Source organism: Balaenoptera physalus, assembly GCF_965194825.1.
Source record: "Balaenoptera physalus genome assembly, contig: HAP1_SCAFFOLD_464, whole genome shotgun sequence".
NCBI classification, from domain to species: domain Eukaryota; kingdom Metazoa; phylum Chordata; class Mammalia; order Artiodactyla; family Balaenopteridae; genus Balaenoptera; species Balaenoptera physalus.
In genome coordinates, this window is record NW_028126239.1 from 529,380 (window position 1) to 672,484 (window position 143,105).

Below are 143,105 nucleotides of genomic sequence, written 5' to 3' on the forward strand. Positions count from 1 at the left end.
CTCTGCGTAGAATTCTTCGAGGGCCTCGTACCTGAAGTCACTCTGCTCGAGGAGAAAGTCAGCATCCTACCATGCTGTGGCGCTAACAGTACACTCAGCGTGAGCACTTGCCTCGAGGTAAGGCCCTGAATTGCCGTGCAGAAGCGGAGGCGTGCTGCAGTTTTCAGGAGGCCGTAGCCCCTGCTCAGCTTTAGTTTATTTATTTATTCATTTGTTTATCTATCTGTCTATCTAGTTCTTTATTTTCTTATGTAAATTATCATTTTTGTTTTACTGTGTTGGGTCTTCGTTGCTGCATGTGAGCTTTCTCTAGTTGTACCGAGCGGGGGCTACTCTTCGTTGCGGTGCTCGGGTTTCTCATTGCGGTGGCTCCTCTTGTTGTGGAGCAGAAGCTCTAGGCACGTGGACTTCAGTAGTTGTGGCATGCGGGCTCAGTCGTTGTGGCTCCCGGACTCTAGAGCGCAGGCTCAGTCGTTGTGGAGCACGGGCTTAGTTGCTCCGCAGCATGTGAGATCTTGGTGGACCAAGGCTCGAACCCATGTCCCCTGCATCGGCAGGTGGATTCCCAACCACTGCACCACAAGCGAAGCCCCTGCTCTGCATTATTTTAACGTCAGTCCGCTTTGCAGGACATCTAGGAGCCTCGCGTGGGCACCCTATTCCCTGCAAGAAAACTGAGTAACCCCAGGCCCCCATGGGCCCGCTGTGCCAGATCCAGGCCCGTAGCCCTTCGGAGCCACTCTGTGTATGCCGAGTGTAGCGCAACAGACTGCACTCTTTCTTGGGACAGCTTGATTTCCTCAACACTCCCACAGGTCGACGAACACCTTTCTAGCAGGTCCAACATTCCGTGCAAGTCTGCCTCATTACCCTAGTCTGAGCTGCACTGAGAATAACCCTCGGCTTCGCATTCCATCTGGTACCCCCTGCCTGAAGTCACCCTGCCTCCAGGAGAATGTCAGCCTGCGTTCCGACTGCAACTAAAGCCCAGTTCCTCGTGTAACACTGCAGGCTTTTGAAGAGCCACGGGCCCGGAGGCGTAGCTGGGGCGATCCTTGGTTGAGACAGTTCGCTATTTGCAGAACACCCTGCTTCGAGGAGTTGATTCAGGGAAGGAACCACTGGGTAACCTGTGCCTGTTTGGACTTGTTAGAAAGCACCGGGATGTATGCTGCGTGTGCCCGTGGAAATGGGGGCCTGATGGAACTAGCCTTGCTTTCCCATTTTGAAAGCGCCATTCATGCTGCCTTGAAGCTACTTGAAATTGACTGCTGTTGACAGGCCACTAGCCACTGTAGGCATGGTTCTGGGAAGAAAAGGAGTTTTCTCTAGCTAAGCCGGGTGCTTCGATGGCCGGGGTGGAGCTCATCCTGCCACGCTCTAGAGCTAAAGGGAAACTCAACGTGAGTACTGGCCTCGAGGTAAGTCCCTGAGTAGCCGCGCAGAAATGGAGGCATGCAGCTCTTTCCACGAGGTCTAGTCGCTGTTCTGCTTTATTGTATTTTATGTTTTTAATGTTTTATTGTTTTTTCAAGATTTATGTATTGATTGATTGATTGCTATGTTGGGTCTTGGTTTCTGTGCTAGGGGCCTCTCCAGTTGCGGTAAGTGGGGGCCACTCTTCATCGCGGTGCGTAGGCCTCTCACTATCGCGGCCTCTCTTGTTGCGGAGCACAGGCTCCAGAGGCGCAGGCTCAGTAGTTGTGGCTCACGGGCCCAGTTGCTCCGCGGTATGTGGGATCCTCCCAGACCAGGGCTCGAACCCGTGTACCCTGCATTGGCAGGCAGATTCTCAAGCACTGCGCCACCAGGGAAGTCCCTGTTCTGCTTTATTTTAAAGGAAGTACCCTTTTCAGGACTCCTAGGCCCTTCGGGTGTGCATCATTTTCCCTCCAAGATCAGTGAGTACCTCCAGACCCCTGTGGGCCTGCTGAGCAACATCGAGGCCCAAAGGTCGGTCCCTGGGAGGCCCTCTGTGTATGCCGAGTGATGGGCAACACACTGCTCGTTCCTTAAGGAGAGCTACATTTCCAGAGCACTGGAACAGCCTCAGGACCACATTTCTAGGCAGTGCGACGTGCCCTGGAAGTGTTCGTCACGGCCCCCGTCTGAGCTGCCATGAGAAAACACTCTGCGTAGAATTCTTCGAGGGCCTCGTACCTGAAGTCACTCTGCTCGAGGAGAAAGTCAGCATCCTACCATGCTGTGGCGCTAACAGTACACTCAGCGTGAGCACTTGCCTCGAGGTAAGGCCCTGAATTGCCGTGCAGAAGCGGAGGCGTGCTGCAGTTTTCAGGAGGCCGTAGCCCCTGCTCAGCTTTAGTTTATTTATTTATTCATTTGTTTATCTATCTGTCTATCTAGTTCTTTATTTTCTTATGTAAATTATCATTTTTGTTTTACTGTGTTGGGTCTTCGTTGCTGCATGTGAGCTTTCTCTAGTTGTACCGAGCGGGGGCTACTCTTCGTTGCGGTGCTCGGGTTTCTCATTGCGGTGGCTCCTCTTGTTGTGGAGCAGAAGCTCTAGGCACGTGGACTTCAGTAGTTGTGGCATGCGGGCTCAGTCGTTGTGGCTCCCGGACTCTAGAGCGCAGGCTCAGTCGTTGTGGAGCACGGGCTTAGTTGCTCCGCAGCATGTGAGATCTTGGTGGACCAAGGCTCGAACCCATGTCCCCTGCATCGGCAGGTGGATTCCCAACCACTGCACCACAAGCGAAGCCCCTGCTCTGCATTATTTTAACGTCAGTCCGCTTTGCAGGACATCTAGGAGCCTCGCGTGGGCACCCTATTCCCTGCAAGAAAACTGAGTAACCCCAGGCCCCCATGGGCCCGCTGTGCCAGATCCAGGCCCGTAGCCCTTCGGAGCCACTCTGTGTATGCCGAGTGTAGCGCAACAGACTGCACTCTTTCTTGGGACAGCTTGATTTCCTCAACACTCCCACAGGTCGACGAACACCTTTCTAGCAGGTCCAACATTCCGTGCAAGTCTGCCTCATTACCCTAGTCTGAGCTGCACTGAGAATAACCCTCGGCTTCGCATTCCATCTGGTACCCCCTGCCTGAAGTCACCCTGCCTCCAGGAGAATGTCAGCCTGCGTTCCGACTGCAACTAAAGCCCAGTTCCTCGTGTAACACTGCAGGCTTTTGAAGAGCCACGGGCCCGGAGGCGTAGCTGGGGCGATCCTTGGTTGAGACAGTTCGCTATTTGCAGAACACCCTGCTTCGAGGAGTTGATTCAGGGAAGGAACCACTGGGTAACCTGTGCCTGTTTGGACTTGTTAGAAAGCACAGGGATGTATGCTGCGTGTGCCCGTGGAAATGGGGGCCTGATGGAACTAGCCTTGCTTTCCCATTTTGAAAGCGCCATTCATGCTGCCTTGAAGCTACTTGAAATTGACTGCTGTTGACAGGCCACTAGCCACTGTAGGCATGGTTCTGGGAAGAAAAGGAATTTTCTCTAGCTAAGCCGGGTGCTTCGATGGCCGGGGTGGAGCTCATCCTGCCACGCTCTAGAGCTAAAGGGAAACTCAACGTGAGTACTGGCCTCGAGGTAAGTCCCTGAGTAGCCGCGCAGAAATGGAGGCATGCAGCTCTTTCCACGAGGTCTAGTCGCTGTTCTGCTTTATTGTATTTTATGTTTTTAATGTTTTATTGTTTTTTCAAGATTTATGTATTGATTGATTGATTGCTATGTTGGGTCTTGGTTTCTGTGCTAGGGGCCTCTCCAGTTGCGGTAAGTGGGGGCCACTCTTCATCGCGGTGCGTAGGCCTCTCACTATCGCGGCCTCTCTTGTTGCGGAGCACAGGCTCCAGAGGCGCAGGCTCAGTAGTTGTGGCTCACGGGCCCAGTTGCTCCGCGGTATGTGGGATCCTCCCAGACCAGGGCTCGAACCCGTGTACCCTGCATTGGCAGGCAGATTCTCAAGCACTGCGCCACCAGGGAAGTCCCTGTTCTGCTTTATTTTAAAGGAAGTACCCTTTTCAGGACTCCTAGGCCCTTCGGGTGTGCATCATTTTCCCTCCAAGATCAGTGAGTACCTCCAGACCCCTGTGGGCCTGCTGAGCAACATCGAGGCCCAAAGGTCGGTCCCTGGGAGGCCCTCTGTGTATGCCGAGTGATGGGCAACACACTGCTCGTTCCTTAAGGAGAGCTACATTTCCAGAGCACTGGAACAGCCTCAGGACCACATTTCTAGGCAGTGCGACGTGCCCTGGAAGTGTTCGTCACGGCCCCCGTCTGAGCTGCCATGAGAAAACACTCTGCGTAGAATTCTTCGAGGGCCTCGTACCTGAAGTCACTCTGCTCGAGGAGAAAGTCAGCATCCTACCATGCTGTGGCGCTAACAGTACACTCAGCGTGAGCACTTGCCTCGAGGTAAGGCCCTGAATTGCCGTGCAGAAGCGGAGGCGTGCTGCAGTTTTCAGGAGGCCGTAGCCCCTGCTCAGCTTTAGTTTATTTATTTATTCATTTGTTTATCTATCTGTCTATCTAGTTCTTTATTTTCTTATGTAAATTATCATTTTTGTTTTACTGTGTTGGGTCTTCGTTGCTGCATGTGAGCTTTCTCTAGTTGTACCGAGCGGGGGCTACTCTTCGTTGCGGTGCTCGGGTTTCTCATTGCGGTGGCTCCTCTTGTTGTGGAGCAGAAGCTCTAGGCACGTGGACTTCAGTAGTTGTGGCATGCGGGCTCAGTCGTTGTGGCTCCCGGACTCTAGAGCGCAGGCTCAGTCGTTGTGGAGCACGGGCTTAGTTGCTCCGCAGCATGTGAGATCTTGGTGGACCAAGGCTCGAACCCATGTCCCCTGCATCGGCAGGTGGATTCCCAACCACTGCACCACAAGCGAAGCCCCTGCTCTGCATTATTTTAACGTCAGTCCGCTTTGCAGGACATCTAGGAGCCTCGCGTGGGCACCCTATTCCCTGCAAGAAAACTGAGTAACCCCAGGCCCCCATGGGCCCGCTGTGCCAGATCCAGGCCCGTAGCCCTTCGGAGCCACTCTGTGTATGCCGAGTGTAGCGCAACAGACTGCACTCTTTCTTGGGACAGCTTGATTTCCTCAACACTCCCACAGGTCGACGAACACCTTTCTAGCAGGTCCAACATTCCGTGCAAGTCTGCCTCATTACCCTAGTCTGAGCTGCACTGAGAATAACCCTCGGCTTCGCATTCCATCTGGTACCCCCTGCCTGAAGTCACCCTGCCTCCAGGAGAATGTCAGCCTGCGTTCCGACTGCAACTAAAGCCCAGTTCCTCGTGTAACACTGCAGGCTTTTGAAGAGCCACGGGCCCGGAGGCGTAGCTGGGGCGATCCTTGGTTGAGACAGTTCGCTATTTGCAGAACACCCTGCTTCGAGGAGTTGATTCAGGGAAGGAACCACTGGGTAACCTGTGCCTGTTTGGACTTGTTAGAAAGCACAGGGATGTATGCTGCGTGTGCCCGTGGAAATGGGGGCCTGATGGAACTAGCCTTGCTTTCCCATTTTGAAAGCGCCATTCATGCTGCCTTGAAGCTACTTGAAATTGACTGCTGTTGACAGGCCACTAGCCACTGTAGGCATGGTTCTGGGAAGAAAAGGAATTTTCTCTAGCTAAGCCGGGTGCTTCGATGGCCGGGGTGGAGCTCATCCTGCCACGCTCTAGAGCTAAAGGGAAACTCAACGTGAGTACTGGCCTCGAGGTAAGTCCCTGAGTAGCCGCGCAGAAATGGAGGCATGCAGCTCTTTCCACGAGGTCTAGTCGCTGTTCTGCTTTATTGTATTTTATGTTTTTAATGTTTTATTGTTTTTTCAAGATTTATGTATTGATTGATTGATTGCTATGTTGGGTCTTGGTTTCTGTGCTAGGGGCCTCTCCAGTTGCGGTAAGTGGGGGCCACTCTTCATCGCGGTGCGTAGGCCTCTCACTATCGCGGCCTCTCTTGTTGCGGAGCACAGGCTCCAGAGGCGCAGGCTCAGTAGTTGTGGCTCACGGGCCCAGTTGCTCCGCGGTATGTGGGATCCTCCCAGACCAGGGCTCGAACCCGTGTACCCTGCATTGGCAGGCAGATTCTCAAGCACTGCGCCACCAGGGAAGTCCCTGTTCTGCTTTATTTTAAAGGAAGTACCCTTTTCAGGACTCCTAGGCCCTTCGGGTGTGCATCATTTTCCCTCCAAGATCAGTGAGTACCTCCAGACCCCTGTGGGCCTGCTGAGCAACATCGAGGCCCAAAGGTCGGTCCCTGGGAGGCCCTCTGTGTATGCCGAGTGATGGGCAACACACTGCTCGTTCCTTAAGGAGAGCTACATTTCCAGAGCACTGGAACAGCCTCAGGACCACATTTCTAGGCAGTGCGACGTGCCCTGGAAGTGTTCGTCACGGCCCCCGTCTGAGCTGCCATGAGAAAACACTCTGCGTAGAATTCTTCGAGGGCCTCGTACCTGAAGTCACTCTGCTCGAGGAGAAAGTCAGCATCCTACCATGCTGTGGCGCTAACAGTACACTCAGCGTGAGCACTTGCCTCGAGGTAAGGCCCTGAATTGCCGTGCAGAAGCGGAGGCGTGCTGCAGTTTTCAGGAGGCCGTAGCCCCTGCTCAGCTTTAGTTTATTTATTTATTCATTTGTTTATCTATCTGTCTATCTAGTTCTTTATTTTCTTATGTAAATTATCATTTTTGTTTTACTGTGTTGGGTCTTCGTTGCTGCATGTGAGCTTTCTCTAGTTGTACCGAGCGGGGGCTACTCTTCGTTGCGGTGCTCGGGTTTCTCATTGCGGTGGCTCCTCTTGTTGTGGAGCAGAAGCTCTAGGCACGTGGACTTCAGTAGTTGTGGCATGCGGGCTCAGTCGTTGTGGCTCCCGGACTCTAGAGCGCAGGCTCAGTCGTTGTGGAGCACGGGCTTAGTTGCTCCGCAGCATGTGAGATCTTGGTGGACCAAGGCTCGAACCCATGTCCCCTGCATCGGCAGGTGGATTCCCAACCACTGCACCACAAGCGAAGCCCCTGCTCTGCATTATTTTAACGTCAGTCCGCTTTGCAGGACATCTAGGAGCCTCGCGTGGGCACCCTATTCCCTGCAAGAAAACTGAGTAACCCCAGGCCCCCATGGGCCCGCTGTGCCAGATCCAGGCCCGTAGCCCTTCGGAGCCACTCTGTGTATGCCGAGTGTAGCGCAACAGACTGCACTCTTTCTTGGGACAGCTTGATTTCCTCAACACTCCCACAGGTCGACGAACACCTTTCTAGCAGGTCCAACATTCCGTGCAAGTCTGCCTCATTACCCTAGTCTGAGCTGCACTGAGAATAACCCTCGGCTTCGCATTCCATCTGGTACCCCCTGCCTGAAGTCACCCTGCCTCCAGGAGAATGTCAGCCTGCGTTCCGACTGCAACTAAAGCCCAGTTCCTCGTGTAACACTGCAGGCTTTTGAAGAGCCACGGGCCCGGAGGCGTAGCTGGGGCGATCCTTGGTTGAGACAGTTCGCTATTTGCAGAACACCCTGCTTCGAGGAGTTGATTCAGGGAAGGAACCACTGGGTAACCTGTGCCTGTTTGGACTTGTTAGAAAGCACAGGGATGTATGCTGCGTGTGCCCGTGGAAATGGGGGCCTGATGGAACTAGCCTTGCTTTCCCATTTTGAAAGCGCCATTCATGCTGCCTTGAAGCTACTTGAAATTGACTGCTGTTGACAGGCCACTAGCCACTGTAGGCATGGTTCTGGGAAGAAAAGGAGTTTTCTCTAGCTAAGCCGGGTGCTTCGATGGCCGGCGTGGAGCTCATCCTGCCACGCTCTAGAGCTAAAGGGAAACTCAACGTGAGTACTGGCCTCGAGGTAAGTCCCTGAGTAGCCGCGCAGAAATGGAGGCATGCAGCTCTTTCCACGAGGTCTAGTCGCTGTTCTGCTTTATTGTATTTTATGTTTTTAATGTTTTATTGTTTTTTCAAGATTTATGTATTGATTGATTGATTGCTATGTTGGGTCTTCGTTTCTGTGCTAGGGGCCTCTCCAGTTGCGGTAAGTGGGGGCCACTCTTCATCGCGGTGCGTAGGCCTCTCACTATCGCGGCCTCTCTTGTTGCGGAGCACAGGCTCCAGAGGCGCAGGCTCAGTAGTTGTGGCTCACGGGCCCAGTTGCTCCGCGGTATGTGGGATCCTCCCAGACCAGGGCTCGAACCCGTGTACCCTGCATTGGCAGGCAGATTCTCAAGCACTGCGCCACCAGGGAAGTCCCTGTTCTGCTTTATTTTAAAGGAAGTACCCTTTTCAGGACTCCTAGGCCCTTCGGGTGTGCATCATTTTCCCTCCAAGATCAGTGAGTACCTCCAGACCCCTGTGGGCCTGCTGAGCAACATCGAGGCCCAAAGGTTGGTCCCTGGGAGGCCCTCTGTGTATGCCGAGTGATGGGCAACACACTGCTCGTTCCTTAAGAAGAGCTACATTTCCAGAGCACTGGAACAGCCTCAGGACCGCATCTCTAGGCAGTGCGACGTGCCCTGGAAGTGTTCGTCACGGCCCCCGTCTGAGCTGCCATGAGAAAACACTCTGCGTAGAATTCTTCGAGGGCCTCGTACCTGAAGTCACTCTGCTCGAGGAGAAAGTCAGCATCCTACCATGCTGTGGCGCTAACGGGGTACTCAGTGTGAGCACTTGCCTCGAGGTAAGGCTCTGAATTGCCGTGCAGAAGCGGAGGCGTGCTGCAGTTTTCAGCAGGCCATAGCCCCTGCTCAGCTTTAGTTTATTTATTTATTCATTTGTTTATCTATCTGTCTATTTATTTATTTTTTTATGTAATTTATCATTTTTTATTTACTGTGTTGGGTCGTCGTTGCTGCATGTGAGCTTTCTCTAGGTGCAGCGAGCGGGGGCTACTCTTCGTTGCGGTGCTCGGGCTTCTCATTGCGGTGGCTCCTCTTGTTGTGGAGCAGAAGCTCTAGGCACGTGGACTTCAGTAGTTGTGGCATGCGGGCTCAGTCGTTGTGGCTCCCGGACTCTAGAGCGCAGGCTCAGTCGTTGTGGAGCACGGGCTTAGTTGCTCCGCAGCATGTGAGATCTTGGTGGACCAAGGCTCGAACCCATGTCCCCTGCATCGGCAGGTGGATTCCCAACCACTGCACCACAAGCGAAGCCCCTGCTCTGCATTATTTTAACGTCAGTCCGCTTTGCAGGACATCTAGGAGCCTCGCGTGGGCACCCTATTCCCTGCAAGAAAACTGAGTAACCCCAGGCCCCCATGGGCCCGCTATGCCAGATCCAGGCCCGTAGCCCTTCGGAGCCACTCTGTGTATGCCAAGTGTAGCGCAACAGACTGCACTCTTTCTTGGGACAGCTTGATTTCCTCAACACTCCCACAGGTCGACGAACACCTTTCTAGCAGGTCCAACATTCCGTGCAAGTCTGCCTCATTACCCTAGTCTGAGCTGCACTGAGAATAACCCTCGGCTTCGCATTCCATCTGGTACCCCCTGCCTGAAGTCACCCTGCCTCCAGGAGAATGTCAGCCTGCGTTCCGACTGCAACTAAAGCCCAGTTCCTCGTGTAACACTGCAGGCTTTTGAAGAGCCACGGGCCCGGAGGCGTAGCTGGGGCGATCCTTGGTTGAGACAGTTCGCTATTTGCAGAACACCCTGCTTCGAGGAGTTGATTCAGGGAAGGAACCACTGGGTAACCTGTGCCTGTTTGGACTTGTTAGAAAGCACAGGGATGTATGCTGCGTGTGCCCGTGGAAATGGGGGCCTGATGGAACTAGCCTTGCTTTCCCATTTTGAAAGCGCCATTCATGCTGCCTTGAAGCTACTTGAAATTGACTGCTGTTGACAGGCCACTAGCCACTGTAGGCATGGTTCTGGGAAGAAAAGGAGTTTTCTCTAGCTAAGCCGGGTGCTTCCATGGCCGGGGTGGAGCTCATCCTGCCACGCTCTAGAGCTAAAGGGAAACTCAGCGTGAGTACTGGCCTCGAGGTAAGTCCCTGAGTAGCCGCGCAGAAATGGAGGCATGCAGCCCTTTCCACGAGGTCTTAATCGCTGTTCTGCTTTATTTTATTTTATTTCTTTAATGTTTTATTGTTTTTTTAAGATTTATGTATTGATTGATTGATTGCTATGTTGGGTCTTCGTTTCTTTGCTAGGGGCCTCTCCAGTTGCGGTAAGTGGGGGCGACTCTTCATCGCGGTGCGTAGGCCTCTCACTATCGCAGCCTCTCTTGTTGCCGAGCACAGGGTCCAGAGGCGCAGGCTCAGTGGTTGTGTCTCACGTGCCCAGTTGCTCCGCGGCATGTGGGAACCTCCCAGACCAGGGCTCGAACCCGTGTACCCTGCATTGGCAGGCAGATTCTCAACCACTGCGCTACCAGGGAAGCCCCTGTTCTGCTTTATTTTAAAGGAAGTACCCTTTTCAGGACTCCTAGGCCCCTCGGGTGTGCATCATTTTCCCTCCAAGATCAGTGAGTACGTCCAGACCCCTGTGGGCCTGCTGAGCAACATCGAGGCCCAAAGGTCGGTCCCTGGGAGGCCCTCTGTGTATGCCGAGTGATGGGCAACACACTGCTCGTTCCTTAAGGAGAGCTACATTTCCAGAGCACTGGAACAGCCTCAGGACCACATCTCTAGGCAGTGCGACGTGCCATGGAAGTGTTCGTCATGGCCCCCTTCTGAGCTGCCATGAGAAAACACTCCGCTTAGAATTCTTCGAGGACCTCGTACCTGAAGTCACTCTGCTCGAGGAGAAAGTCAGCATCCTACCATGCTGTGTCGCTAACGGGACACTCAGCGAGAGCACGTGCCTCAAGTTAAGGCCCTGAATTGCCATGCAGAAGAGGAGGCGTGCAGCATTTTCCATGAGGCCGTAGCCGCTGCTCTGCATTATTTTAACGTCAGTACGCTTTGCAGGACATCTAGGAGCCTTGCGTGGGCACCCTATTCCCTGCAAGAACACTGAGTACCCTCAGGCCCCCATGGGCCTGCTAAGCCACATCCAGGCCCGTAGCCCTTCGGAGCCACTCTGTATGCCGAGTGTAGGGCAACAGACTGCACTCTTTCTTGGGACAGCTTGATTTCCTCAACACTCCCACAGGTCGACGAACACCTTTCTAGCAGGTCCAACATTCCGTGAAAGTCTGCCTCATTGCCCTAATCTGAGCTGCACTGAGAATAACCCTCGGCTTCGCATTCCATCTGGTATCCCCTGCCTGAAGTCACCCTGCCTCCAGGAGAATATCGGCCTGCGTTCCGACTGCAACTAAAGCCCAGTTCCTTGTGTAACACTGCAGGCTTTTGAAGAGCCACGGGCCCGGAGGTTTAGCTCGGGCGTTCCTTGGTTGAGGCAGTTCGCTATTTGCAGAACACCCTGCTTCGAGGAGTTGATTCAGGGAAGGAACCACTGGGTAACCTGTGTCTGTTTGGACACTCCTGTAAGAAGCTGGGTTTGCAGATTTCTGAAGACATTTTGCAGTGTGCAGACCTGTTTCACCTTTGTTCCCCATCCTTGGGTCTGGAGATAAAGGCAGAAGACAGTACTTCATGAAAGCAACAATCACAAACCTCAGGTATGCTCACCCTCATGTGCCTCAGACTTCAAGGAAATGGCAAACGAGGCATCTCATTTTATACATGGCCCTCTTTAAGTACACTTGTATGTACATAAAATGAAATTGTACTGAAGTAAATCTTATTGCTGAACGTTTGCTTTCCGGAAGACACTTTGGTGTAAAAGTTCTTAAGAAAATTTTTTTTTTTAAAGGACCAAAAGTGGGGTGAATGTTTCATGGGTAAAGACCTTTTTCGTAACGAGTGAAGGTGAAATGAGCAGATTGTGCAACTCAGATTCCAGCTGCATCCCCGTCACTACCCTCGGGAGTGTGCCGGAAGGACCCCAGAGAGCTGGCCCACTGCGATGAGCTTACAGCCTTGGGGCCCCAAACTGGAAGGATGGTCAGCATTCCTGGTTCTCTGGGTTCAGCAAGACCTGACTGAGGTGGGTGCGAGGTGAGTAGGAACACAGCTTTGCCCAGAGCTATCTCGTTGGCCTGTGCTAGAGGGGGAACAGAAGGTCAGAGCAGGCCTGGGTGAACCCAAGGTGCTGGCTGAATGTAATTTTTTTTTTTTTTTTTTTAATAAAGGGACTCTCTTTTCTGGTTGTTGGCTGAGTATGTAATGTCCACTCTGGGTCATCTAAGGGCCGAGACCAAGTACTCTGTTCCTGCTGTGACCCGTGCTTCTGCTACCACGTGCTGCACAAGGTAGGTACCTCAGAGTCCTAGCTGAACAGCTCATAGAGAGACAGGTCTCACCCTTTCTTCTCCACCTGCATCTTACAGAGGTGGAAAGTAGGAACTGCAGCCCAGCAAGCCACGGACCCAGGCAATCCTAAAACTGCAAAGTCACCTGTGTTGATTCCAGCCAGCTTTTAGTAAGTAAATCCGTGACTCTTGTAAGAAGAGATTTCAGAAGATGTGTACCTTCTACAGAATTCACATTTAGTGAAGGGCGTGTGAAAAGGTATACACAATTTTAATCTTTTTATTTTACTAATAGCGTATCTTAATGATTGAAAAATAGAAATTCCTGTAAATAAAAAGAAAACCAGAAAGTACTCATACTTTACACACCTAGTGTTCACGATCTAATGGGCCTGCTTCGCCTTCCCCTCTCTCTTCTATCTGAGCCTCCACGATGGACGGGACTCACCTGGTACAAGTGACGCGGGGTCGAGCTGGACTGTTGGTTTTCTGCTCCGCCTCTGCTTCCTCTCCGCATCCTGGACTCTAAAGAAGATGAATGAAATATCTGCTCTGGTTGCTGGCTGTTTCATCTCCAAGTTAACCTCAGTCTGTGGTTGTGGAGGGCCTCAGAAGTCAGGAAGGTTCCCCCGCCGCCAACATGGGGAGGGTGGGGCTGGACCCAGGTTCCAGCCCAGCCCTGACACGCAGTGCGCTCGGTGGGACATGTTGGCATGCATGCAAGGCTGTAGCGCTGCCAGCCCCCATATGCTGCCTTCTTGAGGGCTGGCGGTGCCCTTCAGGACTGGCTGCATCCTTCGTCCCATTTGAGTAGGCAGTAGTAGATAATAAAATCTCAGAATATCCCTTGACCCCTGACCATCCAGGCAGGCATCTGTGGTCCTCCAGCTCAGGCCTGCCTGGGCCCTGTCAAGCCCCTGTGGCCAATCACTGAGCTGACCTTGCTGCTGGGCAATTGAACAGCTACCTGGGCAGCGTAGATGGCCCCTTGGGATGTTTCAGTTCCCTACATCCATGTGATTGAGAAAAGGGCCTCCTCCCTCATAGCCTCTCAGCCTTCTGAGAGGAAATAACCCTGTAGACATTGAGTGTGGCCCTGGCCACAACCAGCATACAGCAGACCGTGGCCCTGCAATCCTTTGGCCTTTGGGTTGTTGCAAACCTTTGACATTCATACTCATTAAAAATCAAAGGTATGGGAGCAAGTGGCTTCCCAGCTGGTATTCTCACTCTGAGGCCACGTGGTCTCCAGGAGCCACGTGCATCCCGGGCCCAGTCCCTGCGGCCTCCGGAAAGCCAGCCAACTGTGGATTCCACGGTATAGAATCATCCTTGAGACACTGCTCCGTTCAGTAACAGCTTCCTTACCACCTACCATTTGGTTTCTGTTCTCTGTAAAGGAGAGAGCAGAGACTGGGAAATGAGTAAATGTGTTCTGTGGAGATGGGTGATTAATATAGTCAGAGGGCAGGTGTGACTCCTGGGCTCCCACCTCCCAGGGACACAGATGAAGTCTGTGTGCCTTTTGAGGTACACTGGCAATCAGGGCCAGCCTCTGATGTGAGGCCCCGATGCCCAAAGCAAGAGTCTTGAGTTTACCACCAACAGCGAAGTTGCTATTTTAGCTAGTGGAAGAGCTTCCTGCCATCAAGGGAGGACAGCAAGAGCCCTGGATGGGTGACCACAGTCACTGACCTTAACTGAACCTCTTCTTTTCTGTTAAAATGGACATTGAGTGGGTGTCGCCTGCAGTTTCTGGAAGCCCTGGATGCAGTGAGAGAGAGTGTTCCTGTGAATGGGGCCACCCAAAGGCATTTAGCAGGACAAAGGATTGGAGAGAGACCAGATCACACTGCAAGAGAGTGAGCCACCAGAACTGCCAGGTCCAAATCCACTCTTAAACCTGTCTCTTGCAGTTATTAATTTATTTCTATTGTTTAAAAATAATGTTTTATTTTACTTTAGTAAGTGTGTCCAGTCCATTGGAATCAAAAAAGTCATAGCTGATACATCAGAACGAATAATCCCTGAGACTCCCTTGGGTGTCCTACTGGATGGGGCATGGCTGGGCGAGATGAAGACACTGAGTAGGGTCCGAACTTAGGGGAACTGCCAGACTGCTGTGTCTCTGTTCCTTCCCTGTCCCAGGAGAGCGAAATCCCGGAACAGTGAAAGGACAAGCAAAATGGGGAAGAGGTCTTTTGGTGGCTTAACTGTTCTGTTTGTATTTTCCTTTGTTATGTTCCGTTTTGTTAATGTGTGTTTTTACTAGGAAGTTACCCATTTTCTCTAGATTTCTAGTGTGACACAATAGGTTTCTCATTCTAGTTTTCAACCGAATTGTCACTTATTAACTGACATCCATATTTCATTTGGATTTCCTTCGTTCTAACTTTTTGTCTTCCAGGATGCCATCCAGTGTATCACGTGACATTTAGTCATCATGTCTGTTTAGACTCTTCTGGGCTTTCACAGTTTCTGAGACTGTCCTTGTTTCTATGACCTTGACATTGGTGAGTAGTACTGGTCAGATATTTTGTTGACTGTCCCGCTTTGGAATTTACTTGGTGTTTATCTCAGGATTAGGCTTGAGTTATGGATTTAAGTAAGCAGATCACAGAGGTAAAGTGCTTTCTCATCACTTTATATCAAGGGAACAGGCTCTCAAGGCAACTTATCACTGTTACTATTAACTTTGGTCACCTGGCTGACCAAATAAGTTTGTCAGATTTCCCCACAAGGAAGTTAAGTTTTTCCCATTTCCCTGCTGTGTGTCTTCTTTAGGAGGAAGCTACTTTGGGAACCAGCACTTATGGAGACAGGAGTTATCTCCACCTCCACAATCCATGGATGGCTGAGTGTCCACATCAATTATTTGGACTTCCACATAGGAGATTTCTATTCAACTTTATTGATCAAAACAAACAAACAAACAAACAAACAAAACCCTGTGCAGTTACTTATTTTTACCAGCATGGACACCTGTGGACAGTTTTTGTTTGTTTGTTTTTCTTTGTTTTTTTAACTTTTTGTTATAATCCAGCAGTCCAGATTTTGTTGCTAAGTTCATTCCTACTTTGGCTATTGAGAGCTCTTTCCATTGGCTCCTGTTTTCCTTGGACATCATTCCACTCTGTGGATTTTTTTTCTTGATACTTCCTTATTTTCTGATATAAGATTCAAGATTGTCCTGGCTCATATATTTACTGTGTCAGTCCTAGTGCCAGCCATTATTTCAAAGACTCTGGTTCCTTTTACTAGAGAATGTTATGAAAAAGTTCCATATAGGAGCTGAAAGTGCTCAGCTGATAATGCAAGGAAATATATGCATGTATTCCCACCCCTGTGTATTGTTGGGTCTCAGGGAGGGCTGCTCCACAATGGCATATCGATTATTTTGAATTACAGTTCCTTAATAAATGGCTGATGCAAGAGCGACACTCTCTCTATCTATGTCCTTGAAAGCAGGAAATAAGTCTCTCATGTGAAAGGTGCAAAAGCCTATATGAACAACCCTTGGTACTTCTTTAATTTACTGCCCCAAGCCCAAACTCTGTTTAGATTCTTCACTAATTTAGTATCCCAAGCCTAAGTTTCTTTGGCCTGTAAATTCCCCATAACTTTATTCTGTGATGAAATTAAGCCTCACTTTCTGTTATAGTTGGGGAGGGATCTGTAAAGCACCTTGGTTTTTAAAGCAAAAGTTTGTTACTGGAACAAAGTGTCCGCCCAAAATAGTCTGTTGCTCAAGATGTCTGTGTTCCCTTCATGTGATAGTTCAGGGCAGGTGGGGGTCGGGGCCCAGGCTCTGTCCTCCTTGTTTCTCTTCCCTGCTTTCAGGTGGAGGGCTCCAACCAGCAGGGGATGGGGTGACCACATGGCACCGTGCCCTCCATCGTAGAACACAGGCTGGCCAAGGCCCTCACCACCTCCAGCACTTCCATTTGGAGCTGCAATGGGTGGGAAGGCTGGGAGGTGCAGGCTGGCTGTGAACAGGAGAAAGAGACGTGGGTTCTGGTGGACAGCTGGGCGGCTCTGCTGTGGCAGGGTCACCCGGAAGCTGGCGCACAGCCTCTGGTCCTGTGAAACATGATTACACATCAGCATGCAGTCTCTGATGCTTTGTGGTTCTGGAAATCCTATAGGAGGTGGTTCAGAGCAGATTAAGGTAATGCTCTCAGTGGAGGTGGTGAAGACAAAGGTCTGCCCTTGAGACTGAAGGTGCTAATGTGGGTGTATATACAGGACAAAACCATCTCGTGTGAATGTAGATCAGGCTCGTTTAAGATCAGTGCAGTCATGGGGTTTCCCTGATGGTGTAGTGGTTGATAATCTGCCTGCTGATGCAGAGGACACGGGTTCGAGACCTGGTCCGGGAAAATCCCACATGCCGCAGAGCAGCTATGCCCCTGTGCCACAACTACTGAGCCCCCACGCCTAGAGCCCGTGCTCCGCAACAAGAGAAGCCACCGCAATGAGAAGCCCGCGCACCGCAGTGAAGAGAAGCCCCCCTCGCCGCAACAAGAGAAATCTCGTGTGCAGCAATGAAGACCTAACGCAGCCAAAAATAAATAAAGATTTTAAAAATCTTTAAAAAAGGAAAAAATATCAGTGCAGTCGTGTTATGCCTAAAATCTCATATCTTGTGCCTTTCCTCGGGCACACCTTCCTCAGTTCCTGAGGCTACTGTAACTCACATACAGGGCAATGGAGAGTGGGCTATCTAGTGTGAGACCTTCTTTACCCTGTGTGTGAGTCTGCTCGGGGCTGCCATAACAAACACCACAGACCGGGGAGCTTGAACAACAGACCTACCTCCTAGTCCTGGATGCCGTCTGAGATCAAGGTGTCTGCAGGCTGGTTTTTCCTTGAGGCTTCTCTTCTTGGTGTGTAGACAGCCATCTTCTCACATGATCTTCTGTGTCCTAATCTCTTCTGGTAGGACATCAGTCTTATTGGATTAGGATCCACCCTAGTGACTTCATTCTACCGTGATCACCTCTTTAAAAACCCCATCTCCGAATACAGCCACATCCTGGGGTCCTGGGGGTTAGGGATTCAGCATGTGAATTTTGGGGGGCACAACTGAGCCCACAGCATCCTGCTTAGGAACTAACGTGCCTGGGTCCTTCCTTCCCTCAAGTCCCATGGGTATCATGCGATAGCTAAGGGAGAGGCCACTCGTGCAGAGTTTGTGTCCCAGTTGGGGAACCCTTCTCTGCTCTCTTTGATCAGGCAGCAGCAGTGCCAGCCCCATCCTGCGGTGAGCAGTTCTGGGGTTTCCTGCCGTGTCTCCTGGCCTGCTGAGGTGCTCAGTATCAGGGAACCAAGAGCCACCAGCCTAGTAGGGTTGCCGGGGACTCTCAGGGCCTTGGCAGATGTTTCTCCCAGCTGATACCCTAGCGAAAGTGGGGAAACATTTGGGGATTACATGTGGGAGAGAGTCACAGTCTCGTTTATGCTTCAGAAAGACCACGTTGGGGTGGGATGTGAGACGCACCGTGGGGGCAGGGAGATTTGCCAGGGCCTGATGGAGGAACCAGGGACTAGATCGGGCTTGGGCCAGGGCTGTGGGTGTAGAGGGGAATTAGTGTGAATTTGGAGGAGGGGGTCGCAGGGTATGAGATCAGCTGGTGCACAATTCTCTGGTTGGTTGATGGTGAGGTAACAGGGTGGTGAACAGTATCAATCCTTAGGTGCCAGTAGGTCTGGGGGCTCTTGATCATCAAGTACAGTAGTTAATGTCTTCCATCTGGTAGAAGTCTGTAAAACAACTCAGGAAGCGTGCATCAGATGCTGTTATCCAGGTACTTCAGAGAGGAGCTACAGCAGAGGATATGGGGGGGTGGGTCTGTCCTGGGAAGGCCCCGTAGGGCCCTTCTCGGTTACACCCCGTGTCTGGGCTCAGCAACCAGGGAAGGTGGGGCTGCTCCTGGGTGTGGGGAGCTGCAGGATCCCGGTCCCCTGAGGGCCCTGTTAGCCCCCAAGGTGAGATGGGGGTGCAGTGACTGGACAGAGGCGTCTGGCCTGGGAGAGGGGTCCGGGCTGGAAATGTCACGGGACTCATCGCAGGGAGGGAGAGGAAAGACCAGGCTGGGGAAGGTGGGTTACAGCAGACTCCACGGATGTGTCTGTGGGCCTGACAGAAGCAACTCAGAGCCAGAAGAAGTGGCCGTCAGGAGCTCAGCTTCATTCTCCTGTTCCTTTGTAAAACTGCTGTGTCAGTTTGAAACACCACCAGGAGACTTCTGGGCCCATTGCTGCCATGGTTTCATCAAAGGGGCCCGGGTGGAAAACAGAACCACTGCAGGCCCCACCCATGTCCCCACTGGGGGTGAATCCGATCAGGGCTCCAGGGCTCACAGACTTGAGGGAACCTCTGTCCTCCCGACTGGTCTTCCTCCTTCCTCTCACCTGCTGGTGAGGAGCCCAGGCACCCCCATCCTGGCTCCATCCCCCAGGGCCTGGATTCTGGGACAGCTTAGAGGTAATGCAAGACCCTCACGCTCCTTTATGTGCCTGGGGGCGAGAATGTCTAAAAAGGTGCAACTGGCTGATTACAGAGGGCTGAGTGTTTGCAGCAGGTATGGTTGGAAAGATGGGGTGTGAGTTTCCAATGTCTTCACAGCCTTCCCAGTGTAAAGATCTGTGCATGTCCTATGGCCAGTGAACTCCCCACACCATCCTCCCAGGAAGCTCAGCCAAGTATTATAAGGGCAGAGGCTCTCCCCTTGCTTATCTGTAACTTCCCGCTCCCACAATGAGGAGCTTGGTGCCCACTATCTGCCGTTTACCTATGCATTGCTCCTTTCCAGATTACATGTGCAGAGGTTTTAGAATTGTTAGCTGCTACACCCTGGAAAGAACTCCATAAAATAAAGTCCACTGTTTGTGTACATTTTGCATTTAGTTTAGAGACTGCGTTCATTTCCACAGTTAACTTAGGTCAGCACCTTTTATCCCATCCCCTACAGTGAGATTTTTCCATGCATTTCTAATACAGTTAGATTCGGTCACCTTGAGTATTCCATCCTGTAATACCCCTACACTGTAAATAATTAAATTTGAATAGAGTTTGCCTGACCCCTTGGGCTATACACATCTATGGGCTTAGACAAATGCATAGTGACAGGTATCCATCCTAGAGTGTCACATGGAATACTTCAAATCCCCCACCCCATGATCTGCTTATCATCTATGTAGCTTTGCCTTTCCCAGAATGTCACCAATGGGGTCATACTGTGTGCAGCCTCCTCAGACTGGATTCTTTCACTTAACAATATATACTGGGGATTTATCCATGTCTTTCCATGGGTTGATGGTGCATTCCTTTCTGCTGCTGAGTAGTATTCCATTGCATGTGTATGGGAGGAAAAACAATTTTCACTCTGTCCTTCTAGGTTCTTGGTTGAGCCCCACCCCCGCCGTCTAATAAAAGCCAGATTAACAGTAGAAAAACAGAAGTTTAACAGCATGTATACCTCCCGTATACAGGGGAGCTACCCAGAAAAATTGAGTCAGTCCCTGAAATGGCCAAAGCCATCACCTTAAATACCAAATACCATCTTCAGATAAAAACAGACCTTGGGGAAGGGGGGAAGCCATTAGTGGCAGGTTATCATGCAAAGCACAGTAAACAAAGGTATTGTATGCAGATTTAAGTCTGGACTTCTCCGTTGATAAGAGTGACTTGAGATTTAATCATCCTTCTATTTCTGGTGCAAAGAGGGACACTCGGTTACAAATGGAGATTTCCTTATAAATGTCCTTCATAAAAGGTCAGTCTCTACTCAGTTTTTTCTATCTTTCTTTTTTTGAATGAGACTGAAATAATCCTTATGCCAGAGAGACATATATTGGCGTGGTGTATTCTGCTCGCCTTGACATGGATGTCCTCCACTTTGCTTATGCAGTCATCTAGTGAAGGATATCCTGATTTCTTCAGCTTTTTAGCCATTATGAATAGTGCTGCTGTGCATAATTGCATCCTTGTCTGCTTTTAGACATAGATTTTCAAAGCAGTTGCCTATATACTGGACGCATAATTGTTGGACCCCGAGGGGAGGCTTGATTTGTTGTGGAAAAAAGCTGTGGAACTGTCTTGCCAGGTGGCTGTGCCTGCACCCCAGCCATGAGGAGGGGTTGCTCCTCACCCTCCAGCAGTCGGTGTTGCCATGGTTTTGTTGGAGTTCAGCCATCCTAGTAGGTGTGCTGTGATGGCTCACGATTTTATTTTGGAAATCCCTAATAGTATATGTATAATTTTTGTATGATTTTTATTATCTGTATATCTTTTTTGGCCAGGTGTGTGTTCAAATCCTTACCCATTTTTAAAATGGGGTTGTTCTAGAGGTCTTGTCCATTTTGAGTCGAAGTCGTTTACTGGATATGTGGTTTACAAGTATTTTTCTCCCAGTTTGTGGCTTGTCTTTTTTATCTTGGAGAGGCAGCAGTGAGTGGTGGCATGAAGCGAGATCTTCATTCCCTGCGCAGGAATTGAACCTGGGTAGCCTGGATGAAAACCAGGAATCCTAGCCACCACCCCCGCTAGCTCTTGCCCCCAGCGAAAAATGCATTTCTCATAGAGGTAAAAACTGTAAAAACAGGTACAAAGTTTATTATTAGAGACATAGCACAGCAACAAGTGGGAGAGCGCACAGAGAAACAGTTTGTTTAGTTAAGACAGAAGCAAGGCAGAGATGTACACCCGGAGAGAAAGGGTGTGGACACCCTGCCTAATGAGGAGGAGTGCAGTAGAGAGGCGGTTAAGTCACTTATATAGGGCAGTTCTTCCGGGTCTCTGTTCACCTCTGGCCAATTATCTGGTTTCTTTTTCCACACCTGCCCTGCCCTAGGACCCTCCCCAACATGCGTGCGCAACTTTTTTCCAACATGGATTACCACCCAGAGGCCTGTGGGACGACCTTAGCATCACCTATTTTGGGGTGGTGCCCCTTCCTTTTTGACCCCCAAGGAACCTTTCTGCACATGTGCAATGTTTCCCTTGCCCCAAGGATGAGAAATGTATGACCTCTTGATCTTTTAACAGGGTTTAGTCCCACTCTGTCCCTCCCATAAAAATGTCCAATGTCTGGGTATTTACCCTATTCCTGTTGCTGGTTTTCATATCGAGGTGCAGACCCCGAAATATAGACAGGAGTCCGGTCATAAATATGTAGTCCTAGAGCCCGTTTGTCTCTTGCTTCAGGAAATGTAAACAGGGGGTTGGTAATGAATGTCCAGCCTGGAGCCCATTTTTTTCTCACCCCAGGAAGTGTGAACCCGAGGCCAGTTGTAAATGCGTAGGCTGGAGACCATTTATCTCCTGCCTCATTTTGACTTTGTGAATAAGGTCTTTGAGAGTAGAAATCTTTAATTTTATAAAGTCCACCATATTTTTTTCTTTTGTGATTGGCCTTGTATGTTAAAACTCAAAGCTCGTGATCTATAGACGAAACCCAAGGTCATGTAGATTTTCTTCTATGTTTCTCTGTAATTTTCATAGCCTTGCATTTGAAATGTCTGTGAATAAATTTGTGTGAATTTGGCATAAGTTTTAAAGTTGGTGTCTAAGGACTTCCCTGGTGGTCCTGTGGCTAAGGCTCTGTGCTCCCAGTGCAGGGGGCCTGGGTTCCATCCCTGGTCAGGGAACTAGATCCCACGTGCCTCAACTAAGAGTTCGCATGCTGCAACTTAAAAAAAAAAAAGGTCCCGTGTGACACAGCTAAGACCCAGCGAAGCTAAATAAATAAATATTAAAAAAGAATAAGTAAAGTCTGTGTCTATGATCATTTCATTTCTTACGGTTTCTAGTTAATTGCTCCTTAACTATTTTGGAGAATTCATGGGTTCATTTGGCTCTATTTCAATTTGAATTTCCACAGCAGAACGGATGTAGCAGAAGCCGGGTCTCCTCAGGACCCACTGGGGCTTTGGGACACTGTGGGGTCCAGTTCACGCTGACAGGAGCCAGGTGTCCTCTGGACCTGCTGGGAGGTGACGCTGCTAAAGGAAAAGGTGAAGAAAAGTGGGGGAGAAGCTTCTTGTGTCTAGTTGAGTGCTGAGGGTGTCTGTCCTCAGAGGACCCAGGAGAGGAAGGGCTTCATGTGGAACACTGGGTTTTTAGCCAGTTTTTGTGTGGTGTAGACAGACTGCAGTGTTCTTTGGTGTGTGGTGTCCAGTTTTGCCAGCACCATTTATTGAGGGGACTGTTGTTTCCCCAGTGTATGTTCTTGGCTCTTTTCTTGTGAATTAACTTACCGCATAACCATAGGTTTATTTCTTGGGTCTCTGTCCTGTTCCTCTGGTCTGCGTGCCTGTTTTTGTGCCAATTGCACACTTTTTGGTGACTGTAGCTTCGTAATGTAGTGTGAAGTCAGGGAGGGAGATGCCTCCAACCTGTTCTCCTTTCTCAGACTCCCTTTGGCTATTCAGGGGCCTTTGTGTTTCCACACAAATGATAGGAACGATTGCTATATTTCTGTGAAGAATGCCATTGGAGTTCTGACCAGGCTTGCTTTGCATTTGAACATTGCTTTTGGTAGAATGGACATTTTAACAGTGTTCTTTGCATCCATGAGCACGGGATAGCTTTCCATTCATTTGTGTCTGTTCAGTTTCTTTTATCAGTGTTTTACAGTTTTCAGTGTGCTTTCACATCCTTGGTTCAATTTATTCCCAGGTATTTTTTAGATGCAATTGTAAATGGGATTGTTTTCTTCATTTCTCTTTCTGATGGCACATTATTAGTGTATAGAAAGACAAGTGATTTTTAGGGCTTCCTTTGTGGCTCAGTGGTTAAGAATCTGCCTGCCAATACAGGGAACACGGGTTTGAGCCCTGGTCTGGGAAGATCCCACATGCTTCGGAACAACTAAGCCCGTGCGCACAACTACTGAGCCTGTGCTCTGGAGCCCGCGAGCGACAACTGCTGAGGTCGTGTGCCACAACTACTGAAGCCTGCTGTCTTACAGCCCGTGCTCCACAACAAGAGAAGCCACCGCAATGAGAAGCCCGTGCACCGCAACGAAGAGTAGCCCCTGCTTGCCGCAGCTAGAGAAAGTCCGTGCACAGCAACAAAGACCCAATGCAGCCAAAGATAAATAAAGAAATAAATATTTTTTAAAAAATTTATTAAAAAAAAAAGAAAGAGAAGTGATTTTTGTGTACTGATTTTTTACGCTGCAGCTTTACTGAATTCGTTTATTAGTTCTAACAGGGTTTTTGGTGGTTTGATGTGGGAAACTAGAATTCAGAAATCCCACTGTTTCTACTACAGCCAGGTCATCCACAGCACGCAAGACACAGTGGCTCCTAATATAACCTTCCCATGGTGCCTGTTAATAACGCGTGGACCCTACAAGAATGATGAGCGTCACCACTTTAGGTGAACCGCATCTGGTTAAGGCTTGGCCTCTATTATGAAGTTTGATGTCTTCTCTGCTTTTTTTGGGCATGGTTTTGACCTGGTTCTTTTGAAAAGTAATGTACTCCCCAGTAATTTCAAGTGTATAAAAAAACTATAAGTAGCAGTACAAAATACACTACCTCACATAAACTACTCCAGTGTGTTTTATGCAATACTGGGGTCCTCTCCCAGGGAACCAGCACATAAAGACCCAAAGACGAAATTTTATGGTTCCACCTTATAATCCTATCCACGGGCCCACTTCAACATTCACCATCTCCGCAACTCTATGGAAATGTCTTTTCCCATTCTGATCCAGTGTTCTTTTTCTGAAACCATTACTGAGACTTTCCCTCAATTTCAAAACCTTTATGGATTTAAAGCACACGAGCTAAGTATGATCTGGGTGACCTTTTCTGCATGAGCTCTTTGACTTAGAATGTTTTCAGTGTTCATCCGTGTTCTAACACGTATCATCAGTGCTTCATTCATTTTTTTCATTGTGATTAAAACTAACATTTAACATTTAAACCATTTTGAGTATACAGTTCTGTGGCATTAACTACATTCACATTGTTGTACAAATATTCTCACCATCCATCTCCTGGACCGATTCATTTTCCCCATGGGAAACTCTGTATCAATGTCTCTACATTTTTGCCAAAATTTGTTATTTTTAATTCTCTTTATTATAGGCCTTCTAGTGTTTGTGGAGGGGTATGGCGTTGTGGTTATTAATGTGCATTTCCATCGTGACTAACGATGTTTAACATCTTTTCAGGTGTTTGTTGACCATTTGTATGTCTTATCTGGAGAAGGGTCTTTTCAAGTCCTTTTTCCATTTAAAAAACTGGGTTGTTTGCGGGGGCCTGCAGCTCCGCCGCCCGAGCCGGGTCCCGGCAAGCGATCGTCCTGGCGGCCTTGGCCTCACTGAGTCCAGCCTGGAGCGGTCTCCGCGCCGCAGGGGACCGCGCGCCGGGGCATCGCTAGCGGCCTCGCAGGGGCCCCGCTTCCTGCCTCGCGCTCGCAGGAGGGGGGACGCCCGGCCCCAGGCGCCCGTGCCCGGAGTGCCGAGACCGTGCTGTGCCGCGCGGACGCGGCGCCGGCGGGGCGGGTCTCGCTCGGCATTGGCTGCGGCTCACCTGAGCGCGCCGGCGGTCCGCGCGCCTCTCCCGGAAGTGGGCGTCCTGGCCGGAGCTCACCTGGCGCGGGGCGTCCTGGGGGTCCTCGCCGTCGGCCCCCGGCGACCCGGCGCGGGTCCGGGGAGCCAGCGCGCGACGGCCGGGAACGACCCCTCCCGTGGGTCCCTGGCACCCCAGCGGCATCCGAGCGCGGAGCGGAGGGCCGCGGGCCGCAGGTAAGGGGACGGGGGCTCGTGGGGGTGGGTGGAGGAGGGAACCACGACTCACACCAGAGCTGTTCGGCACAGTCGCGGAGCCCCGTAACCTGGCGGCCGCAGGAAGGGCTCGCCTTTGAGTAGAGGCTTTGAGGACAGGCCCGAGCCTACCCCGTCCAATTTTACAAAACATCTGCTGGTGTAAAGCTCGCTCCCGCGCGGTTTTCCCAAGTAGCCAAGTGCCCCACGCGAGGTCTCTGCAAGGAGAACCTGAGAGGGCCCGTAGCCCTGAGAGACTTGCCCTTGGCTTATGGCAAGGCCAAGGGATTTATCCTGCATGGTGATTTCTCCTGCTGAGAACCCCCAAACCCCACTCTGACCAGCTGGCCCAGCTCTGCTTCCTGTACGTCTCCAGCCCGGGCTGGCCCTTGGCCACCTGCTGGCATGGGAAAGGGAAGGGTCTCAGAATTGCACCTTAGAAACTTGCCAGGGGGCATGGATTGAAAAACATGGGTGCCATCCAGGCACCAGAGAAGGGAGAAGGGCACCTTGCTGCCCTTTCATTGTGGAATCGGTGGCGCTTCTGCTGAGAGGGGCCTTCCCATGGGAACCCCATGCAGTGTGTTTGGTGTCTTGGAACTGAAGAATTAGAACCTATACAATTTTCAAATTATGTGGTCCTTTATTTAAAAACAAAACCCCTAGAACCTTTGCTTTATAAATTGAGGTCTCAAAATTGAAGGTCTGTTTTGCTTCCACTGTGACACTATATTAAGAAATGTGGATTTATTGAGAAAAGAGTCAGAATAGAGAAGGAAACAGAGAACTCAGAGGTACCACTGTAGTTTGGCAAAGGCTGGGGGGAGTTAATTTGTCAATGCTGCTGGCTTTCAGTAGCCTGCAGCCATTCTCCTCCTGCGGCTGAGGGGGTATAAAGCTGTACTGGGTTGCTCTACTCTTCTTTTGTAGAATTCCAGCTCAGAGCCATCTCTTGATGTATAAGTATTTCGCAGACTAGGTTCCCAGGCAACTCCTGGAGGGCCAGAGGGATTCCTTCCTTCATTATACCTGTCTGTTTGAATGAAAACCAGCAATGACATATTTTTCTTTAAATCTGGTTTATGGTCTATCATCCAAAAACCAGATTAGCTATTTCCTCACTCTCTCAATAGGCTCGAGTTCCTGGAAACTGAAACCTAGAGAGGGTGGAAGAGTGCCCGAGGGAGAACGGGAGAGCCTGGCGGGAACCGTGACTCCTGGGTTTTTAATGAGCTTCCTAAACAGCATGGTCATTAATTGGCAAGTGATGACCTTACGGAGAAACTACTGGTGAAAATGTAAAAGCCTTTTGTTAACAATGTGCCCACCAGGTGCGCATCTTATGGAGTATTTTCATTGCATTTCCAACACCTGGGAGGGTGTTGGGCAGAGGGCAGGTGTTTAATAGATTTATTGAATAAGTTCAATTACATACAATTATATCAATGGAAGGGTCAGCAACACTATGAGGTTAGGGTTAGGGTTAGGGTCAGGGCCAGGGCCAGGGTCAGGGTCAGGGTCAGGGTCGTTAGGGTTAGGGTTAGGGTTAGTGTTAGGGTTTAGGGTTAGGGTTTAGGGTTTAGGGTTTAGGGTTAGGGTTTAGGGTTTAGGGTTTAGGGTTAGGGGGTTAGGGTTAGGGTTTAGGGTTAGGGTTAGGGTTTAGGGTTAGGGTTAGGGTTTAGGGTTAGGGTTTAGGGTTTAGGGTTAGGGTTAGGGTTGAGGGTTAGGGTTAGGGGTTAGGGTTAGGGTAGGGTTAGGGTTAGGGTTAGACAATTAGGGTAGGGTTAGGGTTAGACGGTTAGGGTTAGGGTTTTGGGTTAGGGTTAGGGTTACGGTTAAAAATGCAAATTCTGGGGTTGGGCAGATCTGGGTTCAGACCTTCATTTACAAACTGTCTTCGTGCAAATCGTGTGTTTTTTTCCTAAGACTCAGCTTCTACCTTTATGAATCGGGGGTAGCAGTGGTGCTGTTCCCAGAGGTTTTGTTGAGGCAAATCTGTTTTCTCAGTTCCTAGCATGCGTGAGTGCTCAATGCACTTAGTTAATATTATGGTTACTGACCCTGTAGATACTCCCCAAAGCTAAAGGCCAGAGGCTTGACAGGTGTGTTGAGGAGGTGGGTGCCTACTGTGAGCCCGAGGTGGCAGGTAGCCGGAGGAATGGAACGGCTGCTGCAGAGCGGGACTGTTTTTCTCCTGCTTTAGACTTTTCTGTATTTTCTAGATTTTCTTAAAAGAACCATGTAGATGGTTTTGTACCCTGAAAACTTCCAACAAAAACTTTAAAGACCTTATCCATGCAAACATTTACTCTAAAAAGCTAGAGAATGGAACTGAAGGCCTATTTTGGAGAACTTTCTATATTCCCATTTCCTGGAATCTTCTGAAATGGAACCAAGTGGGGGAGGGTTGTGATCTGTACTAATTCTCTGAGCTCTTGGGTCTAACCACTGAGCATCTCTGCATCCCAGCTTCCTCCTGAGATCATGGGTACCTCTCAGTTCATAAATTCAACAATTCCTTACTTAAGTAAATAAACACACAAAATACTTACATCAGTGGCCAACAATTCCTCACTGTCATCAATACTGGCCACGGTGACCTCTTCTTGGCTCACAAAGGGGAAGTCAAAGGGGTTGGTTGAAATGGGAAGCAGGTCTGTGAAGCAGAAGGATTCCTTTAGCATCTTATGCACAACTGACTCTGAGTTTTTTTCCAATGTGATCGATTTGGAAGATGAGAATGATAACCAAGGAACTTACCCATAAGTTCCGGCTTCTTGTTTGACATGATTTGGTTAAAAAATATGATAGCCTCTCTCACGGGATAACTGAAATGTCACCCTGGATTTTTCTAAGAGATCTAAGATAACAAAAAACGATGTGATTTTAGGGTCCCCAGGAGATGCCTCTGTGGCCAAATCCAAGGTGCCAGATAGAGTGTTTGGACTCACAGGTTTCAATGTCCGCTGACACCAGCTTTCCTGTGGCTCCAAAGTGAATGCGAATGAACGTCCCCTGTCCAAAGACAGATTGAAAAACACAGTTATTTTCTTTCTATGGTACTGTAGCCAGCTTCTGTTAGGTACTACTGAGGATGGGTGGGCTGTGTAGGCTCACGGAGGAGGTGATGCCAGAAGCATGAGGACCTTCCTCCTCTCTGTTTGCTTGGCATCTGGTCCCCACGCCGGCTCAGCCAAGACTCAGGTAGCTCTGCCCAAAGCACCTGGCCCTGTTCCCACAGCTCTGGGGATGCCTGCAGGCTCCCTCTCAAGTCTCTGTTTGGGACCACCTCACACCTGACTGTCTCCTTGGTCTTTATCCGGCTCAAACTCTTTGTAACACCTTTGAACTGATAACCTGGTTGGACTATCTGACTTCTTTTTTGCCTCTGGATGTTACTTCTGAGATTTCTTGCCTCAGTTTTCCTTACTACTTACTACATGCAAACCTAGCTCCCAGGCCAGGCCTCCTAGCTCCCCAAAGACCCACACAGCACTTGGGTTCCCCCAATCTTGGGGAGTGAGGAGTGAAATTATATATAGTATATATGTGTGTGTGTATACTCCCTTCTTACATCATCTGCTTAATTGGTCGCTACCACTCTGTGAGCCAATTGGAGGGCAAAAATATTGCCTTGCTTGTTCACCCACAGACCCTGGAATGTAGTACATCCTCAGTAGTATTCTCAGTATTCTCTGAATGAAGCCTAAGAAGAGTTAATGAAGGACCAGTGTAGGTTTATGTGAATTATGTGTTCGCTCTTCAGGAGTTCTAGCTGCTGAATGTAAGTGCCTCTGGGTACTTGCTCTACTGGCCAGTGAAATTAGAAAGGAGACTGGATACTTGTTTATTTGCCAGTGTCGGAAGTAAATGCCTCTTTGGTTGAGCTAATCCTAAGTGAAACACTGAAGGATGGGACATATCCTTCAATATCTTCCGTATCAACTTCTTCCCAATTTTTGAGCTCTGCTGCCTCCACCAGGTTTTCCCTCCTCCCAGCACCTCCTGACTTGGAGAAGGTCAGATCTGCTAACTAACTTCACACTAAGGTTTTCATGGCTAATAAGTCAGTGGATACTGTTCAATGGACTTATGTATTTTAAAATGCTTCCACCTGAAGAGACCAATTTTAGCATAGAGAAGTCATTTTGTACTTGTGGAATTTGAATCTTGAATCCTTGTGACTTCAGGAGGCTCTGAGGTGATGCTGATTAGTTAGGGAACGACAGCTAAATCTTCCTTTGGCTGAGAATAAGACAAAATGTTCTTTGAAGGGTTATCAGAATATCCCGGTTGGGCAGCTTGATCTGAAGCGCTTGGGGGTAGACTAAGGCCAGGTATATCCTAGTTTATGTGGCCATTTTTCATATTCAGCATTGGAGGAGAGGGTTTTCTTTCTGGGAGTCATAGACAATTGGACTGAGTCTTAACGAATCTCAAAGAGTTGTCATTCCTCACGGTCTTGGCATTTCCAAAGGCCTCCAGGAGGGGGTTGGCCTGGATGATCTGGTCTTCCAGGGTTCCCTAATAATATGTGAGAAGAGGAAAAGAGAGGACTTTGGACGTCTTCCGAAGTAACTTCCCAGTGACTCAAAAGTGTGGATGCTCTGGGAAGGTCCCAGGGAGAGATGTCGCCCAGCTCAGGCTGGTGGCAGGTACAGTTGTGCTGAGTACCCACAGGCCCATCCCCACCCCACCCAAGGAGGCTTCAAGGTCCCATCGTAGAAGGAGTCTTAGCACAGCATCAAAGTGGCTTCTGGCCACACCAGATTCCAGGTTGGAACCCTACCCGCTATCTCTCAATCTCCCAGATAGCCTTTCTTCTCTGATAACATTTTATTATAAATTATGGATTTGTAAAATATAGACCTCTGTTCCTGCATGCACCAGGACCCATTTATACAGATATTCGGGTTCAGAAGTAGAAACAGACTGTGAGCAATGAAAGTGACCCATATGATAGAAACAGTGGTTCTCAAAAAACTGTTTAAGTTGCATAAAATATTTTGTGAGAATTATTACGTAGAAATCCACTTATAGAAAGCAGAGTTTTTACCTTTTCCCCTTCCCCACATGATTGCTTGCCTTTCTGACTTCAGAGCTGTTTGGAAACTACTGTCCAGCCCAGTGGTTCTCAAAGTGTGATCCCTGGACAGGGCATGAACAATGGGAACATGACAGAAATGCAACATGCCAGGATTTTGAATGTGAGACAGGAATTTCAGTCAGAAATTCTGGGCCTGGGGACCAGCAATCCGTTGTTAACGAACCCTCCTGGTGATTCTGACGTGCACTCCAGTTTGAGAACCACTGGCCTAAACCATTCCTTAGCCAAAGGAGGATGTGGAGTTGTTCAAGGTCACTCGGCTGTTGCTGATGGAGCTGGTGCTAGAGCCCGAGTCCACAAGGTGGAGCCATTTCCTGCCTTGCCCCGTAAACACCCCCTGGGGCAGGACCTCGTGCTGTGCATCTCTGCTGAGCACAAAGCCCTGCGGACACTTGGGGCTCACCTGGGGTTTCAGTTATACTCATTCCAGCAAGCCTTCCAGGTGCAGGAAGCTGCTCACCTGCATCTTGCCCGGCCGCTGCGCCTTCCTCTTCTCCCCAGTGACCGCAATTGCTGCAAAGTACTGGATCACACGCTTGGTGTTCACTGTCTTCCCAGCCCCGGATTCTCCACTGTTGATTTAAAAGTAAGTGAGAGGGACTTCCCTGGTGGTCCAGTGGTAAAGAACCCGCCTTGCAATGCAAGGGACGCGGGTTCAATCCCTGGTCAGGGAACTAAGATCCCACATGCCGCGGGGCAACCGAGCCTGCACGCCATAACTACTGAGCTTGCGCGCCTCAATTAGAGCCCACGTGCCACAAACTACAGAGCCCACGTGCTCTGGTGCCCGCGTGCCACAACTACAGAGCCCACGCACTCTGGAGCCTGTGTGCCACAACTAGAGAAGAGAAAACCCGCCTGCCACAACTAGAGAGAAGCCTGTACACCACAGCGAAGAGCCCACGCACCCCAACAAAAGATCCCGAGTGCTGCAACTAAGACCCGACACACCCAAAAATAAATAAAATATAATAAAGTAAAATAAAATAAAATAAAGTGAGATACACAGACATAGAGAACAGACTTGTAATTGCCAAGGGGACCAAGGAAAGGGGGAATGGAGGACAAATGGATTGAGAGTTTGGGATGAGTAGATGCAAACTATTAGATATAGAATGCATAACCAACAAGGTCCTACTGCATTGCACAGGGAACTATATTCAATACCTTGTGATAAAACAAAATGGAAAAGAATATGAAAAGGAATATATGTGTATAACTGAATCACTTTGCTGTACAGCAGACATTAATACAACATTGTAAATCAAGTATACTTCAATAAAATAATTTTTTTTTTAAAAAGTAAGTGAGCTAAAGGAGAGCAGAAGGAATGGACAGCCCCTTCCAAGTCATCATGGCAACAACACAGGTTACTCACGCGATGAGGACGGACTCGTTGTCTCGATCTAGAAATGCAGAAGGAAGCAGGACAGAATAAATAAACAACATACAGGCAGGATATACAAATCAGGCAACATTGGGGGTAGACAGAGCCCATGAGTTCTAGTTCTGGCTTTGCCATTAACTAGTGGTGTGATGATTTGGGCATGTCGAATCTTCTTTGAGACAATTTGTGCAGATTTCCCAAATGCTGGATGTGTAATGTGGGCAGCATGAGAAGTGAACGGTGAGTCCCACAGTGTGGAAGTTATTCGTGTTCACAGATCTTTACCTCCTCAATAGCACTTTCTTATCTCCCTTTTCAACAAAGAAAGCAAGTCTCAGACTTAGGACTTGTAAGAAGCCACAGCTTCTAATTAGAATTTATGGACACTGATTTGTTGTCATTGCCTTTTTCTTTCACCTTTACTTTCTACTTGTGGACAGTGACCGTGATTTTCCATTTACAAGAGTGTTATAGGTTGAATTGTGTTCCCCCCAACAAACTAATATGTTGAGGCCCTAACTAACCCCCAGTACCTCAAAATGTGACCTTATTTGGAAATAGGGTCATTGCAGATGTAATTAGTGAAGATGAGGTCATACTGGAGTAGGTGGGCCCCTAATCCAATATGACTGGTGTCCTTATAAAAAGAGCAATTTGGAGACAGATGAGAACACAGTGTGAAGATGAAAGTGCAGATCAAGGTGATGATTCTATAAGCCAAGGGATGGCAAGGTTGGCCAGCAAACCACCGGAAGCTGGGAGAGTGGCCTGGACCACATTCTCCCTCTCGGCCCTCAGAGGGAACCAACTCTGCTGACACCTTGATCTCAGACTTCCAGGTTCCAGACCTGTGACACAATGCATTTCTGTTGCTTAGGCCACCCAGTGTGTAGTACTTGGTTACGGCAGTCCTAAGAAACTAATACTAATAGTGATATTATTCTTCCTTTTTTTAAAAAATAGTTTTCCTCCAGATCAAAGGGCAGATTTGTTCGGTTCCTATTTTATTTTTATTTTTGGCCACGCCACGTGGCATGTGGGATCTTAGTTCCCTGACCAGGTATCGAATCCGTGTCCCCTGCAGTGGAAGCACAGAGTCTTAACCATTGGACCGCCAGGGAATTCCCTATTCTTCCTTTTTGAAATGGACGGAACTTCAGTCACTGTAAGGAAAGATTTTAAATATGCAGAAATGGCCAGGATTGCGAATGTGACATTGGAATGGCTGAAGTTTGGGCCACATTGTCCTGGATGACTTTTAAGCATCTTCAGATCTCAGATGCTTGCTTCTACTTCTTCTCTCTGCACCAAGTCAAATCAGGTGAAAGTTGAACAGACCGAAGTGATGTTAGGCATGACAAGGGTGACAGTATTACCTCATCTCTGCTATTTCATCTGCTATTCTGGAAATTTAAGGAGGAGAAAGAGGGAACCTGAGAAAACAGGTGAAGGGAAGTTGCTGTGCCCATTTCTCCAACTTTGCATTCCTAAGTGGCTACTAATATAGTCTCTCTTCCAAGTGTGTTACTGTTGGGGGTTTCTTTGGAGGTGGGGGCAGCGCATCTCCTTGTGCTTCACATCCACCCCCAGAGAAGCATGTACTTAGTGTGGCTTCAGTCCCAAGCTCTGGCTTAAGAACCGTGACTGGTAATGGAAGATACTGCGCCCCTGGCTTTCCATCCTGACATCCTCTGAATCTACTGAGGTCACTTTGGTCATTGCACCGTTTGGATGACCAAAGCCTGTGAAGGGCTCGAGTAATTACCTAAGAACCAGTGCAGTTAAAGGACTTGAATACTTCACTAAAACTATTTTTTAAAATATGGATTAAAGAAATTACTCACCAGTCAACATGAACTGATAGGCATTGTCAGAGATGGAGAAGATGTGGGGCGGGGCCTCCTGGTGCTTTTTGCCTCTGTAGGCCGTCACCACCTCAGGGTTGTACACCGGCAGCCACTGGTAGGGGTTGACGGTGACACAGAAGAGGCCTGAGTAGGTCTGAGAAAATCAGAAAATTCAACCTATGGATCTTGACTTTACTAAGAGAAGGAAATGGAATAAAGAGAGGTTGAAGGGTACTCACGTAGATCATCCAGGCTGCGTAACGCTCTTTGAGGTTGTACAGCACTCCTGGCTCGTGTAGGTGGGTCATCATGGCCATGTCCTCGATCTTGTCAAATTTGGGAGGGTTCATGGGGAAGACTTGGTCACTGTTCGGAGGGAGTGTCTGGATATTGAGAGGAAAATCACAGGATGAGTGGGAGAGCCGATGTGGTGACCTACCAGTGGGGTGAAAATGGTGAGATACTGTGGTGAGATTACCCCATTACCGTGGTTAACTTTATGGATCATTTCTGTGCCCAGAGATGATCCGTAAATAACTGTTCTTGATAAATCGAAGACTGGTCAAACTGTATAACCAGTTCTGGTCTGATGCCCCCAAGTCAGCATGCCATTCTGTGTGCCAGAAGAGGGTTACAGGTGTGCAAAGTTATAGAGCCCTTCAGCCTCAGGGTGGCCAGGTGGAACTCAGGATGGCCAAGGCCACAGCAGCTTGCCTCTGTTTACCCCATTTGCTATGAGTGCTGCAATGAGATCAAGCTTGGAAGATTGGAAAAAAACTCTTCCAGTGTGTTCTGTAAATCTCCACCTCAATACCTCTGCTCATGTGGGTCCCTTTGTCTGGAATATATCTACATTGAAATTACATCTAGCAACCTTCAAAGCTCTTCTGAAGTGTCACCTCTTCCATGACCTGTTTCTGCTCTCCCCTGTCTTTTCAAGGCTTCCAGAATTCCTTGCACCGCTGCCCTAATAGTTAAAACATTTGGACTTGAAGCATGGTCCATGCCTGAACAGTATTTTGAGACTATTACCTAATTTTCCCCTCTCTGTTTTCCCTCCCCTTTAAGCATACAACTGGCACTCCATTACTCAGGAAAGGTAGAAAATAGGGCATAAAAGCGAGAGAGCCTGTAAGCCTTTCTAGCGTTTGTTTTCCAAAAGCCCGAATCCTCAGAAGAGCTTTGAGGGTTTTACCGAAAAGATAAAAGGGAGGAGATTTGTTGATATAGACCAGATCTCTTGAGGAAAGGAAGCCCTTCTGCCCCACCGCCCTAAACTAGAGATAGAGGGACATCCAAAATAGCAAAAGGAAGATGGAAAAATCTGTGTGTCCTGAAGGTTCAGAAACTGGGGCGCTCCTTCCACTTCCGGGACTGCAGGGCCTGCAGTCCCCCGGGCTCCCGCACGCACTGACTTGCCAACGAGACAAAGGACGGGGGCGCGCTGCCAACGGCGACCCGTGGCGTCATGCGTCGCGGGGCGCGCCTCGGCCTGAGCGTTTGCACGCGTCCTGGGAGCCGCTGACGGGCCTGCGCGCCGGTGCGGAGCCGGAGGCGGGCCGCGGGGGCCCAAAGACGGAGAGGGCGGGGCCGACTCCGGGATCGAGGCGGCAACACGCCGAGCGAGCGCCTGTGCCCGAGGGCAGCGATGCTGTGGTTCCAGGGCGCCATTCCGGCCACCATCGCGTCGGCCAAGAGGAGCGGCGCGGTCTTCGTGGTGTTCGTGGCAGGTGATGATGAACAGGCTACACAGATGGCTGCAAGTTGGGAAGATGAGAAAGTGACAGAAGCATCTTCAAACAGTTTTGTTGCTGTGAAAATCGATACCAAAAGTGAAGCCTGCCTATAGTTTTCACAGATCTATCCTGTAGTGTGTGTTCCATCCAGTTTCTTTATTGGAGACAGTGGAATTCCCTTGGAAGTAATAGCAGGAAGTGTTCCTGCAGATGAACTTGTTACCAGAATCCACAAAGTCTGGCAGATGCACTCGTTAAAAGGTGAAATATCAGTGGCAAATAGTGGCCAGTGAGAAAGTTCAGTCTCTACTCCATCCACCTCATTTGATCAGAACAACACTTCTGAAAACTGTCAGTCCAGAAATGTAGAGCTCTGTGAGACACCACCCACTTCTGATACAAAGTCAGATTCTGCAACAGGAGGAGAAATTTCAGGCCAGGCCACTGTGTCTCCAGAGCCTGGTGGATGTTCAAATCAGAGACCTACAGAGGAGCTCACCGTCAGAGTGGAAAGACTAACCAAACAACTTGAAGAAAAGAGAGAAGAGAAAAGGAAAGAGGAAGAACAGAGAGAGATTAAGGAGGAAATTGAGAGGAGGAAAACTGGAAAAGAAATGTTGGATTATAAAAGAAAGCAAGAAGAAGAATTAACAAAAAGAGTGTTAGAGGAAAGGAACAGAGAAAAGGCAGAAGATAGGGCAGCTCGAGAGCGTATAAAACAGAAGATTGCACTGGACCGTGCAGAGAGAGCTGCTCGTTTTGCAAAGACAAAGGAAGAAGTAGAAGCTGCTAAAGCTGCTGCCCTGCTGGCCAAACAGGCAGAAATGGAAGTCAAGAGAGACTCTTCCACAACAGAAAGAAGCAGTGTTGCGAGAATTCAATTCCGTCTTCCTGATGGTTCTTCCTTCACAAATCAGTTCCCTTCTGATGCTCCTCTAGAAGAAGCAAGGCAGTTTGCTGCACAGACTGTTGGCAACACTTACGGTAATTTTTCATTAGCAACAATGTTTCCCAGGAGGGAATTTACCAAAGAAGATTATAAAAAGAAATTACTGGATTTGGAACTTGCCCCAAGTGCTTCAGTGGTACTGTTGCCAGCAGGAAGACCAACTACATCCATGGTACATTCTTCCAGTGGCGACTTTTGGACATTCTTGGGGACAGTCCTTTACCCATTCCTTGCCATCTGGAGATTGATTAGCAACTTCTTATTTGGTAATCCTCCTCCTGCACAGACCTCGGTGAGAGCAGCATCATTGGAATCCTCAAACCTTGCATCCTCTAGCAACTCAGAAAAAAGGGAACCAGTCAGAAAAAGAGTGCTGGAGAAACGGGGGGAAGACTTGAAAAAGGAGGGCAAGATATACAGATTGAGGACTCAAGACGATGGTGAAGATGAAAACAACACTTGGAATGGAAATTCTACTCAACAGATGCAGTGTGACAAGGACAATATGTGCAGTAATCATTGTTTCTCTTATGATTTAATTCAACTAAAATTCTACTGGAGAAGTGGGACTGCTTTATGTTTTCCAACTCATCTACAAAGTGTCTCTTTATTCCTGCTTAGTGGGTTAAAGTTGTTTAACCTCAGATAAGTCAAGAGATAAAATAACTGGCTGCTAGGTCCTTGTATATGGTAACCAACTGCTAGAAGCCTAAAATAGCAAAAGGTCTGCGACAGCCTCCCTTTATCAGCTTTCTTGTTTAGTATTTCATATGCCCATTAGCCCTGTGCTCTCAGATGATATGTTTTGTTTAGGGCTGTTTTGCTCCAGAACTCCTCAGCCCACACAAAGTAACTGGTGTGTCACTGAATAATTTGATCTTGAGTCAGAGCGTTTTAACTAGCCAATCAGATGATAATTTGGGTTTAACTTTTCTCTTCTTGCTCATCAGCTGCAAGCAAAATCTTGTAGTTTTTAATCTTACTTAAACACTGGATAAAAAAATCTTTTCCAAAAAAAAAAAAAGAAAGAAACTGGGGCTTGTTTCTTAGCAATCCTTCAGGGGGGCAGTGACACCCCATGTGGTATTACTGAAAATGTGGCATGGCTCTGGGGAGGGGACCCCAATAGTAACTCCAGAAAATTTATTTCCTTCCCTGTGAAAAGAGGCTGACACCTGAGGTTAAGTTTAATAATAACAATCATCATCATCATCATCGTCATCATCATCTGTCTTGTATGCTTGAATTTGTGAACTGCGATTCATACCTACCATGTACTCTTTTTTTAAAAAATTATTTTATTTATTTATTTTTGGCTGCGTTGGGTCTTCCTTACTGCACACGGGCTTTTCTCTAGTTGTGGCGAGTGGGGGCTACTCTTCGTTGCGGTGCACGGTCTTCTCATTGTCATGGCTTCTCTTGTTGCAGAGCACAGGCTCTAGGCACACGGGCTTCAGTAGTTGTGGCGCACGGGCTGAGTAGTTGTGGCTCGTGGGCTCTAGCGTGCAGGCTCAGTAGTTGTGGCGCACGGGCTTAGTTGCTCCGTGGCATGTGGGATCTTCTGGGACCGGGGATTGACCCCGTGTCCCCTGCATCGGCAGGCGGATTCTTAACCTCTGTGCCACCAGGGAAGTCCCCATACCCACCATGTACTCTTGATTCCTACACTAGATGATAAACTTTGGGGAAGCGGGACTGAGATTTGCTCATATTTGCAGAGTGATAGACACTGTGACCTAGACATGGTGCGTGTCCAGTAAGGATTGAATTGAATGGTGCTCTGTAATTCTCTGCATTAAATTAGGCATTGCCTCTGGAGCTCCCTCTGTAAGTCACTCTGCAGCCTAGAGAGTTCTATTTGGTATATTCGCCCATCCAGCAGCAATCTGTATCAATCTCTCCCTTAAACAGTCCAAACTCTTCCACCACCACCTTCCCCTTTCTCCAAAGCAAACATCATAAAAACTCTCAAAGCCCAAGTCCTCGAAGGAAAGAGCCAGAGGAAAGGTATGTGCCATGGCAGTTTTTACCTGCGACTTCACTCAGAGTAGATCAATGTGAGTCTTGTTCTATCTTCAGATTCCTATGGGCCAGTATGCAATTTCTACTATTCTACTCCAAAGGCAAAGGGGGATGCCCATGTTAGCAAGGACATCTGAGATCAACACTTACCCGGTTGTCGAGGGTCTCGACTGTGACTTTGTCATTTTCCTTGCTCTGGATCATACCTTTCACATAAAATTCCTTATCATCCACTGCAAAGCAAGCTTTCTTAGAATCAAATGGGCGATTTTGAGCCTCGATTCTCTCCTTCTCTGATTTCCACAGGTAGGGAGCGGCTTCTCCAAAAATGGCCATCTCTGCATCAGAGCTCATGACTGCAGGGGCTGGGAAGACCAGGCCTGCTGCGTCTGGAGCTTTGGGGAGCTCCATCCTGTTATTTCCATTCAGACAGGGGGCCAGATTCAAAAGTTCCTGGGATTAACCTACGTTCTGAGGAATCCAGGACCTGGTATAGGGGCCTAGAGTGGGCAAGTGGGGGTGAGCTAAAGGAGATATTTTACTCCAAGAAAAAAGTTTGAGGGGACATCTCTTAGTCCAGCTCCAGGTGTGGAAGTCTAAACCAATTAGAGGAAGCCAAGCTGAGCCTAATAAAGGAGGCCTCAGAAAATACTTCCTTAATTACACATCACATTTGAGCCTCATGATCTCGGTGTCATTCCCAAATCTTAAGGGTGTCTGAAAAGAATTACTGGAATGTTGATAATTCCTAGTAGAAAGTTCAGATAGCCCAGTGAAAAGTAATGACTTGAATATAAAGTACTGCCACACTTGTTTAGCCAATTACAGGCAACAAGGTGATAGGAGACATTATGGCCTAGTGCAATGGTTCCAAACTTTAATATGCACCAGAATTACCTGGAGAGCTTGTTAAAACACAGATTTCTGGGCCTCAGCCCCAGAGCCTCTGATTCAGTAGGTATGGGATGGGGCCTGAGAATATGCATTTCTAGCAAGTTCTTAGGCAATGCTGGTGGTGCATTCATCAGCTGATGGTGAATTCATCATTGTGGTCCAGGGACCACACTCTGAGAACTGCTGGTGTAGGGCCTTCTGACTCCAAGAGTGGTCCTTGAACACGTTGCATCAGCATCACCAAGGAGTTGTTAGACATTCAGAATCTCAGAACCACCCCGCATTACAAAACCAGAATCTGCACTTTAACAAGATCTCCAGGTGATTTCTAGGCATAGTAGAGTTGAGAAGTACTGGGCTTAAGGCAGGGGTCTCCAAACTTTAGTTATGTGTAGCAGTGTCGGGGTGTGACAAACAGTGTTTAATTAAATACCTGCTTTAGAACTCACTGCTTAGCGTGTGTGTGTGTGTGCATGTGCGTGTATGGTGTATCTATGTATCTTTCTGCCTCTCTCTCTCTGTCCACCCTCCCGCTCATCCCTCCCGTCACTTCTTTCCAAACCATCCCCTTTCACAGACCTTCTCTTTATGTGTTTTCCTTGCTTAGAAGCTAGAAAAATTTGGCTTAAAGTCCTGGCACTGAACTTGGTCAAACCACTTAACTTCTTTGGGCCACTAATTTCACTTAAAATGAAGAAGCAAGCCTAGCTCATTTCTAAGGCCCCTGCAGGTTGTGTGACTTTTCTGGTTCCTTTTCCTCATCTGCATTTGCTTTTCCTGTTCCCTCTGGACCTCTTCCCGTATCCTTCCTGACCCTCTACTTCTTTTCCCCACAACTCTTCCCCTTCTCCCTTTCTTTCTCTGCTTTTTCCTTTCCATACATTCTTCTGTAAGTGACCATAAAATGGAGTTCAATTACACACATGTATCCCCATATCTCTCTTAAGAAATAGGTCATATGTTTTGAATAAAGCCTTTTATGTTTTCTATTAAAAGTGGGAAAATTGAACATTTTATGGTTGTCTCTTGGAACTTCCCCCGCCCTCAATCTTACACTTTATGAAATTACTCTTCATTGGTAACTGACTGTTGTTGCAATATCCCTCCTTGAGATTCTGGGGGGATCTAGTCCTACAGAAAGAAGAGCAACTGCTTCCCTCTGGATCTTATTCAGGATAAGTTGCATTTCGATGTTACTTTGGCCAGCGGCTCTGCTGAACCATCTGTGTGCTCGTGGTTAAGTTTTCATAGTTAAGAGATTGGAACTCAATATAGCACCGCAAAGAGGACCTCTGGCTTGCAGGCTTCATGCGGTTTAAATTTTCTCAGTTACTGCTTGGTGGAGAGGAAGAATTCATCCATATTGTTTCCTCATCTGTGAAGATAGTCCCTACTTTTGTGGCTTAAGTGAGTTTTACGACAGCAGCAGTTCTCAAGCTTTGTTTTCTCAGAACCCCTTCACACTTTTAAAAACCATTGAGAACCCAGTGAGTTTGGTTTATGCAGGTCATATCTACCAATATTTATGGTATTAGAAGTCAAAATTGAGAAAATCTAATTCATTTAAAGTTCCTATCAAATTCATTGCATGTTAACATTAATGACATATTTTTATGAAAATGACTATATTTTCCAAAACAAAAAAATTAGTGGCAAGAGTACCATTGTTTTTCATTTTTGCAACTCACTTTAATGTCTGCTGAGTAGAAGATGGATGGATTTTCATGCCTGCTTTTGTATTCTGTCTGTTGCTGTATGGTTTTTTGTTTTTTTGTTTTTTATTTTTTGGTTAAAGTAGATATAGAAAATCTTTCACAGATATATAATTTGGAAAAGGAAAGAGTATTTTAATTGCCCTTTCACATAATTGTGGAAATTCTTTTTAGATACTATACCAAAACTTGACACGTGGTAGTTTCTGTGGTAGTTCCTTAAAGGCTAGTTGCAATGTGGAATCTGAAACCATATCAACAAACATTATGATCTGTTGGTCTGTGTTGAACTTTGAATGAAACTTTTACCCATCTGTAAACATCATACATTGATCATTTGGAAAATATTGTTCACTGAATTATACAGAACTTCCAAATATTGGCACGTTTCATTATACAGTATAAAAAATCACAATCATTAATATCAGTACTGATCTCATTAGAAAATTCAAATATTAGGACGTTGTCAAGCTAATGATAGTAGATACAAGTCTTCCAAAATTTTAATTTTTGCTTGAAAACTCAACTATATCATTAGTAAAAAATACTGTCAGTAGTTCTCCTTGAAAGGATAAACACACTTCACTGCTTTTTGAGAAACTGTGTGCCAGATATACAAGTCTGAGAAACAATAGTTTGTCCACTAGTCATTCTTTCAAGTAAAAATGGTGCTTCATGAATCAAGTGGCTGGTTCATCTTGCAACTCAGACAACTGCACATGTGTTTTTCCTTGAGACAAATGTCAAAGTCCAGTGTGCAAAAGGAGTGCTTTTCATGAACTTCCTGTTTGATCATGTAGAATATTATAAAGATGTGGATAAATTTGAGATGTAGTCAAATTAATACTTTCCATTGCTGCAAATTTTAGGTCATTTTTCAATGAAGCTGGCTTTTAAAAACATTTATTTATTTATTTATATTTATTTTTGGCTGCGTTGGGTCTTTGTTGCTGCGTGCAGGCTTTCTCTAGTTGAGGCGAGTGCTACTCTTCGTTGCGGAGCGCGGGCTTCTAATTGCGGTGGCTTCTCTTGTTGCGGAGCATGGGCTCTAGGCACGCGGGCTTCGGTAGTTGTGGCACACGGGCTCAGTGGTTGTGGCTCACGGGCTTAGTTGCTCCGCAGCATGTGGGATCTTCCCGGACCAGGGCTCGAACCCGTGTCCCCTGCATTGGCAGGCGGATTCTTAGCCACTGTGCCGCCAGGGAAGTCCTGAAGCTGGCTTTTTAAATTAAAAAAAATTCTTTTTCACTGTCAGTGTATGGCTGTGAAGAATACTATGACTATTAGTACAGCTTGGTGCCATGTCTTGATTTGTAATAAAGTGTCAGATCGTCTATCCATTCTTGCTTTTGCATCATTAAGTCAACACAGTGAAGAAAGCACATGGCATCTGGGTATTATGAAAATTGTTTTGACCTCATGTACCTCTTGAAAAGTTCTTAGGAATCTCCAAGGATCCATGGGCCACAGTTTGAGAATGGTTGCACTATAATGTGAGGGAATCTCATCAGGCTGCAAGTGTATGATCTTATGTCATTTAGCTTGACTTAGTGTTCAGCCTGCTACCCAAAGTGTTGAAAGTTGATCCACATCAAAATCATCTGCAACAGAATCTCTGTGGTTGGGACTGAGGAAACTGAATTGTTCTCAAGGGCCTCAAACACAGTGATGTTTGGGAGCATTATTTTGCTTTTATAAAGCCACTCTTTCCAAAACCATGGCATAGTCCCAATGGTCAAATACAAAATGATTTTAGGCAACTATTTCTTAATTTTAATAGTTATATTAAAGTCTATTACCTTATTTTAGCAAAATGTAAGATGCCATCGATTGTAAGATAACCTATTTTGTGTCCCACTAATAAAGGAAAACACCCTGCTAATTACAGTACTCCTTTCATTGATTATAAGATGCATCCCAAGTTTAGAGATAATATTTTGTGAAAATGTGAAGAAAGTTAGAATAAAATAGAATAATATGTGCTAACGACTTAGAGACAGTGAAATATCTGTTTATAGTAGTGATATAAAGCAGTGTTTCTCAAACTTTGGTGGGCATAGGAATCCAATTGGGAATCTTGTTGAAATAGATATTCTGATTCAGCAGAGCTGGAGTAGAGTTTGAGATTCTGAATATCTAAATGTCTCAGCTGATGCTGAGATAGACTGTCCAGACTTTCATAACAAGCATATAGGGTAACTTTGAAAAACACATCTAAGAAGAGAAAGGAATCAAGGTAAATCAAAATATTAAGTGAATTAGCAGTAGTGGTCTTAAATGGGTATTGCAAAATTTGTGATAGTAGTATAAGAATGAAGTCTGAAGTTGGGGAAAGACTACAATGACTCATGGTCAAACTATACCTTTAGGTCTCTTAGAAAAACAAGACTTTCCGTCTGGGATTCAAGTCACTGCGTGTGTTGAGGTGAAGATTTTTCTTCTTCCACCCACAGCTCTAACCATGACTCAGAATCCAGTATCTCCTACTTTTACTGCCTAGATGATGCATGAGTTGTCTCAGCGATATTCTTGCAAATGTGTTGTCCAGCCTACTCAAATGCCTTCAAGATGACTTTTTTCCCTTTTGAAAATTTTGGAAAATCATTTGGGGTAGTTTCTGCAGGCCAAAGATACTTCTTGCTTTAAACTGAAATCTGGCTCTCTGTGATTTCAGGATGTTTGATCCTCCTTTCGGCTCTTGGTAACAACAGAAAGAGTTCAAACCTTCTCCCCACAAGACAACTCTTCACCCACTTGATGGCTTCTCTGGGTTCTCCTTGGCTTTTTTTTTTTTTTTTTAATGTGGACCATTTTTCAAGTGTTTATTGAATTTGTTACAGTATTGCTTCTGTTTTATGTTTTGGTTTTTTGGCTGCAAGGCATGTAGGATCTTAGCTCCCAGACCAGGGATTGAGCCTGGAAGGTGAAGTCTTAACCACTGGACCTCCAGGGAAGTCCCTCCTTAGCGTTTTCTTTTCCAGGCTAAGTAGCCCCAGTGCTGTCTTCATCTGTTTCTTCCGTGATGTGCTTCTGCATCTCCTTTACCATCACAGTGAGCTCACTCCTGTTAATCTCTTAAGTGTGACATCCAGACCACATGTTGTCCTCCATCAGCATGTGCCCTCACCTCTCCTGACCTAGGTGTCATGCCCTCTGGCAGCCTCCTCACACCGATGGCTTACCACTCACTGTCAAGCAAAGCCCCTCAACGCACGCTGTGTGCGTCCGGTTGCTAAGTCAGATCTTGTCCCCATATTTATACAACTGTACTCTGGGACCCAGGGCTAAAACCATGTATTCTTGGCTGATAAAACTTTCCCTTGTTATGTCTCATCCAACTCTCTTGGCATGACTCATGGTGTCCCTGGAAACTCTACCCCCAGAAAGTCCCCTAATTATCTGCTTCTTGGTTTTGAGAGCTTGACCTGCTTCCAGCCCTACACAGCTGTGTCCCTCCAACCATCCCCTCTGTTCCTGTCTTTAGGGGTCTTCCAATGGGGATGGCCATCCCAGTCTCCCTGACCTCCAGCACCACCTTCTGAGTGCTCCCCAACCCCTCTTACTGCTGTCAGTGCGCTATGACACTGCTCTCAACTTTCAGCCCTCTCTTGGGAACTTCTCAGCTACTGCATCTTGTCAGCAATGGTGTGGTCATGACTTAATTATACTTTGGTTTCCTTGGTCCTAATTCATCTAGAATTACTTCCAATAAACACAAATCTTGAGGTGGGGGAGTAATTTTTTTTTATTACTACAGTGGACATAGGTTTGAATCCATTTCTCCTTATTCTCTCAGCATCATTTGTGAGTAAAGACACAGCTGAGGGGATTCATGGGTGCGGCCTCTGCTCAAAAAACAGCAAAGTTAGACTTGTGTGAAGACTGAATCTTGAGCCTACGAACATCATGTTTGGGGCCAACCTAAGTATATTGACCTGGAGCTTGTGTGTCAAAGTTCTGCAGTGTGTTTTATTCCTGTTAGTGTGATGAGCAAATTTGGGAAGACCTGCTTCCGTAGCTGCATATTTTGTAATCTGCCTTTAGAAATACTTAAGTAATGGATTTTAATTTCATCAGTTTCAGATTCCTGTGAGTGTGGCAAGAATGAGAATGTGTAAAACACTGTTTGCTAATTTCAATTATTGTATTCCCAATCAAGATGAAAGTGACTCTTACCTTCTTGGTTTCCAAAGCAATGGTTAGTGTCCTTCAGGAATGAAGTGGCTTCTGAGAGAGTGATTCCAGAAATCAAAACTAAACAAAACAAAGAACAAATGAACTATGAAGAGTTTAAATAAATCTAGAAATTGTACTTTTCTAAGTTTAGCTACATTTAAATAGTACACAGTGGATGGTGTGGGATGGAAATACATTTTCCATTTTTCCCTTCGGTTAAGTCATCATTCTTTAAATAATTGGGTAATTACAGCACTGATTAACAATTTTTTTGAGTATCTTCTGTGTGTGCAAAGTACCATGTCAGCTCCTTAAGGGGGTATAAAAAAGGATAAAGACAGTCTCTACCCTAAAGGAATGCAAAATTTAGGAACAGTTAAGAGAAATGCTCAAATAAATCTTTGAACAAGGAAGAATAATACAAATTCTGTAAGCGTCTAAATGAAGTGTTATGGGGACTTAGAGAGATGATGCTTCTGGCTGAGGGTAAGGGGCCGTGAGGGGTCAAAAAAGAAAGGAAGGAAGGAGGGGAATGATCCGGATTGTAACTTGGATGCTTTTAGACCAGAAGTTGAATTCTTTGGCAATGAGAGAGAAGTTGTGAATTATGGGCAAGACTTCTTTAAGAGGTCTAGGAAGGGCACTCTCTTAAATATCCTATATTCTCTTGGAGAAGATGAAGGTAGGGTATCTGATAACTTATTTGGGACTCAGGAATCTCAGTCCAGAAGTTGATAACCTACATGAAGATCTCAGGATACCATAAGAGTCTGAATAATTTTCAATATCAAATTTAACTTAAACTTCCCATTTACCACACAGTACTTTTATGGAACCTGGGGAACATGTCGTGAAATACCATTTAGGCAGGAAGAGACATTTCAACACTTGCTTTCCTACTTTGGTCGCGTACTCTTGGTCTCTTCCTTTTATGAGTCTCTAATAATCTCCAGCTATATCCTAAAATTCTCACAACTTTCTCAGGAAAAGATTAAATGATTAAGTATCATATTCTGAATCCTTGGTTCAAATGAAATCACACTTGGAGGCAGAACCTCGGTTTTCTAATGCCAGCTCTGTAAAGTAGCTGTTGTAATTTCCTTGAGCTTTGGTTTCCTTCTGTAAATGAGACAGATGGACCAGAAAATCCCCAAGATTTCTCTTAACCCTGTGAATGTATGACAGAAGGTATTCTGGTGAAGATGGTGGCCAGAAATCAAAGCATCGCAAGCTCCTAAAGCTATAGAATCCCTCTGAGGGATGCTCCTGCAGTGTCAGACATGACCCAGCCCAAAGTCCACAAGGCATGCCATGCATGAGCAGTCTGGAAACTGGTCATTAATAAGCAAACTAGGATGCATTCTGAGATGGATAAAATGCATGGGAGAATTTCTTCCCGCAATCATCTCCCAGAAATCCTGACATAAGAAAAAAATTTACATAACCAACCACAAAAATTTCAAATAATACTTCAAGGCAATCACAGAAGAGATATCACAAATTAGCATGTTTATTTGTTAACTGCAATTATAATACTGACCTAAACAATTAGAGGGGTAAGTACGTATTATATTCAGCTTTATATCCTGCAGGTTAGTTTTTTTTTTTGGTGTCATAATTGCTTATATTCTTGTCTTTTTACTCTTTGTAGAAGCTTCTTGAAAGGCCTCGCCATCTTGTCTCCCATATTGCCCTTAACACAGTTCCTTACGCTTAGTAGGCCCTCAGCAAAGGCTGCTGTGTTGCCTTCTCTCCTCTCCAGGTAACCTGATCAGGTATAATCACAGCTACATGGAGCAAAAAAGCGAGCACTTGTGAGCACTTACCTTGCGATGCTGTGGTCGAAGCAGTTTCGAAAGTGTGGCCCCCCAGCTCCCTTTATACTCCCAAATGCGCAAGCCCAGCACTCTAACGTGGCTGTATTGGGGGATCACCATTTACTCCTTAGATGTAAATGCATCGTAGCCCTGATCTTTCATTCTTGTTAAGTTACTTGGATAAATGACCAGCGGAGGCTGTATAATGCCAAGTCAGCTGCGTAGGGATTTTGACGTTGGACACAGATCTTTGAGACTTAGAGAGTCCTAGAGGCCGAGCAGAACTGGGGCAGAGTGTGCTAAGAAGGTCAGTGAAGGGCAGAGCCACAGGGTGAATTGTCAAGCGATGGATGATCAATAGCATGGATACTAAGTACGTCTCCTTTACCCAGCATCGTAAACATGAGGTGGTGTGCGCCTCTTCTCAGAAATCTCCGGAAAACATAAGATTGGCCATTTAACACATCCATTCTTTTTTTTTTTAACATTATTTTTTAATTGAAGTATATTTGATTTACAATGTTGTGTTAGTTTCAGGTGTACAGCAAAGAGATTCATGTATACACACACACACACACACACACACACACACACACATATATCTATATATTCTTTTTCAGATTCATTTCCCTTATAGGTTATTACAAAATACTGAGTATATAGTTCCCTGTGCTATACAGTAGGTCCTTGTTGTTTTTCTATTTTATATATAGTAGTGTGTATGTGTTAATCCCAAACTCCTAATTTATCCCCCACCTCCCTTTCCCCTTAGGTAACCATAAATTTGTTTTCTATATGTGTAGGTCTACTTCTGTTTTGTAAATAAGTTCATTTGTATCATTTTTTTTTTTAGATTCCACATATAAGCGATATCGTATATTTGTCTTTGTCTGGCTTACTTCACTTAGTGTGATAATCTCTAGGTCCATCTAACCCATCTATTCTTTTTTTTTTTTTTTTTTTTTATTAAAGAGGTCTGGAGATCTTGTGAATCAATGATGTCTGAAAAGTAAGAAAGTGCTTGCGAGTGTATTTCTATCATTAATGTGTCGGAAATGATATAAGGCGTTGATTGGTTTAATGAGAATTAATGTGAATAAACTTGAAATATAGAACATGGCATTTTGAAGAGGCATGAAGAATGATCAAGAGCAGACACTCAAAGAAGAAATGAATCTATAAAAAACCAGCACAGTGACCCTAACCCTAGCTACAACTGGTCTATATGTTCATTAATTTCCCAGTATATAAAGCATGAAGTTAACATGGTTTTGATATGCTTTTCTTTAATGACTAATAATGTTGAGCATCTTTTCAGAGGCTTTTAACCATCTGTATATTTTCTTTGAATAGCTATCATTCAGATCTTCTGTCCACTTTTTTTTTTTTTCACACACACACCCTGTATTTTATTTTTACAAGACATAAATAGACTGACATCAAGCATTGTACATGGATGACCACAAGAAAAGCAACAATGATTGCAATTACCAAACATGAAACACACTCATACTATGTCATAATATTGACATTCAGTCCAGTAATCCTCCACTGCAACAGCTCCTTTACTTTGCAGTGAAAATTGATTTGTATATTCTTTGCCTCTGAGTCCTTGTGGGATTTTTTTTTTTTTAATTCAGACAGAAAGTCACAAAAATTATACTCATCCTCATCAGTTCACTCAGTCCCATGTAATTAATTTTTTTTTTCATCTTGATCTTTTGTTAGCACTTTTATGAGTTCATCAGTTTTTCATTAGAGTTCTGAAAATGCTTATTCATTCAGTTCAGCAGTACAGTCAGTTACCAGAAACCTGTACTTGTCAGAGTCTTTTCCATGACTTTCTTGAAGATGAAACCCTTGTATAGGAACATATTTGCAAAATCATCAGAGTACACCCAGTACTGTCTGTAAATGACAAAAGACTTAAAAATGACCATGGTTAAAGATTTGATGAAAGTTCATAATAATGCAGTTGACAAGAAAATTAGTTATTTCTGAGATATACATTTTAAAGTAATAACTAGGATTGTTACTGATAACATTATACCAGAACATATAAGATTTTTAGAAATTTCATGTAATGTCTGAAACATTTATATTAACATATTTCCATACATATTTCCATACAATTATAAATATAAGATTTTTAGAAATTTCATGTAATGTCTGAAACATTTATATTAACATATTTCCATACAAATAACCCAATGAAAGTTTAGTATTAGTTGTTTTGTTTGTTTGTTTTTTTATACTGCAGCTTCTTATTAGGCATCAATTTTATACACATCAGTGTATACATGTCAATCCCAATTGCCCAATTCAGCACACCACCATCCCCACCCCACCGCAGTTTTCCCCCCTTGGTGTCCATATGTCCATTCTCTACATCTGTGTCTCAACTTCTGCCCTGCAAACTGGCTCATCTGTACCATTTTCCTAGGTTCCACATACATGCATTAATATACGATATTTGTTTTTCTCTTTCTGACTTACTTCACTCTGTATGACAGTCTCTAGATCCATCCACGTCTCAACCAATGACCCAATTTAGTTCCTTTTTATGGCTGAGTAATACTCCATTGTATATATGTACCACAACTTCTTTATCCATTCGTCTCTTGATGGGCATTTAGGTTGCTTCCATGACCTGGCTATTGGAAATAGTGCTGCAATGAACATTCAGGTGCATGTGTCTTTTTGAATTACAGTTTTCTCTGGGTATATGCCCAGTAGTGGGATTGCTGGGTCATATGGTAATTCTATTTTTAGTTTTTTAAGGAACCTCCATACTATCCTCCATAGTGGCTGTATCAATTTACATTCCCACCAACAGTGCAAGAGGGTTCCCTTTTCTCCACACCCTCTCCAGCATTTGTTGTTTGTAGATTTTCTGATGATGCCCATTCTAACAGTAGTGAGGTGATACCTCATTGTAGTTTTGATTTGCATTTCTCTAATAATTAGTGATGTTGAGCATCTTTTCATGTGCTTCATGGCCGTCTGTATGTCTTCTTTGGAGAAATGTCTATTTAGGTCTTCTGCCCATTTTTGGATTGGGGTGTTTGTTTCTTTAATATTGAGCTGAATGAGCTGTTTATATATTTTGGCGATTAATCCTTTGTCCGTTGATTCATTTGCAAATATTTTCTCCCATTCTGAGGGTTGTCTTTTCGTCTTGTTTATGGTTTCCTTTGCTGTGCAAAAGCTTTGAAGTTTCATTAGGTCCCACTTGTTTATTTTTGTTTTTATTTCCATTACTCTAGGAGGTGGATCAAAAAAGATCTTGCTGTGATTTATGTCAAAGAGTGTTCTTCCTATGTTTTCCTCTAAGAGTTTTATAGTGTCCAGTCTTATATTTAGGTCTCTAATCCATTTTGAGTTTATTTTTGTGTATGGTGTTAGGGAGTATTCTAATTTCATTCTTTTACATGTAGCTGTCCAGTTTTCCCAGCACCACTTATTGAAGAGACTGTCTTTTCTCCATTGTATATGTTTGCCTCCTTTGTCATAGATTAGTTGACCATAGGTGCGTGGGTTAATCTCTGGGCTTTCTATCTTGTTCCATTGATCTATGTTTCTGTTTTTGTGCCAGTACCATATTGTCTTGATTACTGTAGCTTTGTAGTATAGTCTGAAGTCAGGGAGTCTGATTCCTCCAGCTCCATTTTTTTGCCTCAAGACTGCTTTGGCTATTTGGGGTCTTTTGTGTCTCCATACAAATTTTAAGATGATTTGTTCTAGCTCCGTAAAAAATGCCATTGGTAATTTGATAGGGATTGCATTGAATCTGTAGATTGCTTTGGGTAGTATACTCATTTTCACAATGTTGATTCTTCCAATCCAAGAACATGGTATATCTCTCCATCTGTTGGTATCATCTTTAATTTCTTTCATCAGTGTCTTATAGTTTTCTGCATACAGGTCTTTTGTCTCCCTAGGTAGGTTTATTCCTAGGTATTTTATTCTTTTTGTTGCAATGGTAAATGGGAGTGTTTCCATAATTTCTCTTTCAGATTTTTCATCATTAGTGTATAGGAATGCAAGAGATTTCTGTGCATTAATTTTGTATCCTGCAACTTTACCATATTCATTAATTAGCTCTAGCAGTTTTCTGGTGGCAGTTTTAGGATTCTCTATGTATAGTATCATGTCATCCGCAAACAGTGACAGTTTTACTTCTTCTTTTCCAATTTGTATTCCTTTTATTTCTTTTTCTTCTCTGATTGCCGTGGCTAGGACTTCCAGAACTATGTTGAATAATAGTGGTGAGAGTGGACATCCTTGTCTCGTTCCTGATCTTAGAGGAAATGCTTTCAGTTTTTCACCATTGAGAATGATGTTTGCTGTGGGTTTGTCATATATGGCCTTTATTATGTTGAGGTAGGTTCCCTCTATGCCCACTTTCTGGAGAGTTCTTATCAGAAATGGTGTTGAATTTTGTCAAAAGCTTTTCTGCATCTATTGAGATGATCATATGGTTTTTATTCTTCAATTTGTTAATATGGTGTATCACATTGATTGATTTGCGTATATTGAAGAATCCTTGCATCCCTGGGATAAATCCCACTTGATCGTGGTGTATGATCCTTTTAATGTGTTGTTGGATTCTGTTTGCTAGTATTTTGTTGAGGATTTTTGCATCTATATTCATCAGTGATATTGGTCTGTAATTTTCTTTTTTTGTAGTGTCTTTGTCTGGTTTTGGTATCAGGGTGATGGTGGCCTCATAGAATGAGTTTGGGAGTGTTCCTTCCTCTGCAATTTTTTGGAAGAGTTTGAGAAGGATGGGTGTTAGCTCTTCTCAAATGTTTGATAGAATTCACCTGTGAAGCCATCTGGTCCTGGACTTTTGTTTGTTGGAAGATTTTTAATCACAGTTTCAATTTCATTACTTGTGATTGGTCTGTTCATATTTTCTGTTTCTTCCTGGTTCAGTCTTGGAAGGTTATACCTTTCTAAGAATTTGTCCATTTCTTCCAGGTTGTCCATTTTATTGGCATAAAGTTGCTTGTAGTAGTCTCTTAGGATGCTTTGTATTTCTGCGGTGTCTGTTGTAACTTCTCCTTTTTCATTTCTGATTTTATTGATTTGAGTCCTCTCCCTCTTTTTCTTGATGAGTCTGGCTAATGGCTTATCAATTTTGTTTATCTTCTCAAAGAACCAACTTTTAGTTTTATTGATCTTTGCTATTGTTTTCTTTGTTTCTATTTCATTTATTTCTGCTCTGATCTTTATGATTTCTTTCCTTCTACTAACTTTGGGTTTTGTTTGTTCTTCTTTCTCTAGTTTCTTTAGGTGTAAGGTTAGATTGTTTACTTGAGATTTTTCTTGTTTCTTTAGGTAGGCTTGTATAGCTATAAACTTCCCTCTTAGAACTGCTTTTGCTGCATCCCATAGGTTTTGGCTTGTCGTGTTTTCATTGTCATTTGTCTCTAGGTATTTTTTTATTTCCTCTTTGATTTCTTCAGTGATCTCTTGGTTATTTAGTAACGTATTGTTTAGCCTCCACGTGTTTGTCTTTTTTACGTTTTTTTCCCTGTAATTCATTTCTAATCTCATAGCGTTGTGGTCAGAAAAGATGCTTGATATGATTTCAATTTTCTTAAATTTACCAAGGCTTGATTTGTGACCCAAGATGTGATCTATCCTGGAGAATGTTCCGTGCGCACTTGAGAAGAACGTGTAATCTGCTGTTTTTGGATGGAATGTCCTATATATATCAATTAAATCTATCTGGTCTATTGTGTCATTTAAAGCTTCTGTTTCCTTATTTATTTTCATTTTGGATGATCTGTCCATTGGTGTAAGTGAGGTGTTAAAGTCCCCCACTATTATTGTGTTACTGTCGATTTCCTCTTTTATAGCTGTTAGCAGTTGCCTTATGTATTGAGGTGCTCCTATTGGGTGCATGTATATTTATAATTGATATAATTGTTATATCTTCTTTATGGATTGATCCCTGGATCATTATGTAGTGTCCTTCCTTGTCTCTTGTAACATTCTTTATTTTAAAGTCTATTTTATCTGATATGAGTATAGCTACTCCAGCTTTCTTTTGATTTCCATTTGCATGGAATATCTTTTTCCATCCCCTCACTTTCAGTCTGTATGTGTCCCTAGGTCTAAAGTGGGTCTCTTGTAGACAGCATATATATGGGTCTTGTTTTTGTATCCATTCAGCCAGTCTATGTCTTTTGGTTGGGGCATTTAATCCATTCACGTTTAAGGTAATTATCGATATGTATGTTCCTATGACCATTTTCTTAATTGTTTTGGGTTTGTTTTTGTAGGTCCTTTTCTTCTCTTGTGTTTCCCACTTAGAGAAGTTCCTTTAGCATTTGTTGTAGAGCTGGTTTGGTGGTGCTGAATTCTCTTAGCTCTTGCTTGTCTGTAAAGCTTTTGATTTCTCCATCAAATCTAAATGAGATCCTTGCCGGGTAGAGTAATCTTGGTTGTAGGTTCTTCCCTTTCATCACTTTAAGTATATCATGCCACTCCCTTCTGGCTTGCAGAGTTGCTGCTGAGAAATCAGCTGTTAACCTTATGGGAGTTCCCTTGTATGTTATTTGTCGTTTTTCCCTTGCTGCTTTCAATAATTTTTCTTTGTCTTTAATTTTTGCCACTTTGATTACTATGTGTCTCGGCATGTTTCTCCTTGGGTTTAATCTGTATGGGACTCTCTGCGCTTCCTGGACTTGGGTGGCTATTTCCTTTCCCATGTTAGGGAAGTTTTCGACTATAATCTCTTCAAATATTTTCTCTGGTCCTTTCTCTCTCTCTTCTCCTTCTGGGACCCCTATAATGCGAATGTTGTTGCGTTTAATGTTGTCCCAGAGGTCTCTTAGGCTGTCTTCATTTCTTTTCATTCTTTTTTCTTTAGTCTGTTCCGCAGCAGTGAATTCCACCATTCTGTCTTCCAGGTCACTTATCCGTTCTTCTGCCTCAGTTATTCTGCTATTGATTCCTTCTAGTGTAGTTTTCATTTCAGTTATTGTATTGGTCATCTCTGTTTGTTTGTTCTTTAATTCTTCTAGGTCTTTGTTAATCATTTCTTGCATCTTCTCAATCTTTGCCTCCATTCTTATTCCGAGGTCCTGGATCATCTTCACTATCTTCACTATCATTATTCTGAATTCTTTTTCTGGAAGGTTGCCTATCTCCACTTCATTTAGTTGTTTTTCTGGGGTTTTTTCTTGTTCCTTCATCTGGTACATAGCCCTCTGCCTTTTCATCTTCTCTATCTTTCTGTAACTGTGGTTTTTTTTCTAACCCATCTATTCTTATCCATTAATTTATTTTGTTAAAAAATCCATTGTAGGTGGAAAACTTTCTAAAATGTATTATCTTGATTTATTTAATCTAGTATCTTGAATAGACTTCAACTTTTCCTTGATCACTCAGGGGCCTGGGAGGTGACGTAATAAAGTTGTCAGGGATATTATAGTTTCTTCGCGGATTTTACCCTGCACTAATTGTTCCTAGGTTGCAATGAATTTTTGTGTCACCTTTCTAGTTTTTATATCTACACCTTCACGGCAAGTTACTCAGCTGTATTCTGTCTGTGGTTAGTGTGTTTGCCTCTGTGAGCCCGATCTTCCTTTTTCTAATCTGCTATAGAATGGGAAACAGATAAGCAAGCTAAAGGAAAAAACAAACAAACAAAAGGAGTCATAAGTTCCATGGGAAGTTCTAGAAGTCCTAATGAAAATACATGGTCTTTGTGACAACTCTTATGGTTGCTCGGGGTTGTTTTTTGGCTGAAACATAAGTAATGTTTGACTATGTAGGAATTACCATACATTTTAGAAGTTAGAGCCATTTACAGCAATACAGCCTGACTTGTTTATGTTGTATATGATCAATGTGTACTGAATTATACTCAATAATTTGTAATAACCTATAATGGAATATAATCTGAAAACAATAAAACTGAGTCACTTTTCCGTACACCTGAAACTAACACAATATTGTAAATCAACTATACTTCAATTAAAAAGAAAAAAAGATTCTCCAGTCTTCCAGTGGGTAGTCTCATATAGGTAAGGCATTTCCAAGGACAGTTTGCATTAGTCAAAATGAAACTGTGGACAAAGGAGAAACAGATAGGAATAGGACTTCCACGTAGCATTTTCCAAAGTAGATTTGACAGAATGCTGATTCTGAGAGAAACTGTGAAATAAAAGGTCCCGTGGCTAAATGAGTTCAGGAAATGTGGCCAACTCTATTCCCTGTTGTTGGAGATTCACCATAAATACTAACATGTTAAGGGGCCTGAGAAGCCTTTCAGTAAAAAAATATGAAGAACTTTTTTGTACCAGGTGATCTGATGTTGGAACACCGTCTTACTCCCTGCTTGAGAAAACAAGAGGAGAAGGCTGAAGGCTGCAATCCACAGAGAACTCGTCTCATTCTTAGTACCATTTGGCCCAGGAGAAAGCAACAGACAGTGATCAGGCATAAACACAGCTGCTTTTATCCAAGGGACAGTCTTTTGTATGTAACAGATGCTCAGTAGATTTTGTTCCTGTGTGTAAATGAATAAGGACGATTCATGGGGAATCTGTGTTGAAAGAGGGCTGAAGTGATAAGGCAGAAAAGAATGGAATCAGACTCAGTCTCACTTAATAGTAATAGTTTATATTTATTAAGAACTCACTACGTGCCAGGCTTTATCCATATTGGCTCACTTAAGCATCATAATAGTTTTGTGGGGTAGGTGCTAACATCATTCCCATTTTATGGCTGAAGAAATTTGGGCCACTGAGAGTTTAAATAAACTGCCTAAGGCCACACAACTAGTAAGTGGCAGAAATGGGATTCAAATCCTCTCTGGCTCTAGAGCCAATGCCTATAACCTTTCACTTTTGCAAGCCCATCACTTTTGAGTGCTGGCAATGGGGAAAGGAGATATGAAATAGGGACATTGCTCCAAAGGAGGTGATAATGGACATGGGAAGAGAGTACATAGACACGGAAAGATAAATTACTTTTCCAAGGTTAAGTGCCAAGATGAGTGAGATGCACAGTGGACTAGATGTATGGACAAGGTATTTAAAACCCGTAAGGTATGTTGTTTATGTAAAATATTCTCAGAATTGTTATTAATGATAATGATACTGCTTTGGAGGAGAGAAGAGATCTGAAGGGGATGGTGACTGTGGAGATAATAATAATAATAAAAAAAAAATAATGCTTTTTGTAGTTCTTTCCAGTTTACATAACACTTTTGTATATTTTATTATGTTTATTTTTCTCTGCAAGCCTTAGGTGGTTATACTGTTTATATTCTTATTATTCCCATTGTCCATATGGGGAACTGAGGCCTAATGGAGTTAAGTGATTGACCAAAAGGCCCCACAGCTAGTAGGCAATGGAGCCAGAATTGGAATCCCAGGTTGCTGATTCCAAAGCCTCGCCTTTTCCTCTATCCTCTACTCTCTCTTAAAGAAGGCAGATTTTAAGAGTACAGGGAGGAGGTTCCAGGCTTAGGGAACATAGGGATTGTGGTTAGAAACAAGACTTCCCAGGGTGTGTTTCAGGAAGGTGGAATGGGCAAGCCTGGATGGAAGGGTTGGGGGTAACACGGAGGTGAGGCTGGAGAAGTGGGCTGGGCTTGTCTGTGATGGGCTCCCAGTGCCCATGGAAGGAGTCAGGACATTATTCCGAGATCATTGGGGAACCTTTCAAGGTTTTAAGCAGAAAAGTGAACGTGTGTGTGTGTGTGTGTGTGTGTAGACACACACATATATCTGAAGATTAGTATAGAACTGATGGTGGGATATAATGGAGAGCGAGAACCTGAGGTCCTAGAACCACTTAGCAACTATTTAGAAAATCTTGGTGTACAACTTGCCAAGATGATTATACAGGCTCTGATATGATTTATGGGAGTAGGTGGGCAGTTAGAATTAACCCCTGGATGACCCTATAAATTCAGATGTGTGTTAAAATTCTCCATAGCACCAGAGGGCTGGCTTTCCCAGTGATTGTCCCCTGGTATCTCCGGGTCCATCCCGTAGGTTCAAGAAGAGTATTGTGTGGGCTTGAAGTTGTCTGCCTCACTGTCGCGTTTAGGCCTGGCAAAAAGAGAACCCCAGGAGGTGAAAGGAATATGTTTCTCTCATTTAAGACCTCTCTGATCTCTAGACTTATTATTATTATTTTTAACATTTATTTATTTATTTAGGCTGCTCCAGGTCTTAGTTGCGGCATGTGAGATCCTCTTTGTGGCATGCGGGATCTTTAGTTGTGGCATGCACGTGGGATCTAGTTCCCCGACCAGGGATCGAACCCGGGCCCCCTGCATTGGGAGCGTGGAGTCTTACCCACTGGACCACTGGGAAGTCCTCTAGACTTATTTTTCGAGGCCCTATCCCACATTAATATATTACAATCCTCTCAACATAATATTAAACATGCAAGTGATATCTATTTGCATTGAATATAAAAATAATCATGGTGTAAAATGAAGAGGGCCTTGATTAAGCAGTACAGAAATGAGATGTAAAAGGAAAGAGAAAACCCAAGGGATACCCTGAAGGCAGGATCCACAAGACTTTGATGATGCCGAGTTTGAGGAGGAAAAAGGAATCAGAGGATCCTACCTTTCATCCAGCCCTCACTGCAGCCTAGAAATCTAGGGGCATGATACCTGCCCAGGAGAAATAGTGAAGGGGGGGAATAGGAATTTCGATTTTGGACAGATTGAGATTGAGATGATGGTGATATCCAGCTAAGTAGGTAGAGATAAGGATTCAAGGTTTACATACAGGAGACATTAAGACTGAAGATGTAGGTCTGTGAGTATGAGGGTGTCACCTGTATGCAGTTGACAGTTGAACTTATTAAGGAAGCTGGATTCTCAGAGAAAGGCTGCATGTTGAGGAGGTGAGAGGCGGAAATGAAGACAAAAAGAGTGGAAAAAAAAAGGTTACTCTTCAGGTAAACAAATACCTGAGTGAGATCTTGCTGGAGTCAAAAGAGCCACGTGGATCCATATTTTACTTCTGTCATTTACTGCCATAAATGGCAAGTGCCATCACCTCTCTTCGCAGCTGTGATGTTTCCTCCTTCCGCTGCAAAATCAGAAACATAATTCTGTTTCTGCCCAAGTCATGAGGATAGTGTGGGGATCAAAGGAGATACTGTCAAGATGTGGCTGTCTCCGCAGGCAGTCTCTTTCCGGCCAGTGCCAAACAGTATGCTTCAATCTATATCAACCTTGACACAGACCTTGGCAAATAATCCACTAGCACAAAAAACATAAGTGAGCAATGCAGGCTTTACTGAAGATTTTGTAGAGCAGACTAGAAGAGGATTATATTACATCCCCTAAAGTATTCAATTTCCATCAGCAATGACTTCCACGAAGTCCATTTTCCGTCACACTGATGCAGGTGGTTGATTTCCTTTCTTCCCCTGAGGTGTCTGCCCGACCCCTACGGGTACTCAGTTGTTCCTGTGTTACATGGGGCCGTTTAGCTCTGCCATTGACCTGCATGCCTACTCATCTGGTTACTCAACAAAATAAAAGTCCTCAAGTAAAGAACACCACTTTTATCCTTAGCAAGTTTGGTGATCACCTATTTTTACTCACATATTCCCTTTGGGAGCTTCATCTTTATCCCACCACTATGCCCTGTAGTCCCCAGCTCACACCCCACACCATCATTCCATCTCTCCCAACCCTGAGAGGAGTTCTGTCAATGAGGGTTTTCTCCAGTCTTGTTACAAAATCATTTTGTCAACTCTAAAGTGATGGGAACTTCATTATTAGTGTCAGAAGAAGTCAAGGGAGGTGGTATCTTCGAGAGGGTGGTATTTTCAAGAGAGAGGATATAGTAAAAAGCTCTACAGAGAAGATGGAGAAAAGGAGGACCATGAAAAGGGCATTGGGTCAGTGAGAGAGGTGATCCTGACATTAATGTCAGCAGGATGGTGGGGGTGGAAGCTTTGAAGGCAAGGATTAAGGAGTGAGCAGGTGTTCAGGAGGAGGAAAAAGGTTTCCTGATTTCCCTGGGAGCAAATCTCTCCACCAATCACTATATAAGGCACATTCAGAGGAAATGCAGATTTGGATGGAGAAAGCAGCAGCAGGGCCAAATAGAGAGGCCCAGGAAACAAGTGTAATCAAGTTCATTCCGCAGAGGGCTACTTGAGAAGAAAGGGCAGTTAATTGTGCTGCTAGGAGGATCATCCCTTACCCGTTACAACTATCTAAGAGCTATGTAACAGATGAAATTTCCAAAAGCAGCAAGAAGTTCCCCAGTCAGAAACAGAAATTTCTGGGCAAAAGTCACAGGACAGGTATATTAGTGAATGATACAAATTTATATTTAATCGCCTAATTAAAAATATTGAGTGAGAATATTAGATCCAGAACTAGAGGGGAACCTTGAATATTACCTAATCTAACCCTGATGTTACAGAATCAGAAACTGAGGTTCTGGACAGGTTACCTAATTAATGCTAATTAATTAGACAGACCGCCTTCCCATTCTACTCTCAGATCCAAGAGCGCTAGTTCAGAACTCTTTCAAGTGCAATACATAAACTTCCATACTGCTGGCATTTCTACACTACAGTTTTGCAAAGCAAAAAGTTGATGGGGGATTATCCAGAGAAATATTTAAACTGATTTTCCTTCAATCAGTGAGGACATAGATTTATCAGTTTTACAGGTTGGAAAACTGAGGCTTGGCGAGATTAAGTGACTAGTCGTCATACAGCTAGTAAGTGGCAGAATGGGAGCTAGAACAAGTCTGGTTTGAATCCAAGTCCAGTTTGTGTTTTCACTACAAGACAGCTGTTGCTGGCTTTGCAAGATCCTGTTAAGACACTAACGCTCTCAGAATTATACATGCTTCTCAGAATTACACGCAAACGAGGCATCCTTCTCTGAAAATATCATGGAGAGAGTGTGTGCATGGCCTGGGAACATTGTGTTCAGAGAAGAACTTCTACCAGTTAGGTCTGTCCAGTAAACTGGAGACTTTCTTATCTGGCCTCATAATCTTGACTGATGCCTGTGAGACTTAGGGTCCATGTCATTTGCCCTTTTTTGTCTAGTAGTTGTATTTTTTTGGTTGGTTTCCTCAGTGCTTAAAGCCTCATTAGAACTAAGAGACGCGTGATCAATTACTTTTTTTTTTTAACATCTTTATTGAAGTATAATTGCCTTACAATGTTGTGTTAGCTTCTGCTTTATAACAAAGTGAATCAGTTATACACATACCATATGTTCCCATATCTCTTCCCTCTTGCATCTCCCTCCCTCCCTCCCTCCCCATCCCACCCCTGTAGGTGGTCACAAAGCACCGAGCTGATCTCCCTGTGCTACGTGGCTGCTTCCCACTAGCTATCTATTTTACATTTGGTAGTGTATATATGTCCATGACACTCTCTTACCCTGTCACATCTCACCCCACCCCCTCCCCATATCCTCAAGTCCATTCTCTAGTAGGTCTGTGTCTTTATTCCCGTCTTGCCACTAGGTTCTTCATGGCTTTTTTTTTTTTTCCTTAGATTCCGTATATATGTGTTAGCATACTGTATTCGTTTTTCTCTTTCTGACTTACTTCACTCTGTATGACAGACTCTAACTCCATCCACCTCATTACAAATACCTCCATTTCATTTCTTTTTATGGCTGAGTAATATTCCATTGTATATATGTGCCACATCTTCTTTATCCATTCATCTGTCGATGGACATTTAGGTTGCTTCCATGTCCTGGCTATTGTAAATAGAGCTGCAATGAACATTTTGGTAACTGACTCTTTTTGAACTATGGTTTTCTCAGGGTATATGCCCAGTAGTGGGATTGCTGGGTCGTATGGTAGTTCTATTTGTAGTTTTTTTAAGGAACCTCCATACTGTTCTCCATAGTGGCTGTATCAATTTACATTCCCACCAACAGTGCAAGAGTGTTCCCTTTCCTCCACACCCTCTCCAGCATTTATTGTTTCTAGATTTTTTGATGATGGCCATTCTGATCGGTGTGAGATGATATCTCATTGTAGTTTTGATTTGCATTTCTCTAATGATTAATGATGTTGAGCATTCTCTCATGTGTCTGTTGGCAATCTGTATATCTTCTTTGGAGAAATGTCTATTTAGGTCTTCTGCCCATTTTTGGATTGGGTTGTTCGTTTTTTTGTTATTGAACTGCATGAGCTGCTTGTAAATCTTGGAGAGTAATCCTTTGTCAGTTCCTTCATTTGCAAATATTTTCTCCCATTCTGAGGGTTGTCTTTTGGTCTTGTTTATGGTTTCCTTTGCAGTGCAAAAGCTTTTAAGTTTCATTAGGTCCCATTTGTTTATTTGTGTTATTTCCATTTCTCTGGGAGCTGGGTCAAAAAGAATCTTGCTGTGATGTATGTCATAGAGTGTTCTGCCTATGTTTTCCTCTAAGAGTTTGATAGTGTCTGGCCTTACACTTAGGTCTTTAATCCATTTTGAGTTTATTTTTGTGTGTGGTGTCAGGGAGTGTTCTAATTGCATACTTTTACATGTATCTGTCCAATTTTCCCAGCACCATTTATTGAAGAGGCTGTCTTTTCTCCACTGTATATTCTTGCCTCCTTTATCAAAGATAAGGTGACCATATGTGTGTGGGTTTATCTCTGGGCTTTCTATCCTGTTCCATTGATCTATATTTCTGTTTTTGTGCCAGTACCAAACTGTCTTGATTACTGAAGCTTTGTAATATAGTCTGAAGTCAGGGAGCCTGATTCCCCCAGCTCCATTTTTCGTTCTCAAGATTGCTTTGGCTATTCGGGGTCTTTTGTGTTTCCATACAAATTGTGAAATTTTTTGTTCTAGTTCTGTGAAAAATGCCAGTGGTAGTTTGATAGGGATTGCATTGAATCTGTAGATTGCTTTGGGTAGTAGAGTCATTTTCACAATGTTGATTCTTCCAATCCAGGAACATGGTATATCTCTCCATCTATTTGTATCATCTTTAATTTCTTTCATCAGTGTCTTATAATTTTCTGCATACAGGTCTTTTGTCTCCTTAGGTAGGTTTATTCCTAGATATTTTATTCTTTTTGTTGCAATGGTAAATGGGAGTGTTTTCTTAATTTCACTTTCAGATTTTTCGTCATTAGTGTATAGAAATGCAAGAGATTTCTGTGCATTAATTTTGTATCCTGCTACTTTACCAAATTCATTGATTAGCTCTAGGAGTTTTCTGGTAGCATCTTTAGGATTCTCTATGTATAGTATCATGTCATCTGCAAATAGTGACAGCTTTACTTCTTTTCCGATTTGGATTCCGTTTATTTCTTTGTCTTCTCTGATTGCTGTGGCTAACACTTCCAAAACTATATTGAATAACAGGGGTGAGAGTGGGCAACCTTGTCTTGTTCCTGATTTTAGTGGAAATGGTTTCAGTTTTTCACCATTGAGGACAATGTTGGCTGTGGGTTTGTCATATATGGCCTTTATTATGTTGAGGAAAGTTCCCTCTATTCCTACTTTCTGCAGGGCTTTTATCAAAAATGGGTGTTGAATTTTGTCGAAAGCTTTCTCTGCATCTATTGAGATGATCATATGGTTTTTCTCCTTCAATTTGTTAATATGGTGTATTACATTGATTGATTTGCGTATATTGAAGAATCCTTGCATTCCTGGGATAAACCCCACTTGATCATGGTGTATGATCCTTTTAATGTGCTGTTGGATTCTGTTTGCTAGTATTTTGTTGAGGATTTTTGCATCTATGTTCATCAGTGATATTGGCCTGTAGTTTTCTTTCTTTGTGACATCTTTGTCTGGTTTGGTATCAGGGTGATGGTGGCCTCGTAGAATGAGTTTGGGAGTGTTCCTCCCTCTGCAATATTTTGGAAGAGTTTGAGAAGGATAGGTGTTAGCTCTTCTCTAAATGTTTGATAGAATTCACCTGTGAAGCCATCTGGTCCTGGGCTTTTGTTTGTTGGAAGGTTTTTAATCACAGTTTCAATTTCAGTGCTTGTGATTGGTCTGTTCATATTTTGTATTTCTTCCTGGTTCCATCTTGGCAGTTTGTGCATTTCTAAGAATCTGTCCATTTCTTCCAGGTTGTCCATTTTATTGGCATAGAGTTGCTTGTAGTAATCTCTCATGATCTTTTGTATTTCTGCAGTGTCAGTGGTTACTTCTCCTTTTTCATTTCTAATTCTATTGATTTGAGTCTTCTCCCTTTTTCTCTTGATGAGTCTGGCTAATGGTTTATCAATTTTGTTTATCTTCTCAAAGAACCAGCTTTTAGTTTCATTGATTTTTGCTATTGTTTCCTTCATTTCTTTTTCATTTCTGACCTGATCTTTCCTTCTGCTGGCTTTGGGGTTTTTTTGTTCTTCTTTCTCTAATTGCTTTAGGTGCAAGGTTAGGTTGTTTATTCGAGATGTTTCCTGTTTCTTGAGGTAGGCTTGTATTGCTATAAACTTCCCTCTTAGCACTGCTTTTGCTGCGTCCCATAGGTTTTGGGTCGTCGTATCTCCATTGTCATTTGTTTCTAGGTATTTTTTGATTTCCCCTTTGATTTCTTCAGTGATCACTTCGTTATTAAGCAGTGTATTGTGTAGCCTCCATGTGTTTGTATTTTTTACAGATCTTTTCCTGTAATTGATATCTAGTCTCATAGCATTGTGGTCGGAAAAGATACTTGATACGATTTCAATTTTCTTAAATTTACCAAGGCTTGATTTGTGACCCAAGATATGATCTATCCTGGAGAATGTTCCATGAGCACTTGACAAAAATGTGTATTCTGTTGTTTTTGGGTCGAATGTCCTATAAATATCAATTAAGTCCATCTTGTTTAATGTATCATTTAAAGCTTGTGTTTCCTTATTTATTTTCATTTTGGATGATCTGTCCATTGGTGAAAGTGGGGTGTTAAAGTCCCCTACTATGATTGTGTTGCTGTCGATTTCCCCTTTTATGGCTATTAGTATTTGCCTTATGTATTGAGGTGCTCCTATGTTGGGTGCATAAATATTTACAATTGTTATACCTTCCTCTTGGATCGATCCCTTGATCATTATATAGTGTCCTTCTTTGTCTCTTGTAATAGTCTTTATTTTAAAGTCTATTTTGTCTGATATGAGAATTGCTCCTTCAGCTTTCTTTTGATTTCCATTTGCATGGAATATCTTTTTCCATCCCCTCACTTTCAGTCTATATGTGTCTCTAGGTCTGAAGTGGGTCTCTTGTAGACAGCATATATATGGGTCTTGTTTTTGTATCCATTCAGCCAGCCTGTGTCTTTCGGTGGGAGCATTTAATCCATTTACATTCAAGGTAATTATCGATATGTATGTTCCTATTCCCATTTTCTTAAATGTTTTGGGTTTGTTATTGTAGGTGTTTTCCTTCTCTTGTGTTTCTTGCCTAGAGAAGTTCCTTTAGCATTTGTTGTAAAGCTGGTTTGGTGGTGCTGAACTCTCTCAGCTTTTGCTTGTCTGTAAAGGTTTTAATTTCTCCATCAAATCTGAATGAGATCCTTGCTGGGTAGAGTAATCTTGGTTGTAGGTTTTTCTCCTTCATCACTTTAAGTATATCCTGCCACTCCCTTCTGGCTTGCAGAGTTTCTGCTGAAAGATCAGATGTTAACCTTATGGGGATTCCCTTGTGTGTTATTTGCTGTTTTTCCCTTGCTGCCTTTAATATGTTTTCCTTATATTTAATTCTTGACAGTTCGATTAATATGTGTCTTGGCGTGTTTCTCCTTGGGTTTATCCTGTATGGGACTCTCTGTGCTTCCAGGACTTGATTAACTATTTCCTTTCCCATATTAGGGAAGTTTTCAACTATAATCTCTTCAAATATTTTCTCAGTCCCTTTCTTTTTCTCTTCTTCTTCTGGGACCCCTATAATTCGAATGTTGTTGCGTTTAATGTTGTCCCAGAGGTCTCTGAGACTGTCCTCAGTTCTTTTCATTCTTTTTTCTTTATCCTGCTCTGCAGTAGTTATTTCCACCATTTTATCTTCCAGGTCACTTATCCTTTCTTCTGCCTCAGTTATTCTGCTATTGATCCCATCTAGAGTATTTTTAATTTCATTTATTGTGTTTTTCATCATTGCTTGGTTCCTCTTTAGTTCTTCTACGTCCTTCTTAAATGTTTCTTGCATTTTGTCTATTCTATTTCCAAGATTTTGGATCATCCTTACTATCATTATTCTGAATTCTTTTTCAGGTAGACTACCTATTTCCTCTTCATTTGTTAAGTCTGGTGTGTTTTGACCCTGCTCCTTCATCTGCTGTGTGTTTTTCTGTCGTCTCATTTTGCTTATCTTACTGTGTTTGGGGTCTCCTTTTCACAGGCTGCAGGTTCGTAGTTCCCGTTGTTTTTGGTATCTGTCCCCAGTGGCTAAGGTTGGTTCAGTGGGTTGTGTAGGCTTCCTGGTGGAGGGAACTAGTGCCTGAGTTCTGGTGGATGAGGCTGGATCTTGTCTTCTGGTGGGCACGTCCACGTCTGGTGGTGTATTTTGGGGTGTCTGTGGCCTTATTATGATTTTAGGCAGCCTTTCTGCTAATGGATGGGGCTGTGTTCCTGTCTTGCTAGTTGTTTGGCATAGGGTGTCCAGCACTGTAGCTTGCTGGTCGTTGAGTGAAGCTGGGTCTTGATGTTGAGATGGAGATCTCTGAGAGATTTTCGCCGTTTGGTATTACGTGGAGCTGGGAGGTCTCTTGTGGACCAGTGTCCTGAAGTTGGCTCTCCCACCTCAGAGGCACGGCCCTGATGCCTGGCTGGAGCACCAAGAGCCTTTCATCCACACGGCTCAGAGTAAAAGGGAGAAAAAATAGAAAGAAAGAAAGAGGCTATAATATAGTGAAGTAAAATAAAGCTATTATAAAGCAGAGCTATACAGACAAAATCTCACCCAGAAGCATATACATATACACTCACAAAAAAAAGGAAAAGGGGAAAAATTAATATATCCTGCTCCGAAAGTCCACCTCCTGAATTTGGGATGATTCATTGTCTATTCAGGTATTCAACAGATGCAGGCACATCAAGTTGATTGTGGAGCTTTAATCCGCTGCTTCTGAGGCTGCTGGGAGAGATTTCCCCTTCTCTTCTCTGTTCGCACAGCTCCTGGGGATCAGCTTTGGATTTGGACCCGCCTCTGCGTGTAGGTCACCTGAGGGCGTCTGTTCCCACCCAGACAGGACGGGGTTAAAGGAGCAGCTGCTTCGGGGGCTCTGGCTCACCCAGGCCGGGGGGAGGGAGGGGTACAGAGGAGGCGGGGCGAGCCTGCGGCGTCAGAGGCGTCGTGACGTTGCAGCAGCCCGAGGTGCACCGTGCGTTCTCCCGGGGAAGTTGTCCCCGGATCACGGGAGCCTGGCAGTGGCGGGCTGCACCGGCTCCCGGGAGGGGCGGTGTGGAGAGTGACCTGTGCTCACACACAGGATTTCTGGAGGCGGCAGCAGCAGCCCCAGCGTCTCACACCCGTCTCTGGGGCCCGCGCTGATCGCTGCGGCTCGCGCCCGTCTGTGGAGCTTGTTTAGGCGGCGCTCTGAATCCCCTCTCCTTGCGCGCCGTGAAACAAAGAGGCAAAAAAAAGTCTCTTGCCTCTTCGGCAGCTGCAGACTTTTTCCCGGACTCCCTACCAGCCAGCTGTGGTGCGCTAACCCCTTCAGGCTGTGTTCACGCCGCCAGCCCCAGTCCTCTCCCTGCGATCCGACCGAAGCCCGAGCCTCAGTTCCCAGCCCCGCCCGCCCCGGCGGGGGAGCAGACGAGCCTCTCGGGCTGGTGAGTGCTGCTCGGCGCCGCTCCTCCGTGCGGGAATCTCTCCGCTTTGCCCTCCACACCCCTGTGGCTGCGCTCTCCTCCGTGGCTCCGAAGCTTCCCCCCTCTGCCACCCGCAGTCTCTGCCCGCGAAGGGGCTTCCTAGTGCGTGGAAATCTTTCCTCCTTCACAGCTCCCTCCCACTGGTGCAGGTGCCGTCCCTATTCTTTTGTCTCTGTTATTTCTTTTTTCTTTTGCCCTACCCAAGTACGGGGGGAGTTTCTTGCCTGTTTGGAGGTCAGACGTTTTCTGTCAGCGCTCAGTGGGTGTTCTGTAGGAGCAGTTCCACGTGTAGATGTATTTCTACTGTATCTGTGGGAAGGAAGGTGATCTCCGCGTCTTACTCTTCCGCCATCTTCTCCGGTGTCCCCAATTACTTTTAATTTCAACTGTTGGGGTATGAAACAACATAGCCTAAAAAAAAAAAAAGAGATTTTATGCCCTTGGCTAGGCATAACCCAAATGCATATTTACATTGTTAAGAGCTGCATGATAATGTAGTGACTAAGAGTGGACTTTGAGAGTCAGAATACTGAGGTTCAAATCCTGACTTCACTATTTAAACTATTTGAATTTGCGCAACTTATTCTACTTTTCTGAGCCTCAGTTTCTTCATCTGTAAAATGGGGATAATAACAATACCTAACTCATGGGGTTCTTGTGACAACTGAGTTAATAAATGCATGATAGGCTACTTTTTGAAAGTGACATGGAGTGGGTGAGGCCATGTCAACAGCAGAGCCTGAGACTTAGAAGCCAGGACCTTTCTCTAGAGAATGTACCAACCATTGCCTGTGCCAGAGGGCTCTGGAAGCCAGGACAGCATCTTCTATGTTGTTCTTTCATCTCTTTTTTGTTGCTGTTTGGTAAGGCCCATCAGCTGACCACAGCCTCACTACTGGCCATCCAGCCCTCCCATTCTACCCACTACATATAGCCAATTTCCTCTCCAGATGGCCCAGAACACTCTTAAGTCACCGCCACCACCCACCCCCCACCCCCTCATTCCACACACTCACAACAATAAAACAAGACGAGGAAGATGGAGCCTAGATACCTCAAAGCAGGGTGACCAACCTTCCTAATTTGCTTGGAATTGAAGAGATTCCTGAGACTTCAGTTTTAAAATCAGGACAGTCCTGGGCAAACCCAGATAAATTTATCACCCTACCCAAAAGGTGGTTGGGGGTATGATGGCAAAATCCTCAAACTTGACCAAGATGGGGCTAGATGGAACCAGCTTGAGATCTCTCACAAAACCAGGATGGTGATGAAATTCACATATGGAATTGCTAATTTTGAAGCTGTAATGCACAGAGCCGGTAACAGGGAGCATGCACGTATTCAATTGTTTATTCATCAAACATTCATTGAGGGCTTACTACATGCTGGGAAGATTTTAAGCACTAGGGAACAGAACAGGCAAAGTCTCTGCCCTCATGGAAACTCTATTCTAGTGTGTGTGTATGTGGGGACAGAGAACAAACAAACAGATATCAAATGTCAATGAGTGATAAATTCTCTGAAGGAAAGGAAAATTAGGATAAGGAAACAGTGGCCGTGTGGGTTTGAAATGGATCAATCAGGATAAGTTTCTCTAAAGAGATGATATTTGAGCACTTAGAGGAAGAGCAAGCCAGGAGAATATCAACGGGGCACAGTATTCCAGGCAGAGGAAACAAATGCAAAGGCTCTGGGAGGGGAACTTGCCTGCACAGGAACAGAATAAAGGCCAGTAGGGCAGGGATGAAAGGAGCCAGGGATACAGTAGCAAGGAATGAAGTGGCAGAAGCGGCTAGGGGCCAGATGCTTAGAGCCTTGCAAACTAAGGTAAGGATTTAGGGTTTTAAATGCCAGCTGTTATTATAAAGGTAACGCTATTCTTCCATATTCTCTGCTGAGCGTTGGCTCTGTTATCTGCTGTTTTTCTACTCAGCTTTGCTTCACTCTGTCAAACAAAACGTTTAGCTGCTCTTCATTTAGCAAATGGCTTATAAAGACACCGTTCCAGGCATTGGGGATTAGAAGTTGGTTCTCTCAAACAGCTTACCATCTAGTTCGGGGAGGGTGGGTGGATCACAGTATTGAAAACACGTGAAAAAATCAGCAGCCGTCGACTTCCAAGGAAACAGCCGGTAACTACCGAGAAGAAAGGCGGTTTCAATTTCCCAGAGAGGTGAGGAGTTGCTTCCGGTGCGCCCTGGGGCATCATGGGAGGGGTGTGCCCCGGGGCATCATGGGAGGAGTGCGCCACCGGGGAAGGAAAGGCTGGAAGTGATTCCGCCAGGGTTGGGACCAGCCTGGAGACGCTGAGGGGCCCTGGCCGGTGAGTGTATGTTTGGAGTTTGTGAGAGAGGCAGGCGTTTCTCGTCAGCTCCGCGATTCCAGAGCTTAACTGTGCGTGTGGTGGGAGGGTGTGAAGCCGGAAGTGGCGAGGGAATTCGAACCCCCGGCTCTTGACGTGACTGGGCTGCAAGGAAATTTCTGAAAAGTCTCAAGTCACCAAATTCCATTTGAAGTTTTTCAGTACGTTTGTAGGCGTTTTATTACATTGCATATACATGTACTTATGTAATATATAGGGCTAAATCCATTTTTGGGTACTAAAAACTGTGGGTATCAATAGAATTATTTTTCAGAATATACCGGAAAAAAATATGATTCTGTTGCTCCAAAGATACCACCTTTCCCATCCATCCTCTTAACAACATTTTTCATACTTTGAGGGCTCCGCCTGTGTTGTACCTCAGTTTCCCCGAGAGAGAGCCATAAGCCGTTGTTTCTGTGAGGAGCTGAGAAAATAGCCCGCCCTCTTGGGAAGGTCAGGCTACTGTAATATAAGAAAAGCCCTGTTTTGGGTGTGTTCCCCAAGGGGAATGTTTTTCTCCTTCATCAGCGAAGAGGCTTTCTTTTTCTCTCGTGGGCTCCGGAAGCAGCATCTTGGTGGCGCTTGGAGGCAGGAGGGAGGAATCGGGCTGGTAAATTCCATCCTTAAGGAAGTAAGGTTCTTTGCATCTGCCCACAGCTGATTCTTCAGCCTCCCACTTAGGAAAATGGGACCGACTAAGTCTGCAGTGAAGGTGCCTGGGGACACTGGTGTCAATGTAACATGTGCCCAAACCTCTGTCACAGCCAGGAGGCAGAATTTAAGTTTGCTCACCGACAGCTGCTGTGTTAGGCCTGGAATGGTAATGCTTACGGAAAACTTGGCTGAAAGGCAACAGCTTTTAGTAGTTGTGCTAATGGTCTTGTCCATCAAATGACCCTCTCCTCTGCACCTTTCTCTTGTCAGTTATACCCATGTCTTTGATGAGAATTAGGTATGAAGTCCTCTTAAGAAGCATGTTCCTTTTAGTTATTGTATTTAAAAAATACGAGCCTTTAAAAAAATTCCCAAAGTGAGGTACACATTGTAGAAAGATTGAAAAACATAATCAAACATACTGAAGGAGAAATTTAAATCACTCCTAAGATTTTAGTATAGAAGTAATCTCTGCCGGAATTTGGATTAAGTCCTTTTACACTTTTTTTTATGTTTGTAAACACATACACAGTTTTTTTTTTTTTTTTAAACACGTGCTTTAAACAAATACACAATTAGGGTATCAGCCTGTAAGCATGGTTTTGTATTCTGCCTTTGCAACTTAACAGATTATGGGAAATTTTACCATGATATTAACTCTTCTTCTACATCATGATTTTTAATAGTTACATATCGTTCCATCCTATGACTGTACTCAGTTTTCTATTTTGGGGCACTTAGGGTGCACTAATTTTTTTTTCTTTTAAATATTCCTGTAAACATATGTGTGCATATGTTTATGCATATCTTGACGATATTTATAGAATAGAATTTCTGGGCAAAGGGTATGACTGTTTTAAGGTTTGCAGTAGTACAATGCCTGTTATTAGAGTCTCCACAGTAGTGATGTGGCATAAGAAAACAATAAGTATTCTCTAATGATCGTTACGGAGCCCAAGCTCATATTGCTTGCCGCACAACAGGTCAACAAATCGAGAGACGAGTGGTTGGGGCAAGGAATAGTGACTTTATTCGGAAAGCCAGCAGACCGAGAAGATGGTGGGCTAGGGTCCTCAGGTAAGATGGGCTAGAACCATCTTCCCCGAGGTAGAATTCAGGCTTTTTTTATACTAAAAGGGGAGGGAGTGTTGTTAGCTGTTGCAAACTTGGTGTCGGAATCCTTTGTTCTTGTAGCTGTCCACTTAGGTCAGGTCATGGTGTTCCTGTAAACCTCCAACAAGACAAACGTTATTCTCTGTTCTGCAACTTTTTATCTCTCTATGAATGGAAAAGTGTTACACCTGTAAAGGCCAGAGCCTTGAGAATTGGCTATCCTGTATATTTCAGGCTATAGGCAACATTAAGTTGTAGCAAAAACAAAGTACAAAGGTTAAAGTAAAAGAAACAGATCTGATGTGGAGTCAGTTTTGTTATTCCCTAGTACATGAGCATACTGATTATCAGGTGTTGTAAATATGCAATAGTCAGTGCAACATGACTGCAAAATAAAATGGCAAATACTGCAAAATTTTCAGAATTTAATGAAGTTGATGAAAGTGGTATTAGAAACCTGCTTGAATTTTGCAAAGCCACTGGCCAGGGTGATGCAGCAGCACTGAACTAGTTAATAATTATAAAACTCTGAACATGGACAATGATGATCCAATAAGTGCTTCAAGGGAGTGAGTTTAGGATCAAAGGATTAGGAAGACCCTTAAAATATCAATGAAGACATCATACAGTTTTTGCAAAAAAGGACATTCTTTATGATTGCATTGCAAAAGTTAAACATAAAGGGTGCCACATCATACAAGATTGTGAGAAGGATGTTCCTTTTCTCCCAACTCCAACATTGATTCATTCTTTGTTCTAAGAATTAACAGAGATGCAGTTATAATGTAAATCTTGTGAAGTATAAGAGAAAATAAATTTATTTCAGTAGTTCTGGCTTGATTTTTATGATAAAATCCCAATCAGACTTTTTCCCCACAATTTACTGTGTAATTTTGAACTTCATTTTAATTAATTTAGATTCACCTTAAGTGGTTGTTTTCTGAGGTACATGATTGTTGATGTAGAAAATCCCAAAGAATTTCCCCCCAAACTCAGAACTATGAAGTGAGTTCAGTAGGGTTTCAGGGTATAACATAAACATACAAAAATCAGTTGTATTTCTTTAGGCTGTATGCTAGCAGTGAACATGTGGACACCAAAATTAGAAATACAGGGACTTCCCTGGTGGCGCAGTGGTTAAAAATCTGCCGGCCAGTGCAGGGGACACAGGTTTGATCCCTGGTCCGGGAAGATCCCACATGCCATGGAGCAACTCAGGTCGTGCACCACAACAACTGAGCCTATGCTCTAGAGCCCGAGAGCCACAAGTACTGAAGCCCGTGTGCCTAGAGCCCGTGTTCCACAACAAGAGAAGCCACCGCAGTGAGAAGCCTGCGCATCGCAATGAAGAGTAGCCCCCGCTCGCTGCAACTAGAGAAAGCCTGCGTGCAGCAACAAAGGCCCAATGCAGCCAAAAAAAAAAAAAAAAAAAACAAAGAAATACAATACAGTATACAATTACTTAAAAACAAAAAGAAAGAAAAAGAAGAATTTAGGTGTAAATCTAACAAAACATGTACAGGACTTGTATGCTGGAAACTGTAAAACAAGGAAGACAGAAATTGAAGAGGATCTGAATAAATGGAAAAACATACTTTATTCACGAATTGGAAGAATCAACATATTAAGTAAGCTAATTTTCCCCAAACTGGTAAATAGATTTAATGTAGTTCCTATCAAAAATTATAACTCTGGCTTTAAAGTTGGACATACAGTATCCTAATTATTATTTTCCCAAAGCACTATAATTGTAGTATTTCCCCCAATGAAAAATTTTAACAGCTTTATGGGGATATAATTGATGTATAACGAACTGTACATATTTAAAGAGTCTCGACATATGTAGACACTGTGACACCATCATCTGAATCAAGATAATGAACATGTCCATCACCCGCAAAGTTTCCTCCTGGTCCTTTGTAATACATCCTACTGTCCTTCTGTGCCTCCCATAAATCCTGCCTCTCTGTCCCTAGGCAACCACTAGTCAGCTTTCAGTCACTATAGATTCATTTTTTTCCCCTAGAATTTTATATAAATGGAATAATAGAGTCTACACTTTTTTGGTCTGGCTACTTTCCATCAGCATTATTATTTTGAGATCCATCCATGTTTTTGTGTGTGTTAATAGTTTATTTTCATCATTTTTTTAAAAAAATTTATTTATTTTATTATTTTATTTATTTATTGTTTCTGGCTGCGTTGGGTCTTCGTTGCCGCGGGCGGGCTTTTCTCTGGTTGCGGCGAGCGGAGGCTACTCTTCGTTGCGGTGTGCGGGCTTCTCATTGTGGTGGCTTCTCTTGTTGTGGAGCACGGGCTCTAGGTGCGTGTGCTTCAGTAGTTGTGGCTCTCGGGCTCTAGAGCACAGGCTCAGTAGTTGTGGTGCATGGACTTAGTTGCTCCACGGCATGTGGGATCTTCCTGGACCAGGGCTCGAACCCGTGTCCCCTACATTGGCAGGCGGATTCTTAACCACTGCGCCACCAGGGAAGCCCAATAGTTTATTTTTATCATTTTGTAGTATTACATTATATGGATTTACCACAATGTGTTTATCCATTCACCTGTTAATGGCCATTTGGGTGGTTTTCAGTTTGGGGCTATTACAGATAAATATGCTGTGAATATTTGTGTGGACATACGTTTTCATTTCTCTTGAATAAATACCTAGAAGTGGAACGACTGGAACAAATGGGTAATTTCTTAACTTTTTAAGAGGCTGCCAAACTGTTTTCCAAAATGGTTATGCTGTTTTACATGACCACTAGCCGGTGTGAGAGGTCCAGTACCTCCACCTCTTGGCCAACACTTGGACTTTTAGTCATTGTAATAGGTGTGTTGTGATATCTCATTATGTTTTAATTATTAGTCCCCTAATGATTCATGATGAGCATTTTTCATGTGCTCTGTGTATATCTTCTTTGGTGAAATGTTTGTTTAAATCTTTTGGCTCTTTAAAAATTAGGTGATTTGTTTTCTTTTTAGTGAAGATATAGATTTCTGTATGTATTCTGGACACAAGTCCTTTATCAGGGGTATAATTTGCAAATACTTTTTCTCAGTCGGTGGCTTGTCCTTTCATTCTGTTTAACAGTGTTTTTCAAAGTGCGGAAACTGAATTTTGATGAAATCCAGTTTATCAATTTTTTCTCTCATGGCTTGTGCTTTAGGTGTTGGCATCTAAGAAATCTTTGTGTAAACCAAGGTCACAAAGATTTACTCTTATGTTTACTTCTAGAAGTTTTTGTGATTCTACTTTTGGTTTCCTCTTTGATCCAAACTTTAATTTAGGAGAGTATTTTGAATTTTTTTGTTTAAAACTGTTATTAATTTTAGACATTTTTGCGATTGAGGCCTGTGCAGTTTATACTGTAAAGGAGTGAGGCTGATAGGGGTTGGGAGGCAAGGGAGTGTGGATGGTAGAAGGTGGAAGAGGGACAGGAGTGCATAAAGTACAATTTTTGTCTAGATTGCACTTTTGTTCTACTGCTTCCTCTCTTTCTAGATACCAAACTCCTCATGTTTATACTGCACTAAATCTTTCTTGTTTTATTCTTCCTCTTTTCATAAGTCCTTTCTCTCTCTCTCTCTCTCTCTCACCCACTCATCCATCCAATCTGTCAGAAAACCCTATGTGCGCTACCTTCACAGTACATCTAGAATCCATCTGCTTCTCGTCATCTCCCAGTGCCTATCTCTCTGGTCTAAGCCACTGTCACTCTTTATCTTTTATTTTGCAGTAGGCTCCTAACTGGTCTCACAGTTTCTACCTCTGCCTCCTTCAGTGTATTCTCAATGCAGCAGAGTGATTCTTTTTTTTTTTTTTTAAGACTTATTTATTTATTCATTTTGGCTGTGTTGGGTCTTCTTTGCTGCGCACGGGCTTTCTCTAGTTGCGGCGAGAGGGGGCTACTCTCCCTTGCGGTGCAGAGGCTTCTCATTGCGGTGGCTTCTCTTGTTGAGGAGCACGGGCTCTAGGTGTGAGGGCTTCAGTAGTTGCAGCATGCGGGCTCAGTAGTTGTGGCTTGCGGGCTCTAGAGCACAGGCTTAGTAGTTGTGGTGCATGGGCTTAGTTGCTCCGCGGCATGTGGGATCTTCCAGGACCAGGGCTCGAACCCGTGTCCCCTGCATTGGCAGGCAGATTCTCAACCACTGCGCCACCAGGGAAGTCCCCAGAGTGATTCTTTTAAAATGTGTGTTAATATCACTCCTCTGCTCAAAACACTCCAAAGATTTCCCATCTCACTCTGAGTGAAGAAAGAAGTCCTCAGGTGGCCCTGAAGCCCTACATGATCCCTGGGGCCCCAGGTTCCTGTCTTATGCTGTAACTATCTTGCTCATTCTCCTCTAGCCCTGCTGGCCTCCTTCCTGTCCCTGGGACATGCCAAACTGCCCCTGCCTCAGGGCCTTTGCATTTTCTTTTGTTCCCTCTGCCTGGAATACTCTTGCTTCCTTCAGGTCTCAGCTCAAATGTGTTTTTCTTAGAGAGGCCTTGCTTGACTCCTCTCTACAAAGTACTAACTGCCTCCCTCTTACTTTTTTTATTTCTCATGAGCACTTACGTGACGCATTACACAGCTTCTTATTTTTTTTGTAGATCTTTTTACAAAAATTTTATGTTGGAGTGTAGTTGATTAACAATGATGTGTTAGTTACAGGTGAACAGCAGAGTGATTCACTTATACCCATACAAGTATCCATTCTTCTTCAAATTCTTTTCCCGTTTAGGTTATTACAGAATACTGAGCCGAGTTCCCTGTGCTATACACTAGGTTCTTGTTGATTATCTATTTTAAATATAGTAGACACAGCTTCTTATTTGTTGACTGCCTTTCTTTCCTTGCAGAATATAAGTTCCCAGAGGGAGGGAACTATGCTTTGTTCACTGCTATTCCCATAGTACTGAGAGCAGTGCCCGGCGCATAGTAGATGCTCAGTAACCACCTGTGGAGTGGGTGTATGAGTGTGTCCTGTCTGAAGGGGTAACCTCAGTGAGTGGTTTCCTTAGTAATTTGTAACAATCTAGAGAGACTTAATAAAATTAAGTCCAGTAAAAGATAATTGTGTGTGTGTGTGTGGTGGAGCTGGAGATGGGAAAGGGGATGCGGGGTGGTGAGGGAGGTACAGATATTGAATGTTCCACAAAGCCATATATAATGTTAGAATAATAATAGCTAGGTGAGAACTGTGTTTGAGAGTAAATAATTTTGGAAGTAAATGAGTCTGGTTCAGTTTATCAGTTCACTGTAGTTTTTATTTATTCAACATGAAGAGAAAAACATCACAAAGCAAGTGACCCAAAATAGCACATGTTGTGCATTTCTTCAGCCCCTTGGCAGCATCAGGCAGATGTGTTCGCTCTGCACTGACTTGTGTGTGAATCTCCCGGCTCTTCACCCGCAGCTTGTTGACCTGGGACTCGGCAATGTCAGCCCGTTCCTCGGCCTCCTCCAGCTCGTGCTGGAGCTTGCGGAATTTGGCAAGATTAGCATTGGATTGTTCCTCCTAAGAATAAAGATGTGAGAGTTAGACTTGGTGGTTCTCATTGCACTTGTCACAAACAGGATTATTTCCTCAACTCAGATATTTCCTTCTTACGGTTTGTCATATCTGATTTCAAATCCAGACAGAACTTGTAACTTCAATTACATTTTTTACTCTAAAGAATGAAAGAAGAAATAGTTTTGAAATGGAAGAGACGAGCTCATTATGTCAAACCCATGTATACGTGAAGTCTATTTACGATGTATGGACTGAGTGGAAAGGAGGAAGAGACCCATGTGCGCTCGCTCACAGAGGTTAGACAGTAAATGTAAGGTCAAATTCTAACTTCGGGAAAATCCCAGTTGAAGTGTTTTTGCCATATATTTTGACTCTGGTATACAGAGACGCTGCGGGTGGGGGGATGGGGATAGGAAGAAAGTATGCCCTTTGTTGGTTGCACTTACTACCATTCTTGCCTCTCCCTTTCGTGTTCCCTTTTCTTACCTCTTACCCACTACATTGTGTCTGGAAGAGTGGGGAACAACCAGGAAAAGTGAAGCTGGAGAATCTCCCAACACATCCTAATTTGCTACAGCGAATGTGCAGGGATAAGTCCCTGCTGATGACAGTGGTAGTGAGGGAAGGAGTCAGCTGGGGTAAAAGATTTCTGTTTGGCTTTTGGGAACAATTGATTTTGTGCATTTCTAGAGGGAGAGGAATATTTATCATGGTGTTAGATTTTCTGCTGGATATTCTTTGCAGCTATCAAGTAAGGTGGGTTATTTGGAATTTTCTTTTTTCCCCCCAACCCCTACAAATTGCTTAATAATAAAAATATCTCGTCCTGTGGTCTTATTCTATAATTAGGATTTGGGGGTAAATTCATATTTATATCATCTCTCTTAAAATAAGAATGACATATTCTTACTTGGTCTCTTTCTTTCTCATTAACACATTCTCTTAATATACTTTCTACCCCCAATGAAGTTTCCTTCTTCCCTCAAGGGCTTAAAGATACTTACAGCCTCCTCAGCTTGTCTCTTGTATCATTTCACCTTTGCCTGTAATTTATCTACCAGGTCTTGCAGCCTGAGAACATTCTTGCGGTCTTCCTCAGTCTGGAAGTTTGAAAAAAATGGTCTGCATTGAATCCAACAAAATCAACCCACTACAGGTGGTGAAGTAAATCACTTTGATATGATGGCAGGTGGGCCTGGGGTAAATGTGGTCAACTCTGAGGCTTCCTTCATAGTATTAACAGTAGCCACTCTTGTTAAATGTCCACTGTGTGCAGGCACTATATTGGAGAGTTATACACGTCTCTAATCCTTACCTCCCTACTCTGGTGAGTAGATGTTTTTATTCTATTTTACAGGTGATGAATTAAGGTTGAGAGTGTTAGGTAACCTATCCGAGTTTAAAAAGTAAGAGGCCAAAGTAGGACTAACACCAGTTTATCTGTCTTTGAAACCTGTATTCTTTCCTCACTTACACGATTTTCTAAAGGCCTTCCTGATTTTCCTAGCTTAGGAAAGGGTCTGTGATAGGTGATTGTGTCATTTGCCCCTTATGTATATCAAGTTAACATGTAGCTATTTGTGAGTACCACATAGTCACCAGGTTTTCAATTTCCCTTTGTGCAGGAAGTCTGGATATTCTAGAAAGCTCTTCCCCTTACCTGGTAGGTGAGTTCCTTTACTCTTCTCTCGTGTTTCCGCAGACCTTTAACAGCCTCAGCATTACGTTTCTGCTCACTTTCAACCTCTCCTTCAAGCTCACGTACCTACAATCAAGAAAGATACTTATATAGTCAGTTTTGGGGGATGTTAATTAACTCAGGACCTACTGACGATATTGGGTGGCTGTCCCCAGCCACAGGATAAGGATGGGAGTCAATATACAAGAAGAGAGAAGGATGGGGGAGTGCCGTTTTCACTTCCCGGATTCAGAGAGATTGAGAGACCCACCCTGGCCTCCAGCTTCTGGATGTGTTTCTTGCCGCCTTTCAGGGCCAGCTGCTCAGCCTTGTCCAAGCGGTGCTGCAGGTCCTTCACCGTCTGCTCCAGGTTCTTCTTCATCCGCTCCAGGTGGGCGCTGGTGTCCTGCTCCTTCTTCAGCTCCTCGGCCATCATGGCCGCCTAATTAGTAAATAAACCAGTATAATAAACCTGGTAATGGCAGGTAACACACAGTGTCGTTAAACAAATGCTCATTTGTTCACGTCAGTGATGGCCTTCTCGGCCTTCTCTTCTGCATTGCGCGATTCTTGAATTACTTCTTCCACTTCACTCTGGAGTTGTGAAACATCATTTTCCAATTTTTTCTTGGTGTTGATCAGGCTGGTGTTCTGTTAAAAGTAGTGGAAATTTACAAGACCTGCAGTTTGCACACTTGGGATTTTACAAATGTCTTACTCGTTGGCTTATGCAGGGGACTAATGGCAACATTTCACTGAACTTTAAATATTTGTTCAGTGCAAAATGTTAATCATTTGCAAGGTTGGTTACCCCGCCCCGCCACTGCCCCAATGTCCATCTGATTTATGCATAAGGACATGGAGGTTCAAGAATGTCTATATTAGTTAATTGCTCTTTCAATTATATGTCAACCAGACATCGCTAGTGTTCTGTCCTTAAAAGGTTGGAAATATTAGAAAAGAGTCGATTCTTTTTGTGAGAGCCTGGCACTGAGAGTTTCTCAGTTAGAAGGAATCTATTCTCTGTTAGCTTGAATGGTTTGCTCCCTTGGGGAATACTGAATTACTCTTACGAAACATTTTCTTAAAATTTCAACCCAGTGGTTCTCTAAGGGAAGCAATATCACCTCAGTGGGTATTTGGAAATGTATGGGGGTGGATATTTGTGGTTGTCAGAATAACTAGGGCGTGCTACTGCATTTAACGCCCGGGCTGGTCAGCGATGCTGAGTGTCCTGCAAGGCACAGGGACTGTGAACATAGCAGTGCTGAACGCTGAAGCGCTCCTGATGGGAAACGCTACGCGGAACATTTTCAGATTTTGGAGTCAACAGATATCTTTATTCAAGTTTATTCCACACCATGGTTTTCAAAATAATCTAGTCAAATCTTTTTAAATAAAAAAAGTAATACCCCTGCCCCGTTTTGGTAGAAAATCTTAAAAAGAACACACAGCAAAAAATCATCTATAATCGCATCACTTCTAGGTAATTGCAATTAATATTTTAAAGCATCTCCCCCATCCTTTTAAATATACACATATTTATAAAAATAGAGTACTTCCATATTATAATTCTGATTCGTCACTTTACAGTACACCAGCATTTGTTTGATGTGAGGGTCCCACCTGGGTGTGCAGGAGCTGGACGCGCTTGCTGGTGTCCAGGAGCTCCTGCTCTGCCATCTTCCTGCTCCACTCCGTCTGCTCCAGGGTGGCCGGCAGCTCCTCGATCTCGGCCTGCAGCAGGTTGGCTCTGCGCTCCACGATCGCCAGCTGCTCCTTCAGGTCCTCTTGGCCCCGGAGAGCATCATCGACGTGGAGCTGGGTATCCTGTTAAGTTAATAAAAAGGCTTAGACACTCTGAAGAGGATGTGAACATCCCAGGAGATGAACTGGAAGAATGGGTTGGTGCCAGGAACGGGAAATGACAGGCCTGTCATTTGAAGGAGCATGAAAATGGGGCTGTCACCTGCTTAGGTGAGAGAGGATTATCAGGAGACTGATTCTTGTTGTGTTTTATGCCATCAACTTGTTATTTTTCATGTGTGAGTCACCAGTATCTATAATTTATGGAGCATTTTCCATATGCTGTACCCAGCACTTGACATCTGTCTTCTCACTTCATCCTCACAAGTAACCCTATGAGGTGGGTAGTTTCATTCTTAATTAGTAGAAGAAACAGAGGTTCTGAGAGGTTATAATAACTTGCCTAAAATCAGGCAGCTAGTAAGTGACAAAACTAAGACTTGACCTCAGGCCTATTGGTGCCAAAGTCTTTTAATTTCTCTCATATCATAGCTTATCTCTGGGCTTCTGTTTGTTCTTTTATAGAACGTTTCTTTAAAAATAATATATTCGGACTTCCCTGGTGGCGCGGTGGTTAAGAATCTGCCTACCAATGCAGGACACATGGGTTCGAGCCCTGGTCCGGGAAGATCCCACATGCCACGGAGCAACTAAGCCCGTGTGCCACAACTACTGAGCCTGCGCTCTAGAGCCCATGCTCCGCGACAAGAGAAGACACCGCAATGAGAAGCCCACACACCGCAACGAAGAGTAGACCCTGCTCGACGCAACTAGAGAAAGCCTGCGTGCAGCAACAAAGACCCAATGCAGCCAAAAATAAATAAATATATATTCTATGTGTATTTATTTTTAGCTACCTCCATACTATGAACTGTATAATTTGTTAAAAGAAAAAAAAAAAGGATGGTGTAACAAGAAGGTGTTGTGATGAATGGGAGACGGGTCACTTCCCTGACTTGTCTGGGCTGTTAATGTGGACCCATCTACCTTCAGGATCCCTTGGGTGTTCCTGTAGTTCCTCAAGCTCTCTGCTGCCAAGCGGTTGGCGTGGTTCAGCTGGATTTCCATTTCATTCAGATCTCCTTCCATCTTCTTCTTGACTCTCAGGGCATCATTCCTGCTCCTGATCTCAGCACCCAGTGTGCTCTGCATGGTCTCCACGACTCTAAGGTGGTTCCTCTTCAGCTGGTCAATTTCCTCATCTTTTTCAGCAATTTTCTTATCAACTTCAGACTTGACTTGGTTCAACTCCAGCTGGATACGCAGGATCTTTCCCTCTTCATGTTCAAGAGGTGCCTTAACAAAACAGTGATCAATTAATTAATAATCAATTAATAATGGAAAATGAATATTTGGAGGGTATTCCCTTGTGAGCCAAACTCTTATTAATATCAGTTTGTCTAATATTACAAAGTATAATAAAACAGCTCTAGGACCCTACTAGGTAAATCATCCTTTAATTTATTCAGTCATAGACTTTATTGGGCAACTCTGTAATAAGGGTGCTTTGTAAAGTATAAAGTGCTATACAAATATTATTCATATGAGTAGTAACAAAAATTATATGATTAAACTTATGTGTAGTAAACAGGAATTCTCTCCCATTCTATAAATTAAAATGTTCATGTGATTCCTGTTGTAGAAATTCTCAGTTTTAAAACATATCCATATTTTTGATTACAAAATATGTGTCCATTGTGGAATGTGGGGTAATTTATAAAAACAAAACCTTCCTATTTTGCCTCCACTTAGAGGCACAATTTTAATGTGGTACATTTTTTTCTAGTTTTTTTCCTATTTATATATATTTATACATGATAAAGTTCTATTGTATATGCAAATGTGTGTCTTGCTTTAAAAATTATCCTCTACCATAAATATTTCCCCATATTAACTACATTTAATGGCTGTAGAAAATTGCATCATATGGATGTTCTATAGTTTGCTTTACCTTGTTTTTGGATTGGACATCTTGTGTGTAAGCTTTGCCTACATTTAGGATAATTTTCTTGGGATAGATTCTTAGAAATAGAACTGATAGGTCATATTATTACATTTTTAAGACTTTTGATAACTATTGCCAAATTGCCCTTCATAAAGGTTATATGAGTTCAGATTCTCACCTGCTCTGTAATAATGGATCCATCTCATAGTACCATTGCCCAATGAAAACAGTGGTGTTTCTACCAATGTTTATCTTTGATTTTCCCCCCACAACATCAATATACATACCTCTGCTTCCTCTAAGGCAGCCTGAATTTCACATTTCTCTTGTTCCACTTGCTTCTTTATTTTCTCCAGTTCATGGATTTGCTTCCCTCCCTCAGCAATCTGCCCAGTGAGGTCCGAAATCTCCTCTGTGGGTGAACAGAAGGGAGAAGTGGTCAGACTGATATAACATGGAAAGGTCTTTCCAGGGCCATATAGGGTAGGGAAGTTCAAGAGCACTCATGCTGCAAGTTCTTATTTTCTCTCTTTAGCATTTCAAGTTGTTCCAGGGATTCCTCGTAGGCATTCTTGACCTTGAACAGCTCAGTACTGAGAGAACGGGACTCCCTCTGGGAGGCCTCAAGTTCAGCCTGGGTTTCCTCATACTTCTGTTTCCATTCTGATAGGACCTGAAAAGCGGTAAACTGTCAGCTAATGGAAGGAGAAAGGGAGACTAAGTAAAACATCGGTGGAGTTTGAGCAGGTTGGGCCACCTTGTCAAAGTTCCTTTGCTTCTTATCGAGAGCCGCGCAGGCAGCATTAGACCGCTCCACATTAAGCATGAGGTCCTCCACTTCATTCTGGAGCCGCTGCTTGGTCTTCTCAAGGGAAGCGCATTTGGCGTTCACGGCTTCTACGTGTTCCTCGGCTTCCTGCAGACGCTGGGCCAGCTTCTTCCTGAAAAGTTAGCCAGGCAGTTAAGGAGAGAGGTCAGGAACAGGGGCAAGTGCTAAACTCCTCAACCCCCTTTCATAGTCCTTTTTCTACAATGTCAAGTAGCATGGTTTTCAAAACTGTGGTAGCCAGAACAGCTTTCCAGATGGATTAAACTGTGAAAAGGTCCAAAGTGGTGAACAACTGGACTCAAGTCCTTTTTGTTTTTGAATTGTTAGAGGCCATTGTTGGAGCTGACATTGTATGTATCTTACAGCATATGATTTCAGGATTTTCAGGGCTTCTGATTGAGTATGGTATGGAGAATGATTAGCCAGAGCAGTTCTATTGATTGATTTATATCTCATCTCATTCCAAAAAGGATTTGAGACTAACTAGATATTTTATTGGTCACAGATATACTGGGCATATTCTTTTGCTTTCTCAGACTTTACATTTTATTTTATATACTTTTCTTCCTAGAGAAAAATAGCCAGTTTCTTCTAATAATATATATTTGGTCAGTCTCACCTGAGAGAGGAATGGATAAATAAATCAGGATAATTCATGTAGTCTAAGCAAAGGCAGGGTTTTTCTTTTTATTCCTTCTGAATTGTCTACATTCTTGCTTTACTCCCAATTGTGTGCCAACTATACATGCCTAAGGTACACAAAAACCTTTAGCCGTAATGCTCTAGAAGATCTACCTGAAGGTCTCCTTTGGTCTGTACCCAGACTAAGGCTTTACTTTATTCAGACTAACCCTGAACATTATGCACAGTTCAGATGGCCTCCAACATGAGTTTTAAGAGATCTGTCTTTGTACTACAATACTTAAGAAGGTGGTCTCTGGAATCAGAATGTCTGGTTCTAATCCCAGCTGTACTATTTATTAATCATATGCTCTTGTGTTAGTTGGTTAACCTCTCACAGTCTCAATTTCCTCATCTGTAAAACAGGGATACGAATAATAATGCAATGTAATGTTGCTATGAAAACTAAATGAGTTAATAATAGGATAGTATTTGACACAGTATGGCACTTAGGGTAGCTTCTGCTTTTGTTATGTTATCATCATCATCACAGCTGTTTCTGGGAGTTGCTGAGTTGGGCAGCTGGGAAACCATGTCATGTCCCTCCTCTAGAGTTCACAGTACACACTTGGCCTCCTCCAGCTCCTCTGTGCGCTGGATGGCGTCCGTCTCGTATTTGGTTCTCCACTGGGCCACCTCGCTGTTGGCCTTGGACAGCACCCTCTGCAGCTCGGCCTTGGCTTCCTGCTCCTCCTCATACTGTCCCCGCAGCAGGTCACAGTCGTGGCGGGAGGACTGCAGGGCGTGGGCCAGGGCGTTCTTGGCCTGTGGAAGTATGAGTTCAGTGACTTAAATTCATTTCTTCAGTGATATTTAATTTATACACTTAAAGGAGAACCTAACTGAATATGTTTAGATTTGATCAGTCGAGAATACTTTTGGTAAAACTTACTTTAGTTTCTTCCTCTAGCTGACATTTCAGCTCCTCAGTCTGCTGCGTAGATGCTTGTTTGGTCCTTGAAAGCTGAGAGACCAAAGCATCTTTCTCATCCAATTGTCGGGAGTATTCACCTAAGAATTACCGAAGTAAAGGAATTTGTTCATGGCATAAACAAACAAGCCTAAAGTTTGTATATATAATTATATGTATATGACAAATATATACTTTATCTAATTATAAATATTGTTACAGAATTGGCTAGATTAAAAAGCAGCATTGCTATTGTAGTGTAACAAATAAACTAGTCTGCTGATTCTTTCTTGCTTTTTTTTATTTCTTCTAACCCGCTCAGCAAATTCCTATAGTTGATTACTCCCCTCTAATATGGGAGTATTGCTGTTAATTCAGAACCCCTGGGATTGCTTTTGTCTAGTACATAATTGCGGGACTGAGGGAAATCTCTACCCGCTTCCGTCTGCAGGCGTGCTCTCTGAGCCGTCAGGTCATTGATCAGCTGCTGCTGCTCTTCCTCCTTTGTCTTAAGTTCACTCACTTGATCTTCTAGAGCGCGGCACATCTTTTCAAGGTTTCCCTACAGCACATGTACCCGTGAAAGATGAGACATTGAATACAGTGAAAAAAAAAAAAAAGTTACCACTGGATTCTTAAAATATTTTTAGAGTGAATAAATTTATGTCAAGTGTGAGTAGAAACTTATGGCACCAACTCTATGGAACATGCTAGGATTCAAGTATGACGGGTGCATAATCTCCCTAAAGTGCTCATTGTTGGAACTCATTCATTTATCCCAGTGATACTTGACACTGATACTTAAAGTAGATTTGGAAATAATCTTAACAAATTATATCCAGTATTTTAAAAAAATGAAATAAAATGGAATAGATTAGAATACAAAATTTTAGATCAGTGCTATAAACTGCCTACAAACCAGTGTTTAATGCCAGAGAACAATGAGGGTTCTTACAGGTTATTAACTATGCTCATTTAAAGACAGTATTGGGTACCTTGGCTTTGGAAATGGTCTCTGAATTACTGCTAAGGTCGTCAGTCTCCATCTTCAGCTCACTCGTCTCCTTCTCCAGCTTCTGCTTGACCCTCTGCAGGTTGTCAATCTGCTCCCCCAGCTCGGCCACACTGTCCGCGTGCTTCTTCCTCAGCGTGGCCGCCGTGGCCTCGTGCTGCAGGGCGGCCTCCTCCAGGTCCCTGCGCATTTTCTGGAGCTCGGCTCCCGCTTCTTGTTCATCTCAGTCTGGGCCGAAGTGGCCCCACCGGCCTCTTCCAGCCGCTCGCTGATCTCCTCCAGCTCCCGGGAGAGGTCCGAGCGCTGCTTCTCTGCTTTGGCGCGGGAGGCCCGCTCCGCCTCGATCTCCTCCTCCAGCTCCTCGATGCGGGCCTGGCAGTGACACAGCACATTAACATGAACTCATCTCAATTTCAGTTTTTTTGGGTGCAGAAACAAATGGAGGTGAGATGACTCATCTGCAACTCTTTGATTTTCTTCTGTAGTTGAATTTCTACTGCCTGCTCATCTTCAATTTTGCTTAGCAGATTGCTGATTTCAAATTCTTTCCTTTAGACAGAAGAACAAGGCGTATTAGTACCCATACGAATTGAAAGATGATGTTGCATAGAATCTTTTTTCTGGAGTTCCTACTTTTTAAGTTTCTCATCAAGTTGTTGTTTGTCATTTTCTATATCTACTATGGATTCTTGGGCCAATTTTAGGTCACCCTCCACTTTCCTCTTGGCTCTTTCTAGATCCGTTCGAAGTTTCTTTTCTTGTTCTAGAGACCCTTCAAGCTAATGAGAAAATAAACTTTGTTAAAAATTGAAAGTATATTAAAAAAAACTTTCAAATGGGTATTAAAAACACACATCATCCACTTGCTGCTCTAGCTTGGCTTTAGCTTTGTTCAGGGTGTTCACTTTGTCCTCTTCTGCCTGCAGGTCATCCAGGGTCCGCTGATGGGCCTCCTGGAGGGCCTTCTTCTCCTTGGTCAGCTTAGCTATGACTTCGTCCAGGCCTGCCATCTCTTCTGTGAGGTTTTTCACCTAGAAAGGTTAAGGAAGAGATTATCTCTGCTCTAAAGCAGCTTAGTTAGATGGCAGAGTCTCTATATGCTGTATACAAATATATTTCATACCTTGTTCTCTGTGGCATGTTTCTCCTTCTCAGCCTTGGCCAGTGTCAGCTCAAGGTCATCTATGTCTTTCTTCAGTTCTGAACATTCGTCCTCCAATTTCCTCTTCTTGGCCGTCAGCTCAGCATTGATCTATCTCTTCCTCATCCTCAGCTCTCTCAGTCACTTCCTTGATCTTTGCCACCAGCTGGATTTTGTTTTTAATCAGTTGCTCACACCTCTCCTCTGCATCAGCCCAAGGCATCAGCTTCCTGTGGAGAGATTTGCTGAGCTTAGAGAATTGTTACTTATTTTGAACTTGTTCTTTGCACAAAGTTGTAGTGTTTACTGAATGCTAATGAATTTTTCAGTATGAATATAAATTAATTGAACATCATTCCATTGTCTGGAGAAATGTAGCTAATTAGATATGGCACTATAGATTTAGAAGCAAATTAGGCTGAAAAATGACTGGATTGAAGCAATTGACTATTTTAAAAAGTATTGTGTAGAAGAGTGGAAGGACCAAAGGAAGCCTGGGTTCTTGTCCCAAATTTGCCTCCATATGTATGACCTTGTGCAAATTGATTTACTCCTCTTACCCTCAATTATCTCATGTAATTAAGAGGATTGGAATAAATGATTGCTAAGAGAATTTCAACTATAATATTCAAAGATTTTTGACTTAGTCAAATTGGTTAGTTTTGGTTTTGATCATTCCCTACTTGCCTCAAACAACTAGTTGCTACATTGAATTTTAAAAAGGAAAACTACGTAAGATTATGCCTATAAATACATTTCCATGAAGCATTTTTCATGTACTCAGAACCTCCCTGATAGACCATAACAGTGCTGTATAATTGTCCAAGGTTTCCATTTCCATTTTAAGAATTACCTATTAGTCTCAAAATGAGTATTAGACTATATAAGAACTTGTAATTTTGAGAAACTACATAACTCAATGAGGTTTTTATAAATGATTAAAGGACTCATAAAAATCAGTTCAGCCACGACCTTATTACTCTGGGCTGGGGAATTTCTTTAACTTCTCAGTGTTTGTTTATATCTTAAGTTTTTAAAATGCTAAAACTTTTGATAATGAGGCCTTCCAGGGTTCCTTTGCTTTTATTTTTTTATTTTATTTATTTTATTTTTATTTTTTTAATTTTTATTTATTTTTATGGCTGTGTTGGGTCTTCGTTTCTGTGCGAGGGCTTTCTCTAGTTGCGGCAAGCGGGGGCCACTCTTCATCGCGGTGCGCGGGCCTCTCACTATCGCGGCCTCTCTTGTTGCGGAGCACAGGCTCCAGACGCGCAGGCTCAGTAATTGTGGCTCACGGGCCCAGTTGCTCCGCGGCACGCGGGATCTTCCCAGACCAGGGCTCTAACCCGTGTCCCCTGCATTGGCAGGCGGATTCTCAACCACTGCGCCACCAGGGAAGCCCCGCTTTTATTTTTAATAGTCATACACTCAGTATATATTTACTCACTGACTAATGATAATACCTATGAAAAGAGGTTAAGATGAAGAGGCTGTGATTGGGAAAATGCAACCTTCATATAAGTGAACTTGTCAGAAGGAAAAGTTGAAAATAGCTTAAACATTTTAAGAAAACTATCCTTTTTTTTTTACAGATTTCTTCATGACATTGTTGGGCTTGTTGGACCAAGAAAATGGGAGGTTGTATTTGGCCAGAGTGCTGATGCCAAGCCTACCCCCACTCTGATTACAACTTCTTCTTTAACCAATAAACAGAGGCCTTGAGAACTCAGGATCAGTATCAAAGGAAGAATCACAGCGGTCACTAGCTCTGTCTTCCACCGTGGTAGTTCAGTTTAAGTAACTGCAAATGAATTTATTGAGCTAAATCCTGGGGGTTGAGGAAAAGAGATACAGAGAGAAATAAGAATAACTGTCTTTTATGAGTTTAAATACAATCTCATACACTTGTATTCAGGAAATAGGGTTCTTAAGACTGGGATGAAGCAGGCAAGGCAGATGAGTAAAATGACTGAGATTTGGGGGCTTGCCTTTAAACTGCTTCCTTCATGCCTATTAAATTTGTGATATTGTTAAATAAATTCTTCAATCTCCCATTTTCCATTTGCAATTTGGAAGTAGTTGGTGCCTTACTTCTTCACAGGAATATTGAAAGTTAAGTGAAATACTGAAAAAAGCAACTAGAAATTTTCTTTTTCAAGAAAAGGCCATTTGTAAATCCAGAGTGCATGTGAATTCCAGAAAAGCTTCCATGACATGGTGCATTCAGCACACAGAGTACTCACAGATTGAACCTGGAGCTGCAGCTCATTTTTCTCTTTCAAGAGAGTCACCATTTTTTCCTCCAGTTCCTTTCTTTTTGCCTCTGACTTGGCAAGTTCATCTTTGGTTTTCTGGAACTCTTCCTTCATGGTGGCCATCTCCTTCTCTGTCTTCGCACTCTTCAGCAGGGGCTTGATCTTGAAGAAGAGTTTCGTCCAGGGCCAGTGCTTGACGTTCATGAAGGCACGTACATTATACTGGATGCAGAAAAGGACTTCTCTGAAATGACCGAAAAGTATCAGTGTAGATTGATCCATTAGAGACAATGTTATTGTTAGTATTATTTTTTTTACATACAAACTCCCCTTTTAATGACCCCCCCCACATGTAAATGATGTGTCAAATTCTGTATATTTTATATGCAGGACACACACACACACACACGCCCTCACACTCAGAGCGGTCCTCAGTATGACCACTTTGCTAATGTGCACTGCTCATACTGAACGATTGTGTGTTCTCAAGTCCCTGTCACATTAGCAAAGAAGCTGACTTTAGAGGAAGAATACTTTGTATATATGAGCAACACGTACCATTTTAAGAACATTTGAGAAATCACAATATTAGTGACTTGGGAGTGGGTGTGGCAGGTGTAAGTTAATTGTGCTGCTTGGCCTTCGGCACACTGACGTGACCTGTGAAAGGGCATGGCTTGCTTTCCTAATTGCCCACCTAAATTGAGCTTATGGTTTATCCTGTTTTCCTTGAAACCTCTCCTCTTATTTTAATTGCTGCCGAATTATCTACTCCATAAACAACTTTTGTTAGTTTCTTCACATAATAGACTGGCTTTTCTCAAGTCCTTTCAAATGCCTACTTCTTACCTGCTCAGTTAGATTGTTAATGTCTGAAGAGCATTTAGCTACAAAATTTGTTTTATTTAAATAACATTTTAAAATAGTAATAAAAGATATTCCTGCACACTGTAGCAATAGACTGGCAAGGTTTACCTGCCTTATAACAATGTGTGTGCCTCTTCAAGCTTGTTAAAATGGAGATTCTATTTCTGTAGGTCCAATTTATAAGAACCATATCTCTGAGAAGGCAGATATCATGACATAAACCATAATGTTGACACATGGAAAAGACTTGGGAACACTTATACCACAGAAGTAAATAAGTACAGATGAGCAAAATGAATGCAAAACGTGTGTGTAAGGACAGGGAATGCAGTAGTGCTGGGTGGATGGGTTGGATGAGGTTAATTAGAGGAAGCGGAAATGGAAGTCTTGAATTGGTAAAGAGATAAATTAGGCTGAGAGGGGAGGGCTTGTACAAACAGGAGAGAAGGAGATAAGCAAATTGTTTAGCCTGGCTGGAAAAGGCTGTGCGGTGGGAGATGATAGATGAGGTAGGGAATAGAGAGTGGCCTTGACAGACACACAGGCAACTTGGATTTGATGTGGGAGACCGTGGGGAACTGCAAACAGATACGGCATGATGAAAATAGTGCTTACTGCAAATGATTCCTGCTGCTGTATGTGAGATGAGTGAAAGGGAGAAACTGAGGGAGGAGAGAAGTTTTGAAGGGAATCCCAGTGTGAGGTGTTAAGCAGAGGCTGATGTGTTGTAAGAGTGAGTTCCGAACTGGGTGAGAAGTGCATGTTGACCACAAAATGAAAGAGTTACTGAGTAAGGAAGACCGATGTAAAGTCTCTAAGAGACCTTACAGTCCTTATCCTCTGCATGGTTACCTCCTTTGCAACATCTTCTGATATTCTACCCTCATTAGGAATCCCCTACAGATGGCTTGAGTTCTTGTTATAATCTGGACCAACTTTTCATCTCTCATTTCTTCCAGAAGACCCAGCAGGCCAGCTTTGAAGAAAACCTGGAGAGAGGGAAAGTTCCAAATCATCGCCAGACTACAGGAGATACAGCCATGGCAGAGGACTTGGATCAGGTGTAAGTGATAGCCATACCTTTGTATGTCCAAATTTGTACTGGGTGTGATCAATATCAATAGAGGCAAGAAGTTTCTCAGAAGCCTTCTTGTTGTCAATGAACTGTCCATCTGGAATAGCACTTGCATTTAAAGCTCTGTATCTGTTCAGTCGAAGAAAAGAAGAATGATTAGGAAGGTGTGATCATATATGAAAACCAAACGACACCAAAAAAAGTCAGTAAAAAGAGAAAAAGCAAAAGTAGAAAATCCAGCTGTCCTTTTAGGTTCAGGTAGTGAAACAATATGATTTTTCCACAAGCTAATGCATGCTTCCGTCCTATTTTTAAGAAATGCCACCTTCTCTAGCCTGTATTCTGTTCTTGCACCACAAGACTATATTATTTGACTTAATTTCGTAGTATTGATGAAGCAGGATACATAAAAACAATGAACAGAGGACAACAGTGAAAATGATTAATTAGTCACAGCATTCAGTGAAATATGACAGAGGGAGACTGGCCTTTGTTTAAAATCCCCATATAAGATTCGGCTTGGGAACCCCTTCCTGCCGATGCGGATGGCCTCCAGCACACCGTTGCACCTCAGCTGGTGCAGGACAAGATCATGCTCCATGGCGCCTAAAAATAAATCAGAGTACTTACTACTGGGCACTGAATTTTCAAACTTGTGCCTGTTTGATTATTTCATGCTCTTAGATCTTACCAGGAGTTTGGTTTCGTTGGGAATGATACACCGTACGAAGTGAGGGTGTGTGCTCCTCAGATTGGTCATCAGTTTATTTAAATTTTCCTAGAAAACCAGGTAGAAGGGACTTGATGAGAAAGTTCTATTTCAGATTGCCTTTTTTGGTAATTATATGGAACGAACCTAGGCACTTTCTTAACTATATTAGGTAAAAGTCTATGAGGCTTCAGTTGCTCTGTGTTTTAAAGGTCTCAAGAGTTCTAGCCTGCCAAATAACTGAAAGGCTAAAGTGCTGGGAAGAAATGCAGCTCTCCCTGGTATTCATTTATGACACCTAGGATCTATCCTGTAAACAAACTGCAAATTCAGTAGCCTTGACACACAGCAAGTATTCTTGACCGGGAATCAGAAGACAAAAGACTACAGTCTCGCTTTGCCACTAATGAGCTGCTTGACTCTATAAAATCCCTTTTCTCTTTCTGGGCCTCATCTGAAAATAGTTGAGATTACCTCTAAGGCCTCTTTCATCTCTCTCAGCGCTAATATGTTTCACAGTAGTAGTTTACAGTGGTAACCTAGGTTAGCCACTGTCCAATGTTTGCCATTCCTTCCTTGAGTGTATTATTCCCTGGGACCTGTAACCTCTTGTTTTTTGGTTTTTGTTTTTGGAAGAGTCTAAAATCATAAGACTACATGACCTTGTGTGAGTGGATCTTGGGTACCTGAGAATGATCACAGTCTGAAGCATATGGGGGGAGTTATTCCAGAAATAGAGTAACTGATTATGACAGACAGTGGTGTTTTACTCCACCACAGAAAACTAGCAAGTAGCTATTTCTCAGTATTTCTTAGGTATATTCGTTGAGAAGGCAGAGGTGCTTTATTTTTCATATCTCAGTTAACTATTAGGAAATAAAGTGAGTAATGTGAGTTTCTAATCTTGCAATTATGTACAAGGATAAGTTGATGAAACAAGGGCATATTTGGTGAAATAATGCAAATTGGTAGTGAGAAAAAAAGAACAGGGCTGTTTTCTTGTTTAGGTCATACATAGTATCTGCATTTTAGTTTTAAAAAGAACGAGACTTAGCCATAGAAATCCTGACAAAGCAACCATTAGACCAGATGCTCCATATGTTCCCCTTTAGAAGAGCCAGTTTTTAAGCCATCTAAGAGAATCACATTATTTGTAGTAATGTTATTATTACTGTTATTCTTAAGAGAGATTTTTCTATCTTAATCATCAATCTAAATCACTAGGTTTGGCTTTAGATAATTTTCAGCTATTACAAAAAATTAAATCCACCTCAGAGGACAAAGATGTGATTTGGTGGAAGGATGTCCTAAAGGGTGTGTCTCAGGCTCAATTCTCAAAGGGGAACTCAGGAACATTCTCAGAGGGCAACATTAATGGAATAAAGATACGGCTTTCCACAGGGAGACCTTTGAAGTTCAGCTGTGCTTCCTTAAAAATCGGCCTTATTATATAGCGAGAAAGCTTCGGAGGGCATTTTGGAATTCCTGAATACATTAGATGAGCATAATAAGGAATAAGAGGTAAAACATTCAGCCCTACAGGAGGAGTATTGCTTTGGCTGTACCCTGACAAGAAGGAATATTTGAAGTAATTCCTGTTAACATTCCATTCCCTCCTAATTTATTCTAAATCCTTTATTCTTATCCTAATTATGATAAGTCATAGAAACTGAACAGATTTTTCGAATGAAATTTGTACTTCACCCTGAAAAGGGCTAACACAGTCTGGAAAGAAGAGCCCTTCTTCTTAGCACCTTTCTTTGCGCCACTGTCTAAGATAAAAAGAAAACCCATCAACGAAAGTAGAGTCCCAGAGGCTGGAACGGTATGTGAACGTTCTGTGGGGAGAGGTTAATTTAGATCAGGGGCACAGAAAGTACCAGCTTCAGCACTAGCATATGTGGAAAAGAGACTGGCCAGAGTCTTCACTGCAGACGTCTGGTACAGCCCAACCACACTGCCGTTCAGGGGGTCCTTGTTCTTGTCCAGCCAGCCGGCGATGTTGTAATCCACGGTGCCCGCGTAGTGAACCAGCGAGAAGTGGGCCTCGGCCCTGCCCTTGACCACTTTGGGCTTCTGGAAGTTGGCACACTTGCCCAGGTGCTGGTCATACAGCTTGTTCTTGAAGGAGGTGTCTGTGGCCTTGGGGAACATGCACTCCTCTTCCAGGATGGAGAAGATACCCAGTGGCTGAATTCAGAAAAGTAGACATTGGTGTCAACCTATCTGGTCTCAAAAGATATAGACATAGTGGCTGTCGTTTGATTGAATTATGAGCACTCCTAATTAAATATATTTATAAAGTAAACCAGGGTCATAGCTCAAAGAGGTCCTTTTGTTATCACTAGAATGACTTTTCCACCATTCTTTCTCACATTCAATCCATAGCATTATTTTCAATTAAAAGAATAGCTGGATATAAACTCCAAATGTCAGCACTGCATAAGTGGGGGCGACTTATTAAAATGTTCTGTGATTATGTGATTACCACATTTTCCCCTGTTTGGTGAATTAATCTATTGTCAGAGTTTCATTTTTCTATGAAAAGGACTTACTGACTTAGAATGATGTTTACTTTATATGCAATAACTTAACGGTATAAATAATGCAAACCTTATTTAAGACATTTTGTGCATTTAATCCCTTAAAGATAGATTATGAAGAAGCATAGCAATTTGACTCTTGACTTCCAAACAGGTTACCTTTGATATAAGCCCTAGCTGTGTGACCTGTGCATTAATTTTGATTTAGAAAATAGTTATTTCTATTGTTGACATCTTGGATCATAGTGGAGATAGATTTAGAACAAATGAGGTAGTTCTTCTAGTGAAGCAGACCATCTCAATAGAGATGCTGCTTTAAACTTGGATCTGAGTCAGTGTTAGAACAGAACTTGTTACGACAAAATGAAGCTAAACACTCTCTGATTCTTCTTACGTAAAAGTTGAAAAGAGAAAGTCATTTCTAAAGTAATTTTCTAACTTGTTCTGATATCAGTCTATTTAAGATTACAGTAATACATTCTGGAGTTGCTTAAGGCACTTGGGAAAGTTATCCTTTCAGTTCGGGTTTCCTTTAGAAGTCAAACAGACCTTCTCGATGAGCTCAATGCAGGCGGCCAGGTCCATCCCGAAGTCGATGAACTCCCACTCGATGCCCTCCTTCTTGTACTCCTCCTGCTCCAGCACGAACATGTGGTGGTTGAAACACTGTTGCAGTTTCTCGTTGGTGAAGTTGATGCACAGCTGCTCCAGGGTGTTGAACTGCACAAAACCAAATTTCCAACATTAAGTGGATTTTTATAGCAGTAGAATTCATTACTGAAAAATCTTTTATTGAAAATATGTGGACTACAATAACGAAATAAAGTTTAAACTGATTGTTGTCTCTTCAGAAATCCCAGGGAAAAAATAATCATTTTTGACATGAACCCTTTTCATGATTTCTGAGCATTATTTAAAGGCACAGCTGTCAATCACACAGCAAGAGTTCTGGTAGAATCTACCTCTTTCCACCTCTGAAGATTGCATGGGCAAAAATGTGCATTAAAAGTATAACCATGATCCTATGAGTTATGGTTCAGATTTAAGGGTGAAAGTAATTCATTACAAAGCCTCACTTCTTTTACCCCCCCCCCCATTCAAGATAAAGGTCACATTTTCACTTTTGGCGTCACCTTATTAAGGAAAGCTTTTCTTAAGACCTTTAGTTGATGCGCAGAGTGAAATTAATAGGCTAATTGCTCTTCTATTCATATCAAACATTTGGTAAATCCTCATTGTCAGGTCTGTGAAAGTGGGGACCTGATGTGGTATAGAAATTGAAGATCTGATGGAGTCTTTATAATAATTGACACCCTCATTTTATAGATGATAAAGCTGATGCCCCAGAGGGGAAATGGTGTGTGTCAGATGAATCTGGAAGAGGGAAGACTATGAACTGTCACTACGCTTCTACCTCTAGGCCGTTTCTCCTCCATGGGAGGTACCTTGTGTATGGACCAAACGTTACATAGCCAGGTTCCTGTCGTGGCTTTGCCTTATATGGCTGGAGGATCTTTAGCAAGTGTTTTGATTTTCTTGCATCTGTTTCTCCACATGTAATTAGAAGTAATATTAGTTACTCCTTCATGGGTTGTTGTGAAGATTAAATGAGGTAAGATTTTGAAGTGCTTAGTAGAGAAGCCAGAAATACAGGCTTCGTGATAAATGTTAGCTATTATTATTACTTCTGTTATTATCCAGTTACCTCCTAGCTGTTTCGTTCTAGGTGCCATGCTGGAGAGAGCAATGTAGACACTACAAGTGTAAATGAAAAATAATACTCAGTATATCAAAACCCAAATTGCCTTTCTCCCACTTTTTATTAATATGAAGATAAACTCACATCAAAGATCTCAAAGCCAGCAATGTCCAAGACCCCGATGAAAAACTGCCTGGGCTGCTTCGTGTCCAGCTGCTGGTTGATGCGGGTGACCATCCACAGGAACATCTTCTCGTAGATGGCTTTGGCCAGAGCGCCCACTGCATTGTACACCTTCATAGACAGTAATGTTTGTTGGCACTATGAAAGGCCTGGGATGTGTGTGATTCATTGAGGTTGTGCGCTTACCTGCTGCACAGTCTGGCCTTTGGTGACGTATTCATTGCCGACCTTGACCCTGGGATAGCAAAGGGCTTTGAGTAGATCAGCAGAGTTCAGACCCTGGAGATAGGCAGCTTTGTCAGCAACTGCAGAGACACAATTCAAGGAATGTTGTTTAACAGCAGATACTTCTTCAAGGTAGTCTTTCCATTTTCCTCCATCCATTTTCGTTATTATATAAATAAAAAGCTTTAAATAATTCTATAGAAGATCAGGTGAGTCTCTCTGTATATTAGAGCATGTACTTGCTAATAAATGGTCAGTCAGTTACACTGGCCTTTGGTGATTTGTTGCAAGCAACTCCTGAGAAATTTAACAACAATAAAAATATGTCCAGTGTTTATGGAAATAATTTATGTAACACAAAAGCCAGAGTCCCTGCTCTTAAGACACAGTAGGTGGGGGTGGAAGGTAAGATAAATACACCTTATCTCAATTTAGCTCCTCCCAATTTAACCTCAACGAATTAGTTTCTTTATCTGAAAATGTGAGGATTAAATTTTAGTGCATGATTCCTACAGAGTCCCCTTCAAAAATTTTGTCAGTGACTATGATGTAAATGAGGGAGAGAGAATGTCGAGCCAGGGTGGTCAGGAAAGGCTTAAAGGAGCAGATAACTTTAGCTTCCGTGGTAGATCCTGTAAGTTCCATGTTCTTTCCATACATAGAGTATATGATTTTTCTTTCTCAGTTTCTTTTTTATCTTACTTGTTACCTAGATTGTCTGAAGGTTAAATGTAGACAACACACACACACACATGTGCACAGATGTCCTCCAACCCCAGCTCTGTGTTTGGGCGAGACCCTGTATCCCTCCACTAGGTTTACCCAGCTGGTGCTGAAATAGACCAATATGCCAAGTTATCCTATATACCTTCTCGCCATTGCTAAGGCAAAGCAAGCTCATGGTTCTGTCTCATTCCCTCTCTAATGATCTGGCCCCAGGTTGTGCTTTTTAGATGTATCCTTGCAAGTGGCTATTAGGGTTCATTTGGACTGCATAGAAAGATGGAGATATGGAGATGTGAGGAGGGAAAGGGGGTGAGGAAAGCATGCAGTGTGTGTAAATGTGTACCTGCCCCTCAGAAGTCCAGCTACAAAGGAAATGTGAGTTTAGAATAACCTTTTTTTTTTCTTGCCATATTCTCTAATTTAAACCCAGATGGAGGTTCATTTGGTACCTTCGGTGCCATCTGGCTCCGCTTGCTCCTCACGCTGCTTTTGCTTGAATTTCATGTTTCCATAATGCATCACAGCCCCTGTGAGCTTGTAGATGGACACTTTCTCCTCAGGAGTAAAGCTCAGGATGTCAATGGCACTCTGCCAGGAGAAATGACAGGACAAAGTTAGGGCAGAAGAGACTTAACATATTTTGGAGAATTTACTCTATATTCTAAGGTAACCACACTTATAGTGTGGTTGCTATTGTCATTTCCATACATAATGGATTTTTAAAAAGTGAGTGTGTGTCTTACATCAGTGGCCATTAGCTCTTCTTGGTCATCAATGCTAGTGACTGTGATCTCCCCTTGACTGACGAAGGCATAGTCATATGGGTTGGTGGTGATCAGGAGCATTTCTGGACACATAGAATTCAGGGTGTATGTTTTACATTAGAAGTTGTTAACAAAAATATTAACTTTTGTCTGTGAACTTAAGTTCATCCTTACCAATCAGATCTGCCTTCTTATTGGAAGTGATCTGATAAAAAATATGGTAGCTTCTTTCTGCCTTTAACTGGAAAGTAACTCTAGACTTTTCTAGAAGATCTGGAAAGAGAGGGAAATAGACATTGAATTAGAAAAAAATATCAATGCTGCTGAGATATTAAATGAACTGCAGTGTCTTTGGCTAAAATTGGGGACATGACGTTCGGCTCCATTGAGATTTCAACGTGATGATGGATCCTGTTGGTACTACATGTAAGAATTCCAAATACGTATGGCAATTACCCAAGGTTCTCACCATCTAAGAGCAGAGAGTGAAGTATGCATGCTCTAGTAAAAATCAACTTTGCATATGGATGACCTGCGACCTCTGTATTATAGTTGATCCTTAGTATCCCCTCCTTCCTCAGATCACCTTAGATTCTTTGGTGAGGGACTTACCTTGGAAACACCTACCAAAGCTCAGATTGGGCTTCCCTGGTGGTGCAGTGGTTGAGAATCCGCCTGCCAATGCAGGGGACACGGGTTCGAGCCCTGGTCTGGGAAGATCCCACATGCCGTGGAGCAACTGGGCCCGTGAGCCACAACTACTGAGCCTGCGCGTCTGGAGCCTGTGCTCCGCAACAAGAGAGGCCGCGACAGTGAGAGGCCTGCGCACCACGATGAAGAGTGGCCCCCGCTCGCCGCATCTAGAGAAAGCCCTTGCACAGAAACGAAGGCCCAACACAGCCAAAAATAAATAAATAAATAAATAAATTTATTTAAAAAAAAAAAAAGTTCAGATCAAGAGCAAATCACAGGGGGCTTCCCTGGTGGTGCAGTGGTTAAGAATCCGCCCGCCAGTGCAGGAGACACGGGTTCGAGCCCTGGTCTGGGAAGATCCCACATGCCGCGGAGGAACTAGGCCCTTGAGCCACAATTACTGAGCCTGCGCATCTGGAGCCTGTGCTCCGCAACAAGAGAGGCCGCGATAGTGAGAGGCCCGCGCACCGCGATGAAGAGTGGCCCCCGCTTGCCGCAACTAGAGAAAGCCCTCACACGGAAACGAAGACCCAACACAGCCATAAATAAATAAATAAATAAATTAAAAAAAAAAAAAAAGAGCAAATCACAGAAATGTATTGTAAGCCTATAGATAACTCATAGGAGTCCATAGATAGTCCTACTGTTTTTCCTGGAGAAAATGTCATAGTTGCTTCTGAGGCAGGAATTGCAGAATGTGTTATAGAGCCATCAGTCTGAGACTGAGGTAAATAGAGCACGCAGCGATTATGGATAAGTTTGGCATTAGCTCACGGGCAACACCGCCAGCAGGCTTAGTGCTCAACAAGTGTTGCAAAATATCCCTGCAAATGACATCACTTGTTTCTCTGTTTGATTTTCAGTGGTCCTGTTACTCACATGTTTCAATATCAGCAGAAGCCAGTTTCCCTGTGGTACCGAAGTGGATCCTGATGAATTTACCCTTGCAAGTGAAAAAGATGATGTTATATACAAAACTGTTAGCACACGAGTAACGAGAGGTTGAGTTAATAACTCAGACATGCCTTTTTGGGCATTTAAGACCTGAGAACACCCTTCTGTGACCCAGAGACTCACAAAGCGAGAGGAGTTGTCATTCCTCACAGTCTTGGCGTTGCCAAAAGCCTCCAGCAGGGGGTTGGCACTGATGATTTGATCTTCCAGAGTCCCCTGCAGAGGCAAGAACAGTCCTCACATCTGGGGCTTCCTGCACGCCCTGCCAGTCTTGATTCTGACACGCCAGTCAGACCCACTTGCATTTTGCCAGTTTCCTCCTTCTTCTTCTCTCCAGTAACTGCAATTGTTGCAAAGTACTGGATCACACGCTTCGTGTTCACAGTCTTTCCTGCCCCAGATTCTCCACTGTCAAAGAGAAACCAGAGAAGAGATCAGAACTACAGCTCACATTGTCGACATCTAAGACGATCATCACAAACCAGAGAAGAAGAAAAAAATCACATACGTGATCAGGATGGACTGGTTCTCACGTTCTGTAAAAAAGAAATCAAGACCATCAGTTTTTAAAGATAGTACACATTCAGTACAAAGATTATTGACTCTGTAAAGATTAATCAGTTTATCCTTTTTAACATTTTGAAGATGTTGCCTGTGATCTTGGTTTTGTGTGTAGCTCCCAGATAGTACTTGCCTCTTGGAGTAAAACTTATGAAAATGAGAGGCAAAGAATCATCTGTTTCTTCTTAAAATATTATGAATTTTAAAACCTATGGGAAGTTTCAAACGTATACAGAGGTAGAGGCAATAATGTATAAAGAGCTCCTATGTACCCATCATACAGTTTCAACAGTTATTATTTGGCCAACTTTGTATAACCTGTACACCCATCCTAAACTCACTTGGTTATTTTAAAGAAAATTCCAGGCATCATATAATTTCATCTGTAACTACTTCAGTAAGAATCCTACAATTCTGAAGTTTCATTTAACAGATGAAGAAACAAACCCAGAGAGAAATGAGTGACTTTTCCAATAGTTACATAGCTTATCAAGATGTTTAGGTCTATTTGACTTCCAGTTTATATATTTTTCTGCTACCTGGCCTCCTCCTGGTTTTTCATATGAATTTGACAGCTGGTAATACTAAAAAAAGAAGGGATCTGGAACTGTAAATGTTGGTGTTCATTTACTTTTATTTTCCTTTTTATTTTATACACGTTTCTAAGTAATAAAAATAAAAATTGTCACTAGTTATATGACTGATATGTTGGATATATACCAATTTTCTGATTTGTTAAATCTTTAATTCTATACTGATACAGATTTTAGAGCATTCTCAAATCTAAAAAAATCTATTCAGAGAAATAGATGCTAATTTGGGTGCCATTTAGATGTGGATATAGACTTTAGAGAACTTCAAAGCTCTATTCAGGGAAGTAGAGACAGATTTTGGAACATATTCAGCTTGATTTCTTTTTCCAATAGAAGAAAATACAAGAAAGATCATATCACATCTAGTGGGAGCATAGAGAAGAAAACAATGTTCTAGTCTCTAACCTCGTCAAATGCCACAGTTTGGGGTGGTTTTTATACAAAAATCATGTTTGGAGATAAGTAATCTTGAATTTGGAGCAGCCCCAAAACTTGGGGGAGTGGGGACCTCTGTAGGGGTGGTGGTGTACAGAGCAGTGTAAATGCAACTGCTAAGTGTTAAAACCTCTGGAATGAGCCCACATTTGGATAATTTCTGGAAGGTAGCTAGCTTCTGCTGACAACTAAACAACAGTTTCCTGGCATGATATCCTTGTAGAACTGCTGGCCAATTTGTAATGGAAGATTCCTATTTTATCCCTTTCTCTTCCCTCTTCTCCTTTAAAAGACAATTTAAAAACAGTGCAAAAAAACAAACAATCAAATAAAAAAAACAAAAAGGAACAAAATCTTCTCCAGTTTCTAATATCTCATGGAAGAACAGGAAACTCAGGAATTTAGAATATTTCCAAAGGCAACACATTTGGTGTGTGCCAATAAAAGGTTTCCATGCTGTATTTGGGCCTACAGTTCGCATCAAAGCCATTTGTTTATGCTTTGATAAGACAGGAATAACAGACTTTGATATAATTTTTAAAAAATATTTTCGGGACTTCCCTGGTGGTCCAGTAGTTAAGACTTTGCCTTCCAACGCAGGGGTTGCAGATTTGATCCCTGGTCAGGGAGCTAAGATCCCATGTGCCTCGCAGCCAAAAAACCAAAACAGAAAACAGAAGCAATATTGTGACAAATTCAATAAAGACTTAAAAAAAAATGGTCCACGTCAAAAAAAAAAAATCTTAAAAAAAAGTATTTTCAAAGAAAGAGGGATTTCTATTTTCTTCTATTCTTGTAGGAAAATGCTTCAAAATCTTTGAGAGGAAAGTCATAGCTCTTTCTTTACTCCTGTTCTACCCCAAAGGCTAGTGATATTAGCTGTGTCTTTTAAAGATAAAGAATTCACAAAGCTTTCCCGCTATGGCTGGTAACTATTTTCCTTGATTGCTGTGGATGTGGATATTTTTTAAAAATCTACTTGAACTTTTTTTCTGTCCAAATCAGAAAGTAAAAAATGTGAGAAAGCAACAACAAATATGTTTACAGAGGTCTACTAATTATTTCAACTAGGCTTCTGGCTACCAGCTGGGTTAGCTTGGGTAGGTCAATGAATTCAGTGAGCTTCACTTTACTCATCTATAGAATGGCTGCAGGGAAGAATATGTGATATTACAGCTCTGAAAGTTTCTTGAAAGCAGTGAAGCCCCATGTGGCTGCAATGTATTATTGTAATCAAAGCCCAAAGTCTGTTTGTTCGTTAAAGATTCTATTTCCACATTTCTGTAAATAGATGCATCACTCACTCACCAGTCATCATGAACTGATAGGTGTTGTCAGAGACGGAGAAGATGCGGGGCGGGGCCTCCTGGCGCTTTTTGCCTCGGTAGGCAGACCCCACCTCGGGGTTGTACACCGGCAGCCACTTGTAGGGGTTGACGGTGACACAGAAGAGGCCCGAGCAGGTCTGAGAAAATCAGAATATTCAACGCGTGGGATTTGTTTTTACTTGGAGAGATAGGTGGAATAAAGAGAGGTTGAAGGGCGCTCACACAGATCATCCAGGCTGCGTAACGCTCTTTGAGGTTGTACAGCACTGCTGGCTCGTGCAGGTGGGTCATCACGACCATGTCCTCAACCTTGTCGTATTTGGGAGGGTTCATGGGGAAGACTTGGTCTTCTCTGACAGAGTCTGGCAAGTAAAGTAAGAGACAAGTTTGTATTAATGGTTGGAGGTAGGATTTATGTTTATCTGCTTTAATTATAAGACTACAGTTGTGGACACTTTCCATTATATTATTCGGTGTCTTTTAAATAAAGGCATGAAAATACATTCATCTTAGCGTTTGATGGTAAGAAAATCTGTTTCCTCTGATGAGCTAGAATACGTACTACTCTTTAAAAAGTACTTTTTTCCTCCCACATTTCCTTGTCCCAGGTTTATTTATCAGTTTATTTCATTTTACTTAAATGGGTTTAATTTTTCATTTTCCTGGCCATTTATTACAAGAAACTTCAATTTGGGGGACAGTAATGGGGATAGTAATACATTGTTTATCTAAGTAGATAGTAATTGTTTTGATAGGAGAAGCTAGTTTTTGTTTCTCCGAAGTTTGGGGATTTAGACTGGGAAGTGAGAAATTGAAGGGAAATGCTGGAGGCCAAGCCTAGTGGCTTTAAAGTCCTTTGGGTAGTTGGGAAAGGGAGAAATGAGGTTACTGCTGAGAATTTCTTCTACCTTCCAAATCTGATGTCTGTTAATGGACCAGAAGGGTGTCTGTATTGGCAGTAGGCTTAGAGATTCTGAGCAACGAAGGCTTCAACTTGAAGCGAAGAGGTGGAGGAATAAAGCGGGGAGTATTTTCTCCTTACGTTTTTACTTACTGCTCCACGTTCTGTCTTTACAGTTACTTTCCCTCCTTCTTTGCTTTGTATGATGCTCTTCACATAGGATTCCTTGGGCTCCGCCACAAAGACTGATGATTTAGCATTGAAGGGCCTGTTTTGGGCTTCAATCCGCTCCTTTTCCGATTTTCGAAGGTAGGGAGCAGCTTCGCCAAAAGCAGCCATCTCACCGTCCAAACTCGCACTCATGGCTGCGATTTATTTAGAGAGAATTTTGCCTTGGGGAAAAAATGAAGGAGAGGAGAAATAGAAACCGGAAGTTATGCATGTGAGCTAGGATTTGAAATGAAAGAAATGTTGAGGCTCCATCGCCTGCCTGGGCTGTAACTATTCTTCCAAGCTGTTGCTCACCAGTGTTCTCATACAGTAACCCTAGCACAGGGCTGGTTTGGCATGAGACTGCAGTTTGAGGCTTCATTTTTAGGGCTTTGAAAATTTCCTTCCCAGATGGTGTATCTTGATCTTCAGGGCTAGGGCATCTACAACTGAGTGAGAACGGAATCCTTGCATGTTTTATTCTCTAAACTGTAACAATATCTATAGCTAAGACTGTTGTTGATGGATTGTTTTATAGCAACTGTCATTCTTTAATCCCCACTTTTCCTTCTGCATAATGTTTGCATCTGCCATTTGCTAGGACAGTCATAGAGTTAGGAGGGAAGGTTTGTTTTGTGCAAATGGAGATTGATATCTTCCAAGCTATTGAAAACATCTTTGCCTTTTAGATGGCCATTTTTTCTCTCACAAGCCAAATAATTATTTTTAATGTCTACTTAATGTTAATATTTGGTGTTATATCTCTTGGTGGGTCATTAAAAAAACCCATAATAAATTCTTATCATTCTAGGTTTTTTGGTTTTTTTTGTCATTTGGCTTGTTACCAAGAGACTTAGCATTGCCTTAATTCCAAAATCTCTTTTAACATTCTCCTTTTGGCATGAGAGATTTCAACTGTCAGTTAACAGATCTAACCACAGAGAAATGAGAGCTTCAGCACGAAGAAGTTTCTTCATCCCACATAAATTCCACAGGCTTCTTTTCTTTCCGTCCAGAAAAAGAAAAGAGACAAAAATTTAAGAGTTCATCGCATGTATGTGAGCCATTGTCCTCCGTCGATAGGTATGTCTCTCAGTGTTGGTGTGTTACTTCGGTTGGGTCTTTCCTTTGCTCTCAGGCAGTGAATTACTTGGGGGGAGGGCCAGGATCTCTTCTAAATTAGGTATGATATTTAGCCCTCTGTGGGTGTAATACTTGTGATTTTTTAAACGAACAATAACAAACCTTTCTAAAAACTACAGTGAATCATGAAAAGGTAGCTAAAATACTATGGTTTTAACAAGATGTTTGTTTTTGTTTACATTTTTAGATTAAGAATTTTTCTGGGTATTTAAAAATTATTGGTAAAATGTATAAGTATTCACTGCTTGTCAGGAGGGGGAGGTTGGCATGGAATAGTCCATTGCCCCTGGACAGTTCTAAGTGCAGCTGAGAACTCACTGTCAAAATTCATTCTTTCCTAAATGGTCCTTTAATCCTGGAATTCAGGTGAGGGTGGTCTCTGAGAATAAGACATTCTGAAAAAATGATTTCCCAGCATTTATAAGCAGACGTTTAGAAGCACAATCTATTTACATAACTGCAAAAATATGGAAATGGTGTACAGTGAAGAGCTGCCCCCAGCTTCGTTAGCCTAAATGAATCCCCTCTGTCATCAATGAATGAATAAAGCAGAGTCTTACCTCTGGCTTCCAAATGAAGATGCAGGTTCAGAAGCGTCTAACACTGTAAAACAACAAGTTTCTTATTAGTGAAGCTCTGAAATTCCAGTAAGGTAGTTACAGAATTAAAGTGTTTCCCTGGTCTGAAACTTGGCTGTATGGAAATAAAAGTCAAAGTTGGGAGGAACAGTCTCATGCTCAGAGATGGGCCACGGGGTAAGCTGTTTCTGCCCCCGGGGTCCTTCAGGTCCCAAGGCCCCCACCACTTACCTCTGGGTTCTTGGTGGAGACGAAGCAGGAGGGCTCCTTCGTGCTTATGTAGGGGCTGATGTGCTGATGCTGCAGCTACCTCCTCTTTGTTAGAGCAAGACATTCGGCAGCATGAACCTTCAGAATAACTTGTACTGACGTTTGTCATATATGGATATAATTAGAAGTATTCATATCATTTTGAGTATGTGAACCAATCTCCTATAAATAATTTGACAGCGACCAATTTGCTGGCAGAGATTGCTTTCTAGTGTGCTGGGAAGGTAATCTTTGACAGTGCCTGGTGGGGCCTCCTAAGAGCTATATTCATTTTGGCAAACTCTCTCACACATGCCTGTGGTGACCCAGTGATCACATACTCAGCGACACATTGCTTTCAGGACCCTATAACCACTTTTCCTTCTTTGGTACCACAGGAACCCCCACCTCCTGCACACCCTTGGGCTGCTGCCAAGGCTCCCCCTTGGAGTCTGGGCTCGGGCAGCAGGGCCAAGGTGAGAGGAGATGCTATCCTGAGTCTCTACCGTCGGGTCAGTGCCCATCCACCCAACACTGAAAAAAATGATTATTTGTTACAAAATTATATGTATTCATTGTAGGAAAAAATACAGATAAACAAAGAGAAAAAAGCTCTATAATCCCAATATGCAGAGATAAGATATAGACATATAAGTACATATATGTCTTACAGCCTACTTTAAAAATTATATCACAGGTAATTTTCATACCACTAACGAAATTTACTCCCTTATTCTTTCTTTCTTAAATTAATTAATTAATTAATTAATTAATTTTGGCTGCGTTGGGTCTTCGTTGCTGCGCGCAGGCTTTCTCTAGTTGCGGCGAGTGGGGGCTACTCTTCGTTGCGGAGCACGGGCTCTAGGTGCACGGGCCTCACTAGCTGTGGCATGTGGGCTCAGTAGCTGTGGCTCGCGGGCTGTAGAGCGCAGGCTCTGTAGCTGTGGTGCACAGGCTTAGCTGCTCCGTGGCTTGTGGGATCTTCCCGGACCAGGGCTCGAGCCTGTGTGCCCTGCATTAGCAGGCGTACTCTTAACCACTGCGCCACCAGGGAAGTCCCTACACCCTTATTCTTTAGACAAATTATATTATGATCATTCTTTTAAAATTAGAATCTTTTCTTTTTTTAATGGCTAGGGATATTGAGGTATAATTTATATACAGCAAAATTGACTCTTTTTAGCTGACGGTTATATGAAAGTTTTTCTGCTGCTATTTAAAAATTTTTTTTAATTTACAATAAAATTCACTTCTTTTGTTTTATAGTTCTATGAGTTTTTGCACGTGCACTCTTTCTTGTAACCACTGGCATAGACAGGATGCAGAACTTCATTTCTGTGAGTTTCGATAAACATGTGCTGTTGTGCAACCTCTTACGTTCTATTTATACGAAAAATTAAAGCCTTGTAGATTAGACTAAAATTAATTGGATTGCATCTAATGTCTCATCAAATATGATATTTGATGTATACTTTATATCTGGTTTTCTAATCATTGTAATCATAAATGTGAATTAAACTGTTTCATTTGTAGATATAAGGCCAAGAGAATTGAAAGCATACACTTATACAAAGACTTGCACATAAATGTTCATAACAGCATTATCCATAATAGCTAAGTGGAAACAACCCACATGTCCATCAACAGACCAATGGATAAATAAAAGTGGTATATCCATACAGTGGTATATTATTCAGCCATGAAAAGGAATGAAGTACTGATACATGATACAACATGGATGAACCTTGAAAACACTAATGCTAAGTAAACGAAGCTGGATGCAATGTGTTCATATTTGAATAACAAGAACAGGCAAATCCATAGAGACAAAAAGTAGATTAGTGGTTGCCAGACAATGGTCTGGAGAGGAGAGATTGGGGAATGACCGCTAATGGGGTTTCTTTTTGAGGTGATGAAAATGTTCTGGAATTAGATAGTGGTTATGGTTGCATAACTTTGTGAATCTACTAAAACCACTGAATTGTTCATTCAAATGGTGAATTTTATAGTATGTGAATTATATCTAAAAAAATGCATTGGATTTTACCAGTGTTTTTTCTGTATCTATTGAAATTATATTTTTTTCTCCTCTCACTTGTTAATATAATGAACTGTGTTAGATTTCCTCACTTTTACTGTTCTGCAATTCATGAAATAAAACCTATTGATTTAATGTTTAATTTCCTGCTGCTTTAAGTTTACGCATTTTTTTTTTAAATGTGGGATTTCTGCATCTGAGTTCATGTGGGACTAGGCCATAGTTGTCTTTTCTTGTGCTATCCTTTTCTGGTTTTGATATAGGATTGTGCTAGTTTTGTAAAATGAGTGCCTCCCATTTGTTTCTATTTTCTTCAACAGTGTGTTTAGGATGTGAATAATCTGTTCTATGAAGGCTTGGAACAGGTCCTTCAGGAAACTCTTTCTGCCTGTAGCCTCTTTGGAGGAGAAATCTTTCACTCTAATTTAAGGTTTTTCATGACTATTGATTAGTTTGTTCAGAGTTTCTACCTTTTTTTTTTTTTTTTTTTGCCCATTTGGAGAATTTATATTTTCCTAGAAAATTGCCCATTTCATGTGGGTTTTTAGATTTTTTTGTGCCTATCTTTTTATAGTTAAAAAAACTCCTGTGTAGGCATCTATTCCTTTTAATTTTTTTAACATATTTTAATTTTGTTCTTTTTATTTTAAACCGTATTTGCCAAAGTTTTGTCTTTTGTGTTGGTCTTTTTAATTTAGATTTAGCAAATAAGGTTTTTTCTAGTTTATTATTTTCTGCTTTTAATCTTATCCATTCCTTTATTTCTTAGGTTTATTATATCGGTCTTTAATCTAGCATCTTGAACTGAAAGCTAACTTCATTTATTTTCATTCTTTCTTATGATCGTGCATGTTTATTTATGGTTATAAATTTTTCTTTGGTTACTACTTTGGCTAAATCCCATGGGTTGATATGTAGTACCCTTGTATGATTGTCCTTCAATTATAATTATTTTAAAGCTTCTATTTCCATTCCAACTCCCAAATTATCTAAATTTTTTTTTTTTTTTTTTAATTTCCAGATGTATAAATTTGGGCTTTGGGGAGAGGATTCTCTTTTAGCTGATAGTTCTTTTTATCGTATGTGTGTGTGTGTGTGTGTGTTAGATTCTTCTATTGATATTTGCCTTTTAATATGTCATTATATTGTACATTAGTCATTTCCAATTCTGTTTGCAGTTAATTTTGAAAACATTGATTCAAGTTTATCTATCCACAGAGGATCTGATTGATTGAAGATGATGAAGGATGGTTTTGGGATGCAGAATTTTCTAAATCCTCCTGGAAGTCTGGCAACGTCTCCCTCCAGCCACAAGGCCCTGCCCCACACCCTGCAACAACCAATCTGGAAAACCAGACTTCAACCTCTGCAACAATAGGCCCCAAGGGTCAGGACTTGGCCAGTGACTCACAGCTTCGTCATTTTCAGTCTTTTCCATGTAGAACCAAATGCGGGGAAAGCCAAATATATTCCCCTAAGTAATCACTTAGGACGCCCCTCTTCCTATCAGCTTGTCTCCAGCCTCCCCCATCACAAGCTCTGGGCAGGACATGCCTTCCTTTTTTTGCCACCAGAAAGTGTCCCCACTCTTATGTGTGCCTGAGTCTCAGCCTGATGTGAGTGGTGGTGGCTGACTCCTGTGCTCTATAGACAAGTTCTGAGTAAATAGTGTCTGTTCTCATTTGGGGGGGTGTCTTTTTTCATATACACAGAGCTTAGTATGACAGGAAGCAAATAAAACTCATGATAATGTTTCCCATATTATTTAAAAAACACATTTATTAATCACCATTTTTTAAGTTGAGACATAATTCACGTACCATAAAATTCACCCTTTGAAAAGTGTAGAATTTAGTGCTTTATAGTCTATTCACAAAATTGTGCAACCATCGGCACTAATACCAGAACATTTCATCACCTCAGAAAGTCTGAAAACTCTAGGTAGGATTCAAGTCTCATGGTTTTCTTCTCTTTCCTTCGATTTGCCTGCTTAGAGTAAACAGTGTCTCTGAGAGAGAATACTAGCAGCTGAGTTCTTGGCAATTTGTCCCCAAGTGAGTGGGGACTTACTTTTTCTCCTGAAACGGTAACTCTGTTTCCACCACTTGAAGTGAGTGCTCTAAGTGTATCCAGGAGGGAGTCAAGGCTCTGAGCACTAGTCCTGTCATCTGGCATCTCTGTGAGGATCGTGGAGTAGGGCAAGCGCTAATACAGCAACCTTCTCCTTTCCAACATTTACACCGACGTGCTCCAGACTCCATGAAGGCAGTGATGGTAACGAGGGCACATGAGAGGTTATATTTCTCTCCCCTCAGCCATGGTCTTGACGAGGCTGTGACTCACTCCATAAGCGAGTCTGCGATGCAGTGAGCTCTGTCATGTGATGGACACAAGTGGAGGGATGAGCAAGAGCAGAAGTTCAAGGCCTGGTAGGGGAGGAGGTGTGTGGACGGGTAAGTTCAATACGTCCAGGGTCAGAGGTGCTGGCTAGAGGGCTGTGCAGGGCTGAGGGGGCAGGAGAAAGAGAAGAAACCCTTCAGCAGGACTGGCCCAGAGGGCAGAGTGGAGCCAATTTTGCTTTTTTTTTTTTTAATCCAATTTTTAATCTGTTTTCTCAGAATACAATTGACAATTTTGAAAACTCTAAAAAGTCAAAACAAAATACTCCCCTTCATTCTTGTTCCAAACCAGCCATTTTCCCCCTGTATAGGTAACTTTGTTCAGAAACTGGAAGCACTTTACAGAAAGCATTTTTCCCTTAATTGGTGCATTGAGGAGGATATAGTAGGTAGAGGAAAACTTAGGATACTAAGGCCATATTTGAAGCTCTGGAGAGGCCTGAACCATCGAGAGTCTCCTATTAGTCTGTGAGCAGGGAAGACAGGAGGAAGCTACAGGAGACACAATGATAGTCAAAGTGGTGAGGTCCCAGGAAACGAGGAGGGAAAGAGGGACCTCAACCCACAGGAAAGGTCAGTCGGGGATCATCTTATCGTTTGGCAGCCCCGAGACCACTGGCTTGTGAAGTTGAGCCCGTCTGTCCTCATATCTGGTCATGAATGCATGGTATGTGTCGAGGTTAAGGAGGCAGCAACTGCGGACCCCAAGTTTGATATACACTCTGTTCACTCACACAAAATGGTGGACATTGCATCAAGGCTCTCTGACTTTTTAATGACTAATTCACCTGTAGCTTTTATTTATTGGGTTTTGTTATGTTCAGACATGTCATGTCAACTCATTTAATCACTCAACTCTCTTGAGAGGTTATTAAAGTATTTTCCACATGAGAACAGGGAGTTTTTTATTGGGGAATACTTTGCCTGTAGTCACTGCTGATAAGTGGAGGAACATGTATATTGCCTGCCTTGTGCTAAGTCTGTAGATTTAACTGAAAGCATTGGGGAGAAGGGATATTTATGAATTCCCAAGTACACATTTTTGAATTGCCAGTCAGCTCACAATTAACATTCTGTTGTGGACTGTGCAGGTTATTTCACACCACCCTGCATGTGATGCTCCTTTATCATGAAAGTCACTCTGTATTCAGAGTGTGCCCAGTTCTGTGATGCATCTGAAAAACATACGCCAAGTCAGCCCAGAGGAACATTGGACTTGACATCAAACAGGGTTTGAGCTTTCGATACACACAGCTGCCTTTTCTCAGTACTGTCGCCCTCGACCATCACCTCTGGACATTTGGGGACATGGGGCAGCCTGAACCAGAATGTCCAGCATGTTTTTAGGAATCAGTGACTTTCAAGTCAGGTGACTGTGAACTTCATCCAGAATTGGGGTAATGTCAATTGCAGGTTTCTTTGAGTGAAATGTCTCTGGAATCTTGTTGAAGTCAATGTAGAACAATCCCTCCAATAGTGCCACAATTCTGTGAACGTATCAATCTTATTAATCTAACCTTCTGCATATTCCTTGGCCTTAGAGGAAACGATGGCTCTGTTGTTACTGGTGCTAAACTTCAACGCAGCACCCACTGTTTCAGTCCCTCCCTTTTGGCGCTTTTCCTCATCTTGATCTCGCCAACATCCCACCCATTTTATTTTTCGTTTGTTTTACCCTTAAAGATATATTCTAATTGTCAATATCCTATAATATGTTTCCAATTACTGGTATATTCCTCCATTTCATACCTTTTCTCTGTGTTAAAGATCAATATTTTAAACATGTTCACAGACGGTAGCTTCAAGAAGAACCCATTTAGCTGAAGGTCAACAGTAAGTTTATGGGGATGAACCCCGCTGTCCACATTAGAGACATGATCTTAGGGTAAGAGGAATTCAGCACAACCACCTGACTGAAAGTGGACTTAAACGCTGGCCCCACAGAGGTTTTTGAATACTTTGCATTTGGAACCATATTGTCCCAAAGGCAAACTGTACCTTGAGTTTCAAAAGGGCAGTTGCTTAAATGTAACTCATGTATATAGTGTTTGAAAAACAAAGAAGACCTAAAAGTTAATCAGAAAACAATGGCAGTGAGAGGCTACGAAATAGAAAAATCTATGTGAATTCAGCAAAGTGAGGCTCTATGTGAATGTAAGTAACATGGGGGGTAGTTAGTGGAGACCATCACTGAGGGAGCATCCTAGAATTCATGTGTAGAGAACTAAAGAAATGAATTTTATGTGAGCAAACTTTTAACAGTCTTTCCTTTCCTTATCAGTAGCAGAGACTTCACACTGGAGAAGAGCCCACTGAATGTAACAAATATGAGGCGATTCACATAGAACTGAACTTTCACGCCACATGAGTGGCCTCTCACAGGACAGAAACCCTATGCTTGCAATCAATTTGGAAGAGCCTTCAGCCTTTATTCATCATTGAATTCACATAAGCTAATTTATACTGGAGTGAAACCATGCAGGTCTCATCAATGTGGGAAGGCGTTCAGGCAATGCTGTAACCTTAGATGACGTGAGAAAACTCACCCTGAAGTGAACCCCTATATAGGTTATAAATGTGGAAGATAGTTTAGCTGGAGCCTCACATTTAAATACACCGGAAACTCACACTGGAGAGAAAACTTAATGTGATAAATGTGGGACACACTTCAGCAGAGCCTTAACTTTTATTCACACTGATGAACTCACAAGGTGAGAAGCCCTCTCTCTCGAAACACTGTAAAATCTGGGGCTTCAATTATTTTATTCCTTTTATGTTTTCACTTAATGTGCCCCTCATAACTTAAAATTGAATTATAAATAAATTTAATTTTTCACAAGAGTCCTAGTCCTGGAGAATTTGTGGACCCTGCCATGAAAATCCCAAGAACTCAATCAGGCCGGGGTTTATTCCTTCATCAGTATTTTTTAGCCAAAATGTTTTTTTCCCCACCAAGAACAGATAGATATGTCAGGACCGAGAAGTTGGAAGATCATTCCATAAACACAAAAATGTAAAACAACTATACCCCAATAAATAAAATAAGGTAAGATAAAATAAATCATTGCAGACATGGAGAGTTCCATTTTCAGATTTGGAGAGGGTAGGGGCTGCATGATAAGGTCTGGCACTTCAGATAAATTGCTTTTACTTTGTTGGCCTGAAAACATTCATTATAACCCTAAAGTCCACTGACGTCTAATGGGTGAAAGAATGTTATTGTAGGGGTCTATAAAGCATGGGATGTTGCCTGCAACCTTTGTGTGTCTGTGTTCCTGTCTGTGTACATGCACACGCACACACACAAACATGCACGCAAGGGAGAGAGCATATAGCATCCACCTGATCCTAAAGAGAAAATATGAGTCTGGAATCAATGGCATAAATGTGTCATCAGGAGAAAGAGCATCTAAGTTACCTTATTCATTAATGTATCAAATTTTCAATTACTAACAAATATTTACTGAAAGCTTCCAGGATTTCAGAACTCGGCTTGTTATGAGGACTAAGTTGTAAATATTACAATGTTCCTATCTTCATAGAACTCTACATAATAACGCAGTCAATTCAAATATACTGCAAAATAAAATTTCTGATATTAAAAATCAACTATACATAAGGGTTTACAAATCGTGTAAGTACAAAATGTTTGCTACTAATTTACAAAGAAAAGTTGCCACTTGATAAAATAAAATTGAGATTTATAACAGTGTCATTATAGAACTTTGGAAGGCCAAAAATTGTCAAAAAGACTGGGTTATTAAAAAATATTTTACAAAATTCTGAACCTTTGAAAAGCTATTCTGCAAGATTTGGGAAGAATAAAGATAGATTTCCATTTCTAACAGCCAAGATAATTGTTCAAAATATTATGAAATGAGTATTTTTAAATTAATTGTTCAATTACAAAATACACTTTTGAAAATCAATAATGGTTTTTATTAGAATACAAAAACTGCTGCACATGCCTATTAAAATACATTTAGCATCCATTTTATTCGAGATTCAGTGGGGCAACATTTTATTTATTCATTTATCTTCTTCTGGTTTTACTGAGATATAACTGACATAGAGCACAGTGTAACTTTACAGTGTATAATGATTTGACTTACATATGTTATGAAATGATTATCACACTAAATTTAGCGAACATTCAACATCTCATATAGACACAAAATTAGAGAAATAGAAAAAGGTGTTTTTCTTGTGATGGAAACCCTTAGAATTTATTCTCTTAACCACTTTTATGTATAGGAGACAGCAGTGTTAATTATCTTTATCGTGCTATGTTGCATCCCTAGTACTTCATCTCTCTTATGGCTGGACGCTTGCAGTTTGGGCCACCTTTATCCAGTCCCACCTCTTCCCACGCCCTGCCTCTGGCGACCACAAATCAGACTGTTATTGGATAAGTTTGTTTGCTTGTTGGTTGGCTGTTGAAATATAACTGATCTACAACACTATGTTATTTCTTGTTACACAACAGAGTAATTTGGAATTTCTATACATTTCAAAAGGAGCACCGGGTCCTCTGCATGGGGAGGGGCCAGGGCACTGGCGCCTCTGAGGCCCTGGGCCCCGCCGCCAAGCTCAGGGACAGGCCCCTGTCTGCGGCGGAAGAGGTAGCCTCCAGGGGCCAGAGGAGATGCTGGGATCGCGCCCCTTCTCTCCGTCCTCCGACCCCAAGTTCCCGCGGCGGCGGCTGAGACCCCGGGCCGGGGTGTGCGCCGAGGGAGGGAAGCGGGTGCGGTTCCGGCCCCGCTGGGCTGAGCCCGGCCGGCGGGAAGCCCTCTGCCGGGCCGAGGAGCCGCTGTACCGCCCGTGGTGCTCCCATGACTGCCGCTTCCCCTGAGCCCGGAGGAGCGGGACCGTCTCCTGGGCCTGTAGGCCGCCCCGCTCCTCTCCTCGCCGCCTCCAGGGCTCCCGCCACGCATCCAGCACCTGCGACGTCAGCGAGTGGGCCAGGCGCTCGTGCGGGGATGGGGGGATGGGCCCAGCCGCGATCGCCGCCCCACCCAGGAGCCCTGCCGTGTGCTCCACCCACCCCGCGGTCGCCCCTTCCCGGACCTGCCGGCCGAGCTGCAGGCGGAGGCAGGGAGACAAGGAAGCCAGAGGCGCCGTCGGGGGTCTCCCGGCCGGTCCGGGGACACCGGGCCGCTTCCATTTCTGGCTCCAGCGGCTTCCCGGTCTGTAGCCTCTGAGCCGGAGGACGCAGCGCTGGGCCGCTTCGCTGTCTGCACGCTGCGCGCACGGCCGGCACTGGAACAACAACGCGGGGGTCAACTACACACTGCACCCCGCGTGCTACTTCTTTGATCTTTGTCTCTGGTGTGAAAGGGCCCAGATTTCCCATCCTGGGCGAAAGAAATGTTCTTTATAAATATTTTGTAAAAGGTGTTCTGTCCCCTGCCAAAATAAGATGTTAGGTGACTTGAAGTGTCAGAGTCATCCGCTGGTGTTGGCCGTGAGGCTGAAGAACAGGTCACGGCCCCAACCCCCTTTGGGTGCACAGAACCCGCAACAGCTGCCAGACTCCGCTGGCCATTAGCCCTCAGAGAAGCTGGACCCTTAGCGGCTGGACTCCAAGCCAGGGGTGGGGCTGGAAAGGCGGCTTTCTGTCCTTCTGGGAGCCACAGAAGTTAGTGGTGAATTGATGGATGAGCCCAGCGAGTAACTATTGCTCAGAACTCTTTGGGCCCCTGCACGCGGCCGGACAGGGAGCACAGGGTCAGGACAGTGTCACTCACTGCTGGTGGCTGGGGACGCCAGCACGAGGGCACCATACATGAGCACAGGCGGGCACCCTGGGGGAGGAATTTAACCCCTCACATCTTGGGCAGATTTTGGTAATTTGTTTTTTGTTTTGATTTTAGTTTTCATATTTTCTGGCGCAGGGCTAGTACAATCAATTCGTTTTGGAATGCTGGTCTCTAAGGAGGGATGTTTGCACTGTAACTCGAGAGAACAGGCCATTGCCTCCTACATCCCATCGATCAAATTCCACACCCAGCTTGTGCTGGTAGGAACTGCAAGCTAAGTATGGTTTTTATATTTTTAAATGGTTGAAAATAATTCATAAAAAGACTATTTGCAACACACGAAAATTATATAGCATTCAAATTTCCTTGTCTATAAATAATGTTTTATTGAATCACAGTTATACTCCTTTATTTACATTTTACTGTAGCTGCTTTTTGGCTACAATGACTGAGCTGAGTAGAAACGACAGACATCATATGGCGAATTTAAAATATTTACTCTCTGGTCCTTTACACAAGTTTGCCAACCCCTGTTCTAGAAAAGTGGGGAAAAAAATTTTTTTTGAAACATGTATGCTGGGATTTATACTTTTAAAACAGTTAAACTTTTAGCGAATTTTGTCCCTGGAAACAAACTTAGGTAGAAGTAAATATGTTACATTACTCTCAGTAATCTCAGTTATAACAAACACTAATTCACAATTATTCCTGCACTGAGGAAGGGAATCCACCTGCAGATTTTTTCATTTTCATCTAAGAAATAATCACAAATTAGTGTAACTAAAACCTAGGACCCATCTGAATTAGCATCAACTGCAAAAACTGCTAGATATTTCTGAGCCTCAAAATAGGACATTGTAAGCCATAAAAGTATTTACTTTACATTTTGCTTTGGTGACATCTCTTGACTGTGGCAGTGTTGTTTACTAAAGTTAATTGATCATGGAGAATTTCATCAAGAATCATTTTCTAGTAGAAAACTATCAAGAGTTAATGCACTATAATTCACACTAGAGTAAAATAAACTAGAAAACAATCACACTGATGAAGCAATGAATATGTAATTTACATAAGAATATAAAAATATGTAACAACAAAAAAATCACTTATTACCTTATTTTCTGTTATTAAATATAAAAACATATTATGCATCTTCCAGGTATTCTTGCATGTGGTAAGCCATTTCTTTCTTAAAAGGGCATTATTGCATAATGAAACACATAGGTAAATGCATTTTTAGATTTTTATTTTGTATTTAGGAAAACACTTAAGTTCAAATTTACCAATAGTGTATATAATCGCATTGACACTATATACACTACAGAACACACTGGGAAATTCTGGATTTTATGATAATAATGTGTTATTCTGGATTGTTTTAGATTATCAAAAAAAATAGAAAGAAATTAAGAGTCCAATATAAAGAGCAAGATAGCAATCCTCTTGTCTGTTATCCTTTAAAATGGTAACCGGTTGAATTTTGAATAAAATGGATGATGGAAGGAATTTTAAGAGGCACGTGCAGCAGAATTTTTATCATTGTAAGAATCGTTACTGATTTTCAAACATATAGTTTTGAATTCTAACAATTTTAAAAGTACTTATTTTGGAATATAGAGAACAGCAAACCTGGATCTTAAGACAGGAAATCTAGCTTTGCTCTCCCCAATTCATGCAGACTAGCTTTTCCAAAATTGAGAATTTTGTAAAATATTTTTACTAACCAGTCTTTCTAAAAATATATAACCTTTCAAAGTTCCGGAATTGAGACTGTTTTAAATGTCAATTTTATTTTATGAAGTGCCAACTTTTTATTGTAGACTGGTAGTGATATTTTGTAACTATACAATGTATGAACATGTCTTTTTTTTAAATGTCAGAAATTTTATTTTGCAATTTATTCTTATTGCCTGCATTAGAATACAGAGTTCTAGGAAGAGAAATGTGTTGTGTTATTTATAGTTTAATCATCATAACAATCCAAGTTCTGAAATGTTGGAAGTTCTCATTAAATATTTAATAACGGTAAAGTTGATAAATGAATGAACAAGGTGATTTAGCTTATTTCTCTCCTGCATGAATCCTTTATGCCAATAATTCCTGAGTCACATTTTCCCTTTATGATCAGATAGTGGCTACAGTGTCCCTCCCTTGCATGGGTGTGTGTGTGTGTGCACTCAGATGCACGTACACACAGTAATGTTGCAGCTATCATCTTGGGCTTTAAAAAAATTTTGTTTTTAAAGATTTTTTTTTTTTTTGATGTGGACCATTTTTAAAGTATTTTATTGAATTTGTTACAATATTGTTACTGTTTTATATTTTGGTTTTTGAGCTGCGAGCCATGTGAGATCTTAGCTCCCCGACCAGGGATCGAACCCGCACTCCCTGCATTGGAAGGTGAAGTCTTAACCTCTGGAATGCTAGGAAAGTCCCCATGATGGGCTTTCTAGGCCCTAGAATACCATTTCTCAACCCATTAGACTTCAATGGACCTCAGGGCTATAACGAATGTTTTGGCCAACAAAGAAAGAGAAATTAAACTGAAAAAGGGCCAGAACTCATCATGCAGCCTGTATGCTCTCCCTAGCTAGCCTTCTTGAAGGTTTAATTGACAAAATAGACATTGTCTCTATGCTGATCTTCCTCACGGAATTTTTTTTTTTTTTTTTTAATCATCACCTTTTGTGACCAGGATTCTTTCTTTATTTATTTACGGCTGTGTTGGGTCTTCGTTTCTGTGCGAAGGCTTTCTCTAGTTGCGGCAAGTGGGGGCCACTCTTCATCGCGGTGCGCGGGCCTCTCATTTTCGCGGCCTCTCTTGTTGCGGAGCACAGGCTCCAAACGTGCAGGCTCAGTAATTGTGGCTTACGGGCCTAGCTGCTCTGCGGCATGTGGCATCTTCCCAGACCAGGGCTCGAACCCGTGTCCCCTGCATTGGCAGGCGGATTCTCAACCACTGCGCCACCAGGGAAGCCTCGGAACTTTTTTTAGTACCATTTTTCTAGATGAAAGAGTAAAGCTTTAAACGTAGACTTACCAATGGCTCTCTGAGGGATCTCCTTTGTGTTTAAATGATTTAGTATATGCACCCCTTATTGTTCGAATACATTCTTAAAGTACAACTCTTTTTATGTCTGCAAAGATCATTCACCTTCTCAGTCCTGAAGATATCTATCTGTTCTTCTTGGACAAAACAAACAAAGAAACCCTTGGCTACAAAATGCTAAGTAGGGATTAAACCACCGTCTGACTCTGAATTCTTGAGTTCTTCCTGTCCGTGTACCCACAATTATTCACCTTTGTTTAAATATAATTAATATATAATTCTTTTTTAAAGTCATGTGGGAAATAGTAAATGAAAGTTAAGTAATAGAATTAATTGAAACAGCAGAGGTTAATCACAAAGTATGTGTGTATTTATCCTTGAAGCCATTCATCCTGAACGTGTATACACATATTTGGACGCTAATGTAAGAGTTAACACACATCATACTATGTTTTACATTTTCAGTTAACATTCAACGTTGTTTCCTGATTGATCCCAGTCTTTGTAATTATGATTATAATTTTATAAAGACAGAAAGTGTCTAACTGATCAACAGTGACAGAGTATTAACAGAAAATGGGCCCATTCTTACTCATCCCAATATTTCATGATTTTGAATGACACATACCCACTCAGTAGTGCTTACATATTTGCAAATACTGATCTACTGAAGCAGGTTTGCTTCGTTTCTTCTTACTTGATACTGAATATTGCTTTCAGCACTTCTCAAAACCCTTCACCATCTACATCTTTATATTGTATATTTAATAAAAAGACAATTGCTGAAGGACTTAATTATTGTCTCAATTGCATGCTAACACATTCTTTATAGACTGTTTCCCCAGTATGAGTTTTCTGATGTGACTAGCAAGTGAAAGATTTTCCACATTGTCTTTAGAATTGGCATCTCCTCAGTGTGAGCACTTTCTTGTTCACTCAGGAATAAGGAATCAGTGAAGAATGTCCTTCCTTCATTACACTGAGACTATTTTTTCAGTGTGAACCCTCTCATGTCCAATGACGAATGTGACTCTAGCATTCATTTCATCGGATTTCTTCTACAGCAGTGATTAGATGGTGTACCCCTAGAGGGCTCTCCTCGTAGTAAACCTTGGGCTGTCTTCTCTACTGTGTCAGGGATGAAGCCCACTCTGAGTTCTCTGTGCATTCTGAGGCTGGAGCTCCACCTGAAGGCTCTTCCACCACGATTCCAGGGTCAGGGTTTCTCTCCACATGACTTTCCTGGTGGTTTAAAAGGGATCATTTCTGGCTGAAGGCTCCATATCATTGATTACAGACACAGGGTTTCTACTCTGTATAAATTCTCTGGTGTTTATAAAAGTGGGAGCTCTGGGTAAAGGCTGCACCACATGGATTCCAGACATAGGGTGTCTCTCCTGTCAGTTTTCTAGTGCGTGTAAACGTGAGAGCTGCGTTTAAAGGCTCTTCCACATTCATCGCATTTGTAGGGTTTCTCATCAGTGTGAATTCTCCCCGATGACTAAGGTTATGGCTTTGACTAAATGCTTTCTCACATAAATGATATTCATTGTGGTTTCTCTCCTGTGTGAATGTGCTCATGACATCGAAGTGTTGGATGGTCACTGAAAACTCTTCCACAGTCATTCCAAACATAGGGCTTCTCTCCCGCGTGAGTTTATTGGTGTGAATAAAAGTCAGCTCTCTGCTGTATTACCTTTATAAGGTTCGTCTTCTCCAGTGTGAGCTGTTGGTGTATAAATGCGAGGCTTCAGATGAATTATTTCCCACGTTCAGGACATTTGCAAGAGTGACTCCAGGGTGCACTCTCTCATGTTGTCTAAGGTTGGAGGGTGACTAAAAACCTTCCACATCCTGAGATCTGTATGGTTTCTCTCTAGTATAATTAGCTTATGCCAATTCAGTGATGAATAATGGCTGAAGTCTCTCCCATTTGGGCTGAAAGTATAACACATGTGGATTTAAGGTTGTTGTATGTGAAATGTCCTCATATTCATTGCATTCAGTGGGCTCTTCTCAAGCATGAAATCCCTGCTATTGACAAGGAAAAGGAGGCTGTTAAAAATTACTCACATAATATTTATTCAGTCATTTCTCTACATGTGAATTCTAGGCGTCTCCCTCAGTGATGGTCTTCATTGAAAATCTGCCCATGTTACTCACATTCACAGGTCGTGTTACTTTGCTGAATTCACACAGATTTTCTATCTGGTAAACCCTCACTGGTCCTAGCTTTCTGATGAAGTTTTAGGTCTTCTTTACGTTTCAAACACTATATCCATGAGCTATGTTTAGTCACTTACCTTTTCACTGAAGCCCAGGTTAGAGTTTGACATGTAATGTCAACTGACATGGGTCCTCAGATTGCTCCATCCTCCATTACATGGATAGAAAACCTCCTGGCCACATGTCCAAAGCCACGGAGGGCAGAGCTAGGGTTGAGGCTCTGATGTCGCTGATTCCCACATGGGGAGGAACCAAGGTGACTGAGGGCAAGGGCATCTGGTGGGGCAGGGGGTGCAACAGGGAAGGTGGGGTGCTAAAGGCCTGGAATGGGTGTTGGAGAACAAATGCTGGTGCCTTTCACCAAGTATTATTAAATGAGAATTTTGCGAGAGGTGTCCTTGCTGTGGAGACAAGACTCTCCAGGAGACCATGGTAAGGGTTACCTGGGAATTAGTGTTAATCCTAGGAACTGAATATTAATAAAATAATAACTTTGAACAGTAAGTCAAGTCAAAGTATAACACCCCATAATTTGCATTGTTTTCTGCAAAATGGGGATACTATATCCTCCTTACATGCCGAGTAGCCAATGCAGCCTTGTTTTTGACCATGGGAGGAAAAAGTGTTCCTTCTGTCTGCACATGACTGTGGGTTAGGTGGGAGGGGTCACTCCCAGCTGAGTGGTTGGGGATTCATGCCTGGTGTATCTAACAATACTTTGAAAGGCTGGGTTCTGAAGGCTGCTTTCTTTTTCCTCAGATTTATCTGCTTGATTTTCGGATTGTCCCTGCATAAGGGTGCAGAGGAGGGCAGGTGGTGGCAGAGTTCCTGATAATGAAACAACAGGTGAGAAAACAAACTTACTTTGATTCCTGAATTGATCCATCTTTTGCCAAATGGTCAGGTTTCTACTTTGGGTCCGGACTTTCTAAGTGAACCCAGGAAATATTAATGCCAGTTATGTTCACCACCCTGTTAGGGATATGGCAGGTCAGGGACCAATGAAGAAGTACTCTCTTTCCCAACATTTACTTTCACTTGTTCCAGCCTCCATTAAGCTGTGACCTCACAGAAGACGGGAGAGGTTTTTTCCTTCTCTTATTTTAAAGGTCATCCCTTGGGCACAGCGACCTCCTTCATCATGTTACTGGCTGCAGTGGACTTAGGAATGCGGTGAACACAGGGGCTAGAGAATGACTCAGAGCAGAAATCTCTAGGCCAGTGGGGAGCAGGCGTTTCATCAGGTGAGTCCTGTGTCATAGATGCTGGTGTGAGTGGGGGTTTGGTGAGAGATAGCAATAAAGAATCATTTATTTTTCCTAATTTTAAAAAGATTAACTTTCTACAGAGTACTCATAAACATTTTGATAGCTTCAAAAAGATAAACGTAAGCTCCTTAACAAAGTTGTTCACATAACCCTTTTCCTTTGTGTTCTTAACCTTCATTCAAATTAGAAAGTTGAATGCAATGTCTGCAGATTCTTATTTTCTTAATTTGGACTGTGTATGGAGGAGAAGGGGCACAGTACAGAGAACAAAATGTAGAGCACTGGACAGCAAATGACAGTCTGGGGAGCTCCAAGACCTCACTCCGCCAGAGTGACATGAATAAAACAACCAGGATCTGCCTGAATGAGCTGGGGTTCTAGCCCAGGGAACCCCAGAAGTTGCAATAATGGGCTTTCTGATCCCACCATTGCCAGCCCTGGTAAGTGTTCTTATTAGACCCGGGGGATGTGTGTGTATGTGCTGTGTGTGTGTCTTTCTTCTCCTGGCACCCCTGGACTTGCCGAGTGTGCATCAGTGTTTCATGAAAGCCATGGCCATGTGGTGCTAAAGTTATAAGACCCTCTCAGTCTTGTATCTTCCTGCGTTGGATACATAAAATTTCTCTAATAGGTCCAGATGCAAATGTTCAGCTGTCTCCTTGGCTCCTACCTGCAATGGCATGGGGATGTCTTTTCCTTGGGAAAGCAGCTCTAGGCTCATGGAGAGAAGAGCGGCACACGTGTAGGGTGGGCAGAGATAATTGGAGCAAGCAAGTGAATTGCTAAGGTCTCCTGATAAGGAGGTAAGAGGCTGGGCACTAAGGGAACCCAGGTCTGCAGAGTCAGGGTTCCGACTGCAGAATTCTCCACATTAGCGTGAGGAGTGCGTCTCCTTCGCGGCAGCCTCCTGCCCAAATCTTCCCAGCCTTGTCGGCTGCTGGGGTCCCGTCGTGCCGTGCCGAGCCGAACCGGCAGGTAGCTACGAGGCGGACGCCCCGAGACGAACTCGAGCGTTTGGGCGGTCGGAGCTGATCCCTCGCCGCCCAGCGATCAGAATCCATCCCGCTGACGTTCGAGCCCGTTGTCGGGAGCCACCAGGCGGCCGCTTTTATATTGTCCCTTCCCTCCTGAGCTTCGGTGACCTTCGCGAGGGATGTGACTCGCCCGCCAGGCGCGGGGCAGAGTTCCGGGAGGCCGCTGACGTTGGCGGCGACCATCCCGGTGATGCGGAGTGGTGAGCGCGTCCTGCTCTCACCGGAGACTGAATGTGGAGAGCAGTGTGTTGTGGGGCCGGCGCTGAGCTCCCTCGGAGGGTTGTGGGGAGGTCTGCGCCGGTCGACCAGCACTCCCTGGTGCCCCTTGGCCCGCTGAGACTTCCCGTCCTGCTATGCGTGACCAGGAGAGGATGTCCGTGCACGACGTCGTCCTCCGTGTGTCACGATCCGTCGGTGCGTCCTCGCCGGCTTGGGGACCCGGGTCCATCCCGGTGCAGTCGAGGCGGTGGGGCTGCTCACCGTGGGCCACTTCAGTTTCTCCGTGTTCCACGCGAGGCGGTCACGGGGGCGAATCTTGCCCCGAGGCAGGGGCACGGGATGCTTGTCAAGAGACGTGATCCACCCGGCAGATTGAACCGGCGTCTACGCGGGGAGCTCCCGTCCCCACCCCTTGGTCACCTCGTCAGCGTGGCGCTTGCGTTTGTGCAGGTCTCCTCGCCGCGGACTGTCGTGGGCAAGCGCGGAGGGCGCTAGTGGAGGGCCGGCAGTCCCTCCTAGGCTTCGGTGGTCGTAGGTCGTAGTCGTTTCTCTTTGGGAAACAGGGACCGCCCGGGGCCTCCGGTGATGGTCGTGAGCAGACACGAGCCTGGCCGCGGTCCTGGGTGGGCGTGGTTGTCGGTAGCTTCTCTGAAGAAGCTCTGCAGACAGGGAAAGGCGTACAGATGCACGGGCGGACGGGAGGATCCCCCAGGGCGAGAAATGGGACCGATGGTGGCATGGGTCGAGGACGGGTGTCAGGGGCGCGGCGGTGCGCCTTCGCCGGTGTGCGATCTGGATCCTTCCTGTTGAGGTTCACACCAGTTACACGTGACTTGGAGTCTGCAGCGCAAGGTCGACCAGATGGCCGGATTTCGGTATTGGGGTAAGAAGAAAATTTAATGAATTAAATTTTTTTTTGTTGTGAGATTCACTACACTGTGAACATTAGTGAAATGAGAAATCCTGATGTTTACGGTAAATCGACATTACTGTAATAACTACTATCATTTGCAATTTTTTCACAAAATGCTGATTTATGAAATTTAAAATATATTTAGTACAATTTTTTGTGATACAAGTCTGCTAATGAGAAAACTGGAATTCTTTTGCAAGGGGGATGCCATTTAGCTTATTAGAGATTCCTATCATCAAAATTTAAGTTGTTAATCCTGACTTATAAGGAGATTTTGCATGGTTTACATATTTCATATTTGAAAATTCTTTTCACACATATATATACTACCAAATACTGCAGTTCATGAGCATATGATTTTAATTGAGCATATTCATTGCTTGGAAGGAATTTATAAAATTCCGTTAGATTCTTCTATTGATATTTGCCTTTTAATATGTTATTATATTGTACATTAGTCATTTCTAATTCTGTTTGCAGTTAATTTTAAAAACATTGATTCAAGTTTATCTATCCACAGAGGATCTGATTGATTGAAGATGGTGAAGGAGCGTTTTGGGATGCAGAATTTTCTAAATCCACCTGGAAGTCTGGGAACCTCTCCCTCCAGCCACAAGGCCCTGCCCCACACCCTGCAACAACCAATCTGGAAAACCAGACTTCAACCTCTGCAACAATAGGCCCCAAGGGTCAGGACTTGGTCAGTGACTCACAGCTTCGTCATTTTCAGTCTTTTCCATGTAGAACCAAATGCGGGGAAAGCCAAATATATTCCCCTAAGTAATCACTTAGGACGCCCCTCTTCCTATCAGCTTGTCTCCAGCCTCCCCCATCACAAGCTCTGGGCAGGACATGCCTTCCTTTTTTTTGCCACCAGAAAGTGTCCCCACTCTTATGTGTGCCTGAGTCTCAGCCTGATGTGAGGGGTGTTGGCTGACTCCCATGCTCTATAGACAAGTTCTGAGTAAATAGTGATTGTTCTCATTTGGGGGGGGGGGCGCTGTGTGTTTCTTTTTTCATATCCCAGAGCTTAGTAGGGCAGGAAGCAAATAAAACTCATGATAATGATCCCCATGTTATTTTAAAAATCACATTTATTAATCACTATTTTTTAAGTTGAGACACAATTCACGTACCATAAAATTCACCCTTTGAAAAGTGTAGAATTTAGTGATTTATAATCTATTCACAAAGTTGTGCAACCATCGGCACTAATACCAGAACATTTCATCACCTCAAAAAGAAACCCCATCCCCATTAGTCCATTCTATTCCACCTATGCTCAGGCCGTGGCTACCACAAATCTGCTTTCTGTCTCTACAGATATGCCTACTCTCAATATTTCATGTGACTGGAATCATAAAATATGTGCCCTTTATGTCTGGCTTCTTATACTGAATATCATGCTTTTGAGGCTCATGTTTTAGAATGTATCAGTACTGTACTCCTTCGTTTGGCCTAAGAATTTTTCTTTTTAAGTGATAAGATTTTACGTACATTCACATGCCATCTGGATTTGTTTTTCTAAAAAATATATTTTCAATTTTAACCATTTAAAGTCTACAGTTGACTAACATTAAGTACCACTTCCCTGCCTGACCCCAACTTACCCGACTCACCTGGAGCTGTCAGTAGGCCCAGAGGACACAAGCCCAGCCATGCTGCCCTTCCTTGGAACTCCCAACGTCATCCAAACTGACCATGACCCCACTATTAGTGTCCCTCATTGTAGCAAAGAGAACTCCGGACACGGAGAGACTCTAGTGAAGAGGGCAGCTGCACCCAGGCAAGTTGTTGTGCTTGGGACAAGGAAGCAGTGCCCTGGGACCTGTAGTCACCCAGGGGCCCAATTAGGTACAGTGCTGGTCTCCTGAGGGCGTATTATGCTGAGGTCCCCGCCAGGCCCCTATGGAGGAGAACCAGTGAACATTTGGGGACATCTCTTGTCATTCTTTTCTCCCTTCCTTCCTTTCTTTCTCTTTTTCTCTTTCCACCTGGAAGAGGTAAAGCTTGACAAGAAAAAACTAAATGACTCTCTAGACCATACATATTTCAGGGTTGCCTCATGCACCTGTCCTTATTTTCTCCATAAAAACCCTCTAAGGAACTAAGATGTGCTACGTGTTCCATGCACGCTCACCTGTGTGCCTGCCCCACACAGTCCTCCATCTTCCCTTCCCTCTTCCAACACTTCACTCCCCTGTAGGGGCTTAGGCAAGGGCAAAGATTGCTGTGAGTTCCAGCATGATGTCTGCCTCACCCCCTTCATGACTGTCTTGCTGACTCAATAGCCTGTGTTCTGGCTGCTCGGGAACCCCTCGTCTGTCCTCTGCTCAGGGACACTGCTCATCTTTAGCAACACCCACCTGTATTCCTCACTGTTCAGGCCCTGGGAAATCGGCTGTCCTGACCTGGGACAGCTTGAAATATAAGAAACTGCTACCTTCTACCGCTGGGGTCAGAAGGCTGGGTGTGTGGTCCAAGGCTCTCGGAGGTGTTTTGCATCCTCCCAGAATCTCCTCTCACCTCCCTAAGAAAGTCAACTACCAGGACAGCTCCAACCAACACCCTCCATTAGATGCTGAGCTGTCAATATTTCCAGCCCAGAAAGTCCACAGCCTGTGCTTTGCAACAGGGAAAACCCTCCCCTCTACCTCCAGTCCATCCAAGTCGTCCCCTGTTCCTCAGCTCGCACAGCCCACAGACGGTTTCTGAGTCTGTTCAGCAGGCGAGGTCCCATAGGTGTCAGGTCCCGAGTCTCTTCCAGCCACCATGTTCCACCCAACGCTACACGATGAGTCCACGGTCCGCTGGGAGTGCAGGGGCCCCTCCCATGTACCTCTTCTGGCACTGTTGCTGCATCTCCTTCCTCCTTATATCAGGGCAAGGAGCTTGGTTTCTCTGGGCCTGTGAGTGGGGAAGGGTAGGAGTGGACGAGTGGCCTAGAGAGTCCAGTCCATTCTGCATCCTGTGGGCCCATGACCCTGGTGGGTGGAAGCAGAGGGTGTAATGAGACAGCGAGGCTCTTGGCCTGCTTGGTGGCTCGGGATTTAGGGCACATTCAAGCGGAGGATGAACCTACTGGAGAATGTTGGTCAACAAACAGTTTCTGCATGTGTAGGAGCTGAACCAGTTCACCAAGCTCTCTCAAAACTAACATCCATTTATAAACACTCTTCTGGCAACAGGGGAAGGGCAGACGATGTTCCAGGAAACTCCTCCCTAACCTCCTGGGAACATTCTGACAGGGTCTTTGAATATGCAACAAATGTGTGCTTTGGTTAAGAAGACATTGGATGATTTGAAGGTACATTTTGGAAATGTAGAAAACTAAAGGACTTCAAAATTAAAATCCTATTTTATGATTTAGAATCTACTGTACTTAGATGACTGATAAATTGTTTAATGAAACCATTGGTAAAAATAAAAGCTGAGAGTTGAACAGTGTTAACATTACTTTCTATTTTCATAATTTTTACATGATAGTCTAAAACTGTGGCATGCTTAACTATTTGTCCACCTATCTCTCCTTCTCCCTCTCTCCATAGTTTTAAGATGTTTGTCACTATTTGGTAGGTGCCAATGCTTCTGTAACATGCACACTTCATTGTGTAGGAGAAGTGGTAACGTTTGTTCACAGGAGTGTAAGTGAGGAGGTGATGCGCGGGCGGGCTGGGCCACTGTAATGTGGTGAAAGAAGGGCAGGCATTGTCCAGGGGAGCTGGGCCCTGGCCCCTAGGCTCCTGCTTTTATCCAGACATCTGGGGCGCCCTGATTCACTCTTGACCCAGTAAACAGGAGGCCTAGAAAAGCTCTGTGAGCAGCCCTGGCCAGGATCCCTTCACGTACTTCTCTCCATTTACATCGTGGGCATGGAGTTCCCTCAAAGATCTTCTAAGTTCTCAGTTCTTCTGATTTGTATAATCTTCGCTTTTCTTCTTGCCAAGGATGTCACTAACTAAATCAGCCTATGTATGATTAATATGAACATATATTATTGATATATTAATCAATATTATTATATCAAAATAATATTTAACATTTTATTTACATTGTATGTACATATATTTATGTAGTATTCTTTTATTATAATAAATTAAATTAATAAATATAAATAAACTATTAATATGAATATATATTACACCTGCGAGTCAGGATTTACCGCCTGGGTGCTCAACTCTGCCCACTGAGCCACACTGTGTGCCTGAAAAAATGAAGACTTCAGGGCAAAGTGAAATGTGAGGGGGAGGCAGGCAGAGAAGACCCAACCTACAGTCACAGTGAAGAATGAGGTGTGTTCTCAAGACCAGCTTGAAGCGCACACTCTTAGTGAGGGGAGTGGATGCAAACACCTTTTCCTGCCCCGTGCACCCCGTCTGGAGTGGGGGTGGGGAGGAAGTGTCCTCCAGGCATTTCTTCTCCGGCTCCTTCCACCGGACCCACTCTCCTCCCCAGTCTCTGCTGTGACACTTGTGTTTTGCCACATGGAGGTGAATTTACCCCTCCGCCACTGTTCTCCTGCCTCCTGTCTCTGTTTTCTTTCCCCTCCTTGAGCCTCTCAGGCCTGCTATCAGCCAGGCTGGGGCCCTTCATTGCAGCCAGCGTGCTGTCCTTGCCCCATCTTCCTCCTTTCAGAGCTGGGATAACTGGGTACCTGCTGTCACTGGAGACTTTCCCTGCTGTTAGTCTCCCCCCGCCAGGTGCTCGGATGTGCAGGACAACTAAAGACCCCTCTGACTTTCCCCGGGTGTGCATGCTAGCACCGACTGGAGGTTGCTAAGGCTTGCCACCTAAGCACAGGCTGTGCGTTGGTTTAAGACATAACCCAAAAATGCAATAAGAAAAAAATCTCCCCTGATAAGATTGGCATGACTAAATATATTCAGAACTTCATTGAGCCTATTCTCATACACTCAATTTATTACAGCTTTAGAGGTTTCTAACTTCTACTCAGATTCGTAAAGATTGGTCACTGGGAAATTTATTAGCTGTCATTGTTTTCCAGATGGCAGAGTAAACAGGGACTAAAGGTAGAAACACCTGCAAAATACCTAACATGGTCAAAATTGTCCGACTACTTTTACAATGTTATTGTTTAACCATCCAGACAAATGAGAAATGCCAGAGAAAAGTCAAATATAGATGTGTTTTCGTTCAGTCAAAAAGATGACAGTGAGAGGTGAGGTGAGGAAGCTGGCCCAGTGTGGGTGGTAGGACCAGGAAGTTGAGACCTTATGCAGGCAGCTGTGGCGGCAGCTCTACCACGTTCTCCATGGGGCTGGTCTCTGAGCCCCCTAGACGGGCAGCTTTTCTTGGTAAACTCAGTGTCATGATATCAGCCATTCATCAGGCACTTCTTTGGCTTCACACGTGAGCAGGACCCTTGTAGCTGCAAGGTTTACAAATTAGAGCCTCTGCAGTCACTAGTCTGTGCTCTGTGCTCTCCTCAACTGAGGCTTCTTCTGGTGTCTATCACAGCACCTATACCACGTCCTGAGTGTCCAGGCTTACAGTGGCTCTGCTTGAGACTGGGCTGTGACATTTCTGTGTCTAGCATGTAGCAGGCAGTGCATGAACATTTATTGGGGACAAAGAGGCTAAGCTACACAAGCTTCTACTCCTAAGCTGATTCACACAGCTTGTGACTGCAGCTGAGCTCCAGAGACCTCACTGCCTGTGATGGGTGCTAAAGCTCTCACAGCTTGTTTCATCTGCGTGTTCTTTTCCCCCTGATAATATGACCCTTTTAGCTTCTCCTCCTAGAGGTTTGCATAGACCGAGTGGGAAGGACCAAAGTTGTTCCAGTCTTGTGTCAGGCTGTTAAAGCTCAACTACACTGAAAGCTCATGAGAGGTACAGTATCACGTGGGGGTGACTTTCAACAAGAGTTGTCACAGTGCCACTAACCTCAACAAGCTTATTCACTTTTTGTATAAAGGTTTTAGTCCAATACTCTGCTCAAAAAGTGCAGAATGCACATTGTGTGATGTTTAAGCCCGTTGCTCTTGCTCTAGGGCAAGATTTCTCAACCTGGGGATTACAGACATTCTGAGCTGGATGACTTTTTGCTGTGGGAGCTGTCCTGTGTGTTCTGGGATGTTGAGCAGCACCCCTGGCCTCTACCCACTAGCATCTCCTCAGGCGTGACAACCCAAAGTGTCCCCGGATGTAGCCACTTGTCCTCTGGGGATGGGGGATTGGGGAAAAATTGCCCCAGCTGAAAATTTTTTCTCAAGTGGAACCAGTAGATTGCAAGGAAAACCAAAACAACAGCTACAGAAACAACAACAACAAATGACTCACCAAGACTTGCCCAGTGATGGAATTATGACAAACTAAAGAATAGGCTTTCATTGTGTAGTAGCTTCAGGCTATTTTTGGATCCTTCTGTGCAGATCGGACTCAAAGTCCTCCATTCCTTAGTGGTATTTGGCGCAAGGCCCCAAGATGCCTTTACCTCAAGTGTGTTTAATGCTACGTTTGTTTAATATATTACCCCAGATCTGCCCCTCTGTGTGCCTGCATCAACAGCGTGTATCTACTTAGATTATACAATGTGAGAAAACAGAATGCTCATTATTTCAATAGCCCTCAAGGTAACAACTCACAATGAACCTAAACTAATTTTACAGATAATAGTGAGACTTTGCTCCAGAATATGTAGTAAATATTAGGAAACAATCTATTTTACAGGAATAATTCAAAATGCAGTTAAAGAAACTTAATCATCATGACTGTTTACCACCAGTATCAGGTAGTGTAGCATGTTAGGTGGTGCAGCAAGGTGAAGATGACAAGCCAAATATCTCTAACATGTTCCCCACTTACTCATCTCTAAAATATGGGGCACCACTCAGGGTGCACACGGATGTGCCACCCACACCTCTGGCCCAGAAAACACTCACTACTCAACTGCTGGAGTGCCATCAACAGGTATCTTCCAGCCAAGATCCCCTCAGGCAGCCTCACCCATGCACGGGTCCCTCTCAGGGCTGCCACACCCAATGGTCAAGTGCAGAGGGGCACTTACAACACCTGTGATGGCCACATATGCTTCAGAGCCCGAATGGGTTGAGCCAAGGCTTCCTCAGTGCTGGACACCTGAAACTATGTCATCTGCCCATACCTGCTCCCTCTGTGCCCTGTCAAAGAGGTTGACACCTAACTTGCACCCTGCTTGCCAAAATCGATCTTAACATTCCCTTCCAGAGAAACTGACTTGTGACGGGGGGAAAGCAATGACGAGAAGTATTTGGGAGCTAGACTGCTCCGCATTGAGGCAGTCACAAGGACCCTCCACGGGCTAGGTGGAGAACCCATAGTGTCTGAAAGAGCTGACGGTCCGGGTGTGCAAACACTCACAGGGGAGAGGGTGGTAATTGCTAGTCACCATCGAAGCCAGCAGAGGAGCTTCCGGGTAGAAAGAAAGCAGAGAAAGCTGAACCCCCCACCCAGACCCAGGATTTCGATAAAAGATATTTTCACATATTGAGATATGGGGAAGTCGTCTGGCTTATACATGAGTTAACTTGAATGTTACGCAAACTAGAACAACCTGCGTGTGGCCTATCAAACATACATTGTGCTTCTGCTTTAATTGTTAAAGAAAAGAGTGCATTGACCAGAAGTAAAGAATGTGCATGTTAAAAAGAAAGATGAAATGCCTCCCTTCCTGGGACGCCAGTGCTGAAGCTCCTTCAATAATAAGCCTCACTTCCCAGGTGCCAAGGCCATGCTGACTTGCTGTGTATGGGCTGATCTGTGTTTTGTTTGTTTGTTTTGTTTTTGTTTTTGTTTTCTCCCCTGAAGCCTTAAAGGAATGTATCCCTGAGTTGTTTAATGTTCTTTGCTCTGACAATATATAAAACTGTAGTGAAAACCATGCTTCCATGGGACAGTTCCTCAGAGCTATCTGCGGGGTTGTCTTCCAGGCTATAGTCCACAGTTTGGCTCAAATAAGATGCTTCTCTGTTCCTATTGTAGATTGTTTATTGATTACTTTCATCAACAATTTATCAGTTACTCACCTGTGATGGGAAGAGAGATGGGGGCTGTCACATACATGAGATGGGGAGAGTGATGGGGACTGTCAAACACCTGTGATGGGGAGAGAGGTGGGTGCTGTCACATACCTGTCATGTGGAAAGTGCTGGGGGCTGTCACGCACCTGTGATGGGGAGAGAGCTGGGGGCTGTCACTCACCTGTGATGGGGAGAGAGATGGGGACTGTCAAACACCTGTGATGGGGAGAGAGGTGGGTGCTGTCACATACCTGTCATGTGGAGAGTGCTGGGGGCTGTCACGCACCTGTGATGGGGAGAGAGCTGGGGGCTGTCACACACCTGTGATGGGGAGAGAGATGGGGACTGTCAAACACCTGTGATGCGGAGAAAGCTGGTGGCTGTTACATACCTGTGATGGGGAGAGAGTTGGGGGCTGTCAGGCACTTGTGATGCGGAGACAGCTGGGGGCTGTCACATACCTGTCATGTGGAGAGAGCTGGGGGCTTCACACACCTGTGATGGGTAGAGAGCTGGGGGCTGCCACTTACTTGTGATGGGGAGAGAGCTGGGGGCTGTCACACACCTGTGATGGGGAGAGAGCTGAGGGCTGTCACTCACCTGTGATGGGGGGAGAGCTGGGGGCTGTCACACACCTGTGTTTGGGAGAGAGATGGGGACTTTCAAGCACCTGTGATGGGGAGAGAGCTGTGGGCTGTCACATACCTGGGATGCGCAGACAGCTAGTGGCTGTCACATACCTGTGATAGCGAGACAGCTGGGGGCTGTCACGTACCTGTGATGGGGAGAGAGTTGGGGGCTGTCAGACACCTGTGATGCGGAGACAGCTGGGGGCTGTCACATACCTGAGATGGGGAGAGAGCTGGGGGCTGTCACTCACCTGTGATGCGCAGAGAGCTAGGGGCTGTCACACAAAAGTGATGTGGAGAGAGCTTGGGGCTGTCACTCACCTGTGATGGGGAGAGAGTTGGGGGCTGTCAAGCACTTGTGATGCGGAGACAGGTGTGGGCTGTCATATACCTGTGATGGGGAGTCAGCTGGGGGCTGTCACTCACCTGTGATGGGGAGAGAGCTGGGGGCTTTCACACACTTGTGATGGGGATAGAGATGGGGACTGTCAAACACCTGTGATGGGGAGAGAGCTGGCGGCTGTCACATATCTGGGATGCGCAGATAGCTAGTGGCTTTCACATACCTGTGATAGCGAGACAGCTGGGGGCTGTCACACACCTGTGATGGGGAGAAAGCTGAGGGCTGTCACTCACCTGTGATGAGGGGAGAGCTGGGGGCTGTCACACACCTGTGATTGGGAGAGAGATGGGGACTTTCAAACACCTGTGATGGGGAGAGTGCTGGGGGCTATCACATACCTATAATGCGGAGAGAGCTGGTGGCTGTCACATACCTGTGATGTGGAGACAGCTGGGGGCTGTCACTCACGTGTGATGGGGAGAGAGCTGGGGGCTTCACACACCTGTGATGGGTAGTGAGCTGGGGGCTGTCAAACACCTGTGATGGGGAGAGAGCTGGGGCTCACACATACCTGTGATGTGGAGACAGATGGGAGCTGTCACATACCTGTGATGGGGAGAGAGTTGGGGGCTCTCAGGCACCTGTGATATGGAGACAGCTGGAGGCTGTGACATACCTGTGATGCGGAGAGTGCTGGGGGCTGTCACACATCTGTGATTGGGAGAGAGATGGGGACTCTCAAACATCTGTGATGGGGAGAGAGCTGGGGAATCAGAGTTACGTGTGATGCGGAGACATCTAGTGGCTGTCACATACCTGTGATGTGGAGACAGCTGGGGGCTGTCACATACCTGTGATGGGGAGAGAGTTGGGGGCTGTCACTCACCTGTGATGGGGAGAGAGATGGGGACTGTCACATACCTGTGATGCGGAGACAGCTAGTGGCTGTCAAATACCTGTGATGTGGAGACTGCTGGGGGATGTCACATACCTGTGATGGGGAGAGAGCAGAGGGCGGTTACTCACCTGTGATGGGGGGAGAGCTGGGGGCTTTCACACACCTGTATTTGGGAGAGAGATGGGGACTTTCAAACACCTGTGATGGGGAGAGAGCTGTGGGCTGTCACATACCTGGGATGCGCAGACAGCTAGTGGCTGTCACATACCTGTGATAGCGAGACAGCTGGGGGCTGTCACGTACCTGAGATGGGGAGAGAGCTGGGGGCTGTCACTCACCTGTGATGGGGAGAGAGCTGGGGGCTGTCACACAACTGTGATGGGGAGAGTGCTGGGGGCTGTCACACAAAAGTGATGTGGAGAGAGCTTGGGGCTGTCACTCACCTGTGATGGGGAGAGAGTTGGGGGCTGTTAAGCACTTGTGATGCGGAGACAGCTGGGGGCTGTCACATACCTGTGATGGGGAGAGTGCTGGGGGCTGTCACTCACCTGTGATGGGGAGAGAGCTGGTGGCTGTCACACACCTGTGATGGGGAGAGTGCTGGGGGCTGTCACACACCTGCGATGGGGAGAGAGCTGGGGCTGTCACTCACCTGTGATGGGGAGAGAGCTGGTGGCTGTCACACATCTGTGATTGGGAGAGAGATGGGGACTCTCAAACATCTGTGATGGGGAGAGAGCTGGGGAATCAGAGTTACGTGTGATGCGGAGACATCTAGTGGCTGTCACATACCTGTGATGTGGAGACAGCTGGGGGCTGTCACATACCTGTGATGGGGAGAGAGTTGGGGGCTGTCACTCACCTGTGATGGGGAGAGAGATGGGGACTGTCACATACCTGTGATGCGGAGACAGCTAGTGGCTGTCAAATACCTGTGATGTGGAGACTGCTGGGGGATGTCACATACCTGTGATGGGGAGAGAGCAGAGGGCGGTTACTCACCTGTGATGGGGGGAGAGCTGGGGGCTTTCACACACCTGTATTTGGGAGAGAGATGGGGACTTTCAAACACCTGTGATGGGGAGAGAGCTGTGGGCTGTCACATACCTGGGATGCGCAGACAGCTAGTGGCTGTCACATACCTGTGATAGCGAGACAGCTGGGGGCTGTCACGTACCTGAGATGGGGAGAGAGCTGGGGGCTGTCACTCACCTGTGATGGGGAGAGAGCTGGGGGCTGTCACACAACTGTGATGGGGAGAGTGCTGGGGGCTGTCACACAAAAGTGATGTGGAGAGAGCTTGGGGCTGTCACTCACCTGTGATGGGGAGAGAGTTGGGGGCTGTTAAGCACTTGTGATGCGGAGACAGCTGGGGGCTGTCACATACCTGTGATGGGGAGAGTGCTGGGGGCTGTCACTCACCTGTGATGGGGAGAGAGCTGGTGGCTGTCACACACCTGTGATGGGGAGAGTGCTGGGGGCTGTCACACACCTGCGATGGGGAGAGAGCTGGGGCTGTCACTCATCTGTGATTGGGAGAGAGCTGGGGGCTGTCACACACCTGTGAAGGGGAGAGAGATGAGGACTGTCAAACACCTGTGATGGGGAGAGAGCTGGGGCTCACACATACTTGTGATGCGGAGACAACTAGTGGCTGTCACATACCTGTGATGTGGAGACAGCTGGGGGCTGTCACATACCTGTGATGGGGAGAGAGATGGGGACTGTCACATACCGGTGATGCAGAGACAGCTAGTGGCTGTCAAATACCTGTGATGTGGAGACTGCTGGGGGCTGTCACATACCTGTGATGGGGAGTGAGCAGAGGGCGGTTACTCACCTGTGATGGGGGGAGAGCTGGGGGCTGTCACATACCTGTGATGGGGAGAGAGTTGGGGGCTGTCAGGCATCTATGATGCGGAGACAGGTGTGGGCTGTCACATACCTGTGATGGGGAGAAAGCTGGGGGCTGTCACTTACTTGTGATGGGGAGAGACTTGGGGGTTTTCACACACCTGTGATGGGGAGACAAATTGGGACTGTCAAACACCTGTGATTGGGAGAGAACTGGCGCCTGTCACATACCTGGAATGCGGAGACACCTAGTGGCTGTCACATACCTGTGATAGCGAGACAGCTGGGGTTAGGGTTAGGGTTTAGGTTTAGGGTTAGGGTTACTGTTGGGTTAGGGTTAGGGTTAAGGTAGGGTTAGGAATGGGTTAGGGTTAGGGTTACGGTTAGGGTTTAGGGTTAGGGTGTCCAGCCTTACGTCCCATTCAGCTGTGAGTGTAGATGTGGTCAATCCAGTTGCATCACAGCCCCCGATTGAATTTTGTAAGAATTCCTCTCTCTCTCACTGTCTTTCTTTTTTTATAATTAATTTTTATAGTGGGGTGTAGCTGATTTGCAATGTTGTGTTTCTTGGTGCTGTACATCCACCTGAGTCACTTACAGAGAGACATCAATAAATTCTTTTCTAGTTTCTAGTAGTCAGATAGATGTTTTTTCTGTGAATAGAGTGTGCTGAGTCCAGTTCCTTGAACAATGAGTATGTCTTGGCGATTACATTATTGGCGTATGGAACGGTATCTGTGCCAATTTCAACCTCCTGGTTTATGCATCACCGCACCACACTTTTCCCCTTAAGCAGCCATCAGTGTGTTTTGTAAATGTGTGATGGTGTTCGGTTTGTAATTCAGTTCATGGTTGGCGATTTTTAGATTCCCTTTATAAGTGATATCTTATGATAAGTTTCTCTTGCTGTCTAACTTATTTCACTCTCAATGACCGTACATAAGTCCCCCTGAGTTGCTGCAACTGGCCTCATTTCATTGATTTCAGGGCTGAGTAATATTCCGCTGTGCTTAAGTACCAAATTTTCTTTCACCATTTTTTCCTTCCAAGGACTATTAAGTTGTACCCAAGTCGAGGCTGTTGTAAACATAGCAGCAGTAAACGGGGTGCCTGCGTCCTGTGGATTTTTGGTTTTTCCAACATATAGGCCCATGAGTGGAAGCGCCCTATGCTTTGTAGCTCTGTTTTTTAGATGTTTTAGGAAACACAGCACACTTCTCCAGAGTGGCCGTTGGCAATTTACATTCCCCCCTTCAGCGTAACAAGGCTCCCTTTTCTCCTCTCCTTGTCCTGCATATCTGGTTTTTACCCTTTGTGAGGATGGTCCTTTTTTCTGATTCGAAGTGATACCTCTTTGTAGTGTTGATTTGCATTGCCCGCTTCTTTGGTTGGCCAAAAAGGGCGTATGCGTTTTTCCTGAATATATTCTGGAAGTTAAATTTGAGAGACAGCTTTTTTTGTTTAATTGATTAATGAATTAATTTATTTTTGGCTGTGTTGGGTCTTCGTTTCTGTGTGAAGGCTTTCTCTAGTTGTGGCAAGCGGGGGCCACTCTTCATCGCGGTGCGCGGGCCTCTCACTATCGCGGCCTCTCTTGTTGCGGAGCACAGGCTCCAGACGTGCAGGCTCAATAGTTGTGGCTCACGGGCCTAGTTGCTCCGCGGCATGTGGGATCTTCCCAGGTCAGGGCTCGAACGCGTGTCCCCTGCATTAGCAGGCAGATTCTCAACCACTGCGCCACCAGGGAAGCCCCTTGAATAGTTTTGTATTTAAAATTTGTCTGTGGGGACTTCCCTGGTGACGCAGTGGTTAAGAGTCCGCCTGCCAATGCAGGGGACACGGGCTCGAGCCCTGGTCCGGGAAGATCCCACATGCCGCAGAGCAACCAAGCCTGCGTGGCACAACTACTGAAGCCTGCGCGCCTAGAGCCCATGCTCGCCCACAAGAGAAGCCACCGCCATGAGAAGCCCGTGCACCGCAACGAAGAGTAGCCCCGCTCGACGCAACTAGAGAAAGCCCACATGCAGCAACGAAGACCCAACGCAGCCAAACATAAATTAGAAACTACAATCAAATTTGCCTCTGAATAACTTTGAGTGAATTTGGTATAAGTTGTAAAGTTTGCATCTACATTCACTTCATTCCAAATGGTTTCCAATTAATTGTTCCTTAACTACTTTTAGAAAGCTTTTGGGATAGAGACTCCATTTTAGTTTGAATGTCCAGTTTAATGGATTCAGCAGTCCTGTCAGTAGGGCACGCTGCCTCCAGTGACCTGTGAGGGAGGCGCGGCCTGCACTTCCTGCACTGACCACAGGGTGGCGCCGAGTTCGCCTCTCTGACCCACAGCGCATGCTCGTTCCCTGCGAACTCGATTGTGAGGTCAGCTGAGAGCAGTTGAGCCTCCTCAGGCGCGGGGGCGGGGGCAGAGGCCTTCCGGTAGGACGCCCGGCTCAGTGTCTCTGCTGAGAGGAGCTCGGTCTCCGTCTCCTTAGGACTCGCTGGGGTTTCGGCTTCAGGACAAAGTGGGGCTGCGTCCACGCTGACTAGGGAACTAGGTTTCCTGAGGACCCAGGTGATGCCTGAGGAAAAGGTGAAGAGACGGTGAGGAAAAGTGGGGAGAAGCTTCCTGTGGGCGACTGACCGTTGAGGGGGTCCGTCTTCGTGTGAGCGAGGGAGGGCTTGGCTTGGAAAGCTGGATTTTTGGTCAGGTTTGTGTGCAGGGTAGCCAGCGTGAATTATGGGGCGTCCAGTTTTCCCAGCACCATTTATGGTGGGGAGTGTCGTGCTCCTTGGTGTGTCCTTGGTCCCTGTGTCATAAATTCACCGACCCCGTCCGTGGGGGTTGAATTCTGGTCTCTCTGTCCTGTTCCTCTGGTCCCTGTGCCCGTTTTGAGCCAGTTCCACACTGTTTTGGTGACTGTAGCTTCTCAGCAGAGTGTGACGTCAGGGAGGGAGATGCCTCCAGCCCGTTCTCTTTTTTCAGGGTTTCTTTGGCTATTTGGGGTCCTTTGTGGTTCCCCACAGATATTAGGAGGATTTGCTCTATTTGGGGGGAAAATACCATGGAATTTTGGGAGGGATTGCATTCACTGTGTCCACTGCTTTGGGTAGCATGGATATTTTAACAACATTAATTGTTCCATTCCATGAGAACAGGATATCTTTCCATTTATTGGTGTGTTTTTCAATGTCTTCATCAATGTCTTAAAGTTTTCAGTGTGCAGGTCTTTCACCTCCTTGGTTGACTTTATTCCCAGGTATTTTGTTCTTTTTGATGCAGTTGTAAATAGGGTTGCTTTCTTTCTCTTTCTGATGGTTCATTATTAGTGTTTAGAAATGCAACTGATTTCTGTGTATTGATTTTGCAACTTTACTGAATTTATTTATTAGTTCTAATAGTGTTTTTGTGGAATGAAGTGGAAAATTGGAATTCAAAAATCCCACTGTTTCTACCATATCCAGGTCGTCCACAACACGGAGGACAGCGGCTCCTAATATAACCTTCCCACGGTGCCTCTAAATGACATGTGGACTTTGGGTGAACTGGATCTGGGTAAGGCTTGGCTTCTATCTGGAAGTTTGATGTTTTCTCTGCTTTTCTGGCATGCTATTGACATACATGATGTTTTGAAAAGTAATTGACTTTCCAGTAATTTCAAACATACAACTTTACATACATAAAAACAAGTCTTGTACCTTGATTAAATATACTCCTAAATATTGATGTTGACATTATTACAAATGGAATTGTTCTCATAAATTCTTTTTCAGATTATTTTTTGCCAGCGTATGCATATAAGATAGATTTTCATGAATTGATATTTTGTTCTATAACTTTGCTTATTAATTAGTTGATCAGCTCAAATAATTTCTTTGCTGATTATAGGTAGTTTTATATATAAGATGATGTGACCTATGTTCTGTGAAGAGACACGGTTTTAATTTTTCCATTCACCCATGGATGCCTTTTATTTCTTTCCTCAAGATTCTGGGTAGAACTTCCAGTACACTATTGAGTAACGGTGATGAAGGCCAGCTTCCTGGCCTTGTTCCTGATTTCAGGAGTAAATCTTTCAGTCTTTAACATTGAGCACGATGTTTGCTGTGGCTTTTTGTACTACTCTTTTCCATATTGAACCAATTTCCTTTTATTCCTGCTTTCTTGAGTGTTTTTCATGAAATAACACTGGATTTTCATTGTAGATTTTTTGCATGAATTGATATGGTTATGTGATTTTACTTCACACCATTATTGTGGTTGAATATATTGCTTACTTTTAATATGCTGAGCAACCTGAAATTCCTGGTGTAGAGATACTTGCTTATGGCATTATCCATTTAAAGTTCTGTTGGTTTCATGTTGCTATTATTGTGTGATAGATTTTTACATTCATATTTGTAAGTTGTACTGGGGTAGTTTTCTTGTTTTTTTCCTCTATTTTTAAAATCTTTTTTAAAATAGTGGTTTTATTTCATTCTAATTATTTATTTATTTTGGCCACGTCCCATGGCTTGTGGGATCTTAGTTCCCCAGTCAGGGATCGAAGCCGAGCCCTTGGCAGTGAAAGCACAGAGTCCTAACCACTGGGCCACCAGAGAATTCCCCAGTTTTCTTTGTCAAGATGTATTTGTATAATCTGATTAGACTTGGCTTGGTGTAAGTGGTTTGGAGGGTTAGCATTAGGGCTGGGGCTGGTGTGAGGGTTGGGGCTGTGTATGGTTTATGGTTGCTGTGATGGTTTAAGTTTTATGCTTAATGAGTTATTTATGGGTATGGTTAATGAATATATTTTATGGTTTGCTTATGGTTATGGTTTGGCTTATTGGTTAAGGTTTATGGTTTTGGTCTCAGGGTGTTAGGGTTCTGTGTTAGAGTGGGTGTTAGGGTATGGGTGAGAATTGGGGTACAGGTAGGATGCGGGTAGAGCATGGGTTAGGGTAAGGTACAGGTTTAGGGTACGGGTTAGGCTAACGTTAGTTCAGGGCTTAGGGTCAGGATCAGAGTTTAGGGTTAGGGTCCATGTCAGGATTAGCGTCAAGGTTGAGCGAGGCCATTGTTTTCTGCTCCTCCAGTTCTGGATTCTCATTGATAGATGAATGAAATGTCTGCTCTGGTCACCCACTGTTTCAAATTGAGCTCAGCCTTAGTCAAGGGTTCTTAGGGCCTCAGAGGTCATGCAGGGTTTCCCTCCACCCTCCCTCCTGGGAAGGGTGATGCAGGCCCCACTCTGTGTGGGCAGCCCCAGGTCCAGCATGGCCCTGACATGCAGGATACTAAGTAGACGTGATGTAAGACTTGGTGCATCAGTCTGCCAGCCCCCAGGTGCTGCCTTTTTTTTTTTCTTAATTAATTAATTAATGAATTTGGGGCTGTGTTGGGTCTGCATTGCTGCACGGAGGCTTTCTCTAGTTGCGGCGAGTGGGGGCTTCTCATTGCGGTGGCTTCTCTTGTTGCAGAGCACAGGCTCTAAGCGCGTGGGCTTCAGCAGTTGTGGCTCGCGGGTTCTAGAGCGCAGGCTCAGTAGTTGTGGTGCACGGGCTTAGTTGCTCCACAGCATGTGGGATCTTCCCGGACCAGGGCTCAAACCCGTGTCCCCTGCATTGGCAGGTGGATTCTTAACCACTGCGCCACCAGGGAAGTCTGGTGTTGCGTTCGTGAGGGCTGGTGGGGCCCTCTTGGGACTGGACGGATCCTTTGTTCCATCTGCACGGGTGTCCAAGCAGGTCTCAGAACAGCCCTTGGCCTCTGAGCATCCAGGCAGGCACCCACGTTCCTCCAGCTCAGGTTAGCCTTGGCCCCTCCATCCCCGTGGCCAATTACTGAGCTGATTGTGTCTTTACTCTTTAAAATTAAATCACTCTCTCCAGGTGGGCGAGAAGTTTACTTGTGAACTTGGTTAGGGTTAGCGGCTAGGGGTTAAGGGTTAGGGGTTAGGGTCAGGGTTAGGGCTAGGGCTAGGGCTAGGGGTTAGGGTTAGGCTTAGGGTTGGGTTAGGGTTAGGGGTTAGGTTTAGGGTTAGGGTTAGTGTTGGGTTAGGGTTAGGGTTAAGGTAGGGTTAGGGTTGGGTTAGGGTTAGGGTTTAGGGTTAGGGTGTCCAGCCTTACGTCCCATTCAGCTGTGAGTGTAGATGTGGTCAGTCCAGTTGCATCACAGCCCCTGATTGAATTTTGTAAGAATTCCTCTCTCTCTCACTGTCTTTCTTTTTTTATAATTAATTTTTATAGTGGGGTGTAGCTGATTTGCAATGTTGTGTTTCTTGGTGCTGTACATCCACCTGAGTCACTTACAGAGAGACATCAATAAATTCTTTTCTAGTTTCTAGTAGTCAGATAGATGTTTTTTCTGTGAATAGAGTGTGCTGAGTCCAGTTCCTTGAACAATGAGTATGTCTTGGCGATTACATTATTGGCGTATGGAACGGTATCTGTGCCAATTTCAACCTCCTGGTTTATGCATCACCGCACCACACTTTTCCCCTTAAGCAGCCATCAGTGTGTTTTGTAAATGTGTGATGGTGTTCGGTTTGTAATTCAGTTCATGGTTGGCGATTTTTAGATTCCCTTTATAAGTGATATCTTATGATAAGTTTCTCTTGCTGTCTAACTTATTTCACTCTCAATGACCGTACATAAGTCCCCCTGAGTTGCTGCAACTGGCCTCATTTCATTGATTTCAGGGCTGAGTAATATTCCGCTGTGCTTAAGTACCAAATTTTCTTTCACCATTTTTTCCTTCCAAGGACTATTAAGTTGTACCCAAGTCGAGGCTGTTGTAAACATAGCAGCAGTAAACGGGGTGCCTGCGTCCTGTGGATTTTTGGTTTTTCCAACATATAGGCCCATGAGTGGAAGCGCCCTATGCTTTGTAGCTCTGTTTTTTAGATGTTTTAGGAAACACAGCACACTTCTCCAGAGTGGCCGTTGGCAATTTACATTCCCCCCTTCAGCGTAACAAGGCTCCCTTTTCTCCTCTCCTTGTCCTGCATATCTGGTTTTTACCCTTTGTGAGGATGGTCCTTTTTTCTGATTCGAAGTGATACCTCTTTGTAGTGTTGATTTGCATTGCCCGCTTCTTTGGTTGGCCAAAAAGGGCGTATGCGTTTTTCCTGAATATATTCTGGAAGTTAAATTTGAGAGACAGCTTTTTTTGTTTTATTGATTAATGAATTAATTTATTTTTGGCTGTGTTGGGTCTTCGTTTCTGTGTGAAGGCTTTCTCTAGTTGTGGCAAGCGGGGGCCACTCTTCATCGCGGTGCGCGGGCCTCTCACTATCGCGGCCTCTCTTGTTACGGAGCACAGGCTCCAGACGTGCAGGCTCAATAGTTGTGGCTCACGGGCCTAGTTGCTCCGCGGCATGTGGGATCTTCCCAGGTCAGGGCTCGAACGCGTGTCCCCTGCATTAGCAGGCAGATTCTCAACCACTGCGCCACCAGGGAAGCCCCTTGAATAGTTTTGTATTTAAAATTTGTCTGTGGGGACTTCCCTGGTGACGCAGTGGTTAAGAGTCCGCCTGCCAATGCAGGGGACACGGGCTCGAGCCCTGGTCCGGGAAGATCCCACATGCCGCAGAGCAACCAAGCCTGCGTGGCACAACTACTGAAGCCTGCGCGCCTAGAGCCCATGCTCGCCCACAAGAGAAGCCACCACCATGAGAAGCCCGTGCACCGCAACGAAGAGTAGCCCTGCTCGACGCAACTAGAGAA

General features: G+C 44.0%; 1 protein-coding gene, 4 long non-coding RNA genes and 2 pseudogenes across 9 annotated transcripts; 4 read left to right on the forward strand and 3 right to left on the reverse strand.

The window, feature by feature from the left end:
* Window positions 1–11,728: 11,728 nt before the first annotated feature.
* On the forward strand, window positions 11,729–12,774 carry LOC309653518. Its single transcript, XR_014259236.1, has 3 exons — window positions 11,729–11,943; window positions 12,089–12,208; window positions 12,287–12,774. It is a non-coding gene; the product is annotated as an uncharacterized lncRNA (long non-coding RNA).
* A 15,002-nt stretch (window positions 12,775–27,776) lies between these two features.
* LOC309653517 lies at window positions 27,777–31,386 on the reverse strand. The gene is made up of 3 exons (XR_014259235.1): window positions 30,558–31,386; window positions 27,942–28,005; window positions 27,777–27,850 (listed from the first exon to the last, which is right to left on the reverse strand). It is a non-coding gene; the product is annotated as an uncharacterized lncRNA (long non-coding RNA).
* Window positions 31,387–31,392: 6 nt separating this feature from the next.
* Window positions 31,393–68,607, reverse strand: LOC309653515 (myosin-2-like). 2 transcript variants are annotated; one of them, XM_082478452.1, is made up of 6 exons: window positions 68,469–68,602; window positions 57,594–57,715; window positions 44,821–44,898; window positions 33,571–33,714; window positions 33,329–33,485; window positions 31,393–31,503 (listed from the first exon to the last, which is right to left on the reverse strand). In XM_082478452.1, the coding sequence occupies exons 4-6, from the start codon at window positions 33,679–33,681 to the stop codon at window positions 31,472–31,474; spliced, it is 300 nt and encodes a 99-aa protein (XP_082334578.1). In that variant the 5' UTR covers window positions 33,682–33,714; window positions 44,821–44,898; window positions 57,594–57,715; window positions 68,469–68,602; the 3' UTR covers window positions 31,393–31,471. The 2 variants fall into 2 exon arrangements, with proteins under 2 accessions (XP_082334578.1, XP_082334579.1); XM_082478453.1 differs by lacking the exon at window positions 57,594–57,715 and having other exon boundaries at window positions 68,469–68,607.
* LOC309653514 (UBX domain-containing protein 4 pseudogene) lies at window positions 34,980–37,161 on the forward strand (annotated as a pseudogene). The gene has a single exon. The product of its transcript is annotated as a UBX domain-containing protein 4 pseudogene (transcript).
* Window positions 68,608–75,732: 7,125 nt separating the features above from the next.
* LOC309653513 (myosin-8-like) lies at window positions 75,733–99,175 on the reverse strand (annotated as a pseudogene). The gene is made up of 34 exons: window positions 99,050–99,175; window positions 98,874–98,966; window positions 98,676–98,739; window positions 97,278–97,376; window positions 97,083–97,186; window positions 96,789–96,927; window positions 95,575–95,693; window positions 95,350–95,499; window positions 94,056–94,226; window positions 92,844–93,153; window positions 92,668–92,735; window positions 90,946–91,032; window positions 90,743–90,860; window positions 90,260–90,383; window positions 90,032–90,168; window positions 88,301–88,556; window positions 86,040–86,287; window positions 85,771–85,947; window positions 85,550–85,695; window positions 85,375–85,465; window positions 84,900–85,288; window positions 84,340–84,466; window positions 83,887–84,005; window positions 83,563–83,759; window positions 82,242–82,425; window positions 81,992–82,157; window positions 81,772–81,896; window positions 80,527–80,835; window positions 79,360–79,563; window positions 78,259–78,384; window positions 78,005–78,175; window positions 77,716–77,820; window positions 77,060–77,155; window positions 75,733–76,058 (listed from the first exon to the last, which is right to left on the reverse strand). The product of its transcript is annotated as a myosin-8-like (transcript).
* Window positions 99,176–101,880: 2,705 nt separating this feature from the next.
* LOC309653516 lies at window positions 101,881–110,079 on the forward strand. 2 transcript variants are annotated; one of them, XR_014259233.1, is made up of 3 exons: window positions 101,881–101,949; window positions 102,745–103,861; window positions 108,005–110,079. It is a non-coding gene; the product is annotated as an uncharacterized lncRNA (long non-coding RNA). The 2 variants fall into 2 exon arrangements; XR_014259234.1 differs by lacking the exons at window positions 101,881–101,949; window positions 102,745–103,861 and adding an exon at window positions 106,033–106,085.
* Window positions 110,080–120,912: 10,833 nt separating this feature from the next.
* Window positions 120,913–125,054, forward strand: LOC309653512. The gene is made up of 4 exons (XR_014259232.1): window positions 120,913–121,065; window positions 121,329–121,463; window positions 122,119–122,290; window positions 124,174–125,054. It is a non-coding gene; the product is annotated as an uncharacterized lncRNA (long non-coding RNA).
* Window positions 125,055–143,105: the final 18,051 nt, after the last annotated feature.

Coding starts and splice junctions, on each gene's coding strand:
- LOC309653515 (XM_082478453.1), bottom strand. CDS start 33,681: ATGAACCCTCCCAAATTTGACAAGATCGAGGACATGGCCATGATGACC. Junction 33,486..33,570: donor ACGCAGCCTGGATGATCTAC/GTGAGTACCCTT, acceptor TGATTTTCTCAG/ACCTACTCAGGCCTCTTCTG. Junction 31,504..33,328: donor CTATCAGTTCATGTTGACTG/GTGAGTAATTTC, acceptor CTGCATTTCTAG/ATCGAGACAACGAGTCCGTC.